Source organism: Mauremys mutica, chromosome 1 (assembly GCF_020497125.1).
Source record: "Mauremys mutica isolate MM-2020 ecotype Southern chromosome 1, ASM2049712v1, whole genome shotgun sequence".
NCBI lineage: Eukaryota > Metazoa > Chordata > Testudines > Geoemydidae > Mauremys > Mauremys mutica.
In genome coordinates this window covers 189,331,296-189,450,733 of record NC_059072.1, presented here as the reverse complement: position 1 = coordinate 189,450,733, position 119,438 = coordinate 189,331,296, and the positions used below count along the sequence as shown (strand labels likewise).

Sequence of the window (119,438 nt, the reverse complement as noted above, 5' to 3'; positions counted from 1 at the left end):
GCCAGACAAGCAGCCCAGGAAGCAGAATGAGAGCTCAGAGCAGAGTCACAGAAGCAGCCTGCAGAGCAGCCCTGCCCTGGGAGCAGAGTGGTAGCAACTGGAGCCAGAGGCCAGAGAAGCAGTCCAGGGAGCTGAAGTCAGAGCAGCAGCAGCCGCCGTGCTGAGGCAGAGTGGAGCTGGAGCTGGAGCAGGGGCAGTCTGGAGCTGAGTGCGGTGAGCAGCTGGGCAGAGTGAGGGGGACCCTGGGCAGTGGGCCCAGCGCAGGGAGATACCTCAGCCAAGAGGCCCCGCAGGCCAGACTGGGAGGGGGATTGTAACCCTGACAGGGCGGGGGTGACGCTGGAGAGAAGGGTCCTGCCACCCAGAGCCTGAGAGTGTGTGGCCACCGCCGGAACAAGTGTCCGACCTGCAGCGTCCCTGCAGCACAGCCAGGACCTGAGAAGGAGGCCTGGGACCTACAAGGAGCAGGCTGTGAACTGCCCTGACCTTTCAGAGACACTGTTTGTGATGTTCCCTGCCACAGAGCAGGGTGGTGTGTTTCCTGTAACCTTTCCCATTTTTCCTTATTCTTTTTTTAAATTAAGTGTTAATTAAATAACTTGTATTTGCTTTAAATTGTATGATGTGATCAGTGGGTCAGGGATGTGCGCAGTGCAGAGAGAGTACCCCGGAGTGGGGACACCCTAGCCCCTGTCCTAGGTGACCACAGCAGGGTTGGGGGTCGAGCCCCCTAGGAATCCTGGGCCCAGCCTTGTTGGGGTTACGAGGACTCTGCCAGACAGGAGAGTGGAAGGGGAGTCCTCAAGGGCAGGGAGGCCTCTGGGTAAAGGAAGTGGGAGCGAGGACTCAGATCCTTTCGCTAGCCCACTTCACCGGGGTAGTACAGAAGCCAGGAAAGTTCCCCACAATAGCGGGACCATTCCCCCGCTTACATAATTGGCGTCACGAACAGGATCCTATCCACAGGGTCCACCCCATTGGTTTACTGGTTGAGTTCTAGTAGCACTGTCCAGGCCTGTTTGAGCACTCTACCATGGCTGGAATTGAAGAACTACGAACCCAGTTTGCTGAACTTCAGCGCAAATTATCAGACCAAGCGGAGGCATTACAACAAGCTAGAACTGAACAGAGAGAAGCCTTATCGCTGGCCAAGGCAGTAATAGACCAACAGACAGCAGAAGCTAAGAAACCCCCTACTATTTATGTCCCACGGGAGAGCGGAAGGTCACGGAGTTTGGTGGCTTCCCAACTACACCGGGAGACATTACGGTAGAAGAGTGGGTCAAGTCTGTGAAGGCGGCTCTGCGTTGTGCTAAGAGTACCTGAAGAAGATCATGTGGACTTCATAGAGGAGCACCTCAAGGGCCAGGCCAAGGCCACAGTAAAGTTCATGGCAGTGGCACACAAGAAAGATGTGGAAAAGGTATTTGAACTCCTTCTAGAAGTGTATGGAGACAAGGTACCTGTTGGAACCCGACTAAAGGAGTTTCTTTGAGAGAAAGCAGGAGCCTGGTGAAACTGTCCCGGGCATACGCATACGACCTCCAGGAGAGAATGAGTAAAGTGGAGCGGCGAGACCCTCAACGAGTTCCAGACCCAGATACAGCTCTGAAAGAGCAGTTGGTGTTGGGGCTTCGTGATGACTCCTCCGACGTGAAATGAAAAGGAGGTTTAAAGAAGAGCCCAGTAAGAAGTTCCATCAACTCATGCAGGCTGCCATTATGTGGTCAGAAGAAGAGGAAGTTCCTGTGGCAGAGACAGCCAAACCTAACCCCCGTACACGAAGTGAGGGCCTAGTGAATGCAGCTGCTGGGGGAAAAGGCCCTGTCCCAAACAGAGCTAACATTGGAAAGCTTAAGTGAAGCTGTCCAAAAACTGATAGTCCAACAGGGGGAGATGCTGAAAGTGATGACCGAGTTGATGAAAGAAAAAAAATCCCATTAGTATGCCAAAGTATCCAAGGGCAACCGGGGATCCCGAAGAGCCCCACTGAAGGATGAGCTGGGAAGATACATTTGTTACACTTGTGACAGGCCAGGACATACTAGCCGAGAATGTTCACTGAGAAGGAGAACAGAGTCCCAGGCACTCGAAACCAATGGGTGCACCAGGAGCGAGTGGTCCATCTAGAGTAGAAGGCCAAGCAGTAGCAGAAGGATTCCTAGGGCCTATCCTTGGTGGAAAATCCCTCTGCATACAGTGAGAGGAACGTGGTCAGTGCCAGCATATCTAGCGACTTCTGTAAGCGAGCATTTGGAGACTGTCTAACTGCTGAAGTATGTATAGCAGGAGTGAAGACCAGATGTTTGTTAGATACTGGCTCAGAAGTCACCACCATTACAGAGTCGCATTTTAAAAAATATTTGAAGGACAAGGACCTGACCATGCACAGCACACGGTTTGTACGTCTAACAGCTGTTAATGGGACTGGCAATCCCAGTGGTGGGGTGCCTTGAAGCAGACATAGAGTATATGGGCCAAACGCTGCCAGGAAAATGCATCTTCATCCTGAAAAGACAAAGCCTCGAAAGGGAGCCATATGGGAGAAGTCGTCCCAGGGATTCTAGGAATGATGAACATCATTAGTGAGCTGAAGGAGCTACTCTTACCAGGAGAAGGAACCAGGAGGATGAACTGTCACGAAAACTCTACGAAGAATGCTGTGCTGAGTAGAGTACTGGCTCGGAGCGGAGAGGCAGAGTCATTCCCTGGGCCCCACAAGGCATACTGGAAAATGTTAAAGTGGGCAGAAAAACGGAAGACCATTATTCCTCCGTTGGAAAGAGAAGAGCCGTGATGATGAACACCGCTGTGTACCAGAAAATGAACTGCAGGTGATGAGCGAGAAGGGAGGACGAGTTACCTTTCTTCAAGAAAGATGTGATGGGAGACTGCCAGTTCCTGTTCAAGTGGCACACCAAGGGCTGGTTCCTGCACATGTGGCTAACATAAGGGCGTTGCCCAGAGAAGCATCAAGAAGTCTTTTCTAAGGATGAGGTGACCAATTATGATGACCAAGTCAAAGGTCACCATGACAGGCTGAAGATAGCCTGGAAAGTTGCTCTCAGTACAACTAAAGACACAGCCCAAAGTAGGAAAAGGACTTATGATCGCAAGTCCAGTGGGGCTCTCATCCGATCTGGTGACTGTGCACCAGTTCGTAGCAGTAGACGCCGGAGATGTAATAAAATACAGGACAAATGGAAGCCGAATCCCCACACTGTGGTCACCCACAACAATCCCGCACTGCCAGTGTACGCTAACCAGCCTGAACAAAGAGGTGCAGAGCGAGTAGTACATAGGGACCAGCTAAAGCGTTGGACTATTAATCTGACCAGGGCTCGTAGGGGAGGCATAGTGCAGAATTTCCCGAGGAGACTGAAACCAATGGGGTAAACCCAAACCCTAATGAGAATGGGAAGATCCCTCAAACTGACCTAGTATTACCCAAGGACAGAAAATAGAAAATATGGGTAATGAACCAGCAGTCTTAAGAAGGTTTCAGAGGGCTAATAAGCCTGTACTGCCTGTTAAACTTAAAGATAATTATGTTGTTGGTTCTATGTAGCGTTTTAATGAATAGTGTTATGTATAGTATAAAAGAAGTAGATGCAAAATGTTAAATATGTTAAATGCTCTTTTGATAATTGTTAATGGGTTTTTTTATATAAAATGTGGATATATGTTGTTACTATGGGGCCCCGAATGTACTGGTGTGAATATTGGGGCTGTGGCAGAATTTTAGCAAGGGGGAATGTAAGGGGACTGTTGCCCCCTTACTAACATTCAGTGGGGGTGTTTGTTGGTTGCTAGCTCCCAGCACTAAAAAGGGAGCGGTCGATGGGAAATCAGGAGCCTGAGACTGACAGTCTCCAGGAACAATGTGGAGAGGCCAGTGCTCCAGGTCAGCCTGATTGACAGGGCGGGGCAGCTAATCAAGGAGTCAGGAGGCCGGGGTGGGTCCGTCACGTCCTCCGTGTGAGCAGGAATGTGCCTGGGTTCAGATGGAGTGGGGCCGAGCTAAGGAAGTAGAGCGGGGGGGCCCCAAGCTAAGCTGATGGGAGCGGAGCTGCAGCCCAAAAAGCCAGAGCACGGCCCAGAGAGAGAGCAGCCCTGCCCTGGGAGCAGAGCTGTAGCAACCAGAGCCAGAGGGGCCAGACAAGCAGCCCAGGAAGCAGATGAGAGCTCAGAGCAGAGTCACAGAAGCAGCCTGCAGAGCAGCCCTGCCCTGGGAGCAGAGTGGTAGCAACTGGAGCCAGAGAGGCCAGAGAAGCAGTCCAGGGAGCTGAAGTCAGAGCAGCAGCAGCCGCCGTGCTGAGGCAGAGTGGAGCTGGAGCTGGAGCAGGGGCAGTCTGGAGCTGAGTGCGGTGAGCAGCTGGGGCAGAGTGAGGGGGACCCTGGGCAGTGGGCCCAGCGCAGGGAGATACCTCAGCCCAAGAGGCCCCGCAGGCCAGACTGGGAGGGGGATTGTAACCCTGACAGGGCGGGGGTGACGCTGGAGAGAAGGGTCCTGCCACCAGAGCCTGAGAGTGTGTGGCCACCGCCGGAACAAGTGTCCGACCTGCAGCGTCCCTGCAGCACAGCCAGGACCTGAGAAGGAGGCCTGGGACCTACAAGGAGCAGGCTGTGAACTGCCCTGAACCTTTCAGAGGACACTGTTTGTGATGTTCCCTGCCACAGAGCAGGGTGGTGTGTTTCCTGTAACCTTTCCCATTTTTCCTTATTCTTTTTTTTAAATTAAGTGTTAATTAAATAACTTGTATTTGCTTTAAATTGTATGATGTGATCAGTGGGTCAGGGATGTGCGCAGTGCAGAGAGAGTACCCCGGAGTGGGGACACCCTAGCCCCTGTCCTAGGTGACCACAGCAGGGTTGGGGGTCGAGCCCCCTAGGAATCCTGGGCCCAGCCTTGTTGGGGTTACGAGGACTCTGCCAGACAGGAGAGTGGAAGGGGAGTCCTCAAGGGCAGGGAGGCCTCTGGGTAAAGGAAGTGGGAGCGAGGACTCAGATCCTTTCGCTAGCCCACTTCACCGGGGTAGTACAGAAGCCAGGAAAGTTCCCCACAATAGCGGGACCATTCCCCCGCTTACATAATGGGTACGCTCTTTATTGAGTAACAGCTATATAAATTATTAATCCCAGGCCAAACATGTAAACAGTTTTTCAGGGTTTTTATGCTTTCCTGCCCAACATTCATTCCCATTTCAATGCATAGGGAATTTTGTTTAATAATCCCCCTACATCAAAATGGGGCTGTACCCTAACTGTTTATGATATCGTGAGAGCTCCTTTGTTTCTATTACAAATAGTTCTGGAATAAATTTTATACCTGGAGATGGCGTGCAAATAAATCTGGCTGCTTTATAATGGATAAACTGACCTGGGGCCAATTTTTTTCCCTGGTGTCACTGTTTTGGAATTAATGAAGTTACACCAGGGATGAACACAGTACCTTTTTATTATTATTATTTCTGGCAAACATCCTGGAAATTACTGCTAAGCTATCTAATTATAAATAGACGCTTGTGCACACAAAAGCCAAACTCTTCTGTTATAAACTGTAATGCTCTTAAAAGCATCTAACAATAAGCATCCTCAGCCAATTTTGCAAAGAAAATAAACATGCCACTCTAGTTGTTGCTTGGTATATTACGTGTTTACTTTCAGTCATCAATACAAAGGACTTTAAAAGAATGTTTTGGATTGTTTTGTTTTGGATTGTTTTGTTTTAACAATTAGGGTGAATCACCCACTAGAGGACTTCGATTGTGTAAAATATGAAATAGTCTGACTGCTTTAATTTCTTGGGTTCGTCTCCAAATAAAACTTTCTCTAAATGTAAACATAAATAACTGTGTACTCACGATTTATGTATGTTTGTATCTAATGATGTAATCATTCTAGTACAATATGGCATGTTCTATTTGCTTAGTGCCTGCTATAGAACAATTAAAATCTAATTAATTCCATGGTGTTACATAAAAGTCCAAAAAGAATTGTAATTATTTATATAGACACATGTAATGATGCCCATTGCCTAAGTGCCTTCCATCACTGAATACAGCTATGAACAAGGGCAATCAAATCTTCAGAATAAGAGTCTTGTAGACCTCATCCCTCTCTCCCCCCACTCCTTGCTATTAACATGAAGTAATGCCAGGCCTTACTCAGTCTGACCTTATACTGTGCCTGGAATCTTGCCAGACAATCAACCTGATTCTCTGTTGTCCCAACCTTGTGCCATCATTTATGCCAGTCTGAAGTGCTGCCATTCTGGTTTGACAATAGCAGACCACAAAAGGAAGGTGCGAGAGATGTGGGCTCTCCAGTGAAAAGGGCCTGTGGCCCACTCTGGGGTGTCTTGCTGTACAAGGTGATCCAACAAGAGTGACCGAGTAGATCCTACCCCTATCCCCCGACCAGGACAAAATGACTGTGAAAGATCACATCCAATACTATGAATTGCACCAAGAGGCAAACAGATAATCAGTGCATAGCAGTAGGATTATAACAGCTCACCTCACCCAATAGTGGACCCACAGATTTCCACGCTGTTACCACTAAGTCCACAGTCTAAGGGACCCTTTTTCTGAGATACAGGGGCCTGAAGGCCTTCATATAGCATAATGTCACCTGTTAATTCCCTCTCCTCCTTGCCTCTTCAACACAGTTTTCCAGACTGATTACTGCTGCTAACTGCCCAACATTCCCCGTTACTCATTAGCCTGTGGGACAAAGAACTTGAAGAGAAAAGGTACTTGCATTCTCCAAACTTCCATGTGGAAACTCCTCCTCTGTCACCGACATTGTGTTGATCACAATATATATTGGTGTGTCCTTAAGTGGTCATTTCAAGCAGAGAGAAATGCAAAGTAGTGAGAGCATATGGGACTTATTAAATCTTTATTCCCCAACATCACCACCCCATTTTCTTCAATAAGTTGTTCTTTCTTTAAAATCTTGGATGTCTTTCTAAATATTGTTTACAACATGCATCCTCAAGAAAGACATCTCTCTCTTCTTCTGTGTTAGCTGGGTTCAACGGTCTTCAGGTAAGTAGGAAGTATGTACTCTGAGTCATGCAGGATTATGCTTTCTTTGTTATAATAATTAAAGAGAAAAGTCAAGTAATGGATGGGGAGAAAGTGAAACCAGGAGAGAAGTTCCAACAGATGGGGAAGACCATCAACAGGTGGGAGGATGTGTAAATAACACTAGGAAGGGAAATAGTGATCTGAGGCCTGGTCTACACTAGGACTTTAATTCGAATTTAGCAGCGTTAATTCGAACTAACCGCTCAACCGTCCACACCAGGAAGCCATTTAATTCGAACTAGAGGGCTCTTTAGTTCGAATTTGGTACTCCACCCCGGCAGGTGGAGTAACGCTAAATTCGACATGGCTAGTTCGAATTAGGCTAGGTGTGGATGGAAATCGAACTTAGTAGCTCCGGGAGCTATCCCACACTGCACCACTCTGTTGACGCTCTGGACAGCAGCCCGAGCTTGGATTCTCTGCCCAGCCACACAGGAAATGACCCGCGAAAATTTGAATTCATTTTCCTGTCTGGGCGGTTTGAATCTGACGTTCTGGTTGCACATCGGGGCGAGCTCCGCAGCACCGGCAGCAATGCAGAGCTCTCCAGCAGAGGAGTTCATGTAATCTCTGAATAGAAAGAGGGACCCGGCATAGAGTGACCGGGAACTCTTCGATCTGATCGGTGTGTGGGGCGAGTAGTCTGTGCTTTCGGAGCTGCGCTCCAATGAACGGAATGCAAAGACCTACGAGAAGGTCTCCAAAGCCATGATACAGACAGAGGATACAGCCGTCATGCAACGCAGTGCCGCGTGAAAATCAAGGACCCCAGACAAGGCTACCGAAAAATCAAAGCAGCCAACGGACGCTACGGAGCCTGCCACCACTGCCCCACCAGTGACCATGGACTCTGATGATGGGACAGTGTTGACGGACAGTTCCTCGACGATGTTCACGGACGGGGAAGATGAGGAAGGGTTTGTGGAGGACGAGGCAGGCGATAGCGCTTACAACGCTGGTTTCCCCGACAGCCAGGATCTCTTCATCACCGTCACGGAGATCCCCTACCAACCCTCCCCGGCCAGGAACCCGGATCCTGAATCAGGGGTAGGAGCAGTCGGTAAGTGCCTTTAACCATGTTAACTTTTATTCTTAATATAACAGGAATCTGAAGTGTGTGAAAAGGAGGTCTCTGTATATATGGTGATAGAACAGAAATCCTCCTGGGGAGAACGCCACGAAGCTCTCCTGCCGTTAATCGATAAGCATCAGCAGGAGGTTTCCTGGGGAGAGCTGCCTTATTGGGTGCTCCGTGATAGCACACTTTCCGCGCGAGGCTTTCATGCGGTATTCAGGGAGCACTGCCTCCCAGAGCACGGCTGCATAGGTCCGTGTTCGTGCTAGATTTCACGCAGCATGCACTCTCTATCTCCTTCAGTGCCTGTCCTCACGGTGATCTCGCTCGAGACTCCTGCATCTAAGTAGGGGAAGAAATGTTACGTTACGCCTGGTCCAAAGTATTTTTAATAAATAAACGGACAGACGGCATAGCACAGACTCAGCACGCAGCTGCGTGACGAGCGTAACGGAAAGCCAAAGAATCAAATGGACGCTCATGGAGGGAGGGGGGAACGAGGACGCAAGGTATCCCACAGTTCCTGCTGTCTCCGAAAAGCATTTGCATTCTTGGCTGATCTCCAAATGCTTCTAGGGTCAAACACAGTGTCCGCGGTGGGTCGGGGCATAGCTCGGCAATTTACGCACCCCCCTGACCTCCAGAAGTTAAAGGGAAAACAATCCTCTGTTGACTCTTTTACATGTCACCGTATCTGTACTGAATGCTGCAGATAGACGCGATGGTGCAGCACTCAACACCAACATCCTTGCTCCCCCCACGCTATGGATGCTGATGGTACAAAAAGGATGGAAATCCATCCTCATCATCAGCCTATTGGCACATGGGGCAGTGCAAAGGGCTGGTAACCATGACAACCGTACCAACTTGCTTGGGACCGGTCGGTCAATGGCCGCCTGTTGCTAATTTTTCATGGTAGATGGTGCAGTATGGCTGGTAACCGTCCTCATCATTGCAACAGGGGGCTGAGATCCATCAGCCCCCACCCTTCATTGTAAAAAAAAGATTCAATTGCCCCTGGACTAGCAGAGGGATGAGTGGCTCCCTCCTCCACACCCTTAATGTCATCTCTGGACTATCATTGCAGCTGGAGGCTTCCTTCCACTCATTTCTCACAAACGACTACCTGTGTCTTATTCATGCATTCTATATTACTTCATCACACAAGTGGGGGGACAATGGTATTGGAACCCAGGAAGGCTGGGGGAAGTACGGAATGAACAGCTGGGGTTGTTTCAGGAGCACACCCTGTGAATAGCGTTCAGCTCAAAATTTATGCAGGATTGGACAGAGAGCAGCTGTGGTCTCTGGTTGTATGATACAGTGGTTCTCTAAGTACACTTGCACATAATCTAGGCAGGACTGATTCTATTTTTAGATACCCAAAAAGGAGGGATTGACTCGGGGAGTCATTCCCAAATTTTGCTTTTGCGCCCCTGGCTGATCGACCAGGGGCACTTATGACAGCACCAAATGGCGCAGTGCAAAAGGACAGGTAACCATGACCATCTTATTACCGTCTTCTTACCAGTTCATGGTATGGTAGACGGTGCAGTATGCCTGGTAAACCATCGCTGCTGTCATGCAAAAGCATAAGCATGCTGCTGTGTAGCGCTGCTGGTCCGCCTCTGTCAGCGGCATCTAGTACACATACGGTGACATACACAAAAGGCAAAATAGGGTCCATTGTTGCCACGCTATGGCGTGTGCCAGGGCATTTCATGGAAAAATGTGATCGAAATGATTGTCTGCCCTTGCTTTCCCGGAGGAAGGAATGACTGGCGACATTTACCCAGAATCCACCGCGCAAATGATTTGTGCAACAGCAGGCACAGGTGGTCTCAACAAAAAATTCACAGAGACAGCCTAGACTCAGTTAATTGTTCGCAAAAAAGTATCATTGCAAGGAATTAACTAACTGTTTCCCATCTCACAGCTTCCACTGTCTCCAGACCTTCCACAGCATCCCCCTCGCAGAAGGCTGGCGAAGATTAGGCGGCGAAAGAAAAAGACAAGGGACACGATTTTCGATGAATGTGTGGGCTGCTACCTAGCCGAGGCGGACCAGCAGAGGCAGTGGAGGGAGAAAGTCTCTCTGTACCAGCGCTCAACACAGCGAATGGGGAGGAGAGGTGGCGTGAGGAACACAAGCAGGCGAGTCAAGCAATGCTTGTACTACTGAGGGAGCAAACGGACACGCTCCGGCGACTTGTGTATGTCTGCAGGACCGCTGCAGGACAGAGCCCCGGCAGTATCTCTGCAACTGCCCTCCCCCGCCACAAAGTCACATACCCCCCTCACCCTAAATAACCAGGAGGATGCCCGCCCTGGGCCGTGAATACTGTCACTGCACCCCAGCAGAGGGCTCAAGTAACCAAAAGATTCTCATACCCTACGTTTGCATAAGTCCTTCCCTTCCGGACTCAAACAAGTCCCAATCCCAGTCCCATCCCATAACTGTGTACTTAAGTAATAAAAATACTTTGCTGTTAAGTACTGTTTCCGTCATGTTTCCTCACTGAAGACTGTGTTTGAATGGGGTGCGTGGGGAAGTGCGTTTGCTAATTGCATAGGACAGGCACCTTTCGCAGGGTACAGACACGGGGGCCGGATCAGCAGCGGGTAACACACACAGTGCAGTCAGCAGGCACCGTGGTCGGTATGGGAGGTGGTTTCCAGGTTCTGTGTGGGCGGTGGGGATGTGACTTTTTAGCAGGGAGAGAGCGGGTACAGATCTTATACAGCGGTCCTTGTCGTGGACCGCTGAGTCACGCAGCAGAGGAATCTGTATCCGTCCTCCTCCGCCACAAGGCACATAGCCCCCCGCACACAGAATCCCAAAAAAGGAGGGATGGCAGGCTCCGTTGAAACAAGCAGTCCGGCAATGCGGACCGCTGTAGGAGCATGAGCCTGTCATTCCTTGAGTTTAGAGGCGGTCTTTACATCAGCGCACACCCTACCCACCGCAGTCTGCGTTCCAGTTTCGACCCTTTAACGAAAAGTCATGAATAAAGAAACCTCTCCTCAGTAACAGTGTGACATGTATTTTATTTTTACACGTGTCTTGGAAGTGGAGGAAACGGGGAGAACGGGGTATTTAACCGAAGAGGAGAGTCAACAGTAACTGGGTAAAGAAACAGGGGCAGGTTCAGCTTCTCTGTAAAGAGACTGAACAGTCACAGGTCACGCTGCTCGCTGCACGCTGGTATTTAAAGAGTTCCTTGTCGCTGTCCCAGGCGCCTGTATAGGGCTTCATAAGCAAGTGCATTAGCGGGCAGGCTGGGTCACCGAGGATCACTATAGGCAAATGCACATCCACAACAGTTATTTCGTGGTACGGGAAGAAACTACCTTCCAGCAGGCGTCTGAGCAGCCCACAGTTTCCTGAGAACACACGCATCAGGAACCTTGCCCGGCCATACGACGTTCATGTTGGTAAAAAAGGCCCCTATGGTCCCCCAGTGCTTGCAGAACCATTGAAAAGTAGCCCAATTTCTCAGCAGCTGAATGTGGAAGAGGTGGACGATAAAGTGCGAGGAGGAGAAAACGGCGAGGATCGCAGCGGGCTCCATGCTTGCAGTGCTGTGGTGTCCACGCTGTCACTGACCAGAAAAGTGCACGAACAGATTGCCCGCAGGCGCTTTCAGGGAGGGAGGGAGTGAGGGCGTGATTGATGGTTCAATGACGACAGTTACCCAAAACCACCCTCGACACATTTTTTCCCCCAGCATGCATTGGGGGGAAATCCCAGAATTCAAATGGGCAGCGGGGACTGCGGGAACTGTGGGATAGCTTCCCACAGTGCACCGCTTCGAAAGTCGACGCCGGCCCCGTGAATGTGGACTCAGAAGTTCGAATTAGTGTATTTAGTATGGATACACAAATTCGACTTCATAAGGTCGAATCCACAAATTCGAATTAAGTAGATTCGAAATAGTCCTGTAGTGTAGACAAGGCCTCAGGTATCAAGAAAAGGAAGTAAGCACAACCCATAGAATAATGCTAATTCTGATGTCAAGTGTCTGAATGTCTTTACACGTGGAATAGCAATGGTATTGTGAGGTTATTGTGGGGTTTTTGTTTCTCTTTATCATAAGAGCAGTCAATGGAAAACTTACCTCTGAACTTTAAGAAACAAAATTTAACAGTTGACCCAACTTTTTTTTCTAAATTCTGGTTCTAATTAACAGACAACACCATATTTACGAGGGACAAAGATAATTGATGTGAAACCAAGAACAAAATAAAAAAGAATGGGCATTAATGTTATTAAAAGTACAGAATTTAAAGATACTAACACCATCAGAGTATCACCATGGCATATTAGGGGAAAGCAATTTTCTTGTAATATCGATTTTAATATATCAATGTTACTTAAAAATATGTGTTTTCTTGTGTGATTCTAAAATGCATTATTACTAGCAAAATCTATTCACTCCTGTTTTTATTAATATTTTGACTTTCATTTTAAGCATAATTTTAATATAAAAGTATCAGAGGGGTAGCCGTGTTAGTCTGGATCTGTAAAAGCAGCAAAGAATCCTGTGGCACCTTATAGACTAACTGACGTTTTGCAGCATGAGCTTTCGTGGGTGAATACCCACTTCTTCGGATGCAAGCAGTGGGTATTCACCCACGAAAGCTCATACTGCAAAATGTCAGTTAGTCTATAAGGTGCCACAGGATTCTTTGCTGCTTTTAATATAAAAGATTCACTGACATCTCAGACTTTATACTACAGTGATACTTATAATTTTTGTCTTTTCAAAGGAAATAAAAATTAATATAGTTCCAGTATAGCTATTAAAGGCTGCATTTAAATCATATCTCATGATTGGTAGACTGATTTATGTCCACTCTGGAGAAATGTATCAAAAAGATATGGCCATCCGCTTGCAAAGTGCACTCAGTATGCAGCGTCAAGTGATTTTCCTGAATACTTGACTTTTGCCACTGCAGATCAATATCACAGCATTGGAAACTGTCTCTGCTAATGAGCGTGAGCTACAGGATAAAAATAAAATCTGTGCCTAAAGATTCAAGAGCGGTCTTGAAAATGTGCAAATAAATAACTGAGCAATCCATTTTTATCAAATATTTATGCAAAGATAAATTATTTTGTTACACTGTAAATTTATGTCCATTCAATTTACAGTACATCAACTAAAGTAGAATGTATGAGGGAGTACAGGAAATAAATGTTATGATTACTACAAACAATTTTAAAACTGACACACATTGTAGATATTTCCCCCTATAAACTTCAAATGCATTGTCCATTCCACTGCTCAGTTGTAACCGAGTTACTTCCCTTAGCAAAATAGACACATCCTCTTTCTTTCTTTAGCATGACATGGTTCATTTAATTAATAATCAAATGTTACATACAAAAATGATCTGAATAGTTGCCTCAAGGGGGAGCTTACAGTTCATCTTGCTGATCCATTGCAGTCTCAAGCCATTCCAAGCTAATGTGCTGAGATGACATTATAATAGAGCCTGACTGTAAAATATTATTTTTGCTTTGTGTTCAGTCATTAAATTGTTATACCTCCATGGTACTGTCCTTCCTGGGATTCTTTGAAATCCATAATGTGGACTGGTTTGGGCTGGTTTTTGTTCTTCCTTTACTGAAAAATAAAAATATAAAATAATTTCAATTCATTTGATCCCTCTGTGGCTCAGATTTAGGATGCAGCTAGGTCAGGATATGTCAGACTTGCATCCATCCATTAATTCAGAGTTGCCTCTGTTATTGATTTAATGTAGTTTCCCCTCCTACAATAAAGTTATACACAAGCTTTGCCGAAATGCATCACCACAGTGATCAGCAAAGGCAAAGCCACTAAATTATGTTTGAAAGGAGGGTAAATTATTTTGTCTCCCTGTAGACTTAGATTGTCCATGTTGTACTACATTGGTTAGGTTCAGATTTTGCCACCCTTCCTTATGTTAAGCAGTATCTTATGCTGAGAGAAGTCCCAGTGGCAAGGTTTTCTTCAACATGAACAAGTAGGACAAAATCTTTCTTTTAGGACTTGATCCATTTTCTACTGAAATCAATGGGCATTGGAGAAGACCCTTAGTGAACTGGTAGAAAAGTCCTAATTATGGCTGGTCAAAAAATTTTCCATCAACATTGTTTTTTCATGGAAAATTGGGGTATTGTGTAGTAAAAAGTGTTTACTTTCCACTGAAAAACATTATTTTTCATCAAAACATGGAAGTCTGTAAAAGTCAATTCTGAAATGCCGCCACAGCACCTCACATTCCCATTCTCTTCTGTGGGCTGGGATCCCCAGCCAGACTTCATCTCGTATGATATATTGTGGCCAACGACTTCCAGGATGCACCTCAACCATGCGACTGACATGATGCATCACTTCCCCTCACCTAGAGGGGAAAATGGTGAATCTTGGGAGATGATATCAGATCAGGAAGCCCAGATTTTACAGGAGAATGGGAGCAAACTACAATACCTATGTGACACCATGGCAGCAGTTTAAAATCAAAATGCTTTGGTTCCCAGACATAATATTCATTTTTTTTATTTTTTCCCAAAGGGGGCGGGGGATAATTGGAGTAATTGAAAAGATTCCCATTTACTTCAGTGGGCTTTGGAGCTGGGCTGTATGCTTCCAAACTTTACTCCAGTTTTACACTAGTGAATCCAGACCATTTTGTTCATTTATGTCTGAGGTACCCTGAATGGAAAGTCTTCTCAGCAAAAAATAATTAAAATATGCACTCTCCAATACAACGTGTTTAAATATCATGGATAAGAACCTCAGTTGCTGTATATCTCCAATGAGTTCATTGAAGCTGTGGCTATTGACACCAGTGGAGGATCTGACTCTGCATGCAATTTCCAGGAATAATGTTAAGTAAGGAGCAATAAATAGTTTGAGGATATTGTCTAAAATTGTTGCTTTGACTGTGAAATACAATCATAGAAACTGAGACATATACCAGGTTGGAATTTAAACTTTCTGCAAGGCATTCAGATGATAATGGAGATGGGTCTGTGAAGCAGTTTCTCCTTGCTTCCCTGGAAGAAAGGAAAGGGAGAGCATCTAAGCATGAATGAGCTGATTGTTGCTACTAATTACAGGCGAGATGCTCTGTTTCCCTTTACTGCTACCCTATAAGAACCCAAACCAGTCAAAACTGTCCATGTTCTTCCAAGCTAAGCAAGCCCCAGAAGGCATGGATTATGGCTCCACAGCAAGCTAACCTTTCAGAGGAAAGGTCATCTTCCTATGAAAGCCTACAAAAGAAAAAGGGAGAAGAAGAGACTCATTTGTAAATTGGGAACTTCCTTTTAGGGTAGAACTCTTCACAGAAAGCACTGGAGTTCCCAACTTCTTGTGCTCTGCTCTTTCTAGCTCTTGGAAAGTGCAAAATCCTTTTCTTGGATGAATTATTACAGTTTCAGGGGCCTGATCCAAAACCCACTGAAGTCAACAAGTCTTTCCATTGACATCAGTGGGCTATGCATCACACACTCACATTCTTGCATGGTCTATCTGGAAAGAAAGGCAAGACCTGAACTCAGCCTTAAAAACCCTTTGCATGGTAGCGGAGAGCGTGGAATGATCTGCTAAAAAAAAAAAAAAAAAAAAAAAAGATCATGAATGTACCTGCCATGATATTTACCTAGAAGGCCAATCCCACTGTTATGCAAGGTGAGATATATTTCCTAATCCTTACAATGTTATGAATGGGCACCCTTCATCACAACCTTCATGGAATCTACCAAGATCCTGTTGGTCAGCGCTGGAATCATAGTGGTTGTATGTAGGTATGGATTTGCCTGACGTGTTACTATTGCTGAGGTTGGGAAATACAAATCTTCCACTTTTTTATATGGAAGTGCACATCCTTAGGATACCGTACATGTTCTAACGTAGGTCTCATGCATCTGGAGGGATAGGATTACTAAATAACTGTGTGATGCCAGGGAATACCAGTGATAGTTTATATAAATATCAGGTGATTGTTTCCCATTTGAGGCAATATTTTTTTTAAAGTTTCAGAAATTGCTTACCTTTTATTTTGTTTTCTGTTTCACAAGGAAGAATTAAAACTGAAACCCACCAAAAAAAGAGAAAATTAAGCCTTCCAAATTTTAAAAAAGCTAAAAGAAAGCCCACATGGAACATCGCCCCATTTTATTATAGAAACTTTTCCATCGGCTATTCTCTGGGTCCTCAGAGTTGTTAGTAATCCTGCCTTCCCACCAAAGCTGATATTTAGGGGCAGAGGAGTGCCATGAATGAAGTATTAGCATCATGGTCATATGTACGTGCTTGGGAGGAGGGAGGCGCCACCACCAATCAATATGCTACAAAAGTGCTGACTACTACTGTCAAAACAGATGCATACTTAAATGTTAGCTGCTGTGATTTCAGTGCTGAGTGCTGGAATCCAGGTAATTACACTGCCCATAAACATGTTTGTTTTTGTGAAGTTCTTCTGCTCTGGTGGCATATTTCTTGCTCTTCCTGGATGGCTAGCGAATCAAGACTTATCAGGCTGCTACCCCTTTAAGTTTTTTTCCTAACAACTTATGCCCATTCAGCCAGGGAAGAATTCACCCTTTGTGCAGAAAGTTGGGGGAGCGGGTTGCTCCTTCTGCATGCTCCGTGTCAGTGAAGCCCTCCCAATGTCATTCCCAAGAGATCAGTTCCAATATAGATTGTGATCAGGCTGCAGGAAGTAAGGGAAAATTGCAACAGTAGAGACAGAAAAAACTGTCCTCCTTGGAACTGGAAAAATTCCTTATGGAGGCATAGTGTGTTTTAAGGGATCTGTGGATCTAGATTAGGCCAGAGCCTTTTCATTGGCAAAAACCCATGAACATGAATTTTCAGTTGTCAGATATAAGTAAATTGCTTGGATTTTCAGGGACAACAAGATGCATACAGCACAACTGAGAAGGAAGCAAGGGAGAGATGTAAGCATTCTTTATGTATGAAGAGCTTGCTAATGGAAACCTGAATTCATCATTATAAGACAATTTCATTCCAATGTATTAAAAGTATTTACCTTTTGTGTAGCATCTGGAAACAGCAAGTACCAAAAGCCACTAATATCAACAACAGCAGTGGTATGGTTGGTATAACAACATAAATTAAATTTGGAATTATACCTACAAGGAAAAAAAAGTCTCTCATTAGTGTGTACTGTATTGAAAGTCACTGTTCCATCTCACTATATCTATCTATATGCCCACATAGTTCAATTCTGAATTCCTTGTGTAGAAAGACTGCTAATCAATTTTAAAGGAAGATGTGAATATATTAGGAATATAAGACTAAGCCCCCAATATTTTATGAAAATGATGTCCAGAAGGTGCACACTGTAGTTTTCCTTATAAGATTCATATCTCATTATACTTACACTGCAGCTAAAATATACACTCGATTACATGCTGTGGGCTGAATAGTCACAGCTCTTATTCAACCATGCAAGGGGTAAGAGGTCATAAGCCCCAGATCCACTCCCCACCCCAATTCCCCTTTACAGCCCTCATGACTGAGACTCTTTCTGGCTGAGAGGGGGAGAGCAGGAGCTACTCATCTGACCCACTCTGCAGTGAAATCATGGAAAGGAATGGATAGAGGGTATCAGGAGCCCTGAATCCACCTCTCCTACTCACTGGTCACAATATCTACCTTGGTACTCAGTGGGGAGTAAGCTGCTCCATGAAAAGGGGTGAAGTAATTTACTCCTCCCACAGAGCAATAGGGAAGCAGAGGCAGAACTGTGACTCTGAGTCCCCACTGGTTCTCTGATCTTCTACTGGACCAGCACAGCTACGCATTGCTCCTTACTCGGGCTAGACTGAAAAGTTACGGTCTGCCCTTATGCCATTTGAACTTTTTTTCTTTTCTCAGTATAGCAGTTCAAGAACAAAAACAATTCCTGAAGCATTGTCTCCTTTGATCTATTATAGAAAGAGGGGAGGCCCTTTCTACCCAAATGCTTACAGTGGGCTCACGAAGAGGGATCTTTAGACTCCAGAGACAGCTGTTGTGTGTGAAGGAACCATCCTTTGCCCCTTCAGTAATATGCCACCATACACTTAACATACTGCTGCTTACTGACCGCCATGTAGTACCAAGCAATCATCATTGTACAGCTATGTTTAATAGGATCAGCTTCCAGGTTCAAGAGAGAAACTGTGATTACATGTTAAATAATTGTATACCAACATTGTATTACCATACACAAGACAAGGTACTTGTAGTTGTCTAAACCTGACCCACAAGCTGGGACTCTGTATACAACTATTTTTTAATATACTTTCACTTGCAAGAGAAAATGTTTAAGGCCAGTTTATAACCCATAAATTAAATGAATTTGTGGGTCTCTGAGCAGTTCTTAGCGGGTAGATGGCCCCATCCCAAAAAACAACACCACAGTTGGCACTTTTCTTGGCAGTTTTTCAAATGCTCTCAACCTAGAGATGATCCCTCCAGATATGGGTTGGGGCACATGAGGAACCTTGCTGTACCTTGAGGCTATTGGGTAGGTAACACAACACTTCAGTCCCTAGAACTATCAATCTGGCACCTTTTGTGAGCACTAAAATTCAGTTTCTAAAGAGAAAACAAGTGTCTTATGTTTGTGTTAGATTGTTTTACACATTTCTGGCTTTGACTGTATCAGAGATATTTGAGGCCTGATCCTGTAATCAGATCCACAGTGGTAGAACCCTGTGCCCTGGTAGAGACCCACTGAGTTCAGAGGGGCATTGGTGAGGGGCAAAGGTCTGATCCAGGTTCATGCAGATCCAATTGCAGTGCTGAAGACACAGTAGCAATATTTGAAATAGTTGAGTATTCCATCCCAGAAAGCTAATCACAGCCATTGATTCCTGCAAGAACAACTAAGAGAAACTGATCAGAAGTCTTGGATTATTAGTCAAGGGTATTGTGATGGGGTGAACTAGGCTCAGAGGCCCACCGCTGGAGGCCTCAGGGTGCTACCACCACTCCATCTCAGAGAGGAATTGAGTCCACCCAGTGACCTAGAGAGGCTGTGGGGTGGGGGAGAGAAGCAGCCAATGAGAGAGGCTACAGGGAGCAGCCAATCATGGCCCAAGAGGGTGATATAAAAGGAGCTGCAGAGCCAGAGTCAGGTAGTTGCTGTCTGGAGCTGAAGGAATGAGGACTGTGTTCCTGGCTGGCTGATGGAGCAGCAGTACCATGGACAGATCAGTTGCTGGCAAGAACCAGGGAGCAACAGGGAGCTCCTGGCTGGCTGCTGGGACTGAAGATAGAAGAACAGCTGGGGCCAGAAAGGTATGGTGCCATACCAGGATTGAGGGACTATTTGAGGTTAGCTCAGAAGGGGCTGCCAGACTGATTAAGGACTGAGCCCAGGGAGGGCTGCAGGAAGACAGTGTCTCCAGTGAGGAAGCCCTGGGGGGTCTGGCCCCATACCAGGGCCGGGACTATTTAAAGACTGAGCCCAGGGAGGGCTACAGAGATACCAATGGAGGGGTACTGGGATAGGCCCCTAGTGGACTGCATACAGCAGGAGGAGTCTGTTTTGTTTCACATACATATTGCATGTGAGACTTGGCCAGAGGACTGAGTTGTTGAAAACCTGCCTAAGAAACCACCTACTGAACTCACCACAGACTAAGAGAGTGAAGGCACGCGCACCTGGCCAGGGGGCACTCATGAGAAGTGGATGCCACCCCTTACAGGTATATTTTCAGCAGACCTCTAAGGAATAAACTGTCTAATTCAACAGGGGAAGTTGCATATCTCATTCTAACTTCCTCCATCCTCTGTTACTATATTACTCCGAACATTAAAACCCTATGAATACATTACCTGTTTCAGTAACAACTACATGAGAATTATCTTCTGGTTTGTTTTCATCATAAGGCTTTCCTGCTGTCACTGATGGAAAAAACTCTGAAAAAGAAGTTAAACAGATTAGAAAAATAGCAACCATAGAAAGAGGGTTATTACATATTGTAGCATCTGTTAAGTTTTTTACATTAAAACAGATTCATATTTGTTATCTGAACTGTTTCAGTATTGAATAAGTTATTGAAAGTAAATGTGTCTACAGAACTTTAGTGTGTTGTTAGGATTAAATATGGAATAGGAATTAAAAGCAGCAGTGTTTTGAACTACATCCATATATTTGCAACTACATCTGCAAATATTCCTCTCTGCAGGATTCTCTTTCAATATGTTCCATTACTAACACGTCTGTTTAAAAAAATAAAAAACTATATAACTTTCCTGGAGCCTGTAAATGATTCATGAGATTATGTCTTTGCCATTGCAACTCAAGCTAAAAGTTTTTTTAAAAAGTTTCTTACCATAATCTGTGTCTGTTCTGTCGCCTAGTTCTTTTTCTAGGACATTATCTGTTAAATCAATCGTTTGACAATGAAAGAGTAAGAGTAATAAAACAGATCTTTTACATTGTTTTACAGATAGTACCATAGCTCAAAACTATGCTCCCATGTTCATTAAAAAAACACAATTATTGCAGAGTTCTTTAACTTCATATTTCAACATTTGGCAAGCACCTTTCTGAAGAATGTTTGACACAAAACATTAAAGTTAAGGGTTGGTATCAGCCTACTTCTAGTCCATACTTCTGTACAAATCTAGATAAATAGGAATGCTGCAGTTTTGCCTTAAGCCCATTTTTTTTCCTGTGGAATCTACTAATTTATTGGATGAATAATTGAAACCCACCCTTTTCTTGTGTCAGATAATTTGAATATAGCTTTTTCTTAACATCTCACTTCTTCTCTTATAGTCAGAGGATCCTAGAACATACTAAAATGGGCAGTGATCTTGATAGTGTGGGCTAAAGAAGCCATTTCTTATTTCCAAGATGACTATCAAAAAATTAGCTGTAGAGCAATGAGAAGTATGAACCAGATGTTTTGACAGAAGATATATATAATATATATTTTTTTGCTACAGACATCCCTAAAATCAAAAAAAGATACAACAATGAACTATTAGAAATTGGGTGGTAAGGAAATGCAATCATTGCAGAAGAGGAGGTTAATATTCCATTTCTAATGAAAGATACCCAATTGGAAACTATAACTATAAAACATGCAGCAAAGGCCAGTTAGGATGTAGAAATGGGACAGTAGCATTATCTATGTCTAAAGGATTCCATAGATTATTGAAAGTATTCTGAATTGAGAGGATGATCACAGAAGTAGAATCTGTATGGTGATTTGGATACCATTCCCATGTTATAAGATTATGAACACCAGTAGTATTACTGGTCTTTAGCTCAAAACAGTAATGCTCAGAGTTCAAAGAGGTAATAAAATCTACTACAACAGTAACAATTACTTCAGCTTCTCAGATAAAAACTGGTTAATTGGAACATGGTTTGGAGAAAAATGTTAAAGTACTAGCAACTATTGCTTCTAAAAGTAGCTAATTGTGGAGCTTAAAAGGGTGGATTAATTTTTAATTTGATCTGAAAATCAAGATGCAGGAGGAGTTGGCTCAGAAAATAAATGTGATTACAGCTACTAATATATAATTAAGATCAACATCCTTTCAAGGTGAATGAGATTCAAACCCACAGCTAGTACTGTGACATTAAACACCATCAAGGGAGGTTCCACCATCCCACACTTGAAGATATTATTTAGAGAGAAAACAAAAAAATGCAATATGTCAATTAGGCTTGGAGGCTGGCTGAGTAAGATTTCCTAATGAATCACAGAGCCAAACTCACAGCATGAATTTTGATAGTTCCATTGTAAAGATGAAAAAACAAGACATATTTATGTACTTCAGAAACAGGAAGTTTGAGGAATGGAGATCAATTGGTTCTCCTACTCTGATTTTTCTAAATTTGTAAATCTCACTGAAATTGAAACAGTGACCCTAATCTGCAGGCAGACTGAGATTTACTGTCTGTAAGGTGTAAATGACATTTCAGTTTGTAATGTACACTTTTGTGGTTAGAGCCTGATTTTGTAAGAAGCAATTGGATGGGAATCTCTGCAGGTACAGATTAAACACTGAAACTCTGGTTCAGAGTGGGGTTTTACATGCAGCCTGGTTCTGATGAGGATGGTTTACAACCTGTTTGTTTTTTGTATGCAGTCTGGCTAAATTTATACTGGGATTTGTATGTTCTCTTTGTGGTCACAGTGGACAATTTAACACTCAGTAATGCTTTGAGTACCATAATCCTGGTAAGAAATATGGTGTTTGTCTACTGCCAAGCATGACCACTATAACTAAAAAAACGATTATAGCCTCAAATTCAAGCTTGCTTCCAATTTCCTTGTTCTGGCTGTCCAGTTCTAAGTCTCTTCAACTGAAATATGCAGGATCCAGAAAAGATTCCCATGTCATTTCTGTAGGTTAAGCCAAACTGAAAAATCCCTGGCCTCTTGTGCCCTCATCTGAACTGGTGTACCTGTGTGTCTAATTTTCTTCCTGTTGCGCTGGACCTCCCTGAATTCCATTTACCTGTATTCATTTTACAAATAGATTAAGTGACATTTCCAAGACATCACAGAGAGTCAGTAACAGAGCCAGAGGGCGAGAACTAGCATTACTCGAAAATGGTGAAAATATTTTGGCAACATTTCACATGAAAACATTGGCCAATTCATTTCACCCAGTTTTCAAGTTCTTTCAGTACAGTTTTCCACAAAATATTGAGGATCCCCAAATCCCTAACATTTTCTGCCAAAGCAGTGACTTTTCTGTTAATATATACCACGTGAAATCTGACTTTAGCTTTTTCTTACCTGGACTATACTTGCAGATAAAATTGTGCTTCATGTTGCATCTGTCGTCATTCCACTGGTAAAGGTAAGGCCCCCCAAGGCCAGGGTTTGCGGTTGGTTGATGATACATCACAACACAAGCTTCACTTCCACAGGAAGGCTCATCTGTATACCAATTTCTAGCAGTGCATATAAATCATAATGTTCAAACTCTTGCAGATAAAAGGCCCACCATATCATCTAATAGAACCATTCGCAAGCATCCAGAAATGCCATAATCTAGTGAAAGTTATAGTACATAAGCTCCATTGTCCCTTAAAGCAGAATAAGCTGCATTTCCCCCATCTCCTGCATGGAACAGAGTAGGGGTCTACTACCAGTCTTGCAGATCTTGGAGCATCTTCCTGCTGTCAATGAGCATCCATGCAGATGTTCCTTCCTTCCCTTCTGATGCCTGCTTTCCCTGCCACTTACCCACAGATGCCCTGCAGATTATGGCTCTTGAATGTTGCCATTTGTTCTACTGGTCTTTAGCTGAATCAGGAAATCTAATGGGGTTTTCAAAATCTGGGATGTGGGCAGAGTGAGTTACTCTAAACAGTCTGCACTAAGTTACGCAGCTGTTGGCCTTCTGGTTTGAGGGCCAGAATCCAGCAGAGTTTGGTTGCCATTTCCTCCCCACCCGCCTCCTTCCAACACCACAGAGCTGGAAGCTTGTGGAGCCCTTACTTCTATGAGGGTGGGAGCAGGGGCTGAGACAAGCATGCCGCAGAGACATCCTTCCACATCTCCAAGTGCATATCCATTGGCTCAGCCTCCTCATTGTGTGAAGAAGCAGCAGGGGCATGTTGTTAACCTCACTGACCAACTTTTCTATATGCTTCAATTCACAAAACATTTGACTTTTTTGGGTGCTGCACACACTGTTTCCCTCCATAAACCCTTTAAACTATAGGCAATCTCCCAGACTTTTACCTAAATGATGAAATGGTTCCATCAGTCCATTGGTAGAGCTCAGGGCAAGCACTCGATGTTGCTTGTCCCTCTCCGCTTCTCCACAATCCAATCCAGAAGTCACCATCAGAAATCCCAGAGCCCGACTTAGTGAGGTTTTGTAACATGTTTTCTATGAGCTTCTGTTCAGCTTCACTTTCCAGACTTAAAAGCACACCACCATCGATTTCACAGGCATGACGGGCCTCCTGAAAGCCAACACGTCTTGACAAGTCCTGGAAGTAGGCTATCTTGTAACAGGGATGCTTGATATCTCCATAACACACTTTTTGACCTTAAATACCATGACAAAGAAGATTAATTATATTTCTACTTGCCACTTGCTGAAGGAAGTCATGCTTTATTTTGATAGGGGCTCAGAAGCATTAACCCAATCTCCAATTTTAACACTGCTGGTGTCATGCACATCTTGGTTCCTGTCCTAAAATCGCTAAGCAGATGAAAGTCCCATCGAAACCATTGAGAATCCCTTTGACAACTATGAGAATTTTCTTTGTTTAAGGACTGCAGGGTTGGGCCCCTTCCTTAAAAGTAGTAGGTTTTTTTTTAAATGCTGTAGGTGGGACCAATCCCACTTCTATTGGCATGAATGGCAAAACTCCATTTGACTTTAATAGACACAAAATTAGGCACCAAATTTCCATTGTCAAAAGGAGGTCATGAGTTTCTTCAGTCAGTTATCTAATCCTGCTTGTTTGGATTCCCCAATATTTATAGTTTTACCCCTATCTCCAGGCATGTTCAATGCAGTCAATGGAAACTACGGATGGTACCTGAGACCATAACAATACATAGCCAAGTGTAGCAGGTGGTCCCCTGCTCCTGCCCTGAAGGGCTTAAAGCCAGCCCTGGGAGAGGGCTGAGGCCGGGAAGGCAGTAACAGTTGGGGCCATACCCCAATCAGGGCCAGCTGGTCCCTATAAGAGGCTGTGAGCCAGAAGCCCAAACAGTCTCCCTCTGCCTGTAGAGGGAGATGGGCCTAGCTGCAGGGAGCTAGAGACTGGATACCTGAGTGGAGCAGGGCTGGGAAAAGGCTGAGGAGCTGGGGAGCTCCAGCCTGGAAAGCCCCAGGCTGTGGCCTAGCAGTAGGCCAACAGGTACTGGGGGTTGCAGAGGGCAGCCCCGGGGTAGGCAAAGGCAGCAGGTCCAAACCCAACCTTGCCAGTGATGAGTGGGGCTAGACGATGATTGGCAGTAGCCTGGTACTGAGGCAAGGTGGGGATAGTGTTTGGAGGTTCCCCAGGGAGGGGAGACTCTGAGAGAAAGGGGTTACTGCCAGAGGGCAGCATCCCAGATAAAGGGGCACCTGGTCCGGGAGGGACACGGGGGCCAGAGGACAGGCGGATCACCACCCTGCAGAGGGCACTGTGAAGCTGGAATGAGCTAATTCCATGAGAGACCAGCAGAAGGCGCCGCAGGGGTGAGTCCACTCATCTACACCAAGCAGAACAATATAATCAAAATATTTTCAGAAAGCATCAAATCTAATGTGTTCACACAAACAAATATTTACTTAAACTTCAGTTGATAAATCTGTTTAAAGGATCAAACCAAATGCTCCAATGACTTTTTTTTTTATTTTTTTTTTAATGAAACTGCAAGGTAAAGAAAGTGAAACTGCACTTATTATATATTTACTTTCGTCCAAAAGCAGTTGAAATGTGTGCTTACCATACTGTATTTGCTATTGACCTCTTTTAGAACTTATGCTTTGAATCTAAAATGTCAAATGATTTGAATCAGAGCAAATCAGTGGTGTCATCTGTATATATAATGTGGTGAGTGCTGCTGAAGCCCACTGATGTTTAAAAATGTACCAGCTGTATGTATAGTGATCTTGATTTTTATCTTAAGTCTTTACGCAATTTCTTTTAGACTTCTTGTAGTTGGACTAACTAAAAGCCTCTTAAAAGAATAATTTTTTCTTTTCTATTCCAATTCCAACATAGAAAATATGCAAATTATAGTATTTTGTAAAGTTAACAAAGGCCTTACAGAAGTAATAAATTACTATAATTATCTAGACTGTTTGAACACAAGCAGAAAACAATTTTACCATTAAACCTGTAAAAATAAGTTGTTCATAAGCCATATTTGTTGAAGAGGAGCATAAATGATTATTTTTACTTGAAAAAATCCACCTCTTTTGTATACGTCAGTTTTTAACCATAATAAATGTTAACAGATCTAGGTAAACACCCCAGTGACTTTATATCTAAAAGTTTTATCCTATTTAGCTTGATAAATGTATACGTTTTTGTAATTAGGACACAGAAACATCATTATGCAACTTAAATTTAATTTTTCCCTAAATGTTTTTCCATACACAAAGTGTAATCATATTATTTCAATCAAAATGGCTTTTATGATATATTAAGAGAATGACAAAACAAGAAATAACAAAAGTAGGTCTTCATGAAAGAGTGAAAAGAACAGGAGTACTTGGGGCACCTTAGAGATTAACAAATTTATTTGAACATAAACTTTCGTGGGCTATAGCCCACAGAGTGAGTACACAGTGGGTCTGATTTTCCTCCATTAAGTTATTCTTAATTCACATAAATGTAGAATCAGGCATACTGTGTATGATTCCTCAGAAGCAGGTTATATTTGCAAACTGCATAGTAGCTGCTTCTCTCCATTTATAGACATATACAGCATAATTCCTGGAACTTCCAGCTAATAGCCAGAATTCATTAAGCAATAGTTAGTATGATCAAATCCATCTAGCTAAGTCCAAAGGTAACTCCCACTGCTACAGATTTTTCAATGAAAAACAAATGTGGCTCTTCTGTGTTGTAGGGATGACCCTTATATTTAGTTTGGCTACCTCTTTACATTATAAATTATTCTTATGACCTTTCTTGAAAAGCGCTAATACTTCCATTGTTTGAAGTAGGCCTTTGAAATTCAAAAGGGAGAAATCCCTCAGGTCACAGAAGTGCCTTTTCTTTGTCCAATGAAATTCTGTTCAGGTTTGGTGGTGGTATAAACTTTAGAAAAATCATCATTTCCCTTCTGTCACTTTTGTAGGCAGCAAAAGTGTGACAGCCTGCCAAAATAATAACCCAACATGAATACTCTAACCTAAGGCCAGGCTTACATCAGCTCCACATACTACACAGACAACCCTTCAAGAAGACAGCTTCCTCAAGAGTTGGGGGGCAGAAATTCTGATGAGACTTGCCCTGACAAAGGCTGCCAGATTCTGCACATGGATCCAGAGGTTCAGTCCCATCTCCTCTCCCAAGATAATAGCTTTTTCCTCCTACCTGCTAAAGAAATAAGTCCTGTAGTTCTAGCTGTGCTGCAGTGCTGAAGGTTCAGGGTTCAAACCCTGATAATGATGCACATTGAGGAGTTATAGATGTGCATAACAGAATTTGATTTTTACCCAGTTCTTTTTAAAAATTATTTTCCTTAAAAAAATGTAGTCAAAGAACATTATTAAGGTTGCAAAGTCAAGCATTCAAAAGTTAGGAAATGTGAACATTAAGATTGCCCTGTGCTATTTAACTTAACTTGTGTCATTTGTACACATGCATTATGATACAGCCTTTAATTATATAATCACATACTATTTTTTCCACTGGACCTCTGCCTCATTCAGTGCAAAAGATGGACCATGCACAGGAAATGAGACAGCTGTTGAATATTTTTATCCTCATCATTCAATGAGTAGCCCCTGCCTTATTTAATGCAAAACATCCCAAGACTGAAATAAATACTAAATTATTTAGGTTGCAAGAATCTTTATAATGGAAAATGTTAGGTGATCTAAATAGAGGGGTAAACCTATAAACTTGAATTGAAAAGTAAATATAGATTCTGAAGGTCATTTGCCCAGTGACTTCTTATTCTAACTTTCCAGTTAAATATTAGGGATTTATTCTCCTCTTGTTCTGTGCACCTGGCTCCCAAGAGGTAGGTCTGCATGGTGGGGACAGTCAGGTAGGTGAAACTGGCAGTGAAATGACTGTACCTAATAGGGCGAGGAATGTGGGTGAAGCCAAACAGAAACAACTAAGATGTCTGCACACCAATGCAAGGAGCCTGGGTAACAAAATGGAGGAACTAGAACTACTGGTACAGGAAGTAAAACCAGCTATTATAGAAATAATAGACACATGGTGGAATAGTAGGCCTGAATAGAATACAGGTATTGAAGGGTGTATGCTGTTCAGAAAAGACAGAAATAAAGATAAAGATGGTAGAGTAGCATTGAATATTAATGATAAGGTAGACTGTAAAGAAATCAGAAGTGATGGAATGGATGAAACAGACTCTGTTTGGGTCCCAATCACTTGGGGAAATAAGGTAAAAGAGGCTCTACTGGGATACTACTTAGACAAAGGAATTGCAATAGATCTAATCTGTTCAGCAAAGCAGTTGATAAAGATCCACATGGGAATTTATTAGTCAAACTGGAGAAAATGGGGATTAACATCAGAATCTAAAGGTGGGTAAGGAACTAGTAAAGGGAAGGCCACAATGGGTCATACTGAAAGATGAACTGTCAGGCTGGAGGGAGGTTACTTGTGGAGTTCCTCAGGCATTGATCTTCAGACCAATCTTATTTAACATTTTCATCAATAACTGTGGCACAAAATGTGGGGATTTGCTAATAAAATTTGTGGATGATATCAAGTTGGGAGGTATTGTCAATATGGAGAAGGACCTGAATATCATACGGAAGAAGGAAGAATATCATACCAGAAGATTTGGATGATCTTGAAAACTGGAGTAGCAGAAATGCAAATAGTGGAAAGGTCATGCACTTAGGTACTAACCAGAAGAATTTTTGCTATATGTTGGGGACATGTCAGTTGGAAACTGCGGAGGAGGAGAAAGATCTGGGTGTATTGGTCTACCACAGAATGACTATCAGCTGCTCATGTGTTGCAGCCATGAAAAAGGCAAATGCAATCCAAGGATGCATCAGGCGAGGTATTTCCAGTAGAGCTAGGAATGTGTTATTACCATTATATAAGGCACTAGTGAGACCTCTTCTGGAACACTGTGTGCATTTGTGGTCTCCCATGTTTAAGACAGTGAATTCAGATGCAGAGAAGAGCTGCTAGGATGGTCAGAGGAATGGAAACCCTATCTTATGAGAGGGGATTTAAGGAGATTGTCTTATTTAGCCTAACAGAATGGAGGCTCGGGGGAGATATGATTGCTATCTATAAATACATCAAAAGAATCAACACCAGAGACTAAGAGGAATGATTTAAGTTAAGGACCAATGTTGTTACAAGAACTAATGGATATAAACTGGCCATCAAAGCTTAGGCTTGAAGTTAGACAACAGCTTCTAACCATCAGTGGAGGGAAGTTCTGGAAAAGCCTTCCAAGGAGAGTAGTGAGGGCAAAAAATCTCTCTTGTTTTAAGAGTGAGATTGATAAATTTATGGAGGGGGTGGTATGATAAGGTTGCCTACAATGGCATATGGCCCCTCCACTACTACTATTAGCAAATATCTCCAGTGGCCACAGATGATACAGTAGAGAGCGAGGACTCTGAGTTGCTACAGAGAAACCTTTCCAGGGTCTGGCAGGGTCTGGGTTTTGCCATATTTGGGGTCAGGAAGGAACTTTCCCCCCAGGTCACATTGAAAGAGAGGGTTTTTTCACCTTCCTCTGCAGATGGGGCATGGGCCACTTGCTGGTTTGAGCTAGAGTAAATGGTGAATTCTTTTTAACTTGAAATCTTTAAATCAAGATTTCAGGACCTCAGTATTTCAGCCAGAGGTTATGGGCCTACTGCAGCAGGGGTGGGTGAGACTCTGTGCAATGTGCAGGAAGTCAGATTAGAATGATGATCCCTTTTGGCCTTAAAGTCTGAGACCTTAAGAGATGTATTGGTGATGATAGATTACTGATGATCATGATTTCACGAGAGTTACTTCATCACCTAAGGTCAAATGCATTCCCCTTATCAAGCTGGAGCAGCCAGGCTTAGCACAATAGGGGATACTTCCTGAGGGCTGTGATGACTGTTCCCAGGCCATGGAAAAACAGTGGAGCCTCTCTGGAGATGCTACTTCAGCCTTTATTGCTGGTCCCCAGTTTGTGAAACCTAAGCGGATCCATATCGTGATGGATACACCGAACCTCTCCTCCCTCAAAGGCCACTGTACTGAGTTGCAGATTGAGCCCCCTTTGGAGCTGGTGTGCAAAATATAAAGAAATGTGCAGGCTCCTCAGACCTTTTCTGCGTGCAAAGTTTCACAGGTTTAACTAACCAAGAGTTTTCTAAACCCATTTAGTTAAACCCATGCAACCTCGTGTGTGGACACTCTTATACCAATTTTAAACCCTGTTTGTATTACTTTAGTCAATATGTGTCCACACTGGAGTATGCACTAGTTTAACTCATTCAGTTTTTAAAGTGACCTCTCCTTCATCTGATACCTTCCACAGCTGTGGCAAAAGGTATAGGTTTTGTTCCTTAGAATATCAGGCTAATAGCTATTCCCAAGGCACAATGTCTATAGAACACCACAGAGGAAACAGTCTGTGAATAGCTGTAAGTGGCATGTTTTGGGATCCAGCCCCTCATGTGCAAATGAAACACCTGAAATCAGATGGTATGTTCTGCAGAGAAGGTTGTGAAGTCCTCTGTGCTCTAGCTAAATTAGTTCCTGACGTTCAAGCAGTGACCTACTCTGAATCCTCTTCTTTTATGCTTCTGAAGAGGAGTTTCATCATCTTTGCTGCTGCAGCAGAAGTCATTCAATGTGCTAATGGAAATCTGGAATTGTGTATTAATGGCTGGTAAATCAGCTGACATTTTAGTGCCCTTCTCTGAGCATGCTGCGATGTCAGCTGCTTGAGTTTCATTTTTAGCAATTTTGTCTCTGTTATTCATCATCTACAAAGCAGAAATGATCTGACAGTGAAAAATGGTAGAGTGTACTGCACACAGTGTTGCAGACAAAATGGGTAGTAAAACGTTGACTATGAGCTGTTTAACCCTTTCGTAACAAGAACTTTAAAATGGGTAACAACCCACAATTAATTTAAAGTAATGTATTGGATAATTCTATGTCATATATTTAGGATCAGATTCTCCCACCATTATAATTCTTTAGTAGACCCTAATTTTGCAAGTAATTTCATTGGAATGATGGGGGCTACTGCAAAATAACATACTACTCTATCGGAATATAGGTGGCAGGATCAGGCCCTTATTACCTGAGGGCAAAATTCTGGACTGTGTTGCATGAATGATGGAAGAGGACACAAGACATCTCTTCCGTCCCCAACTGGGCACCTGGGTAGGGATAGGGCAGTATGCAGATCTTGTATTCCCTTGAACACTAGGCTGAATAATGCACCAGATAAGACCCCAATATGTGCTTTTTATTATTATTATATGACATGTTCAGCCATTTTGAGGTTATAGACAGGCCCCTGGCTTCTTACCATTAGGCAGCAGGTACTGTGTGCAGAAGAACAGAAACGTATACAATTCCTTTTATTGGAGTGTGTTACATCACCCCCCTCACCCCTGCTCCCTGAGCTATCCTGCCTTGTGCAGACAGAATAGCTCAAAACATTCCATTCTTACTAACCCTACACCACTGAGAGGAGGATTTTGGCCTTATTTTTTCCCCCAATAATCTTTTTTTTTTTTTCATCCTACATGCTTGTGAAACAGACATTGTTCTACTGAAACTTGCTTTACAAATCAAATATCCTTAGCCCTATTATTAACACCTTCCATTCTTAAAACTGGAACCCTTTGAAAAACATCCAGTTTATATATCCAACACTTACATTATTCACTTTTTGTACTTTATTCAAACTGAACTATTGCAAAAAAGCTAGTCATTTTCCTATCCTGGCAGTCACGTACCAGCACAATGATGTGATATTTTGATGACAAACACCAATCAGAAAAAAACCACAGTTGTCATCTGAATATTTTAAATGTAATTAAAAAAATTCTACCAATATTAATATCAGCAAAGCAATTCTCTGAAAGAAAAAAAACAGGAAACAAAGACAATAATTCAGTAGAGCTTTTATATATTTAGGTTCCAAGAGGTCAATTAATTTCGTATTGGCATAGTAATGCATTATTAAATGGGAATACTAAATGCTTTTAAGTCTGCACTTATAAGTAACTTTTGCCAAAATTTTGCTGAGAACCAGGATCGTCAATCAGAACTGCACCGCTTGAAGAATTGTAGCCAAGGCTTTCAGAAGTGTTCAGTGATTTGGGGTGCATTTAATTTGTAGATGCTTAACTTACAACACATTAAAGGGCCTGATTTCTAGAGGGTAGGGGATCAGCAGTTTCTGAAACAAGGCACCTTTTAGATGTCTCAAGGTGGGTACCCAAAATTACTTGTCACTTTTGGAAATCTTGGACAGTCTTTGCTTGGAGTGTCACTATTTACTAATCCACTGCCTGTGGCTATGGATGTTCAGAGGGATTCTCCCAGGAAATGCACACTATAACAAAAGCTCTGATATCATTTCAGTGAATGGTGTGCTCCCTTTCCTTTGAGCCCAACCCTCACCTCATCCTCCCTTCCTCCATTAGCACTCACAAGGGTATTAGCAGGAAGCAGTGTCTTAATTCCCTCTCCCTCCCATATTGTGCAGTCACATAGGACCTACCATGACATAGTCCCTGGGTCATTTTAAAAAAAACCTATTTAGTAAAAATTGAATTGTTGCAAAGGAAAACTGGATACTTAATACCTGTTGGACTGTCCCCACCAAATTTAGCCTTAAGAATTCAGTGTTATACCAGACAGTAGCAATGCTCTATCAGAAATAAAGTCTCTTAGTATCATATGATCAGATGATGTCATTACTAGCTTGGACCTCACTTGAATTAGCTCATATTGCTTGTATGAAGTTTTGTCTTGTGGGAAATTATACTTTGTTCCCACTCACCTCCTTAGCTATTTTAAAGGAGGTGTGGGTTTTCATTAACTGAATTCTTTCTGTTCTAATTTCCTCCCACTTGATATGAAGCTTATACTGTTCAGCTGCCCCCTTCTTTCAGCTTGTTCACTGCTATTGCTTGTCAACATTCTAGCATATCATTTTAATTCCTTGAGGAAATTTCCTTCTGGGTGACTTTAATAGGTAACATCTTTTTATCAGAAACTTCTTTTGCTTTCACTCTTCTTGTTTCCTCCCCAACTCAGAGATGGCACTGCTTTGGCCATCATTCCCCTTCCCCCGCCGCCCAAATCCTGTGCTCTTTCTTGCCTTATCAATTTCTTCTTTCCTCTCCTCTCCCCTTCTCGCTCCCTTCTTGTTCTTCCCACTAACTCACTTGACGGAACCTCTTGTCTTCAACTCAGTTCCTATACTCTGATTCTTTTTCTCATTTAAAGTCCCTAGCATCTTACTTTAATTTAACATCTCGACTTTTTCTTTCATTGAGCTCTGATATTTTCCATTGGCTCTAGTGCTCCTCTTACATCTGAGTTCTTACTTTCTCTTGTCTGTTGGCTCGGTAGTACCTCTGTTGTTAAATTCAGTGAGCTGATCATCCTGAGTGAGCACCTGGGTGAAAAACCCTGGGTGAAAAACTAACATGCTTTTAAATCTGCCTTATCATCCTTTCCAGCTGGGCTATTTGCAGTCTTTTATCCAAGGCCTAATTACTCTAGTTATTCACATAAGCGTTTTGCTTCATCCTTTGCCCCCTCAACCACCCAACTTCTTCCACATCCTCAATACATTTCACCTCTTATCACTTTACCTGATGTTTGGTGAGCAAAGTTGCTCTTGTTTGCAAAGACTTTGGTCCTTCTCTTGCTCCTTTCCTAACCTCCATCTGCATCTCTCGTTACTTTCCCTCCATCCTTGGGACTGAAATTGTAATATCGAAACCTTACATCATAAAAAACAAAACAAACAAAAGCCCTACATACACATAGTCCATAATAAACAGTATATGCTCTGGGCAGTTTGAAGAGATTTGGTTATACAATACAATAGTTATGTGCATTTGTAAATATTCCACAGTGCATCTGCCATGGGAAATTATGTGCTAGCATTAAACAAAAGCACATGCCCTTTTCACTCTCCCCAGAAGGTAACTATGGAGGATGTAACCGCAGACTCTAGGGATCATGTGACTATAGTTTGGGAGCGGGACTATATAAAGCCACAGGATGCAGATACTTCAAGGAGCTGTCAGAATTACTCTGGGTCTCTCTATTCAGGAGTGGAAGATTAGGGTCAAGGCAAGACCTGTGAGGGGATGTTCCTCTTCATCAAGAGGGCTGGAGAAAGAGCAAGGAGAGGCTAGCTGCCAGAAAGGCCCTGGGAGGGAGCCTAATGAGAGTCAGGGGACAGAAAAATCTAGAGAGGGATGAAGCTGGCACCAGTCCTTGTTTAAGAGCCCTAGGCTGGGACATCTGAATAGGATGGAAGGAAACTCCCCCACCATCTCTGCATCAGAGTGAAGACCTGGGGAAAGGTGGAGGTTACTGAGCCAGAGGCGATCCAGGGAAGAGGGGCTTTTGCTTTGGTTGGAGGAACAGAAGCACCAAAAGTCACAGGAAAATTGAGGTATGAATTATTTTACGGTCAGGGAGCCTATATTATCAGAAGAGAATCAGAGGCACAACAGGGAAACTGAGGTAAGAATATACAGACTGATGCCAGAAAGATAAGAATCTGTTACAGATCCCAGCTGAGACCAGGGCCCATTGCACCAGGCAGTGTACATCCACTTAGTGAAGGATAATCCCTGCCTCAAAGTGTTTACAATCTAAATAGACACGTCAAAATTATTACCCCTATTTGACAAATGGGAAACTGAAGCACAGAGAGATTAAGTGATTTAGCCAAGATGACACAGGAAGTCTGGCAGACCTGGGAATTAAATCCAGATTTCTTAGTGGATAAAGCTCTGAATTGCAACTCAAGTCTGTGTCCTTTTGCACTTTTCCCTGTGACCACTTCATTTTAATTCTTTTGACAACTGTTGAATGTGGAGAGGTGCAAAGAAGCTAAAATAGTCTATTTTAACTCCATTGAACCCCTCCATATTATATACAAATGCTGGCAAAAGACTTCTATAAAATTCATAATCGCTCCCTTAAAATTAAACACCAACAATGTGTTACCCCTTATAAATGCAGAGGCTAATTTGGGTGCAGATAAAACATCACAGTCAGGAAGACTATTTTCACACTGTATAATGAATAATGATTTCTCTGCCCTAAAACATGGACAGAATGGGTATATGAATCTATTTTTTTTTTTTTTAGTTTGAATGCATTAGAATAATAGAATATCTGGGTTGGAAGGGACCTCAGGAGGTCATCTAGTCCAACTCCCTGCTCAAAGCAGGACCAATTCCCAACTAAATCATCCCAGCCAGGGCTTTGTCAAGCCTGACCTTAAAAACCTCTAAGGAAAGAGATTCAACCACCTCCCTAGGTAACCCATTCCAGTGCTTCACCACCCTCCTAGTGAAAATATTTTTCCTAATAGCCATCCTAAACCTCCCCCACTGCAACTTGAGACTGAGGGATGTGCTGGCCGCCGCTTCCCGCAGCCCCCATTGGCCTGGAGCAGCAAACTGCAGCCAGCGGGAGCCATGATCGGCCAAACTTGTGGATGTGGCAGGTAAACAAACCGGCCCAGCCCGCCAGTGTGCTTACTCTGCCGAGCCACGTGCCAAAGGTTGCCGATCCCTGATCTAAATCATTTGAGAAGTTATTCTGGCTTTACAGGTTTTTAATTTTCAAATTGAAACCTAGCACATATGTTTGAGTGGAAGACTTTGGTTAAGTTCATATGAAAGGCATACATTTTCTGTACTGACGGTGAATTTCATTTACTTCAGCTATATTATCTATTCGGGGGGGGGGAAAACAATGAGTGGTTTTTAATTTTAAAAATTGTGGACAATGCAATGATTATTAAAGTGAATGAGTAATTGTATTGGCTAGAGCTGACTAGGCATAACCGAGTCAGATTTTGTGAAAGCTATCCCAACAATGGTCTGAATTATTACCAAAATAGGATTCCCCTAGAGGTCTTCAGAAGTGAGAGGCTAGTATATTAACTTACTACACCAGAAGAAATAGCATTTTAATAGAAACTACCCCTAGTATTCCCCAGTGTCCTTAAGATCGTATCTCATTACAGTGTAAACTCCTAGGGGCAGGGACTACCTCTGTTTGTACAGCACCTAGCATAATAGGGCTACTGTACTATAAAATAAGTGCCTTTGCTTACTGACAAGGAAAAATGCTTTCTTTGCAACTTCTAAATACTATCATATCTTTAAAATCAGTCCCTTTATGAGTAGTGAAACGTTAGTTTGCATTAGTCATTTTTGAAAGTTTTAACCCTTTTTTATGGTTTATTGATGGGATCCCATAGAATTAGCCATGTGGCAGAATTCATTGTCTGATCACATAAAACAGCAAGTGACCGTTTTGGTCAGAATTTAAGCACTTTTTTGACTTTGAAGGATGTGCATTGTGTGTATTAAGGCAACTGTCCATTTGACTAGCCATAGGCTAATACTTTTTTATAGCCTTAAAAAAAAGGCCTGCTTTTGTGCTACTATCATATGTGATAAGATATAGGAAATATAGACGTTGTATGAAAAGGATAAAAAAAAGACCATTATTAATAGGCTCTAACGCGAAAGATTAAGATACATATACCATCCAAATACTGTATCAGTCTATGGAAAGGACCAGAAATGCCGCTATATCATTTTCAAGAATCTCAGATATTTTGCAGGTGATGTAGTACTGAGTAGGTTAGTGAATTTAGCATGAATTGAACATTAACAAATACAATCCTGTACAGAAGGATTGAGGAGACAATTAGAAAATTTGCACTATAATACTGTGAAATCATATTATTTTTATTATATTAGCACCTAGACCAGTGGTTCTCAACTTATTACACATTGTGTGTTGCATATGCAGTGGCAGCCCAGACCCCAAGCCCGAACCTCCACTGCACAGGGCCAGCTGGCTGCCAGCCTTGGGCATCTGCCCCAGACCCTGTGGGGCTGGCTGGCTGCCCAGACCCCCACCATGCAGGGCAGACTCAGCCCTCAGAGCTTGCTAATTGGGCCTGCCCCGGACCCCCACCACATGGCTGCCCCAGCCCTCAGAGCTTGCAGGGCTGCCCAGCTGCCCCAGCCCTGGACTCTGCGGGGCTGGCTGGCAGCCCTGAGGTGGGGGAGTAGGCGGAGCTGGGCAGCTGATCCAGACTCCCACTGCGCGGCTGCCCCAGACCACGGAGTACATGGGACCAGCCAGGAGCCCTGGACCGCCATTATACAGGGCTGGCCAGATGTCCTAACCCCAGTCCCCTGCCGTGCGGCTGCCCCAGACCTCACAGCTTACTGGACTGGGTGGCTGTCCCAGACCCTTGGCCCCTGACCCCCCGTGGCTGGCTGGGAGTTCTAGACCCCTGACCCCATGGGGCCAGCCAGGAGCCCCCGACCCCGCAGGCCCAGCTGGCAGCCAAAACCCCATGAGGCAGCCCGGACCCCTCTACGCCAGGAACCTGGAGACCCCGGCCTTTAGCACACAGCTGAGCTGAGCCGCAGATGTGTGCTAATTGGGCCGCATGTGGCCTGCGGGCCGCGGGTTGAGACCTGCTGACCTAGAGACTCCAACCAAGATCAAAGCTCCGTTGTTATAGGTACTGGACATACTAAGACAGTCCCTGCCCCCAAAGACTTTACAATCCAAATAGACAAGACAGTGAAAGGTGGGGGAAAGAAGTATTGTTTTCCAGATTGGAAATTAGGGCACAGAAAATGTAAGTGACTTGTCCAGGGTCTCAGGGGAAAACTATGGCAGAGCCTGGAATTGAATGCACTTAACCACTGCCTTAACCACAGACCATACTTCCTCTCTAGCATGATTTTTCCCCATGAAATATTCACTAGCTCAAAGAAATTTGTTCCACTAATTTAGGTATGAAATGTCAGAAAATATTGTAACATAGGCATACAGCGTGGAATGAAGTAAAGAGACATGCATATAAATCTAAACCTTTCTTTATTTAATAATGTTAATCAAAGTACCTTCTTGTTGAATTTCAAATTAGAAAACATTTGTAGCTGTACTACTGTGGAAAGATGACTTGATGTGGTAACTTCTCATAGGGCTTTCATATGTTTTCCTTTGCCTACTAATTAGTGACATTGGCCTGGTCTACACTAGGACTTTAAATCGAATTTAGCAGCGTTAATTCGAATTAACCGCTCAACCGTCCACACCAGGAAGCCGTTTAATTTGACCTAGAGGGCTCTTTAGTTCGAATTCAGTACTCCACCCCGACAAGGGGAGTAGCGCTAAATTCGACATGGCTATCTCGAATTAGGCTAGGTGTGGATGCAAATTGAACTTAGTAGCTCCAGGAGCTATCCCACAGTGCACCACTCTGTTGACGCTCTGGACAGCAGTCCGAGCTTGGATTCTCTAACCAGCCACACAGGAAACGACCCGGGAAAATTTGAATTCCTTTTCCTGTCTGGGCACTTTGAATCTGATGTCCTGGTTGGACATCGGGGCGAGCTCAGCAGCACCTGCAACGATGCAGAGCTCTCCAGCAGAGGAGTCCATGCAATCCCAGAATAGAAAGAGGTCCCCAGCATGGACTGACCGGGAAGTCTCGGATCTGATTGCTGTGTGGGGCGATGAGTCTGTGCTTTCGGAGCTGCGCTCCAACAAACGGAATGCAAAGACCTACGAGAAGGTCTCCAAAGCCATGGCACTCAGAGGATACAACCGGGATACAACGCAGTGCCGCGTGAAAATCAAGGACCTGAAACAAGGCTACAAAAAAGTCAGAGCGGCAAACGGCCGCTCCAGAGCCCAGCCCCAGACATGCCGCTTCTACGAGGCACTGCATGCCATTCTAGGTGGGTCTGCCACCACTGCCCCACCAGTGACCGTGGACTCTGAGTATGGGATAGTGTCGACGGGCAGTTCCTCGGCGATGTTCGCCGATGGGGAAGATGAGGAAGGGTTTGTGGAGGACGACACAGGCGACAGCGCTTACAATACCGCTTTCCCCGACAGCCAGGATCTCTTCATCACCCTCACAGAGATCCCCTACCAACCCTCCCCGGCCGTTAACCCGGACTCAGAATCAGGGGAAGGATCAGTCGGTAAGTGCTATAAACATGGAAACATTTATTTTTTTAAAAACAGGAATAAAAATATATAAAAACTATATAAAAACTTTTCCATATAAAACTATATAAAAAAAAGGTCCACACATATAGGGATGGAACAGAAATCCTCCTGGGACACTTCCACGAAGCTCTCGGACAGGAGCTCGAAAAGCCTCCGCAGGAGGTTCCTGGGGAGAGGTGCCTTATTTGGTGCTCCGTGGAAGCACAGTCTTCCGTGCCAGGCCATCCTAATGTACAGCGGAATCATTGCCTCCACCAGCATGGCAGCATACGGTCCTGGTCTGTGCAGGGATTCTAGCAGCATCCCCTCTCTCTCTCTCTCTCTCCCTCCGAGTGACCCGCCTCAGGGTGATCTCGTTCGGCGACTGCTGCATCTAATTAGGGCAATTAGTGTACTGTTACTATTGTGAATGCTTGACTTTTACTTTGCATAGCAATGACCTTCGTTTAACAGCCACGTGTTGGAGGCCGCAGAGGAAAAGCATACAGTGATCTTTCCCGGGCACAGCCGCGAGTGGCTGGAACAAGGTCAGACTTTATGCTTTCCAGATTGCCTTCAGCAGGAGGGCACAGCTATCCATTAACTGTTAAGCAGCCTATAGTGTATGGCTTACCAGGCCTGGCTGCTACACGGATTCAGCTGTACCGCCCCGCTTGTCCAATCTCCTGTGCAAGACCGCAGCCAATGAAAGCGTATTCTGAAATCTCGAACTTGTCCTTAGAGCTTGTGAGACTAGGTGCCCTGTATGGTCTTGTTCACAGAAACTGACTAGACTGCGTTCAGTGTTCGCAAATATGTATCTTTTCAAGGAAATCACTTCCTTTTTCCCATCACACAGCTGCGGGTCTTTCACAAACTGCCCCAGCATCCCCCTCACAGAGGCTGGCGCAGATTAGGCAGCGAAAGAAAAAGACTAGGGACGACATGTTCTCGGAACTGATGGCTTGCTCCAGAGCCGAGGCGGCCGAGCAGAGACAGTGGAGGGAGACCCTATGTCAGCACCAGCGCTCACACAGCGAATGGGAGGACAGGTGGCGGCAGGAAGACCAGCAGGCGACTCAAACGCTGCTTGGGCTAATGAGGGAGCAAACGGACACGCTCCGGCGCCTTGTAGATGTTCTGCAGGACCGCAGGCAGGAGCAGAGAGCCCCCCTGAACTGTATCTGCAACCGCCTTCCCCCGCCACAAAGTCCTGTCCCCCCTCACCCAAAATCACAAGAAGGAGGGGCGCTAGGGGCCGTGAAAACTGTCACTCCACCCCAGCAGAGCGCTCATGTACCAAACAGCTCTCATGGCATACATTTTGAGAAGTGCTTCCCTTCCTGGATCACCCAGTCCCAATCCAAGTTTCATCCCCCCACTGTGTAGTTGAGTATTAAGAGTAGTTTGTTGTTATTCACTGTTTCCGTCACGTTTTCCTTGTCAGAAGACTTTGTGTGAAGGGGGAGGAGGGGTTTTTTAATTGCATAGGACAGCCTCCATTACCAGGGTACAGACTTGGGGGCAGGATCAACAGCAGGACACACACAGACTGCAGTCACTAGGCACTAGGCTCATTCTGGGAGGTGAATGCTGCCCCGGGTCAGTCTGTGAGGTGTATGCTGCCCCAGGGTCCTAGCGCCTGCCATCCACAAATGGCAAGGCAGGCTGCCCTTACCATGCCCTTCCACCCTAGCCACGAGCCTCTCCGATGCCCTGAGCCCCAGCAAGAGCCCTCATCCACGGACACATACTCACCCTTCCCACACACCCCTCACCCCTTCCTACGCCCCAGCCCAGAGCCTGCATCCAAACTCCGTCCCAAAGACGGCACCCCTCACCCCTTCCTGCAAACCCACCCCTTCCTGCACACCCACCTGCAACTGTCCTCCCCCCAGAGACCGCTGTAGGAGCAGGAGCCTGTCATTCTTCTAGTGTAGAAGCGGTCTGTACATCAGTGCACACCGTACCCACCACAGTCCGCGTCCATGTTTCAACCCTTGAACAGGAATTCATAATTAAAGAAAACTTTATTAATAATCAGTGTTCCATTAAAGTTATTTTAAAACGTGTGTTGGAAGGGGGGAAACCTGGAGAACGGGGTATGTAACCGCAGATCGAAGTCAACAGTCACTGAAACAGGCTCAGGTTCAGCTTCTCTGTAAATCAACTGGAGAGTCATAGGTTCCTCGGAGAGCAGGGTAACCTATCTTTCAAAGCCTCCCGGATGCTCAGCGCTTCCCGCTGGGATCTTCTATCGGCACGGCTGTCTGGCTGAGCGTAATCAGCAGCCAGGCGATTGGCCTCAACCTCCCATCCCGCCATAAAGGTCTCCCCCTTGCTCTCACAGAGATTGTGGAGCACACAGCAAGCAGCAATAACAACGGGGATATTTTTTTCGCTGAGGTCCGAGCGAGTCAGTAAGCTCTGCCATCTCCCCTTGAGACGTCCGAAAGCACACTCCACCACCATTCTGCACTTGCTCAGCCGGTAGTTGAAGAGTTCCTTCTCACTGTCCAAGGCGCCTGTATAGGGCTTCATGAGCCAGGGCATTAGCGGGTAGGCTGGGTCCCTGAGGATCACTGTAGGCATCTGCACATCCCCAACCGTTATTTTGTGGTCCGGGAAGAAACTACCTGCCTGGAGGCGTTTAAACAGACCAGAGTTCCTGAACACACGCGCGTCATGAACCTTGCCCGGCCATCCGACGTAGATGTTGGTAAAACGTCCCCTATGGTCCACCAGTGCTTGCAGCACCATAGAAAAGTAGCCCTTTCGGTTAATGTACTCGCTGGCCTGGTGGGCCGGTCCCAGGATAGGGATGTGAGTGCCATCTATAGCCCCACCGCAGTTTGGGAATCCCATCGCGCCAAAGCCATCTATGACGACCTGGACGTTTCCCAGGGTCACCACCTTTGAGAACAGTTGCTCAACGATTGCGTGGGCTACTTGAATCACAGCAAGCCCTACGGTAGATTTGCCCATGCCAAAGTGGTTCGCTACTGACCGGTAGCTGTCTGGCGTTGCAAGTTTCCAGAGGGCTATGGCCACTCGCTTCTGCACAGTCAGGGCTGCTCGCATCCGGGTGTCCTGGCGCTTCAGGGCAGGGGACAGCAAGTCACAGAGTTCAAGGAAAGTGCCCTTACGCATCCTGAAGTTTCACAGCCACTGTGATTCATCCCAGACCTGCAGCAAAATGCGGTCCCACCAGTCTGTGCTTGTTTCCCGGGCCCAGAATCGCCGTTCCACACCATGAACTTGACCCATTGCCACCATGATCTCCACTGCGCGGCGTACCCTGCTTTGTGAGAGGTCTGCGCCATTCTGTGACTTCCTGTCCTCACCGCGCTGCCGGAGCCTCCTCGCCCGATTTCTCAGCAGCTGACTGTGGAAGAGGTGGACGATAAGGTGCGAGGAGTTGACAACGGCCATAAGTGCAGCGATGATCGCAGCGGGCTCCATGCTCGCAGTGCTGTGGCGTCTGAGCTGTAACCGACCAGAGAAGGGCGCGAACAGATTTCCCGATGGCGCTTTCAAGGAGAGAGGGCGGGAGTGACGGTTGAATGATGACAGTTACCCAAAACCACCCTCGACACATTTTTTCCCCCAGCAGGCATTGGGGGCTCTACCCAGCATTCCGATGGGCAGCGGGGACTGCGGGAACTGTGGGATAGCTTCCCACAGTGCACCGCTTCCAAAGTCGACGCTGGCCCTGTTATTGTGGACTCAGACAGTCGAATTAGTGTATTTAGTGTGGATACACAAATTCGACTTCATAAGGTCGATTCCACAAATTCGAATTAAGTAGATTCGAAATAGTCTTGTAGTGTAGACGTACCCATTGTCATTTAAAATCTTGTGCTATTGAGATCTTATATTATTATGCAAAAAGAACAGGAGTACTTGTGGCACCTTAAAGACTAACAAATTTATTTTAGCATGAGCTTTCGTGAGCTGCAGCTCACGAAAGCTCATGCTAAAATAAATTTGTTAGTCTTTAAGGTGCCACAAGTACTCCTGTTCTTTTTGCGGATACAGACTAACACGGCTGCTACTCTGAAACCTTATATTATTATGACATTGTTTGTTTATTACAGCAGAAAACATGTTGACCAGCAGAGATTCTGATACACTAAATCATGTGAAGGGGAAATATTAATTAAAATGATCACAAAAGGTGAAATTTACCCCTGTACAGGAATCAATAGAGGTTTAAGTGGGACTTAGTCATGCATAGGCCTGGTGCTGGCCTTCTGCACAGAGATGAATTTCATCCACTGTTCCCATTTTACAGACACTTACTATTAAGTGTTGTGCTTACTATCAGAAGTCCCAGTTGCTCACAAGAAAGTGATTGAAGGATAAGACCCTAGGTCAGAGCATTCATGATAGAAGGGTCCCACTACCTGTGCCCTAGTGTGAGATCCCATACTGCCAGTATTTTTCAGCAGTTGCCATATATGCCCTAACATGAAACTTGCATTAACTGTTGCTGATGCAGTTGGCATGGTGCAAGAGTTTCCATAATAGGCCAGTTTCCCCAGCTATTTATAACATGAATATAAAGGCTTCTTTTTGGACTGAAACTTGACATAGGGATCTCAAATTAGTTTGGCTAAGTTTAAAGATGAATGAAAAATATTTGTGGCTTCAGATTCTTTTTCTTTTCTTTTCAACTCGTAGCAGTCAACAAGGGCTCCAGTTTAAAGCACACAATTTATCTAATCCATCAACCCATGTGATTTAGCACATTTGGGATTGGGCAGGGGAGGGAGGTGTCATTAAAAAAAATGCATCATGCAAACAGCTAAAGAACTGAGTTTTCAAAGACATGTGCACAATGACCAGTCTTTCTGAAGGATTTTTAGAACACATTAATTATTGTAAGTATTATACATCAAACATATTAATACATCAGGACCACAGTCCCTCCTCAGTGAGATTGTATCACCAGACCAGTGGAAAACAAAGTATCTCCTCTGAATCAGCAGTGAGCTTTCCCCTGCCTTAGATGAACTCCTTGGTGTCATAGCATAGCCAGCTTTATGTCACTCTTCTACAATACCTTATGCAGAAGATTGGGGGAAACATGGCTTGGGCATATTGTGACCTTGCAATCCTCAGCTGCCATAACCCCTTGGGAGCTACCACAGGTACCATGAGTTATAGCAGCCCTTAGGCTACTCAGTATTGCCCACCCCCCAACATTCAAAAATCATGAGTCTGACCCCAAAAATCTTGAGATTGGCTCAAAATTCTTTGCCTTCTGTTTGTTGAGACTTAAGGGGTTACATTTTCATGTTTTGCTTTTCTCTGTTACCATGAGAGCTAAAAACTTACTTACAAATACTGAAATCTGTGATTCCCATGTAATAACATGACTCCAGGAATGTGGGCTTTAAGAAATAAAACCCAGATATCATGAGATGCATGACAGAATTGTTGGCAATGCTCTGGCTTCCACTGGGGGCTGAACCAGGCCCAGGGATGGGGGAGGCACAAAGGTGGCCTAAAGCCAGCCTTTTCCCCACTCGAGCCTTAACTCAAGATCACCATATTCCTTCAGATCTAGATGAGCCTACTGTATCCAGGGGAGCAAGAGGGCAGGAGGAGGGATAAAGGGAAAGGGATAGAGGGATGCGGTGGGGCCTCTGCCCCGCACTGCCAGAACGAGAGTCAAAGCAGCCCCAGGGAGGCTGCACAAGAGACAGCCAATTAAGAAGATTTAGAGAGAAGGCCAATCAGGGCCAGGCTGGGCCATATAAGAAGAGAGCAGCGGCAATTACTCCCTGGAGTTCGAGGAGGGAGGACTGGCTGCCTTGAAGGAGGGAGAAGAGACAGCACCATGGTCCGAAGTGTGCTGGGTGGGATCAGGGGAGCATGAGTGAGCTCCCGGCTGACCGCTGCCAGACTGAGGCCCTGATACAAGGGCGGAGAAGGTGCTAGGGCTATGGGGAAGTGGCCCAGAGAAACAGATGGTGGGTGTTGGTGTTCATACAGCGCATGGCTGATGGCTAGAGGGTCCCTGGACCGGGACCCAGAGTAGTGGGCGGGCCCAGTTCCCCCCCCCCGCCCTCTTTGGCCCTACTTGCCATGAGGGGAGTGGGTAGACCCTGGACTGCAGCCTGCCACTGAGGCAAGTGGCTGGACAGAGGACTGCCAGCCCCCCAGAAGTGGAGGGAGAGAATGGAGTGGGGCACAACAAGAGGGCTGTGTCCAGCAGAGGATACCATGGTCCTGAGAGCAACATAGGTCCTCATGACAGAAGCGATAGTGGTGAGATGCCACTAAATGAAGGTGCACTGGTGATCCAGAGCTAATTCCCAGGATGGCCAGCAATAGGCACCACAGTGGTGAGTCGTGCCCCATCACATGTGGTGGAGAATGCAGGAAAACAAGGGGAAGATACAAGGGGAAGATAGAGGACTGTGGGGACTATTGCCTGGTATAGACGTTTGAGAGACTAAGGGACGCATAAGGTGGAGAAAATGGAGTCAGAGGCTTTCTTTGTGGTGAGCTCTGGGCCTTCCCAAACTGGACTCCAAAGTTGGTGCCCCCATGGAAAGGGGCAGACAAGCATCAAGGGCAGCGTCCAATCCTGGTACAGCAGGTGCTCACATCCCAGCAGAGACAATGGGAGGCACAGGAATACCTGCAGACCTGTATACCCAGACTAGTAAAGCAGCAGCTGTACCTGTTTAAGTCGCTGTGAGGAGGAGTCCGAAAGAATCGCAGGGAGTGAGAAGGGAATTCAGGCACCAGGACCAGGAGGCCGGGAGAATGTTTCACTTGTGGGCGGCAGGGACATTTTAAGAGCGAGTGCCCCTGCCGGAGAGAGGAACAGAGACCCCATCCAGGGAATGGAAGGGAGAAAGAGCCCAGGAGAGTCCCCCCTGTGAGGAGAACAGTGAGGCAATGGGCATGATGGGCCTGTGAGCAACAGGGGCACCTGAAAAGGGAGTGCCCCACCCATAATTGCAGGGCCCAGGCTAGCCCAGAGTATGGGGCTGAGCCAGAGAAGGACTATAGGAGGGCCATGACTATAGGGAGGCAAAGAAGGTGCTTCCAGTGCCATAAGGAGGGACATATAAAAAGGCATTGCCCCCTGAAGAGAAGGAGGGGAACACCTGAGAGCCAGGCTTGGTTGGAGACAGTCCAAAGCGAGGGGGCAGTGAGGACTGACGACCTGGCAGAAAGCCATCTCTCACACTCAGCAGAGGAGGTAGGGAGGTGATGGATAGGATGAGTGGGACAGAGCAGACCCAGACAAACAGAGGAACCCATACAGGAGCAAGACAGGCTACAGTGGGGATCCAGACCCTGGAAGAGGAAAGCAGGTTGCTCCTCTTGGTAGAGAGCCTGAGGCAGGAAAGGGACAGCCTGCAGGCCAAGCTACAAGGGAACCTGGGAAGGTAGAGAGACACACACACACACCCCAGCTGTGTGTGGTCTTAAGTGGGAGTGTGCGTGGTGGAGTGTCTGTCCCACACTGGCAGAAGCAGCACTGTGGAGGCTGCACAGGAGACAGCAAATCAGGAAGGTTTAGAGAGACTGCCAATCAGGGCCAGGCTGGGCCATATGAGAAGGGCTGATGAACAGAGCAGCGGCAGTCACTCCCTGGAGTTCAAGGAGAGAGGACTGGCTGCCCTGAAGGAGGGAGAAGAGACAGCACCATGGTCCGAGCAGTGCTGGGTGGGGTCAGAGGAGCATGAGTGAGCTCCCAGCTGACCACTGCCAGACTGAGACCCCGAGACAAGGGCAGAGAAGGTGCTAGGGCTGCAGGGAAGTGGCCCAGGGAAACAGACAGCAAGGGTTGGAGGTGACGCAGCACGTGACTGCTGACTTGAGAGTCCCTGGGCCAGGACCCAGAGTAGTGGGCAGGCCGGGGTCCCCCCGCCCCCCCCAGGGGAGTGGCCAGAGTATGGGCTACAGTTTGCCACTGACACAGGTGGCTAGATCCTGGACTGTAGCCTGTCACTGAAGCAAGTGGCTGGACAGAGGACTGGCGGGCCCCTGAAATTGCGGGGAGAGAACGGAGTGGAGCATGGCCAGAGGGCTGTGTCCAGAAGAGGACACTGCGGTTCTGAGAGCGACATGGATCCTGATGACAGAAGCGACATCAGTGAGACGCACCTGAATGAAGGCGCACCAGTGAACCAGAGCTAATTCTCAGGTTGGCCAGGAGGAGGTGCCGCAGTGGTGAATCGCACCCCATCACAAGGGAAGAAGGACCATCTGGAAGAACCAGTGTTGGGACAGGTGGAGTCATGGGCTAAACGGAATGGGGAAAACAGACCAAGGAAACAAAAGTCTGGGCAACTGAAGATAATCAAGGTGAGGAATCCAGATGGGGAGAGAGGACCAGGTAAAAATGGAAGAACTAAGTCCTTGATCCTGCAAAATGACCTACACAGGTGGATCCCAATGTCCACAGCTTGCAGGATCAGGGCCTACATGGAGAAGGGAGGAGCAAAGGGCATTGGGAAATGACACAGGGGAGGCAAGAAACGGGGAGATGGCTGCAGACTTTCAGGAGAGAAAACAGGACCAAGAGCTGCAGGAGGCCAAGAAGTAGCAGAGAAGAAGGGAGAAATAGAGGTTAGTGAGCGCCAAGAGGAGACTGGAAATGAGCATGGACTTGTGGGAAGCTCGGTGTGGGGAAAATGTTTGGAGATAGTTTGTGACCAGAAAAAGGTGAAATCTATTGGGAATATTAGTCATTACAGATGGTTCACTTAGTTCTAGTGGCCTGAATGTTTTAATCAAAACCATCTAAAAAAATGTGTAGATTGGAATGGGAATGGCGCACCTCCTCCTCAGGCCCACTACTCTGTCACTGGTATAGATCCCTACCGCTCAGCTGGTAGGACTTGGAAAGGGGTCACCAGCAGGTGGCTGACAATGGCTAAAAAACCCTCTGGCCAAGTCCTGCAGCATTAGGACCAGCTAGAACCCAGAGAAGGGGGGCGAGAAAACAGCTCCCATCATCTCCACTTCTGCCACCCAGTGCTCATCTTTTCCATCCCTGGCCTAAGCCAATCACACGGGAACTCTCCCCTCCCCTTGCTCATAGAGAGCTCAGCTCTAGGCAGGGGAAGGGTTGCTTCTCGAGTCGGTGGAGCCACCGTCACAGCCTGAAGAAGCACCAGTCCCAACCCCTACAAGGCTTTTCAGCCCCAAAGCCTCCCCAGCCAGGAGAACCAGCTCACGCACACATGGAAAAAATGACCTACCCAATTCTAATCCCACAATCCTTGATATGATGGGTTGTGGGGTAATTTCCTGCCCATTCTGGACATAGTAGATCACTCTTTTTCTCTCTTTGAAAAACTGCAGGTTCAAGGACCAGACAGAGGCACATGGTAGACTTTTTAAAATAATGTAAATAAAAACACACGTAGGGACAGGGGGATAACTAATCATATCTGGCTGAAGTACCAATATGAAAACCTAACCTAGAGACAGAACTGCATACAAACTTAAGACTACATAGTGTATAAATCTTGCTGCCCTCACAGTATGCAGATCTATTGTTGGCTAGATCCTCAGCTGGTGTCAATTGGCCTAACGTCATTGACTTCATTGGCACTATGCTGATTTTCACCAGCTAAAAATTTGGCCCATGTTTTTTCCCCTCCTTTTCATGTGTCATACTCAGTCCCAAGCTAAGTCCTAATAATGCACTTTAGAATGTGGCCACTAAGCTGATAAAAAGTAATAAATCTTTCTAATCACATTCTGCTCCAACTCTGATGCATCAGTTGTTAACTGATCTTTGTATCATCCTGTCACACTTTAATTTGGGTCTTGTTTTGATATACTGTGTTACTACTGTTGATGTTTTACTGTATCATGTTCTCAGCTGGCTAGTGTACTGAATTTAATTTGGATTTTATGATGAATCATATTGCATTACTTTCTTTTTAAAATAATATTACTACTGCAATAAGATTTCATAATTGAATTCTGTCGTCATTTGCAATGGAAACAAATGGAGACTAATACCATCTCGACTGCCAAGGTTTGTATGTCTCCAAAGACATATCTCTCCTTTGTTATTGAGTCACAGTGTCCAATTCACAAATGCTGCCTAGTTTATGCTCCTGACAAATGAAAGAAAATCAGAGTATCACTCATTTTGACACACAGATGCAAACTGGTAAATGGATTTTAATACCACATTAGTCAATGTCGTTGTTAGTATTTTAACAGCAAACTTCCTGTCCCCAGGGAGGTGGGGAGAGAAGCATCTTTTACTGTTCAGGTTTGCTAAGGTAGATGAATCACTAGGGGCTCATATGGGTCCAGGGAATAACACAAATTGTCACCGTGTTGAGCTCAGTAAAGTTGCTCTAAAATAATAATAATACAGTATTTCTGTAAAAACTTTTTGTCAGAGGATCTCAAAGTGTTTTGCACATATATTGGGGATCAGAATCTGGCTGAAAAGTACAGGCCTATTTGGGCGCAATTGTGCAGAAGCTCTGAGAGGCTCTGTGTCTCGGAGAGGCACAATGCCTCCTGCAGCTCCTGGGAAGGGGAGCTACCACCCATCCCCTTAAGAGGTTACAGTGTGAGCTACCCTCCATGGCTAGCCACTGCAGCTGGCTTGTGCTGAGAAGGGGCAGGGCCATGGTGTCACTTCCCCTCAATGGTAGATTGTACCTCTGGGCTACTAGTAAATAGCAGTCATTAAACTAAGGAAAGCACAAGGTCTATAACAGTACTTGTGCATTGTATGGCCTTCAGGCTAGGAAGTGGTTACTGTTCTGTGTTTGTAAAGTACCTAGCACAATTAGGTCCTGTTCTTGATTAGTCCTAGATATCATCATAAGTAAAATAATTAATAAAGAAGGGTTAATCTTCTGGTTCTCATCCCCAATGCAAGGGCCAGTCACAATCTGACTATAGTCAATTAGTCCTCATGATACCCCTGGGCATTAGGAAAGGGTCATGTGTAGTAAAGATCACCAGGCACCAGTGAAATACTGCCAACTCTAGGGATCACTCCAACTGTTTAGTTGTGCAGAGCAATACTCTATACAATGGCTAAAGACAGCAGGCAGAAAAACAATACTGTGTCCCATTGACACTGTAGAGGGGATTTAGTTTAGATAGGCAGAAAGTATACTTACACAAGAGACAATGAGGTCAAGTCAGCACCTCCTCCTTTTATGAAACATGCCATGGGATTTTTAATAGTCTCAAATAGGTCAAGACTTGAATTTCGTATTATTACCCCAATCAGTTTTTGTCACCCACATCCTTCCTCTCACCCCTTTCTATCTGTGATCCTCATTTGTTATGTCAAGGGACAGACAAGTGTCCTTACTCATTTTTGTGAGGCTCCTAGCATATGTTGGGGTGATCAATATAAAATAATCTGAAAGATGAATGTTCCATCGGTACAGTGTCCTCTAATACTAGCACTCACTGCCTGGGGCACTGGGGCAGTACTGACTCAGGTGTCAGAGTGTGTTCTGTAGTCACCAGCACCACTTTCTTCAGCACCTAGTTGTTCCATGGATTCTGCCATCCCCATACTGGTCTCATCCAGCCCCGCGTAGTTTGAAACCCAGTGGGATTACTGAATAAGGTTGCATGCAAATACAGGCTAGACTTAGTAAGGACATACTTCTGAATGCTATTAAGGAACATTCATCCTAAAAATGCATTTGCCATGTTATATGAAAACAAAATAGATCTTTGTCTGCAATGTGCATTGGTATAGATCTTGGGAAATCATTTACTGTGTATATTAGAGAAAAGCTAGCCACGAACATGTTTTTCTCATTTTACAAAAGTTCAGTGGTTTGTGGTTAGGTTTTTGTTTTGCTGAACAAAAAAGATTTGGATCCAATCCAGATTCCACTTTATCTGAACTCTCAAAACTTGGGAGGGTGTGCTTCCAGCACTAGCTGGTCTTTGTGCATAAGATATGCAGAATCAAATTTCCTAAGATACAGGGCATTGCACACACACTCACCATATGCTGAAAGGAGTAATATCAAACCTTATAATCATGTCCCTACCAAATTCATGATCCATTTTCGTAAATTTCACAGTCATAGCATTTTTAAAATCTTGAATTTCACAGCTTCAGATATTTAAATCTTAACAAAGCATGAATACGTATTTTTAAATGACAAAATATAAACATGTAAAGCCCATGATAGCACCCCCGCAAAAAAGTGACGACACCCCTCCATGCCATGCCACCCTTACTTCTGTGATGCTTTCAGGCCATGCAGCTCAGAAGGCAGCATAGAAGTAAGGGTGACAATACTGCAGCTCCTTTAAAATAGCATTTGGGTTGGGACCCCCAGTTTGAGAAATGCTGCATATGGTAAAAGTACACAAAAGACCAGATTTCATGCGAGAGACCAGATTTCACAGTCCATGATGCATTTTTCACAGCTGTGAATTTCATAGGGCCCTACTTATAATGATCTCCCCTCAGCACTAATGGGAGCTATGCACGCTGATCAAAGGGAAGAGCAGACCACTTCATTTGCACCTTAAACTCTCAATACAGAGGTATGTTGCATACGTCTAAACCTAGATCTAGAGGAGATGGAAGGAAGTGACGATGTCTAATTCTTATTAGAACAAGCTAATCAATATTTCAGCGTTCGTAGATTACCCCTGCAGAAAAAGCATACCATCACAATTACCTGAATCAATACACGGTAAATGCTGCCTCAACTAAGAAATGGATATCTATTTTGAAAGAACAAATTAAACATGGTTTTATTCATTGGTGTAAGAGGTATGCTTTATGAAGAAAAAGAATCCATGAGGTATTTCCTGATAGATATGGCAAAAAAAAAATGCTATTAAAATGTGACAGTTTTGCTTTTTCATCTAAGTGGAAAATGTATATTTTTGGCATTAGTTCTGCGCTATATATTTAACATTGCATAAATTGGAAATGTGAGACCCATTTAGCTCTAGTTGTAATAAATGCATTTTACTGCTTTCTGACCAAATAGGCCTTGTGATTATAAATCATAGGACTGGTCATGGCAGACACCCACCACATAAAGGGCCAGTGTACAGCAGCACCATCCCTGTTATGGGGGTGTGATGGGTTGGATCACAGAAACCCCCTTGGGAACTGCCAACTTCTGCTCCAAGACTACTTCTGCCCTTGCTTTCCTGCCAGTCTGGGAGTCCAGCACCCTGTCTTGCTGAGACAGACATACCAGTCTACTCCAACACAGACCCAAGGTCTGGGCACAATCCTTTCCCCTGGTACAGCCCTTGTTCCAGCTCAGGGGGTAGTTATGGGATTTCTCATGATGCCTGCCACTTTGTTCTGTTCCGCCCACTTATATATCTTTTGAAGAAGGTGGGAATCCTTTGTCCCTCTGGGTTCCCACCCTTCCTGCTCAATGGAAAAGCACCAGGTTAAAGATGGATTCCAGTTCATGTGACATGATCACATGTCACTGTAAGACTCCAAGCCTTCATTCCTCCCAGCCTGACTCGCAGGAAGGCCTGCCTGCAAACAGAACCATCACAGTCAATGGCCCCTGTTAATGGGAGCCATCAAGGTTCCAAATCACCATTAATGGCCCACACTTTGCATAATTACAATAGGCCCTCAGAGTTATATTTTATAGTTCTAGTTTCAGATACAAGAGTGGTACATTTCTACAAATAGGATGACCACACTCAGTAGATTATAAGCTTTGTAATTATATCTTACAAGAGTTATTTTGCATGAAGCATATTCCAGTTACATTATATTCATACTCATGAGCATATTTTCATAAAATCATATGGAGTGCAACGTCACAGGGGGCACCCTGAGATTCTTGTGCCTCACGCAGTCAAAACACCTCCCAGAGTTCTGGGAGCACAGTGACTGTACCAGCTTGGTGCAAATTGTAGCATGTGCTCTCCACTATCTTGTGTAGGTCCAGCTCTCCTGCATCCTGTAGAGAAAATGAGTCTCATACCCTTATAATTTCATAAACCCTTATAAACTCATACCCCATAGTCTCATACCCTTATAAATTCCCTCCTCCCTTTGAAGAGAAAGTGCCACTATAGATGCTAGCCTTGCATAGTCCTTGTGCTCAATGCAGCCTGCTCCTGTGCATTGAAACTGAGCAGCATCCGTGAGCTTGAATATTAGGGCAGAACTTCTTAAAACAAGATCATCTAGCCTAGCATTTCACAAAGTATAGGGCATGCTCATCCCTCCCCAACAGACTGAGAGGGATGGGAAGGACTAGTTAAGGGTGTGGGCATGTAGTGTAGACTGGTCTGTAATTTGTTTTCCAGTATCTCAGCTTTCCCTTTTTTAAAAATTACATTTGTGTAGAAAACATTGAAAAATGTTTCCCAAGTGTAACTGATGCAGCAATATCTGCCAACGTTTACAGAGAGCCTGAAACTATACATCTCAGGTGTGAACTGCCCCATTCATTTCAATGGTTGCTAGCCTAGGTGCTAAAGATAATCCTTTAATTATCAAAGCATATAAGAAATAAGAGGCAGAATCATAAGATAAGAACATCGACGTGATCTATCCTTAATGACCGCTCACTTTGGGTAGGCCTTTAGCAAAACATGGCAGGGTTTCACAGAGATGTGATTCATTTCATTTTCCTGAAGGAGTCTCAGCTTTCAAAAGTTTGGGAAATGATGAATTAGGCCATGGTATACATTTCAAAGACAAGCTATGGAAGCCCACATAACGTGAGCCATTTAACACTAAAGCCTGGGGAAAACACTTAAAAACTCTCATAGAAATTTCTTGTTTTGACAGAGAGACTGACAAAGACAGGTCTTTTTTCCATCTCTTAAATCTCAGTGTAGCAATTCATTCCAGAATCGACTTCCGAGACATTTTTTTAGCCAGACATAGTATGCCTACATAATAGCTTGTGGTAAGCATTATGAGAGAAGCCACTGGCAGAAACTGCAGGGTCTAAATAGCTTAGACAACATACGTGTGACAGCCAGGGGAGCAGTGAATATATCTATTCCCCTGACCCCAATCCTGAAAACACTTACATACATACTTAATTTTAATGGCTGCATAATCTCACTCAATAGGACATGTCACATGCATAAACGTAGGTACTTGTGTACATTTTTGCAGTATCAAAACATGTTTCTTATTCCCTCTTTCTGCTTTTATAAGCAAATGATACTTAAAATCCCAGCCATTAAGTTTAATGTAGGTGATCAATCATTTTTCAATATAAGTCATATTTCATATGAGAACCATCCATTTTGTTGAGTTGCCTTGTGCATGGTTTCATTTCACTGAAATAGAAATGATTTTTCCACTTCTTAGCAATTTGAGTTCAATTAATCTGGATTATTTATTAAATAAAGGTTATCTACATTATGTCTGTCAGATAAAATTGTGTGTGTATGTGTGTGTGTGTGTGTGTGTGTGTGTGCATACGCACGTGCATGTAAAATATATGGGGATTAGTACTATCTCTTCCTGGGTTTATGAACCTAACATTCTCCAGGCGTAACATAAACCAGCATGATGTCCCAAATACTAGCATTTTCATTTGCATCTTTGTGTTATCTGAAAGATGCATGAAATGTCATATGCAGTCAACTCCGCACTGACTGTGCATGTAAGCAGGGGCATGGGTTTGGCTTTATCCAGCAAGAATATGGGATATACTATGATCCTGGAGTGTGACAGGGTGGCTGGATTCTACTGTGACTCCACCCTGGTAGCTGGACCCAGAGCTTCAAAGTTATTTAGGCTTCTAACTTCCAGCGAAATCAATTGGAGTTGGATGCCTGCATACCTTTTAGATTCTGGGTCCTGTAAATTAATCCCTGCTCACTCAGTGATGCAGGTGTGGCTTGTTAAACTCCACACTGTATATAAGAGAGGTGGGAATAGCTCTTTAGAGGGGAAGTTAGGGCCTCGGGCAGGTGGGGCCCAAGGTAGGAATGTTGGTGAAGTCATATCTGAGGAGAAGGCATAGGTTGGAGTTTATATTGTTATGTTTAGTTTGAGTTACCCTTAGTAATAAAGCCAAAACTCAGGTGGGGGGTAACTTTTAACCTTAAACAATGTGTATATGGCCTTTTGTGATAGTAAGGCAGAGACTCCTTCAGTTTACAGTAACTGTTGTGTACCGCTAAAAGTTCCTACTTTTCTGTCAATGACAATAGGATATGACTTTTCTACAAGCAAGAGAATATTAAGCATTCATTTAAATCTAATGAGCTTTGGGGAAGATTGTTGGATCCTGCAGAAACTCTTGTGGTTAAGTTGCTGCTAGCCCCTTAGGGCAGGGGTGCCCAACCTATGGCCTGTGGACCCTACACGGCCCACCAGAGTATTTCATAAGGCCCGCTGCCTGCTTCAACACAAAAAACTACTGGCCAATTCATTAGCCTTTTGTTGTCATGTTTACATCATTTTAGTTTACATGAGTGTGTAAACAGACAATACTATACATAGAAACAACCTATCTACATACATATGAAACAAGCTGACTTAAAATATAAATCAATACAGGTGACTTTAAATCTTATTAAAATATGTAGAATCTGTTTGGCCGACACAAGGTTGTGTTTAGGTTTATGTGGCCCTCCTGTGTAATAAGATTGGGCACCCCTTCCTTACAGCAGTGTTTCTCAAACTGGGGCCGCCGCTCGTGTTCACCGCTGCAGGCCAGTGGGGGCTGCTGGAAGTGGCACGAGCCAAGGGACGTACTGGCCGCCGCTTCCAGCAGCCCCCATTGGCCTGGAGCAGTGAACCACGGCCAGTGGGACCTGCGATTGGCCAGACCTGCGGACGGGGCAGGTAAACAAACTGGCCCAACTTGCCAGAGGCTTTCCCTACACAAGCAGCAGCCCCAGTTTGAGAAACACTGCCTTAGGGTATGTCTACACTGCACACTAAGCCCAGGCTTTGACTCAGGTTTCAGCCCACGCCCCTATTTTGCCCACAAATAAATCAGTTTAACTTGGATCAGCAAGCACTCAGGATGTGGTCCTAGGACTCTGCTAGGGGGATGGGTCAGAACACAGTTCCTGCTGTGATTCAGGTCTAAGCCCTGTTACTTTGTAGTGTGAATGCAGCTCAAGCCACAGACCCAAGCCAGAAGACCTGCATAATGCAGTACGGCCAGCTCAGCGCAGCTGCGACACCCAGGTCCAGCAATTGTAAACACAGGTTTACAATGCTGCTCAGGTATGGGCCTAGAAACACCAAGTCCACTAGCCTGGGTCCCACAAACCCAGCCTTAGTGTGCAGTGTAGTTCATCCAAGGGAGAGTGAGGAGAGATTATTCAAAAGGAAAAGTTGTTCTGGAAGGTGTGACTTGCTCATTTGAGTCCAATTATATTCATTTTACCTCGCCCCGAGAGCATAGCTGTAAAATGACCAACACGCACACAAGTATTCCACATAGCCAGGTTCATCTTTACTTGCTTTAACTATTACTGTGCCATGAGGCATGGGAAAAGGCTTTTGGGAGCTCCTGTTCAAGTCTCTGCCACTAAACTGAAGTAGATTCCCACCCTCTGATGGGGTTCACCTTCAGTTCTGATACTGCAAAATCATCCCCGACAAAGATGACTATGATCCCTGAAACTCATGTAAATATCTCTTTAAAATACTTTATCCATTCACTTTGAAAATAGAACAGATTACACCAAGAATCAAATAACTCCCTGAGGAGGATACTCCTGACCTACCCAACCAGGTCTTAACCCTTTCATCAAAGCATCTAAGATTATACAAACTATGTACACCGCTACCTCGATATAATGCCTCCCGATATAACATGAATTTGGATATAACGTGGTAAAGCAGTGCTCCGGGGGGGGGGGAAGGGTTGCACACTCCAGTGAATCAAAGCAAGTTCAATATAACACGGTTTCACCTATAACGCGGTAAGATTTTTTGGCTCTCAAGGACAGCGTTATATTGAGGTAGAGGTGTATTTTGGTATAGTGTCCATATACTCCACATATTTTGCCGGACCAAAGTACAGACATTTCCAGTGTACTTAACATAGGCTACCTTGCCACATAATGTTGCCTTATTCCTTGGTTATGCTTATGAGAAGTATTTTTGTTTACTGAATAGATTCTCCAGTCTTTGTCCTGTTTCAGCAAAATACTTAAGCATGTCAATAGTCCCAATGAAGTCAATGTTTCATAGAATCATAGAATATCAGAGTTGGAAGGGACCTCAGGAGGTCATCTAGTCCAACCCCCTGCTCAAAGCAGGACCAATTCCCAGACAGATTTTTGTCCTGGATCCCTAAATGGCCCCCTTAAGGATTGAACTCACAACCCTGGGTTTAGCAGGTCAATGCTCAAATCACTGAGCTATCCCCCTCAAGAAAGTAGTTTTCACCCCAGATGGGACATGAACCCACAATCTCCGACTTAGAAAGCCATTGCCTTATCCATTAAAGTACATGTTTAAGGCTAAGATTTCCAATGACGCCTAAGGGAGTTAGGTGCCCGCCTTTGAGTGGGAGTTGGGCATTCCCACTCATTCCCTCACACCCCTTTGAAAACCCCAGTTTAAGCAATTAGTTGAATAGGGACCTGCAACTAGAAAGCTGCAATTTGTGTTGTTAATTGGTGAAGCATGAGTGGGCACTGTTCAGTAGCAACAGCCATGCCACTGTATAGTATATGGTGGGTTTTTCTGCTACAGGTGAAAGTCACTCAGCTCTCCCTGGAAGGCCATCCAGTACTGCTAGTGATACCTCTCGTGGGCCAGGCCCTGAAGCTACCATACTTTCACCAATATGAAAAATACCAAAAACATGGTAGGATATCTTTCCTAGGCTAGGTTACTAGCCTTCTTTTTAAAAAAACAAACACACTGTTTTACATACTGTTTCAAATTTCCTTTAAACCTAACAGTCTTGCAAAAAATTATCTTAAAAAAATAACACAGATATTGTCATTTCAAAAATATCTTGATTAAAACGCAGTGAGCCAGTTTCAGCGATGGTGCAAGGAAGCCATTGAAGTCAATGAAATTGTGTCTATTTACACAGGGATTGGCTTTATCTCTATTCATTTTGTTATCCTGTACAAAAATATGCATCGTTAACCATCTAACCGCTTTGAGCATCACACATAGAATGTAGTATTTTAGCAAATCAGATCATAAACTGCATAAATGAACAAAAACTATTCTTAAAGACATTTGAAGTAAATAGCCCTAGAATTTAAGAGCAATTATGCTGTTTCTTTATCTGCTGCATGTTAATTTTTCTCACCTTAGGAAATACTTTATACATCCAAATATTTCCCCATTCAAATAAATATATTGCTTTAAAATTCCATGTTAATATTTAATCTACTGTCACATGCCTTGCCATAGTAAAGAAAAATGTCATAATTTAAAAAGGAAACATAAAATGACAGCAAACATCAGTCATTAAGGTATACTGACTATGATTAATACATAGGTTGTTAAATGGTTAGTAATAAGATTAGTTTGCTTCTTTCCTGCCCAATAGATACTTAAAGTAATTGCATCTTTGCAAACTGCATTATCATCACTTCTTGTTCTTTATGATGTCATGGGACAGCAATGCAGACTATGTACCACTCAGCAGTTTTTCCTACCCCTACTTTGTTACTTTCCTTTAAAACCTCTTTTTCTGCCAACAGCAGACATTCTGACATATGAGGATGTAGAATAGCGCACAAAAAAATCTCAATACATTTATATTAAAAAGTAAAGAGCACTTACTTTTTTTTTTCTTTAACAACTTGTGCATCAAAAATAATTACGGCTAATGTGTCATCATAATGTGAAAAATCTGCTGAAAACAGTAATAGGCCAATTGCTTTTCTCTAGCTAGTTAGATCTTATTCACAAAACAATATGTTAACAAGTGGGTAAGAGGCACGAACTTAGAGGGAAAAGGATAAAAAATGGAAAACCATTACAGAACTAAATTAGCCAAAAATCTGAAAGCCATTTTAAAAAGCAGAGCATTCTTTTTTGTGATCCCTACCACTTATGCTAATACAGCAGGGGTCATTATATTTCACAGTCTTTGCCATTTATCATAACCACTTTGTCGATATGTAAGTATTATTACTAGGTCTTATGCAAAACCTATTGAACTCAATGGGAGTCTTTCCATGGACTTCAGTAGGCATTGCATAAGCCCATAATGAAGAATGTTCTCTATTCTAGTTCTTAGAAAAATGTAACTGATGTGGGGAGGGAATGGGAGGGAGAGGAAATTCACAATTCCTAAAAAATGTGATACACCTCTACCCCGATATAACGCAACCCGATATAACACGAATTCAGATATAACGCGGTAAAGCAGTGCTCCGGGGGTGGCGGGACTGAACACTCCGGCAGATCAAAGCAAGTTCGATATAACGCGGTTTCACCTATAATGCAGTAAGATTTTTTGGCTCCCAAGGACAGCGTTATATCAGGGTAGAGGTGTATATTAAAATGAAAGTTAATAACTTTCCAGTTCCTCTTGTCATCGCCATCTGAAGTTCTGCTTCTGTGATATTTTAGACTAATGTGTATATACACACATACATGTCTAAGACCAAATTGTTGCTGCTCATGGGCAGATATGCAAGATGGGAGTGAGGAGGATGGCACAGTGTACCCTACACACCTCTGCTGGTGCTTCTGTTTCCTGAGTGCCCAGGAGTATTAACACTGCCTATAGGACTAGACAGTTCTAGTGTATGTGGCAGGGCAGGGGTTTGGCCCCTGTTCAGAAAGGAGGAGTTTCCCTTCAGCACCCCAGAGCCTCTGTGTTCTGGGCACTGTTGCCTGGTATAGTGCTCCCCTGCACACTTAAGCTAGCTTTGACTACTGCAACCCCAATACAACCCTTAATGTTTTTTTCTTTTTACAACTGGCTTCAAATCTTATGTATTTTTTACACAAATAACTCCATATAGCGTAATCACATACAAGATTAATTTTATGTTTGAAAAATAGTGTGTTGTAAATGTGCCTTTCAATAGGAATCTAACAATGGTTTGAACCACAGTTTGAAAAAATATAAGTACTGTAGCCTGATTTCGAAAACATTATTGACACAGATGGTCCTTTATGAATTATAGTCACAAATTTTCACTAAAGATATAGTTCTGTTTGAAGATTATGTTCTCAAATCTTGTATGGGACATACGGTACAGCCTTAGAAAAAAATAACACAAAAGAAATACTCATGAAAACTAAATGCAGTTATAATTATTCAGTTTCCAGATGGCACCTATGATAGAACATATAGTCATTTATTCATATCTATACACAGACGCTACTAGTTCAACTTTCTGGTTGCAATGCAAATGTAAGTGGTGCATCTTGGAATGCCCTTTAGCTGAGTGTGATTTTTCAAATAACAAGAACTTCCAAAGTAGGGTGGCCAGATGTCCTAATTTTATAGGGACAGTCCCGATTTTGGGGTCTTTTTCTTATATAGGCTCCTGTTACCCCACCCCCCCACCCCTGCCCCGATTTTTCAAATTTGCTGTCTGGTCACCCTATTCCAAAGTATGGCATCTTGGGCCTTGTTTCCTGAAAAAAAATAACTTTAATGGTGTATAAAAATGAAAGCATGCTATGGCTACTTTCATAATCTTGCTTCAATAGGTACCTACTGACTCACAGCAAGTATCAGCACACAGCATCTGTACTTAGCACCATGACAAGATAAAAGTGATTCTGAACTTTTCAGCTCCGAAATAAATGTGCACAAAATAAATAAAAACTAAAAATGAAACCATGTTTTCTATAAACATGCCATCATTATACTATTACTTCATTTGTAACATCTTATATGAAAACCGTTTCCACCATTCTGCTATCTGTGTATAGAGGCATATTCTCATCTGCATTCATGAAGATTTTGATACATAACTCCTATAACTAAGAACTTAAGAGGTTCTCTTCTCAAACCTCTTCTCAAAAGATACACAGTAGGTGGACATGAAGTGAATTTCAGACTTGTGCAGGGGAAAATTGCACAACAGCTTGGCTACAATACATCCAACTTTAATTAGCACTTCCAATCTGACTTTCTCAAGTTTATGGGAAAACAAAACTAAATCACTAAATTCACATCTTCAGTCTCTCCATCTATATCTATGTCTATATATAAAAGCAAAACCTTCAACCTTATTTGCTTGTTTAAAACAAACAAAAGGAGGTATTTCTTTAAACAACCCACAGTCAACCTGTGAAACTCTTTGCCAGAGGATGTTGTGAAGGCTAAGACTATAACAGGGTTCAAAAAAGAACTAGATCAATTCATGAAGAATAGGTCCATCAATGGCTATTAGCCAGGATGGGCAGGGATGGTGTCCGTAGCCTCTGTTTGCCAGAAGCTGGGAATGGGTGACGGGAGATGGATCACTTGATGATTACCTGTTCTGTTCATTCCCTCTGAGGCACCTGGCATTGGCCACTGTTGGAAGACAGGATATTGGGCTAGATGGACCTTTGGTCTGACCCAGTATGGATGTTCTTATGTTCTTAAGTGTAGTCAAGAGTGTAAATCATCATGCATCAGGATCAATCTGTGGACTCAGTTCTGTATTCCTTGTGCATCCAAGATTCCCATTGCCTTCAGCTTTCAGATCCAAAACCCATTGAAGACAATGTTAATCTTTCCATTGAATTCACTGGACTTTGGATCAGACGCTGAGTGTGCCAGGAATGCAGAACTGGATCGTAAACCTCTTGAACTGTGGTTGAACTCACATTTCAGATATGCTTTCATCTTCTTCCTTTTGGGGTAGCACAAAAGATAATGCAAATGAAGATACATACACAATACAAAAAAGCTTATGCTGTTTTCTTTTTAGTCTTTTCTAACTTTACCATAAAAAGAAGGAACAATCCTATATAACTAAAGACGGATGTGCATATAAAGATATCCTACACAAAGAAGTGCTGCAGCATGTACCTTTTATTATCCTTTTAAAAATAATTAATTTAAGGTACAAAAATAGTGACATCTTGCAGCTTAGCAAGATGTTTAAAAATATCTTGTCTTCTAGTTGCAGAAAAAAATGCCTTACAAAACATTATGTTGGGGAGGTTGCAGATCATAATGTATCATAGTGATTTGCTGATCTAGCTTTTCATCTCTGAAGATCTGGAATTAAATTTGCTTTTGAGTGTAATGAGTTTGGCAGTCTCTGTTTAGATTTAGCTGGTCATTATGCAGATTACAAAAATGACAGTTACAACAAACAATCTCTTCTCAAAAGATGCACAGTAGGTGGACATGAGGTGAATTTCAGACTTGTGCAGGGGAAAACTGCACAATGCTTGGATGCTTGGCTACAATGCATCCAACATTAATGAGCACTTCCCATCTAACTTTCTCAAGTTTATGAGAAAACAAAAATCAATCAGTAAATTCACATCTTCACTATGTCTATATATAAAAGCAAAACCTTCAACATTATTTACAAAAAAAAGTCCCAGATTTAATTCTTTTTCTAGAACCAGCCTCTCCTGTGTTTGCAGCCAGTAAAGGAAGTTAACTCACTGATGATCTCAGTACCTTCAAAATCAAACTTCACTATCATTATCATGTTGTCTTAATTTTATGGAGGAAGTTTCAACTATTTCTTTAAAAAAAAATCAGTGGAAAGTTAATTTAAAAAAATGACTGCTATTTGGAATCCAGACCGCAGCAATTGCCACCCCATGAGAACTTTTATGTGCAATTGACCAGAAGACAACTATAAACAAAGGTGAATCTGACTAGCTTGTTTTCATTGATCAGAATGATTGAATGCAAAAGAGAGACAACACAGAATAAATAGCATCTACAATTACTTCATATTAGTCACCTAAGTGTGAATTGTCACAACATTTATTTTTAATCGGTCCCTATCCCATTAACTAATTTAACAGCATATTCTGATTTCTTTAACCCAGGCAAGACTCTCGGGGGCTATTGTGAGCAATGCCAGATCCTGCAGTCTTCCCTTAGTCTTAGCTCTGACTTCAGGGGGGTTTGCCTGTATAAGGGACGGAGGAAGAACGTCAGGATTTGTCCCTAAACAGACGGTGTCTTCCAGCTTTGGCTCCTGTGCTGATGGGGGCCGTTAGAAAGGTGATGACAGAGAGAGGAAGTGGGTTAGAAGCACTAGCTGGACCTCTTCGAAGCTGAACTCTCAGGCTAGCTCCTCCAGTCCTGCTTCCGCCAAAACTTCAGTGGAAGTTCGGCCAGAGTGGGGAACGCATGGTTTAGCCCTACCCCCGTTAAATAAATCCTGCCTTCTGCCCTTTCCCGAATCAAACCAGGTTTCCGGCGGCAGCAGCGGCAGCAGCAGCCCCCGCCAGGCCCAGCTCGCGCTGCAGTCAGTGGGAGTGTTGTCTGAGTAAGGTCTGGCTCAGCGGGGCTGGCTGGCAGATTTGGCCCTCACCGGCTGCAGCTGGGCAGACAGTTCCCTTCCCAGTGTCCGCCGGGCAGCCTCGGAGGGGAGCTCCCCACGCCCGCCCTCCCTCTCTGGCTCACTCACCGCTGAGGACTCGCAGGGAGAGGCAGCTCGGCCCCCACAGCATCGCGGCCCCCAGCAGCAGGGGGATCACTCTGGAGGGAGAGGCGCTCATAGCGACGGCAGGGTCCCAGCACGAAACAAAGGCGGCACCAAGCCCGGGCTGCTGCACCTGCAGCCACTGCTCCCCCCTCCGGAGATGCTCCAGCAGCCACAGGTCCCCCCCGCTCGCAGCAGCACCGCGAGCTCTCAGAGCGCCCAAGCCGCGGCAGCTCCGCGCATTTCCCTTGGCCGGAGGAGCCCGCTGCCCCCTGGCTGCCCAGTCCCCCCTCTCCGGGCTCTCTCCCCCGGCGCCTCGCCCTGCCTGCGCCGCTCTCCTGCTGCTGAGAGGGGTGTGGACGCTCCCTGTTATATAGCCAGCCCGAGGCGTTGTGCCTGGGAAACCCCAGCCCCAGACTATCGATTCCTGCTGCTGCTGCTGCTGCTGCCGCCAGCCCCCTCCGGACCGCTGTGAACCGCCCCACGCGCAGCGCCGCGGTTCTTATGGCCCCGAGCGGGACCCAGCGCGCTCCAGCAGGGGGGACTCCGCAGCAGCCCCTCCACCTCCCTGAGCGGCAGGCGGGAGCCCGGCGCTTCGGGGTCGATTTGCATACACCCGTGTCAGCCTTGCCATCACAGTCTGGCAGGAGGCTGGCTCCCTTTCCTTGTCAAACTGCTGAATGTGCAGGGAAGTGGCAGGCTAGGGGGTCAGTTTACTCCTAGCTGCTCTGTATTGCTTCACTGCTCGGATACCTGGCAAGATGGATGGGGGCATTCAATCCCGGGCAGGATTTTCCTGCATTCTGGAACTGGATCTCAGCCAAACAGGTTTCCTGGTTGAATGGTTATGGAAACAGACCGTAGAGAACCATATGGGATTTTCCCTGTAAGCCACCACCCAAGAGAGATACTCAGCCATCCCCATCCATATTTCAGGGAGGGGGATTCAAATCAGGGCTTTTCATTTGGCCCATATCTAGATCTTAAAGTCATACTGTGCTATACCACCATGGAAATGTCCTATAGAAACAACTAGAGAATGAAATCCCTAGCTCGATAGTTTTTAGCCAAACTATAGAATTCTGCAGCAGGCATGTCACTCTCCATAGATTTGTAATAATTTCTGTAGATCCCCTACACTACAGGGATTTGAGCCTGAACCATTAATATCAATGAGAACTTTATCATAGAGTTCATTATATTCGGGACCAGACCGTAAAGCCCTATAGCGATTATCTCTATTAAGTGTGTAAAGATTTTTTGCCATTAAGGGTTTTTCTCCATAAGAATATGAATAAACATGTATTTTCTACTTATTTTTGTAAAAGAGAATCTCTCATGCTCTCTGTTAGGCTACTGTGGCCACATTCAGATTACTATTTTGATACATTATGTATAATTATGTTTATAACACTTTAAAAGAACACCCCCAATGCCTTTTTGTTTGGGATTATGGTCTCAACTGTTTTGCTTATGTGTGTACAGTACTTGTGAGTGGTTTATTTTATTACAGGACACGATTAATATAGACCATCGTGTTTAGTGGACATCTTCTATACAAATTCTTTGAGGACTTGTCCCTCAGATTCCAGCTACTAACCATGTATATGGCACATTTGTAAATCTTTTCCTCTCAACAGTTATTATAACTGGTCTTGTAGGCATATATCTCAGTTTAGAATGGATTTTCAAAAATTTAAGGGATTTCCTATCTGCTTTAGACTGTGAGACTGTCTTTCATACTGAAAAACCCAGTGTTAGGTTTCTAAACAGTAATTGAAATCTAGTTAAAATATACAGCATTTTGTTCCCAACTTTTTTTTATTACTTAATAATAGGACTTGTGTTTTTATTTGGCTGATACAGACTTTTCCACTATGGCTTTCAAGTTTCTAGTGAGGTCTCTAGTATTTTCCAAGTTTATAGTGCCACGGTGTATCAGTCTCAAAATAGTCACATGGGGTCATATGGCCGCTTCCTGTGCAAAAATAAACAAAAGTAGATAACTTAACCAGAGATCTCCATGGCTTCTGAAATTCCACCCATTCCTCATTTGACACTATTGGCATTGTGGAAGAGATGGAGTGTGGCCACCCAAGCATGGCTATGCTGAAAATATCTAGGTAATGATGGCAGCCAAACCCCCACAGGTTTATCACATGTGTGTAAACTTGAAGAATTGTGGGGAAGATATTTCTATAAATTATCAGGAATCATAGAGCATGTCCCATCAAAGAGCAATGAGGAAAAGCCAGGCCTTATGGTGCAGAAAAGGGAGAGAGAGAGATGTCAAAAGCTGCATTGTGCTATTTAGCAACCTGCCACTGAATTGAGAAGGGATGATAATGATAAACTGATGCAGAGGATGAAACCCCTAAAATTGTGTGAAGCTCCATCCAAGATGGGCTGTACATGCCACCAATACTTGAAGAGTCTGACTTCTTTTTCTTCTGCTTTGACAACACCTGCATAGTAAGTTATGCCAATAAAGTGTCAATGAATTGAAATTGTATCTGCCATGCCTCTGCACAGCTCCAGACACACTCCCAGGACTTGACAGTATGATTAGCTTCTTTACCATCCTTCCACTGGTTCCCATCATGACCCTTCCAATATGGGTTCACATTGGGAAGTTTAAAGTAGATTCTGTCATAAGTGTATTCCATATATAAGAATTACTGATAGAACAATCAACAACATATAGTGATCAAAACCACTGGGACAAAATCATTCCTATACTAACCGTGCTAAATACCCCACTTGTAAGAATCAAGCAATCCACTTATAAGAATCATTTCAGGGCAAACTGACTACATGTAATACGATACTTGATCAAGTGCAATGACGTAACAAGCCAAAAAAGCTGTTTTGAATCTGAATTTGATCACATCTCATGTTATTAGGCATATAGCACGCAAAAAGTATAATTCCTGTGTAGAAAAAACAAGTTGTCCTGTTTATGTGTGAGTCAACATGGCAGGAAAAAGAAATGCTTTCTGCAGATGAAAAATACCACCTCCTGGAGTCCTATGATAGTCTTCCCAAGACTACAGCTCATTGGGCATTGCACCACCTATATTGTCTAAGATTCTCAAAGACAAGGAGAGCATCATACAAAATGAAGGAGACAGAAAAAGAATGTGATCAGGCAAGGCACCTATGGTTGAGGTGACGCTTATAAAGTGGATCAGAAATGCCAGAGAAAGAAATACACCCCCTCCTCCGGCCCAAGCAAATGGTTGGTGATGCAGAAAGCAGAAGAACTAGTGGTGGATCTGGGCGTTACTGACTTTAAGGCCAGCACTGGCTGGTTTGAGCCCTTTAAAAAACTGAGAGGGGATTATTTTTAAGAAAATACACGGAGAAGCCCAAAGACATAGACATTAGGTCACGTGAAGAATGGTTAGAAAACAAGTGGATTGAAATGAGACATGATTTCGCTGGTGAAGACATTTGAATACAAATGAAAGTGAAATTTACTTTCAAGCCCTACCTGGTGGGACTCTCGCCTTTAAATCAGACAATAAACGAAGGAAAGAAGTCTAAAGAAACAATTACTGCTCCATGACTGGTAAGAAAAAGACCATTGGGAAAAAAGTCAAAACCCACAGTCTTTCAAAAATGTGAGACATCGTCCAGTCCACTACGCTGCCAATTCATCTGCATGGATGATGGGGTATCTAGTCGGTGAGCGGCCGAAGGACTGGGATTGAAAGTTGGGACAACTGCACAGACCACATGACGAAAGATGTAGCACTGAGAAATATTCCACTTGAATTCTTCCCAAAGAACACAACTTCTATCTTTCAGCCATGTGATTAGGGAATTATCACAAGCAAATGGCTCACATAGTGGTGCATCACACTGATGATAAGGACAGCCAGGCTACTGCTATGGAAATTGCCATGAAGATCAGTCTTTTAGATGCCATTCTAATGCTTGCAAGTGCCTGGTGTGATGTCAATGCTTCAACAACCCAGAATTGCTGGAAAAAGGGAGGTCTGGTCATAGCACCCATAAGGGATGCAATTGCTATTGAGCCACCAAGAGAACTGAGTGCACACGAATGTGAAGAGTGGATAGACATTGATGACAATGCTTTTGTTATACAACTTGTTTCTGATGAGGACAGATTGTGACTTAGATCTGAGAACAATTTGAAGTGAAACCCGAAATGATGCCGGGGTGGACTCTGAACGACAAAGTAATTGTCCCATCCTTGACCCAAATGAAGGATGTGATGAAAAAATTGACAAATGGCCTGTTGTACAGGGGCTTCAATGATTTTAGCCTCCGACATTGCCTTGAAAAGCTGGTTAACAATGTAGTGGATCATGCAATGATCCAGGGAACATCGGACAAGTTTGTAATCAAACAGCGACTGTGCCATTGCATTATGCATTCACAGTGCCAGACGTGCCACTCCAGGGATAGAAAGTGACACTCTAAAATAAATAATAATGTGAGTCAATACTGCTAAACATCCATTTTGTTGTTTTGCATTTATATTTATGCTATAAAACTCAGTGTAATGCACTTTCATATGTTATATTTGTTGCAGTTTATTTGAACAATTTTTAAAATTTGTATCTTTGGATCTTTACCTTTAGAGGTATATAGCTCCGCTAACCTACACTTTGTGTGAAGCTGTAACATGCTGTACAGTATTCATAATTGCCTTGAATAAATACACCTGCTACCTGATTCAGTAATAATAATATAGTAATAGTGTGTTGCTCAGTTAGAATGTTGGTGTGGTTTTGTTCCATGTTGAATATCTATGTTTGAAGTCTAAAGAATTTAGTTATGGTAAATGAGACATTTCTCAGTTGAATAAACAAAGCCAGTTGTTTAAAACATAATAGTCAGTTTCATCTATTCTTTACAGTTCCGCTTGTAAAAATCATTCCCTTATAAAAATCAAATCATCTGGGACGGACTTGATTTTTACAAAAAGGAACGCACTCTATTAAATTATGCAGCATTAATTGATGATTTGACATGCTTTCTGCTGTTTTGTCAGGAGAATTTGCCACATATAGTGACTGTTTCTTGGCTTCCCCCGCTTCCCCCCCCCAACCTTCTTGCTGGCCACACACCCCTTTTCCTCTTCCACATATTTTCCGAGGAAGACTCTTGGTGGCTGTCTTCTAGTATCAGATGCTACCACATTTCTATATTTCCCCTTTGCACAAACTTTCCAGGCCCCATTTTGTCTTGTTTACACTTACCTGCTACCCTCCCATAGAAGAAGGGAGCAGATGGGATTTGGTACTGTATCAAATGCGTTTTACTCATCTATTCAATTTATGCCAATTCACATCAGCAGATCTGGCCCATTATTACTGCATCTTTCCAACCCATAATTCCACTCCATAATTTTGGCATATTCCGTTTTATAAGGATCAGTGATTCCACCTTCAGTGACAGAAAATTGATTTACATTAGGATCCTTCTAGATCTGGTAACTGTATAGCTTTGTATGTGTTCAGCTGGGGCTACTGAAAGGACAATGAGCAGTTTGCTTCTTTCCTGAGAGACTAAGCTTATTGCTTTCAGAATGTGTTCACTCTGTGCTGGTGTCTCAGTTTGGTCGACAACCTGATCTCCTTCTGACTGATGCATACTGTAGCACACAGCACTGTTGCCAAATCATTGAGCAGCACAGAAGTTCAATATATGGCGTTATTTATATTCAGAGTGGCAAACTAACCACATGTGTTTCAAGAAGTCAATACCCAGGATATCTACAATTCTAGTTCATTTTTAAGGTATCTAACCTATCTCAAATGCAGACTTAGTGCTTTCCAAAATTGTTATAGCTAATTCCTCTAGGAGACATTTCTTTAAAATGTATTAAATACTGGAGTACTCTTTATATTACATCATTTACTTTGCCACGTTACCATGTTTAATTTTCTCATTTTGAGACTTGGGCAGAGACTTCAGGTTAGCTGAAAAATAGCAGGCTACTATTTGGACAACTCACATGACCTCGATCTTCACAAGTATTTAGGTTCCTAACTTGCAAATGAAGACTGGATGCCTTTCTGGTAGTCAAACCCATGTTATTGGTCTCAATACAGGAAAAATTGGGTGACATTCTATGGCCTGTGTTGTACAGCTGGTCATACTAAATAATCTAATGGCCCTTTCTGGCATACATACATTTCATACTGGATGCCTAAAGCTGGGCCCAAAAATAAAAGCTTATTTAAGTGCCTAAATATAGATGGAGGTGACTAACTTTAGGTACCAGCACTGACAAGGTGGCATGAAGGCTTTCACTGTTTCTCTACAAGAACCTCACTCTTTTGTTTCTGTAACTTTCAGAAAAAAATCTGTGTTTGAATTAATTAGCATTTTACTACATATTACAGTATTTTACTGTATAATATTTATGGTTAAATATAATATTTCCCTCTTTCTTGCTTTTTATTTGGTACATATTAAAGACAAAATTCTGCCAACCTCAGTTGTAAGACACTACTTGATGTCAGTCAGGAAGGGTGGCAGTATCTATCACTAAACAAGTCCAAAAAGAAAGAAAATTAAATTGTGAGTGTACAGGAAGTCCTCATTTAAAAGGGATGACTTTTCTTCAGTCCTGGCACCATTTTGCCAGGTCCATTAGATGCAGCAAAAAGGTGTGGCTTACATGTCACTTTCATACAAGTTCATTAGAAACACCAGTGATTGCTATATATTTACCTTATTTATCATCAAAGATTATTTTCCATCTTCTTATTAGTTTTCCCTACTCATTTCTGAGCTCTTCTTTAATCTGCCCTAAAATCATGCACTATCCACAATTGCCTTTGTTTTTTCCATGTGTTTACCAAATTCACCCAACTCTCATCTGAAGAATCTATTAAATTCTTTTAAATGGACACTGTTAATCTGACTTCTAGCCAGTTTTAAAAAACTGTTTCAACTACTTCACTTGTCCCTGGATCTCTCTGCCAGTTTCTGTGGCATTATAACATTATTATATTTTTTAAATATTGTTTTTCTCCTTGTTACTATTGGAAAAAATCACCCAAATATCATAACTAACTAATAACTAAGGACCTGATCCTACAATAATTTGAGTATGGGTTTATATTTGTCCATGTACATGGCTTCACTGAGTCAAGGGGAGTACTCACATGCATAAAGCTAAACACATGCATAACTCTTTGCACGATAGGTGTCTAACTGGCTGTACATGGAACACAATGAGCACAAAGTGCTGCCAAGGGCATAAAGTAATTCAATTTCTTTCAGTTATAATCCTCTTAGATGCTACATGTAGCAATGCTAGGTTAATAAAAAAAAGTCAGACAGAAGTGTCAGTCAGAGAGTGTCCATTGAAAACCACAGGAAGCCTGTAAAAACTAAGGCTGCAGGTACGATTTAGTCAGGGGTATTTATAGTAAAAGTTATGGACAGGTCAGGGGCTGTGAATTTTTGTTTATTGTCTGTGAACCATCCATGACTTTTACTAGAAATACTTGTGACTAAATCTTAGGCTTAGTTATAACCTACAGACCTTCAGTTAAAATAGTAAATTCCACAGTTATATACTTTTAAGTTTGGTTTTACTTTCCATTTTATTGGAATCCTAAAACTTGTCTTGAATTAGTTCTCTCATCTACTAATATGCTTTTTTTTCTTTAAAGTATAGTTAGTAATTAGATTTTGAGCAAACTCGTAGCGGCCACAAAATTAATGTATGTATCTGTATTATGTAATGACAACGTGTTTGAAAAATGCATTCCTTGTTTAGAGCCCAGTTACTAATTATGGGCTAGAGGGTGTCTTTAGACATAGCCCTGAGCAAGAGGTTGTGTGTAAGATGCAATCCCCAGGAGGCATTGAGCCTCAGAGAGTATGTCCTACACTGCGGCTGAGAGTGAGCCTCCCAGCCTGAGTAGACAGACTCACGCTAATGGGGCTCGAGCTAGCGCATTAAAAGTAGCAGTGTGGAAGTTGTGGCTCAGGCAGCAGCTTGGGCTCCTGAGCCCATCTTACTCCCTGCTTCTGAGCTCAGGTGGGTAGCCTGAGTGTCTGCTGGAGCCATAACATCCACTCAGCTATTTTTAGGCCACTACCTTGAGATTTTCTAGAGTCTCTCTGCCCGGGCTAGGAGGCTCGCTCCCAGTGAGTGCAGCTCCCAGCTGTAGTGTGATACAGGCCAGCAGCAAAACACTACCCTCCCAATGCTGACTAGGCTGTGCTGGCTAGCATGGTTCAGGATGAAGCCAAGGCTCCTCCCATTTCCCTTCCCACACACTCCCTGCCTACCTTCTCTAGGGAGCAGTAGCAGGTGACCCCAATGTCACACTGACCCCTATATGTACACACACAAGGTCCAGGCAGCTCATGCAGGGGTGTAAGGAGGGGTATTCGCTCACTCTGATGGCCTTGTGCAGGCACATACTCCAAGTCACTATGAAGTCATACTTGACTTGCTATAGCACATTCATCATTTGGATGAGGACTTAGGTTCTGATCACTTGCGCTCATCAAATATCACATGGCAAATTTGCAAGAGTTCTGGTGTTAAATCTAGGGATGTACTTTTACTCTGTTGTACAGCATCTAATGAGATTCAGCTCCGGTTGTGACTGTGGGGGGGTCTCTAGGAACTATCACAATAAAAATAATAATATGCAGGCCCTGACAGTGGGTCCAGCATTAAGGTTTCAGCAGGATTTTCCTGTTAATGTGAACATTGTGATCCTCTAGTTTACTTCTGTCCAGATTTTTTTTAAGACCTTGAAAATATTAATCTCAGCACATTTTGATTTTCTGGGGACCTTTGAGTTGGAAAGTTTTATAGTTAGGAAATTACTGTGTTAAAAAAAAAATACAAAACAAAAAACACCTTTTAAAAAAAAACAGGATGACAGTGGTTGAGTAGGGTAGGTTTGCTACAACAATTGAGAGCATGTTTTGTGAGTGGGTATGCATGTGTGGTGTGATGTGATGTGATGTGCTGTGCATGGCTTGACACTGCGTTTCTTAGATTTTGTGGGTCTGAGTTTGGCGTTTTTGCCCCCTAGCAGCTTTACCTGGTTTTAAACAAGTGTATTTTATGGCTGAATATAAGGGGAAACCCACAGACCTTTTCTCCCTGCAGTAGTCTTTGGGAATATAGGGAGGGGTCTTAGCCTGACAAAGGAGCTATAAGCCAATAGGATGTGGCAACAATTAGGCAGGATGAATAATAAATGTGTGTTAGCCAGACCCAGAAAACTGGGAGTCTCTGGTTAGGATACTACTACTGAAGCAGTTGCCTGGCTGATGTGGAGCTTTCCTGATCTAGCCCTCTATCTAACCTACTCACTCGCAGCTGAAGTGCTAGAAATGGAACAGGTGGGTGTGTTTAATTATCTTTGTGGCCACATAGGCTCTCACATACTGCAAATGCCTTTCTATCTCATCTACTCCTCTTGCTGCTGGAGTCCTGGGCACCCCTCAACACCCATGCAGCTCTGCTGATGCTACTACTTAGTTTGGACTTGCACTACCCATGCTATTCCAGTCCTGAGCTGCTCCTCCTCCCAAGCAATTATGCCAATACCCCTCAATCCTATTTCCCCCTCCCCCTTTCTTCTTCCAATAGAGTACTGGACTTCTTGATTTCCCTCCTCCCCAGCTCTTGTGATCTTCCTCAAGGGTGACCTCTGACCCCACCCTCAGGCTATTCTAGTCCTGGGCTCCCCCTCCTCCACCTTAAAATTGATTACTCTTAATCTTGGCCTGTAATCCCCTTACTGCTATGCCAGTCTGGGGCTTCACCCATGCCTGGCATCAGTATTGTCTGTTTCTTTGTGGGTTTAAATGCCCCACCTCTATTCCTAGTCAGCTTGTCTTTTCTCTTTCCCCTCCCTGACCCCGTTCACCAATAACTCTTGACCCTTGTCCCCAAGGACATGCCTCCAGCCAGTGCTGAGATGTGGGATTCTGACTACAGTTCAGATGAAGAGGTGAGAGTACTGTTTCAGCTGTAGATTGCAGTGTCTCCTGGCCTGGCTCTGGGAGGGGATTGAGGTCTAGTGGTTAGAGCAAGGGTGGGGCCTGTCATGGTTAGCAGGTCATTCATTTGTTGCTTTTATACACACACACACACAGGGCTAATGCTGGGGCTAGGGCTAGAGTGACTTTTTTTTGTGTTTTTTTTTTTTAATGATCTTGGGCTTAACTTCTCAATATCAATATGGTATATTAATTAACCTAAGTGTGAAAGAAACCCCACAAATTACAAAACCAGCTTTTTTTTTTTTTAGCCCTTTTTTGAATGAAGGAATTTAATGATGTAACAATCAAAATGTCCTTGGTTTGCAACAAAGCTGCAAATTTTATCAAGTCAGTTTCCCCAAACACAAAGAAAGATGGGAGAAAGGAAAAGATAGGGGAAACTTTTGTTAGTGTCAGGCTGGAATCATGGCTCTCACTTCAGGCAAGCAGGGTCCTGGGATCTATCTGATATTAGATTAGAAAGTCTTGGTCAGAGGTGTGGTTCTATCACTGCTGAATGAAATTTCTCTCCCAGTGTCTGTAGGCAGTGTATGAGCATGCAAAAACAAATCTAGGACCATCTAGTGTGTATATCCAGGACATATATGGGTGGGTGCTTATGGATTTAGTTTAAAACTTGGAATAAATAGTTGATAAAACTGGAGGAAACAGAATGGCCTGTGGATTAATGGGCTTTACTCTCAGAAATTGGACCAGAAAAAATAAGAGCAAAGAGAAAGGACTAAAAAAAATTGAAGACAAAGACCAGTCCAGCCCATTTTAAGTTATGCTGAAGTTTGTACTACTTAGCTTATAGAAAGCTACCAGTCTGCAGCTGTCCTTCCCCATATCCTTCTGACCCAAACACTCTTATTCAAACAATGCAACCGTGGACAATCTCCGAGTCCAAACTCCCCACCTTGAAGAAAGTTTGTTAAGCTCTCCATACCCTTAGTATGACTCTGATTTAAATGGTAGACCTTTTCTCAAAGTTTAGGATAATAATGTATTGTCCCTAGGCTTTAAATCCGCCTCGTAAAGGTAAGCAAGGTCAGTTGTTCCAGAGGCAGACAACTTTTTTTTATACTGGGTGGCTAGAGTTGTTGAATATGGCATCAATGCATAGTTGGTATCATAACTGAACTTCTCCACTTTTGATAAAGGGAGAAAATTGTTCCCTTTTTAATGCAATCCCTAAATTTGGGGGGCACCTACAGCCCCCACCCAAGTCACCAGTTGCTGTGTCACTGTGTTCCCATTGTCATGATCTTTCCAGGAGTTGAGACTCCCTAACCCTGGTGTGGCCTGGTGGGTTAGATGGGGAACCAGGGAATCAGAGCTGCCACTGAATTTTGTGTGACTTAGACCAAGTTCTTCCTGTTTCATCAAATAGAGATAACAGCGCAGGCCTCATAGGGCTTCACATCTGTCCATCATTTATGCTGTTTGCCCTTCACTAGCTCCTTCCAAAGGGGGTAGCTAATGTTCTGTGGTGTCCCCTTGCTGTCACAGGGTTAGTGCAGACACCAGAGCTGGTGCAGGTTTAATTGCTCACTCATTTGATTGTCTGTCTCCAGATATCCACTAAGAAGGAGCAGCACTCACGTCTGGGAGAGGATAACTTGGATGATACACTGGAATATGACTTCTCTGGCCCAGCCTTGAGAAGGCAGAGACTGGGATCTCAAAAACCACTGACAGGGGACAGTAACCCAGTAGAAAGTGAGGATGCCAGACAGCCAGGGGATAGGAAATGAGAGAATCAAGTGCTTTCAGCTGTGCCTGACCCATCCAATGGATAAGTTATTTAATTTCTTTGTATCAAAGCTATTTTTGTCACTTTCTCAGCCAGCATGGGAATTGGAGACTGTAGTGGCATTTCTTACATATAGTTACAAAGATCCATGTTTGTTTGTTTTTTAAAGGAGTATTAATAAAAATATCTGTTTACATGCACATTGTAATAGTGCAAGGCGTATTATTGTGTGTTGGGTGAATTCCAGAAAACTCTAGGGTAGAGGGTGAGCTAGTAAATATCTATAGAGATAAGGCTACAAATTTAAAACTAACAAAAGTGGCTTTTTTCTCTTCCCCCCCTCCCCCCCCAAAACACACTTCACCTGTGATTCTCTCATGAGGGAAATGCAGGAAATCACCGCAGCAATCAGATACCTCTATCCCCACCATGTAGTACATCTGATATATAACTAACTTCTGCATCCTCCCTTTCTTGTTTTCCTCATAAAATAATCAATCAACTCTTTTTTAACAAATATAAGTAGGTAGTGTATTTTGTTAGCAACAGCTAGCTCTTGTCATTAACGATGGATGAATGAACTGGATTACGTGTATACCTGTAGAGTAGCAAGGTAATATTTTAGCTTAGAAATATTAAATTTTGAAAGATTGATCTCATGAAAATGACAAGTAAAATAGCGATTTCTCTGATAGCATGTTGGGAGAGGTTTTTTTGTTTTGTTTTTTTTAAGCTGTAGGGGAACCATCTTTTCTTTCAGGGAAGCTTGGTGCACCTTGGAGCTCGATAGTGCTTATCTGTACTTTATAGATTATAAACTAAAGAAGTGTGAAAATCATTACTGCCTTACAATTTGCACTAACCTCTGGTAATAGCATATATCACCCACTTCTTGTCTTATGATGACATTAATTCATTGAGAGCTGTCAGGCCTGTTACAACTTACAGGGGTTTTGCTAACCAGTCTCAAGCACAGGTGAGGCTTTCAATGCAGCAAGGTACTTAAACAAGCATCTAACTCTAAGCACATGAGTATCCCCATCAACTTCATTGGAACTATTGATATGCTTAGAGTGGGTACTTAAATAATAACTCAACCCCAATTCTGCAAGCTTTTTCTCTAAAGGGCCCCATCTCACAAGGCATTGAGCAGCCTTCAGTGCTATTGAAGCCAATGAGGGTGAGAGTTAAGGGGGCCTAGCATATCATGGGGTTGTCCCCTAGTGAGCAATCGTCCATAATTTGTAAAGGCCACTCTAATATCAACCCTAAGTCCAGATTCTCATTTTGTGTAAATGGTCATAGTTCAGTGGCATGATGACAACTTACACCAGCTGAGGATCTGACCCTGGAGATCTTGGTAGGGGGAAAGGAAAGCAAAGCGGTTACTTTTTAAAGTAGATATTTGGTCTAGCAACAATTAGTGCAAAGAAAAAGGGGTGTGTTCATCAGATGATTTACATAGAGGGGAAAAAAGTGGGGTCAGTTTTCAAACTTTAAATCAAACTGAAGTTAAACTGTAGAATAATTATATTTGTGGCTTCTGTAAATGGAAGGCTGTACCCACTTAATCAAGCAGAGCAGTGTTTAACTAAACTGGTTTGGATTTGTTGTGCTATTAGTGTTTACCAATATAGCAATAGTTTCATAAAGCAAACAGTTCAGAGAGAATATCTTACGAAAACACCCACTAAAGGAGCTAAATAGTGTCAGATGCTGGTAATGAATCAATACACCTTCTGACATATGTATTGCCAATGAACACTGTGGTGTGGCCATTTTGATTATAGAAAGATTTTGTTTAGGGGCCAGTTTCCTGGGCAATACGTAGAGCCTTGGTTTGTCCTAGAGTAAGCAGAACCAAAAACTGTCCTATCAAGAGACCAAATGAATGTAGCAAGAAGCTAACTATGATGACCCTCAAGAAAAGTGGGATATAGTAAGGTTATGCAGTACTTAAACTACTTCATATACTAAAACTTCTCATATCTTCTCATTAAAATGATTTTTATTGAACAAATGAACATTACACAAATTCATCCACATTTCCCTGGTTTCTTGATCTCCACATTTTAATGCCTGAAACTAACCAAAGTTGAACCCTAAATTAGAATATGTGTCCAAAAAAGGATAAGGCTTTTTTTTTCTATTCCATTCAACAGAAAAGGCTTTAAATTCATTTTTTTTCATTATTGTGTTTAAATGCATTTGCTGCTTTGTACTAGCCTGTGCTTATGTATGTGTGTTGTTTGAAACTAGAAAATGAGCGCAGGTGCTTGCTGCAACCCAGCAAAATCCACATTTTTGTCAGATTTATTCTACAGTATACTTTGTTTATCTATCAGTGATACTTAAGTCTATAAGCAGTACAATTTTCTCAAGACCAGACCTAGCAAAGCTTTACTCATGTAAGTCCTTCATTGTGTGAGTAGTTTCATTGAAATCAGTGGATGATTTTTAGCTTGATTAAGGATTATTCATAAAAGTAACACATGCAGGATTGTGCTTCTTGTATATTAAAGCCACCACTTTCTCCCAGTATCTCCCTACGAAGCACATTGATGATGGAATAAACCTGATAGGTAAGAAACTGTTGCTTAGGTAATGATACACCAGTAATCAGAACCTGCTTCATTTAAAAAAAAATCTGCTTATTAAGAGCTTAAGTAAAGATTGACTCCAAGGTCCGATACTGGAATGACCCTTGCTCATGTCAGTAATCTTTAGACTTCAAAGTCATAGACTTCAATGGAGTTACTCATATGAGGAAGGCTCATACTCAAGTGAGTATGGGGAGCAATGTAAAACCACAGCATTAATCTTAAAAGGATGACATTAAGGATCAAATCCCTCTTGTATTGAAATCAATGATATAATGGTAATAGGAAACCATTATGCTCTTCTTGATACAGGAGAGAAGGAATCATCCCCTACAGCAGAGAAGGAGAAGCCTCGTACCCCTAAGGCTGGGAGGTCTGCTGCCACCACTGTCAATAGGAAACATAGGGTAGTGTGGTCGGAGACTCTCTGCTGACGGGGACGGAGGCGCCCATCTGTTGCCCTGACATTTCATCTTGGGAGGTATGCTGCAGGCCGGGGTCCCATATCCAAGACGTTACGGAGGCATGGTAGAGGATTATCCAGCCCTCTGACTACTACCCCGTGCTACTCATCCATGTGGGCACAAATGATACTGCGAGGTGTGACACTGAGCGGATCAAGAGTGACTACAGGGCTCTGGGAGTATGGGTGAAGGAGTTTGGAGCACAGGTGGTATTCTCTTCAATCCTTCCTGTCAAAGGTAGGTGCCCGGGCAGAGATAGGTGCATTGTGGAGGTGAATGCCTGGCTGCGAAGATGGTATCACCAGGAGGGCTTTGGCTTCCTCGACCATGGGATTCTATTCCAGGAAGGACTGCTAGGCAGAGATGGCGTTCACCTTTCGAGGAGGGGAAAGACCCTATTTGGACACAGACTGGCTAACCTAGTGAGGAGGATTTTAAACTAGGTTCGACGGGGACAGGTGAGCAAAGCCCACAGGTACATGGAGACCTGGGAGATGGGGTGTAAATAGGAGGGAGCGTGGGCTATAATGGCAGAGAGAAAGGAGGGTCAGGGCAAAACTGGGAGGAAAGATCAAATAGTATCTTAGATGCCTATATGCAAATGAAAGACATATGGGTAATAAGCAGGAAGTACTGGAAATGCTAATAAATAAATACAACTATGACATTGTTGGCATCACCAAAACTTGGTGGGATAATACACATGATTGGAATGTTGGTATGGATGGGTACAGCTTGCTCAGGAAGGATAGATGGGGAAAAGGGAGGAGGTGTTGCCTTGTATATTAATAATGTACACACTTGGATTGAGGTGGAGATGGACATAGGAGACAGAAGTGTTGAGAGTCTCTGGGTTAGGCTAAAAGAGGTAAAAAAACAAGGGTGATGTCATGCTAGGAGTCTACTACAACTAACAAAATCATCCAAAGCCCAAGATTTGGTGGTGAGGGGGACTTCAACTATCCAGATGTATGTTGGGAAAATAACACAGCGGGGCACAGACTATCCAATAAGTTCTTGGACTGCATTGCAGACAACTTTTTTTATTTCAGAAGGTTGAAAAAGCTACTGGGGGGAAGCTGTTCCTTCCTATTTGTTAAAATCAAATCTAGAACTCATTGAGAATTTGAAAGTAGAAGGCAGCTTGGATGAAAGTGATCATGAAATCATAGAGTTCGCAATTCTAAGGAAGGGGTAGAAGGGAGTACAGCAAAATAGAGACAATGGATTTCAGGAAGGCAGATTTTGGTAAGCTCAGAGAGCTGATAGGTAAGGTCCCATGGGAATCAAGACTGAGGGGGAAAAACAACTAAGGAGAGTTGGCAGTATTTCAAAGGGACACTATTAAGGGCCCCAAAGCAAGCTATTCTGCTGGTAAGGAAAGATAGAAAATGTGGCAAAAGACCAGCTTGGTTTAACCATGAGATCTTGCATGAGCTTAAAAAAAAAAGTCATAAAAAATGGAAACTAGGACAAATGACCAAGGATGAATATAGGCAAACACAGGAATGCAGGGGCAAGATTAGAAAGGCAAAGGCACAAAATGAGGTCAAACTAGCTACAGAAATAAAGGGAAACAAGAAGACTTATCAATACATTAGAAGCAAGAGGAAGACCAAGGACAGGGTAAGCCCACTGCTCAGTGAGGAGGAAGAAACAGTAACAGGAAACTTGGAACTGTCAGAGATGCTCAATGACTTCTTTGTTTCCTGTCTGTTACAGCTATCCCCCTATTCCATTTTGTTTCTTACAGCTGTCCCCCCTACTCCATTTTGGTTTTGTTCTCCTCCTGTGGCAGCCCCTCCCTGGCTGTTAAGTTGTTTACAAGAGCCATTGCCCTTCTCAAAGGGATGGCCACTTGTGCTGCGTGCTAAGTGGGACCACTGCCCTGTTCAAAGGATTAGTCCTGTTATCACCTTGTTAAACCTGGGCTTGGTGTAGGGTAGGCAATGTCCAGAGCTGCAAGACCTAAAGGCAAAATAGCTGAGCATCTGAGTCATACCTGGGGGCTCAGAACTTGCCCAGACATGTTCTGTGCCTACCTGCAGTCTTTTCCCTGCCTTCTCTCCTCCCTGCAAGAAGGGGAACCAATCAGAGTTACTGGCAGGAAGCTGCCTAAGTTTGCCTTTATAACCAGACATTTTCTGATCAGACCTTAGAAAGGTTCCTGCATGGATGCCTGGTCTGATCAGTCAGGGGTTCTGGGGGGTACTTTCTCCGCTCTTGTTTGTTTTTGAGCGTACCCCCGTTTTTAAACTCCCCTCCCACGAACAATGAATTTTGCCTGGAGATCTCCTGATTATTGTGAGCGAATTAAGTCCTCTGATGCTGAAACTGCTGTGCCTGCTTCTGCCTTTGCTGCTGTCCTGGGGATTGGTAAGAACTCCCTCTTGCAAACTTCCCCTGTCTTGGCTGCTGGCTTTCTTTCCCCAGCAGACAGACCCAAGCTAATTCCTTGGTCTGTATCTGTAATCTGCTTCTAGTTTGCAGCCGCCCCCTGCTGCAGCCACCACTGGGTACACACCACTCTGCCCTCTGAAACTACCCTTAGCATAAGGTGCACCCATTAGGTTGGGTTTAGCCTTTAGTTTAGATAAATTGTAATTTCATTTTGCATAGCTGTGGTTAAGTTAGGTTTAGCATTGTACTCTGTAAATTAGGCTTAAAGAATTGTTGCATTGTGTTTTTGTTACTTGCTAATTTGTGTAGTCTTGGTTAAGTTAGATCATAGATAAGATTTTGCTGTGTTCTGTATAATTGTGATTAAGTCTGTCTTCTCACTGTCACCCCCCCTACCCCGGGCTTTCTCTGTGTCTCTCTGACTTGTTACAGTTTCTTTGCTGCTCCACCACGTGCTCCTCTTCCCCCATCTCAATCTAGCATAAAACCCCATTGGTTACCCTCTTTCTCTCTGATACACCTCACATTCTACATTTACACCGCTGTGACACATTTTTACCTAAAATTGTTTGCTATTTAACATACTTTATCCGTAACTGTTAGTTGGTTATATGCTGCTGTGACACACCCTGCACATAGAAAATTGTTAGCTACCTGTTACATCATATATTTCTGTGTTAATTGGTTATCCTACTGTATTGTACCCCACTATTGAAACCCCCTATACTGTTCACCAAAAGAAACCTCTCCCCAATTGTCTACCTTAACAAACCCCTCACTATTAAATTTTCCCTGTTTTTGCATTTTCTTAATAAAGTTTATTTTGCACCCCACCAGGGCAGTAATTGTCCCCCAAGATCCCCTACCTGCTGGCAGGGACATTTCCGTCTTCACTGAGAAGTCTGAAGGAATGCCTAACATAGTGAAAGCGAATGGGAAGGTTTGGAAGATAAAATAAAAAAAAGTTAAAAATCACTTAGAAAAGTTAGATGTCTGCAAGTCACCAATGCCTGATGAAATGCAGCCTAGAATACTCGAGGAGGTGTCTGAGCCTCTAGCTATTATCTTTGGAAAATCATGGGAGACAGGAGAGATTCCAGAAGACTGGAAAAGGGCAAATATAGTGCCCATCTATAAAAAGGGAAATAAAAACAACCCAGGAAACTACAGACCAGTTAGTTTAACTTCTGTGCCAGGGAAGATAATGGAGCAAGTAATTAAAGAAATCATCTGCAAACACTTGGAAGCTGGTAAGGTGATAGGGAATAGCCAGTATGGATTTGTAAGGAACAAATCATGTCAAATCAATCTGATAGCTTTCTTTGATAGGATAACGAGTCTTGTGGATAAGGAGAAGCGGTGGATGTGGTATACCTAGACTTTAGTAAGGCATTTGATACAGTCTCGCATGATATTCTTATCGATTTAAACTAGGCAAATACAACTTAGATGGGGCTACTATAAGGTGGGTGCATAACTGGCTGGATAACCATACTCAGAGTAGTTATTAATGGTTCCCAATCCTGTTGGAAAGGTATAACAAGTGGGGTTCCGCAGGGGTCTGTTTTGGGACCAGCTCTGTTCAATATCTTCATCAACGACTTAGATATTGGCATAGAAAGTATGCAGATTATACCAAATGGGGGGTTGCCACTGCTTTGGAGGATAGGATCATAACTCAAAATGATCTGGACAAATTGGAGAAATGGTCTGAGGTAAACAGGATGAAGTTTAATAAAGACAAATGCAAAGTGCTCCACTTAGGAAGGAACAATCAGTTTCACACATACAGAATGGGAAGAGACTGTCTAGGAAAGAGTATGGCATAAAGGGATCTAGGAGTTATAGTGGACCACAAGCTAACTGAGTCAACAGTGTGATGCTGTTGCAAAAAAAAAAAAAAGCAAACATGATTCTGGGATTCATTAACAGGTGTGTTGTGAGCAAGATACAAGAAGTCATTCTTCTGATCTACTCTGTGCTGATTAGGCCTCAACTGGAATATTATGTCCAGTTCTGGGCACTGCATTTCAAGAAAGATGTGGAGAAATTGGAGAGGGTCCAGAGAAGAGCAACAAGAATGATTAAAGGTCTAGAGAACATGACCTATGAAGGAAGGCTGAAAGAACTGGGTTTGTTTAGTTTGGAAAAAGAAGACTGAGAGGGGACAGGATAGAATTTTTCAGGTATCTAAAAGAGTGTCATAAGGAGGAGGGAAAAACTTATTCATCTTAGCCCTAAGGATAGAACAAGAAGCAATGGGTTTAAACTGCAGCAAGGGAGGTTTAGGTTGGACATTAGGAAAAAGTTCCTAACTATCATGGTGGTTAAACACTGGAATAAACTGCCTAGGGAGGTTGTGGAATCTCCATCTCTGGAGTAGGTTAGAATCTCCTAACCTACTTTAAGAGTAGGTTAGATAAATGTCTATTAGGGATGATCTAGACAGTATTTGGTCTTGCCATCAGGGCAGGGGACTGGACTCAATGACCTCTCGAGATCCCTTCCAGCCCTAGAATCTATAAATTCTCTCTACTTTAATGAGAGTGAATGGAGTCCTCAGAAAGACCATTTAAATTTTGAAATTATTGGCTCTGCTGTGAGCATAACATCTATGGCTCAAAACAAAGTAGAAAGGTAAGTACTTTTATGTTGTACCGTGCTTCCACTGAGGTAAGTGAGAGATTTGCCGCTGCCTTGAAAGGGAGAAAGACTAAGTCCAAAGCTTGGGAAGTAGAAATTAAAATAAAGAGCCTAAAACATAGCCAAAAATGTTCTCTCTCTAAATAAGTCTAATTAAAGATTCACTCTTTTTAGCTCAGAAGTTGTATTTCTAGATGTAGGTGATGTCACTGAATTTTTCCTAATATGCACAAGACATATTCACAGGCCTACTTAACCTCATGGCACTCTCTCTCAGGTTGCCGAAATATTCAGGATGGAAATGACAAAAAACTTGCAGGAAACTTGTGAGCCATCATTGTAGCCCCCTGTTTTAATAAAGCGTAAATATTTAACAGACATGAAACTCTACAAATCAGATCCCACAAGTCGTTCTTTGCTGACTCTGTCAGGCAAGTACATTCTGCTAATATGGATAACTGAAATATCCCTGATGCTGATGAACTGGATGCCCCTAAAGAAGGAAAGTCTTTCATTTGAGTGAATGTGAATGAATGCATGATTTTAAGAGAGTCCTTTATTTTTTTATGAGAAATAAGACACCACTTGTGAAAATGGAAAGAAAAGCAGGAAGAGTTAACTTGCTAACAAAGTGTTTGTATGGATGCTTACATAGAGTAAATTTCCCCTTCTTTCCCCTTGTAACCTGAGTGAACAGGTCTATAGAAGGAACTAGCTTGGGCATAGGAAGAGGGATTATATCCCAAAAATATGAACATGAGTTGGAGCTGCTCCTCATGACTGCTATTCTAGTCCCAGAATTAGAGTAGAGGTCATGAAATCCAATGTACTACCTGTCCTGGAGTTCATGGACACTAAATCCATGTTATTGTGGCCCCTATGACTGCACCCTTACATTATCCTATAGGGCTACATAAAGCTGGTATAGAGACCAGCTATGCTTCATATCAGGCCCGCTGACAGGGGTGGGCAAAGGGAGCAATTGCCCAGGGTCTCAGGCAATTTAAAAGGGGCTGCATAGGTGAATTTCACCTACAGAAAAACTAAGAAGCTGTGAAAAAAAACAGGAGTACTTGTGGCACCTTAAAGACTAACATTTATTTTAGCATGAGCTTTCGTGAGCTAAAGCTCACTTCTTCGGATGCATAGAATGGAACACACAGACAGGAGATATTTATACATACAGAGAACATGAAAAGGTGGAAGTATGCATACCAACAGGCAGAGTCTAATCAATTGAGATGAGCTATCGTTAGCAGGAGGAAAAAAAACTTTTTGAAGTGATAATTAAGATGGCCCATAGAAGGTGTGAGGAGAACTTAACATAGGGAAATAGATTCAATTGGTGTAATGACCCAACCATTCCCAGTCTTTGTTTAGACCACAGTTAATAGTATCTAGTTTGCATATTAATTCAAGTTCAGCAGTTTCTCTTTGGAGTCTGTTTTTGAAGGTTTTTTGTTGCAAAATTGCCACCTTCAAGTCTGTCACTGAGTGGTTAGAGAGGTTGAAGTGTTCTCCCACTGGTTTTTGAATGTTATGATTCCTGATGTCAGATTTGTGTCCATTTATTCTTTTGTGTAGAGACTGTCCGGTTTGGCCAATGTACATGGCAGAGGGGCATTGCTGGCACATGATGGCATATATCACGTTGGTAGATGTGCAGGTGTACGAGCCCCAGAAGTTGTGTGTGTGTGTGTGTGTGTGTGTAAAAATTGAACATTTCAACCAAAATAATATTTTTCTCTTTTGGTCAAACACCACTTAGTTCACTAAAAAAGCTTACATAATAAAAAATCAGCCAACTCTAATGGCAATTCATACCAATCCTGTTATGAATACAATATATTTTTAAAATATTAAACTCAGCTTTTCTGAGTAATATTTACACTTTACAACCACTGGAGTCTAGACCAGTGGTTCTCAACCTTTCCAGATTACTGTAGCCGTTTCAGGAGTCAGCTTTGTCTTTGTACCCAAAGTTACACCTCACTTAAACTATTTCCATACAAAATCAGGCATAAAAATACCCAAGTGTCACAGCACACTATTACTGAAAAATTGCAGACTTTCTCATTTTTACCATATAATTATAAAATAAATCAATTGGAATATAAATATTGTATTTACATTTCAATGTATAGTTTATAGAGCAGTATAAACAAGTCATTATCTCTATGAAATTTTAGTTCGTACTGACTTTGCTAGTGCTTTTTATGTAGCCCATTATAAAGCTAGGCAAATATCTAGATGAATTGATATACACTCTGGAAGACCTCAGCATATGCGCAAAGGTACATATACCCCTGGTTGAGAACCACTGGTCTAGACCATCTGTCTGGACGTGCAAACCACAAGAAAAGTTTAAACAAGTAACTTACCGTACCCTTTTTAGTGCATTAGCATAGAGATATACAAATTAGCAGAAATCAGGCTTTTTAAAATGTATACTACATTTTGAAAGTGATTCATTGTTAAGTAACGGATCTTTTATCCCCGTTTGATACAGTCACACATGCACTGTAGTTTCCATTTCAATTATTCACCTTTGAATGCTCAAAACACTGATGCAAAGGGCATGAGACATCACCGAGTAGTCTTTGTTTGATGTGACATAACATCAGCTTAATAGTCAGTCTTTGCCCATTGCACCATATGAAATAATATGCCATTAATGTTATATTACTATTGTTAACTGTGATCGATATAACATGCGTTTTCCAATGTCATTGATTTGCGCAGCCTTCAATAGCAACCAATTACACTGTTCTTCAGAAGTGATAAAGAAGTAAAATTGTAGGAGATGAGAAACAAAAGTGGCTGAGAAAAGGATACATATTTGTCAAGTCTTTTCAGCAGGAAAGTATGCAGCTGTCGTCCTGAAATCATTATAGTCCATGTGATGTCTTACACTGGCACTAGAATCAAGTAATCTTTTAGTAAAAAGATAACAAACTTATCAGCAACAACCTGAACAGTAAGATAACGCTAAACAAAAAGAACTCCCTCTCAGGCTCATGGAGGCCATTCTTTACCTTGACCTGCCACATTCGGCTGGTATACTATTTCCAAACTTCCTGTTGAATTTTAATCTCTTTTCCTCAGATTCACCAAATAGCAAAGAGAACATGTTTTTGAGTGACACTAGTGTTATTACCAACAGACTGTACATAAATAGAACATTATTATTTATTTGTATAGCGGTGGCTCCAGAGGCCACAATCAGGGACTGGCTCCTCATTGTGCTTGGCTCTGGGTACATAAATATTGAAAGGCTGGTCTCCCCCTCAAAGAGCTTGCCATCTAGATGGATTTCCATCCTCAAGCAGCATGTTATGCTGAAGCTGTGTATTTCTGCAGCCTGGGGCTACTGCTATGTATTTCAGTTAATTTTAAATTGACCAGAGTGGAAGGTTCTTGTCATTTAACATTTTCTACTTTTTTATAACATTTGTAAAAAGGATGAGTCTGACCCTATATTTGGGCTGTTTCTAGGACATGTGAATACAAATCATGTATAAATAGTGGTGTAGTGAGGCTGAGTGGCCTCCCTCCGAGTGGGAGAGCGAGGGAGCATTACATGCCCCTTGGGGGACAGAGCCTAGATTGCCCCAACCCCCTCGCCAGAAGGACTGGGGCATGGCCGGAAGTATAAAAGGCCGGCCATGCAGCTCAATTGGGGGAGAGCCTGCAACGGAGGATGACGCTTGGCCTGTTCTCCAGAGGCCCCGAGAGGAACCTGTGCCTGGCTGTTCTCGACCCCCAGGCGTGGACCACGACTGGCCTGGAGTACCCACTGCAGTTTACCCCGAAGAGCTGGAAAAGGACTGAAGGCCGCAGGTACCAAACCCTGGGGAGGCAGGAAGTAGCCCAGGGGCAGCCACGGAGCAGCCGGCTGCAGAGCCCAGCGTGGCTCAGTCGCCATGTTGCAGCTGGATCCCCACCGACACAGGGGCAGCCAATCCTGCCCTGCCAGGGCCCTGGGCTGGGATGCAGTGGAGTAGGGTGGGCCCACATCCCCCTGGCACCCTACCCCGGGTGGCTGACCCCCTACCCAGTGCAAGGAGGCTCTAACCCAAGACAGGAGCTCCCCTATCACTCACCTTAGAGACAGTTTGCTGGCTGCCTGAGCTCCACCCAAGCCCCAGACGGCCCTGATAGACTGTAGTTAAGGGCTGACAACGTGAGCTACCCCAGGCCAGGCTACAACCTGGTACTAACTATTTATCACACAGCCCTTTTGGGGCTTTTGCCTATCTTATCGACTCTGGTCCTGACCCACAGGACTAGCCTGAGTGGCCTCCCTCCAACCGGGAGAGCAAGGGAACATTACAAGTGGGTTTGTCCACATAGTATTAGAAGCAAAAAAAATATATTTTGGCCCTCATCCTGCGAGTTACTGTGTGATGCACAGCAGCGTAAAGTCATTGTGCTGTAGCACAAACACAGGTGGAGGCTTTGTGAAAGCAGAAGTAAAGTTAGCTAGCTGAGCCAAAGCTGAAATATTGAAATGAAATATAAAATATTGAAACTTTTTATGGGATGGAACATTTTAAAAAAATCAAATTGTACTTACAACTCCCATAGGGCAAAGTAGTGGATCAGGAATACACATGGGAGAAAATCAACCCAAACTGAAATGTAATGTTTAGTTTCAGGTTGACAAACTGGCAAAATGTTTTATGTGAAATGAAATCTTTCACTGAGATTTTCCTCGTGGAAGATTCTGCCCAAATGAATCTTTTTCCATGGAAATTTTTTGATTTGGACAAAACCCCATTTTCTGACAGGGAAATGTACATTTTTTTTTAAATAGACCTAGTTTGGATCCCAAAGATCCAAATGTGGAACACAATGTATGATAAAGACCCATTATGAAGGATGACAATAAAAATTATTCATATAAGAAACTGAAATTGCTGTGGGATTTAATGTTAGTAACTCTTTCTATAACTTTAGTTCTTTTTATTACAGATAGTTTTCAATAATAAAAGTGAGTGAACACTAAATTTGTGTTGAACTTTAACTTTAAACTGTGGGATATTTGACAGGTACAGTCTGGCTCTGCCAGTTCCCAATCTGTGCTTAAATATATTTTTTTAAACAAATCCTGATTTGGGGTCCAGAATGTATTTGATAGACAAATTTGATAATGGGGCAAGTTATGAGTCTAACTCTTCTTCTTAATGTTCCCTGGAACTGCTGCTAGGTGCTGAAATAGTTCTGAAGGTATAGTTCATGTTTCAGTAGTATTCAGTCGAGATGTTTTGTCACTCATCTCTGTTTTCCTTCTTCTTGTCCAGAAGTTATGTGAAAAGTGCCTGCTATTTCACTTGAGGACACCATCACTTCTGGAAACCTGACCCTAATCAGTACCCTTTTCACATATCCCCTCCTGTGATAATTCCTCTTTATCCTCCTCCTCCACCAACTACTTTCTGTTGCATAGCTCTGTACATAACAGTTCCCCAAGTGCATTTACTCTAAATAAATAAATAAATAATAAGTGGAGATATACCAATCTCCTAAAACTGGAAGGGACCTTGAAAGGTCATTGAGTCCAGCCCCCTGCCTTCACTAGCAGGACCCATTTTTGCCCCAGATCCCTAAGTGGCCTCCTCAAGGATTGAACTCACAACCCTGGGTTTAGCAGGCCAATGCCCAAACCACTGAGCTATCCCTCCCCCCAGAGTGCATGAAAATAAGTAAAATGTTGCATTTAAAATGCAGCTCTATGATAGATGCCATGCCATGTTCAAGTCTGTCAAATGTTTTGGCAAACTATGTATCTAATTCAGTGCTCAACAGCCCCACTGGGGAAACATCATCAGCTAAGAAAAGCTCTGTCTCCCTCAATGACTATTGAGTGATCACTTTATGGAAGTTTTGAGACCATGTGCATAATTATGGTAATTTGGCTCAGCCGAGCTAAGCTAGCACTAGGATCACAACAAGTTTGCTCTAAAGCAGCAGCAAGTACTGGCTTTATATCCTCTCCCAAGTTCCAGACTAGGAGATGAAGCCAACATGTCATCACATGCTTAAAAATAAAAATTATTTAAAAAAAAGAAAAATCATAGTCTGTTTCTACTAAATCAAATGGCTGCAAATGGAAGCAAGCCTGTAGGATGCTTCCATGACAGGTATATAAAGGCTATCCTGATCACAGACAAGCTCGGGGTGCAGCAGGGATCATGGTGATGACATACAATGAAAATGGGCAGTTGTCATCAAGGTATTTGAAATGGATGGCAGTTTCATGGCTGTAGTAACAACACAGACTGAAAAAGGGAGAGAGGAAGTTACAGGTTACACAGTCTTGGTTGAAGGCAGAAAGCGGATGTTCTTGTAATTAAGACACTGAACTGGGACTCAGGACAGGAGATCTATGGTCATTCCCAGACTCTACTACAGACTTCCTGTGTGTCCTTGAGCAAATCACTTATTCTCGCTCTACTTCAGTTTTACATAAGTAAAATGGAGATAATAATACTTTGTCCACTCTTTAAGACAGTAAATTCTTGGTTTCAGCTGAAACTTTTCTTTCAGCAAAACATGAAGCCGCACTGAAAGCTTTTGAGAATTCGTGCTGATTTTGTCAAATTGTTTCAGCTGAAAAAAAAATTCTCAAAAAGTCAAAATGTTTTGTTGTAGAAATTTCTTTTAATTCAATTTTTTAAAATAAAAAAATATAAACACTCAACATCAATATGAAACACTTATTTTTAGGGCAAACAAAATGATTTTTTTTTACCCATAATTATTTTTTTTTCTTTTGAATTGGTGGAAATTCCCCACCAAGTTGTTTTCAGGCTAACCCCAAACAATCTGCCCCCCCTTCACACACACACAAATTGCCAGCAAACCCAAAAAATAATTATTTGCACAGCTCTAGTCCTGATCTAGATGATACCACAACACACACTATATAATAATAATACTAATTAATATGGATACATTAATACTATAGACACACCATTAAATTGAACACTCTATGAGTGTCTAGACTGGGCTTACGTAGTGATATCTTTTTGCCTCTTTTGTCATTAGCAGTTTGTGTCTTTACAGCATTGCACGCTGAACTATTGCAGCTGAGAAGCAGGCAGAACATCAGAGCAGAGCTGTCTCCCCTTCTAAATTTCATCTGCAGATTAATCTAAGTCTCCACTTTCCTGTCTGAAAGAGGAAACCATCTGCTTCCTTCTCCCACTTCTGTTGGCTAGTAATTAGTCTTCTGACCTGTCTTTCAGTGGGACATCATGAGCCATAGGCAAGTTTTGCCAAATTCCCTAGCTGCCAAATAGGATGGCATGAACAGCCCATACTATTTTGTATTTGTCCTGGAAGTTGAAAAATAGCAATATTTGTGGTATTCATATGACTATTCAATATTTGCACATCTCTAAGTAAATCATAGTCATTTGCCTGTCTAATTTCTTCCCACACTACTTAATCAGATGGGATGAAAAGGTAAGTATTTATATAGTATTGTATAGTACTTTTTTTGTACAGATAAATGCCTTCAGCCTAAGCCATTCAGGTTCAGAAAAGACTGAAACAGTAAGGTCTTGGCACATGCTAAGTATGACATATATAAATTGACAATGTGTTAAGCGCAATGGAAATGAATTAGATAATATGCTTAGATCACTTAGAGCTTATGCAAAGTGTTACTGTCAGGTTAAAGTGTAGTTCTACTCTGAAAAGTGTCTAGAAATAGCACTGAGGTGTTCCACGTTCACTGTGTTTCAATGATTCCATAACATAATGGCTCAGTTTACAGGAAACAGATTTTTTTTCCCAACTACCAGCCCTGTAAACTCAGCCTGGGGTCTGAAAATCAATCCAAGTCCTCTCCTTCTCGTGCATTGTCACTAGGAATCAAGATTCTGTCTGGTCACATTATGTCCTAAATTACACCTGTACAACATGATTGCCTCCAGATAACACCCTCAGGATTATCTCTGGAACCTCATCCACCATCTCTAGGGTTGCACAGGCAGGGGCGGCTCTAGGGATTTTGCCGCCCCAAGCATGGCAGGTGGGCTACCTCTGGCAGCTTGCCTGGGGAGGGTCCGCTTGGCGTGCTGGGGCCTGGAGCCGCCCCTGTGCACAGGTCTGCAATTATGGTTGCACAGGTGTAAATGGGGGGGAAATTTTGGCCTGAAAAAAAACCGTATTGTGATGATGATGAGGCATGAGCCAGTTTGACTTTCAGATCCCAGCAGGGGCGGCTCTAGGGATTTTGCCGCCCCAAGCACAGCAGGCAGGCTGCCTCTGGCAGTTTGCCTGCAGAGGGTCCGCTGGTCCGCCGAAGCCACGGAACCAGCGGACCCTCTGCAGGCAAGCCGCGGGCGGAAGGCAGCCTGTCTGCTGCCTTCGCGGCGCTGGCAGAGCGCCCCCTGTGGCTTGCCGCCCCAAGCACGCGCTTGGCGTGCTGGTGCCTGGAGCCGCCCCTAGATCCCAGGATCAATTGGGAGGACTGGCAGTTCTAAAAACAAAAGAAAGCACCTTTTTACTTGTGAACTGAGTATATTTGGTCTGACAATCACCAATACACAATAAGCACAGAAGCCTGAAATCAGTGGATGTTGGCATGATCACAGGGGTCCACCTACATGAAGACAATTGCAGCATCAGAGCCTTAAATACTACACTGATTGGGTATGCTTGAAAACCCTGAAACAGGCAGTTACTACTGGAAGGAATAAACAGAAGTGAATGGAGATCAGTGAAAATGAATAGATCAGGAAGATTACATTTTTGGTATCACTTCAGTGATTTTAATACTTTTTTTTTAAAGTAAATGTGAATATGGATCCTACTCCAAATGGCGTGTTCTATTGGAAAATGCTAATTCAACAGAATGAAAATGTTTCATAGGAACACATCAATCCTTCTGAAACTTTTGAAGGAAATGAGACAGAGAGGCAGGCTAGCTTGCCCATCAGCCAGCCACCTCCCCAGAAACCCATCAGGTAAGTGCTACAGAGCCAGGGCTTCCAGGCTCCCCATCAGGTGAGCTGCCAAGGAATGGGGCTCCCCAGACAGCCCAGGGAGGAAACAGAGTTAGCTGTACCAGGTGCCAGCTGATAAATTCAGTTTTGCGTCTCCTGAAATAGAATTTTTCACAATTTTTCCTCCCAGAGACCCCTCTCTCCCCCCAATTTGGGATGAAAGCTGTAGAAATCGAATATTTTGGGGGGGGGTCTCCTTTTTTTTTTTTTAAGGAGAAGCCCCACGCCCCGGTGGAAATTCCTTCTTATATAAACAGCCAGGTGAGGAGCTAGCAGCTTGCTGTTGCTAGTACCAGCAGTTTTCAAAAGTTCAGGGGTAGTGTAAGTAGTAAACTGTGTCCCTCAAAGGGATCTGGGTAAATCATCCCACTTCTCCATTAGATGTAAAACTAGCTAGAGCTGGAATAGAGGAGCTGTCCTAGGAGGGTATAAGAACCATCTATGAAATCACAGGGAGTTAAACAGGGGTAGCTCAGGGCAAGCTGCATACATGGATACTGGCTGTTCAGCTCCCCCTGACAGCCTAGTGAAGGCACCTATGTGCCTGCAGAGATGCCAACTTTCACAATATTTGATCTTTCTTTAAAACCCCAGTTCCTGGGGTCCTGTAATTACACAAGAATCTCAGCTTTTAAAAAAAAAAGACATTTCTAGCCTTTTTGGTTCTGAAGAAAAGCTTGAAAATGTGACCAGGTGGCACTCTGAAGGTCCAAAAGGCAAAAAAATACCCCAAGTTGTAGCTCATTATTGTTAAGCCAATCTCGGCTGATTCGGGGGGGGGCGGGGGATGGTGACTCATGATTTCTGAGTGCTGGGGTTAGCAATTCTGTGCCTGCCTGAGTTTCCTCCCAACAGTCCACTGATAGCCTAGAGCCCTACACTATGGCTGTTCCCCTTAGTCCATATCCAATGTGGGTGATTCCAAGCAGATTAGAGAGAGTGGGTGGGAGAGGGAGCAGATCAAAAGGTCATTGGGAAGAAAATTCAGGCACTCAAGGAGTTCTCACTAGGCTGTGCTGGGGGAGTACGAAGAGCTTGGAGGCTGGACTCAGCATATGAAGCTGTCTCTAAACTCTACAATAGCTTTCTTCCTATTTTCCCCATATCTCTGTACAAATTTATCCTGCTCCATCCTACCCCTCTTAGATTCATATCTATTGGTATAGCAATAAATATAGACATTTATATTCATGATGCTTGTGATGGGGTGTATGCTTCCCACAGGTGATGAAGGGTTAATTGGAGCTGACATGTTTAATTAAGGTGGCTGGTTGCACATGGTGGGTAGGCCAAGAACAATTAAAGATGAGGCTCAGCTGGGGAGGAGCTGAGTGATGCTATAAAGTGAGGAAGTTTGACATAGGAGGAAGTTTGGTGGGGGTGGGCTGAGCTGGGCTAGAGAGGCAGGTGACAACTGGGTGAAGAGGAGCAGAGAATCTGGAGGCTAAGTGGACAACTCGATAAGATGGAAAATTGTCGGACCAAAAAAGAAAGCACTTGTGAAAATGAAGAGGAGATTAATCGAGTGGGGGAATGGATATAAAGGATTGGTAGGGGAGACTAGAAGCAGATTCAGATAGTAATGATATAGGTAAAAAAGTAAAGCTAAGAAAAGAAATAAGCCAAAATCTTATATTGTAAGGTCACTAGCCAAGGACATAAGAATAGGTGATGTTAACCCTGTGAAACTAGTTGGCTAGATTTTAAAAAAACAAAGGGGATATATTAAGAGTCAGAAGGCTTCAAGATGGGGATCTTTTAGTTGAATTGAAAAACAAAAAGCAGGCTGATAAACTGCTAACAACTGTAACTTTAGGGAAAGTTTGAATAAGTTGCCAGCTATCAAAGTATTTGACTGAAACAAAGGGGATGATATATGGAGTACCATTGTAACTGACCAATGAGGAGACAACCAAATTCACAGTAGAGGACAGTGTGTTAATAAGTAAGCAGCTACTTAGTAAACAAGGAGTAGAAAACAAGCTATCGACAGCTGTGTGGATTACATTTAACGGAAAGACTCTACCTGATAAAGTAATACGAGGGAATTAGATATTTAGAAACAAGCCTTATATCTTCTCCCATCACCCAAGGTGTTATAAATGCCAACATTGAGTATGTAGCATATGTTTCTAAAGCAGAGATGGGCAAACTATGGCCAGCAGGCCCCTCCTGCCCAGCTCCTGGCCTGGAAGGCTAGCCCCTGGCCCCTCCCCTGCTGTTCTCACTCCCCGCAGCCTCAGCTCGCCCCGCCAGCAGTGCAATGCTCTGGGCGGCGAGGCTGCAGAGCCGCAGCCTGACCCAGTGCTCTGTGCTGCACAGTGGCCTGGCTGGCTGCAGCCGGGCAATATAGCTGCCTATCCCAGTGCTCTGGGAGGAGTGGCTGTAGCGCCACCAGTGCTCCAGGCAGCACGGTAAGGGGGCAGGGAGAGCGGGGGTTGGCTAGAGGGCAGAGGAGTTTGGGGTGGTGGTCAGGGTGTGGATAGGGGTCAGGGTGGTCAGAGGGCAGGGAACATGGGGGCAGGGATCCTGGGGGGGCAGTCAGGAAGGAGAGGGGGGGTTGGATGGGGTGGCAGGGGGCAGTCAGGGGCAGGGGTTCTGGGGGTCAGTCAGGAATAAGAGGAGCGGTTGGAGGGGGCAGTCAGAGGCGGGGGAGTCCAGGAGTGGTCAGGGGACAGGGAGGGTTGGATGGGGCAGGAGTCCCAGGGGGCCATCAGTGGGCGAGAAGCAGGGAGGGGGTTGGATAAGGGGCATTGGCCGGGCCACGCCTGGCTGTTTGGGGAGGCCCTCAGGCCAAAAAGTTTGCCCACCCCTGTTCTAAAGGGAAAATTAGAGATGGTGAATGTGGAGGAGAGCATTCCTATGAAAACTGTATAGAAAGGGCCAAAGTCAAGTGTAGTAGCCACAGTGGGGATTGCAGTCTAGCATATAGAAGATGTATTGTGGCAAGACAGGCTAAGGAGATACAAAAGACAAAAATTGTTAACATGTCTTATGTCAAAGCTGTTTTGAGAGTCTCAAAACATCAGGAAGAAAAGAAAGAGAAAATCAGCCCAGGAAAAGGGGAACTGTAGATATACCCTCCTTCTGTATAGAATGATAAACACTGCAGAAGGAACAGGTGATGATATATTAACAGTGAAAAAGAGAGGTTCATTGCATTTATGACAGAAGTGATAAATTGAACATTACAGACAGGGAAAAGCAAAAAAAATGAAAATTATAGCAAGGGGAGCAAAAAAATACTCATGTTAGCAATCTGTCAATGGATCATATTCATGCAATCGTGAATGAGGTGAAATATGACTACTATGGGAATCACAATCTTTTGTTGGAATGTGCACAGTTTGATGGCACATGGTCAAGAATTAAAAGAAAATATACTGAAAATGAGAATTAAACCAGATATCATATGTGGCTAGAAACATGGCTGGTTGAAAAGCTTGCTAGGTAGAGAAGATGTTTGTACTTTCATAGGGGAAAGATTAAACTACAGAGAAGTAGTAAATCTCAGAGATAATACTGTTGAGATCTCAAAGCAGAAGATAAATCTTTCTTTAAGTATTTATAATATCTATAACCCATGTGGAAAATTGAAATACTTGGAATTACAAGAAATAGTGAAGAATGCTTAAAAAAAAACTATTTTATGTGGTGACCTAAACAGTCATCGTAAGTTGTAGGGAAGTAGAACAATTGATAATAATGGTACATGTCTAGAGACATTCCTAGACACATACAATCATGGGATTTTAAATGATGGCACCCCAACTAGATTTAATGCTGCAGATGGTAGGTTTGCTTGCTTAGACCTAGGAATCATAACAGCAGATACTGCATGCAAATGCAGCTGGGAAATATATAAGGAAGAAAGAATAAGGTGAGATAATTTCCCAAAACTTATTACTTTTCAAGGACATGGTAAAGTTGAAGGTAATGGAAAAATTATCCACCTAGAATTTTAAAGAAGTTAACTGGGAACTATTTACAAGTAAATGTACAGAATTTGTGAATGATCATTGTGTGAGTGATGGTATAGAGAATTTCAATGACAGAGTAATAAAGGGGATAATAGCAGCAGCTACTGTAGCAATACATAAGACATACATAAGATACTCCACCACTAAAAGCTCACCTCTTTGGCAGAAATAGGATACAAAATGGCAATTAAAAAAGGAACAAAGCCTATAAGAGAGCAAAAACTACAATGACTAGTAAAGATCTAATGAAGTATTAAAAAAAAAAAAGGTAAGGCAATAGAAAGAGAATTGTAGGAAGTGTTATGGGAGGTTGGCTAAACCAGAACATCAGAAATACACAAATTAGAAATAGATAGAAGTTCTGACATTGAGAAAGCAAAAGTTTTAAAAGAAACTTTCGAAGGGGTAAGTAATGATGAAAATCAAAGTTCAGTTTTCTGCCAGATTAAGACAATTCTTGAGGAGAGACATAAACTATTATGCATCTGGGGAAAATATGAAGATACTATATTGAATGAAAGGTTTTATATGCAGAACTTGAGAAAGCTATTGATATCAGCAAAAATGTGTCCCTAGATAAAGATAATATATGCAATATAATGTTTATATATCTTCCTGAAAGCAGTTTGAGGATTATTTAGGAATTATACCATGCTATATGGGAACAAGGAGTGGCATACGCGGTAGAAATCACAACAAGAAAACCAGGCACACTTCACAAAACTGGATTCTGATAGACCAATTGCCTTTATGTCCCGTCTGGGCAAAATTATGGAGAAAAAGGTGAATGAACGATTTGGTTGTCTATTTGGAAAAACAATGGCATTATAGATAAGGTGAAGAGTGATTTTAGGAGAAGAGGCACCATCAATCAAACTGTTAAGTTGGAAAGTGAAATACAAAAAAGCATGAGAATCAGATGTTTCACGACAGCTGTCTTTCTAGATATTAAAAAAAGCATATGGCATGTAATAGAGCAGTGATTGGCAACCTTTGGCCTGCGGCCCATCAAGGAAATCCACTGGCAGGCCAGGATGATTTGTTTACCTGCAGGTTCGGCCGATCCAGGCCAAAGGTTGCCGATCCCTGCTATGGAGGGAAGGCTTGTTGTACAAAGTAGGTACAATAGGGATAAGGGGAAGACTTTGGAAAGATCATATAGCCTGTTTTAAAGATAAATGCAAAGGATGGATCAATCTGCTTAAAAGTAATCCTTGGACTAATTGGGGGGTTGATAATAAATCATTGCTGACACTATACAGAGCCCTAATCAGACCAGTTATTGACTATGGCTGCCAAGTTTCTGGGTCAGCATCAAAATCAGATTTAATGAGTGGACGGGCACTATGAGTTGTATGCAGTGCATTTATTGCAACACTCATATGTGCTACAGATATCTTCTAGTGAAATGCCAGTTACACTATGAATAAAACTACTGAACCTAACTTTCTGGGCCAAAGTTAATGGGAACTGCAATGATGAAAGTAGCAAACAAATATATGAGGATTTTGGGGAATTCAGTAGGTGAATTATAGGACACAGTGTTAGAACTCCACATGCCATTCGAGTTGAAGAGTGGAGGCAGGAATTAGAGAAGGTACCTTATCTCTATTCTGGATCCGACACAGCTACAATTACACTGCATGCAATGATGCAGGATATGAAAGACAAGGAAATGATTAAAAAAAAAGTCAAAACTTTCTATCATGGAAAAAATATTTATGAATGGAAAGGCACACATCTAAATGTGGATTTAGATTTCTTTTATGAATTTAAGGATAAAAAGAGATGAGGTATAAAAAATGAAGTGTACCAGTATCTAGATGAAAAGTGGAGTTGTTTTTACATACAGATATATACAGACAGGTCCAAATAATATTTAAAAAACACAGGAAATATAGGGACAGCATATTGTACATCAAAATTAGGAATTAGTACACCTAAAAGAATATCCAATTTTGTAGCTGTCATGACAGCTGAATTAGTAGCAATAATGCTAGCATAAAACTGTATCTGGGATGTATTCCCAGCAGCAGTAGTCTGTGTCTGTCTGTCTCTCTCTTTTTTTTTTTAACTCAGTATCAGGCCTTATGGCAATAAAAGAGTGTGTATCTGTATGTAGAAGTGATTTAATCAATGAAATTGTATTTCTAGTAGCAGAGTTAGTACAGATGGGTATACATCTAGCATTAGCCTGGATCCCAGCACATATGGGGATAACAGGAAATGAAATGGTGAACAAAGCAGCTAAAAACGCTGTACAAAAGGGAAAGATTGACATAGAAATATCCTTGGGTAAACAGGAATCAAAAGCATAATACAGAAAAATTTAAAAGAGGGGGTACAAAATTTGGATCAACAAATTTTGCACTGTTCCCTAGAGTTAAGCATAATAACATACTTCAGGGCCCGTATAAGAAAAAATGAAGTGATTTTGTTTAGAGTACTGACTGGCTGCCGCCATTATGGTTTAAACAAATATCTTTTTTGAGACAGGGACATGCTAGTGTGGTAGAGCAAACTCTGGTGGTGAGCCTGACAAATGGGCAGGATCTAGACTTCCAAGCAGAAAGCCCCAGGAGGCGTTCAACTGAGAAACAGAGAGGGATGAAAGGTCAAGCCTAAGGAAGGCAGAAATTAGTCTAAGTTTGTATTTCTGGGTTTGGAATTTTGTTTGGGGCAGAGAGGGATCCAGGGGAGAGCCCTGGGAGCCTTGATCTTGAGAGAAGTGTGAACCAGGGAGATGGTGTGGAGAAGGCCTGAAAATAGGCTATTGTAGGAAGAAATCCAAGGAGGTACAAGGAAGAAGTCTAATAGAGCACACCTTGGTGGCTGGCTATAGGGTCCCTGGACTGGTATCCAATGTAGTGGGAGGGCCTAGGTACTGGACACTAGGGAAGGTGTCATGAGGCCTCTGAGAAGTGGGGAAGGATGACAGAAAGCTCTGAGCAAAGTATAGATACCACAGGGTCCAGAGTTGAGGGCTGACGACCGGATGTAAGGATTGGACGACTTGTTACCCCAGAAGAGACGGAACTAAAACATGACCTTCCTGGAGGTCCAAGTCACAAGAAAAGAGGCCACAACAGGACCAGAGCAACCAGTAACAGGAGGTGCTAAAAAGAAAAAAACAACTATACTCTGACCACCCATGAGGGTGGTGTGCCCACGGTAAGTCCTTCCTTCTACAATGCTCAGTTCAAATATCCGCTCAGTGCTCAGATACGACCATTTTTTACATCAGTTCAGTCTCACCATTTTATGGCATTTCACACACTTTCTTTTAAGCGTTGATGTTTTACTGTTATAGCTACAGCTCCTGGAGTCATGATTATGTGAGAATCACAGCTATCATTTTTAAAAGAGTAAGCTTTTAGCCTCATGATTGTGGGGAAAAAAGCTAGGAACTGTAACCCTTAAACGTCAGAAACCCAAAGGCAAATCAAAAGAACCTCAACATTGTTTTAAAATTTTCATGATTTGTTTTTAAGTCAATCTCATGGGTTTTTGGGTGCCTCACTCATGATTTTTAAATGCTTGGAGCTGGCAATGTTGCAGCGTTGTGCTTAGTTTTGTATAATACACATAAAAAGATAGACCTGCTCTAAGCAGTTTACAGCCTAAGCCCTGATCCTATAATCTACTTTGTGCAAGCAGTCAATGAGGCTCTGCATAAATGCGGAGGTCTGCCCATGCAGAGCAGTTTGCTGGGTTGGGACCTAAAAGATAGAGATATGAGTTGGGAGGTACTGGGAAACTCAGATGAAGAGGCTGCTATGGGTAATTTATTTGTTTATATTACCTTTTCCATTAGCACCACCTTCCAAGCAGTCTTTTCATCTAACCAAGCATTCTTTATAACTCTGTAAATCCCGTTAATAAAATATGAAGATAAATTTCTTGGTACTAAAGCAAGAGTTTTCTCTCTGGTAATACACAAGGGAATAATTCTGCAGAGATAAGTTAAAAGAGATGCTTCTGCCCAGTCATTTGGAAAATTTTCAAAGGATCCTTAGTATCTTTAAAATCTGACCCTCAGTGCTTCATAAAAGCAAATTTTGTTGGCTCACTGTACAAATCACGTTCAGAATATTATCCTACAGTATATTTCAATTAATTCTATTATCAGGCCTAATCGCTTAGCTGGTAAAAAGTTTGTGTTTGATATATATCAGAGTATTTTATTGACTTGCACTTTAAACCTTGATACATTTATCCTTTTAAGTGACACTGTAAGTAATCAGTAATAAGATTTCAAATGAAAAATCTCTTCATTGGCACTTTTGGAAAAGCAGGAAAAAGCAATGCCTAAAATCTTGGCACTAGCAGCCTAACAGCTGTGAAAATTAAGTTAAATTAATCAGGCAAAGTAACTGTAGAGCAGAATCTCTTCATTGTTTTTACCGTAAGGGAGTTAATTGGTTGCTGAAGTCCCTAGCTCAAATTCTGCCTTTTGTCAAAAGTGATAGTCAGTTTCATCACCTTACAGTAACTGGACACTTTCTCATTCATATTCCCCCAGAAAACTACACAACTGGTCACAATTCAATGTAACTGGAGGTGTTGCCAGTGGTGCTGGAACAATTTGTATAGTGGGGGTGCTGAGAGCCACTGAATCAAACTCTAAACCATGTATATGATAAAAAACACTTCAAGCTGGAGGATGCTGCAGCTCCCCTGCACTCCTAGTTCCATGACCTATGGGTGTTGCTCAAAAGAGGATCATCTCTGTATCAGCAGGAATGGCATAGGCCAGGAGTGAACATTGCCAGAGTTCATTGTATGGGCAGCTTATGTTAACAGCAATCTGAAAAACTGGAACTTCAGGGCTTTTGAACAGTGGTTGTTAGCCTTTCATTTATTCCTCCATGTTTCTAACTTGTAAATTGAAATGTATATGGATGGTGTTTTATATATAATATACAAACAGCTATATTTTTGTCTGGCATCTTTCATGCAAACTATATCGCAAAATGCTTTCTAGAATTATTTTTGTTACAAATTTAAAATAAAAATAAGCACAGAGAGTGAGATTAAGAGCAGAGCTACGCAAGAATTTTTTGATGAAAGACATTTTGTTGGAAAATGGCAATTTATCAAAACAGATTTTTTTCCTGTGGAAGATGGTTTCAACAAAACTTTCATCAGGATGGCTGTGTAAGCCTGGGATGGAACTACAAGGAGGGAGGGAAGGGAAGGGAAGGGATTATCTGTCTAGAATAGCCAATAGCTTGGTGGTTAGGGCATGCTCCTAGGAGATAGGACACCTGAGTTCAAGTTGCAGCTCAGAATGAGGCACAACTACAACTTAAACCTAGATTTCCATAGCCCCTGCATCCCATGTGAGTGCCATAACCATCAGACTATTGGTGGTGTGAGTTGGGTGCTCCTGCCCTTACATTTTTCATGAAAATTTTCAAAAAGTCTCAGTTTCATGCTACTGTAGAATGGGAACTTTTTTGAAATTGCAAAAATTCTCATGGAACGGGAAAACCACTTCCACCTTGCTCTAATTAAGAGTTGCAGTGTATGCAAGGGGGGGAATCTATTTTCAGCTGAGATATAACGGTTTATAATTCAGAGACAGGAAGGTTGTTCCAGGTGGCTCCCTCTGTCCTGAAGAGGAATTGTCCATGTCTTCACTAGAATTTTAGAAGGTCTGACATCATCTACCATCACATCTGTAGATCCTAGTCCAGACAAGGCCTAAAATAATGGAGCTAAAGTTAGTGTAGCTTTTACCTGTGTCAATTACATAGATTTTCACATTGTTTTATGAGTCATGTCTCTTGGCATCAGTTTCTTTTTTCCTCTAATTTCTTCCTGATTTTTTTCCTCCTCTTCTTCTCCCCTCTTTGTCCTTTTTTCATTCACTGCTGTCTTTGAGCTTCATCCTATATGCCATTTGAAGTCTATGGAAAGATGAAGGAACAGCTCAGTGGTGAATGATGGCAGTGTGACATCAGAGGCACTATAACACCTTTGAATTCCTTCCCATTTCCTTTTCTTCCTCTGCTGCTGCTCAATGGACAGTTCATTACTGAGTGGTGGGATTATGACATCAATCTTCACATTCTTACTCTTTTATCTCCCTCTCCCTCCTTGTCCTCAGTTCATTTGCATATTGCATCCTATGGTTTGACACAATGTGAACTAGCTGGGGATGGAATTTAACATAGATAAATGGGTATAGATAGGTAAATGTTGTTGGCCACGGCTATTAGATACTGGAGAAATATTACTATTGAATATCCCTAAACTACAACTGCTTGAACTGCTCCACATTTCAGTTTCTCTGTGACCATAGCTCTTGAGGACTCTGAAGCTCATAGTTCAAAAACAAGAAAGGATATAGCTTATCTACATCAGCACAGTATGGGGAGGAGGTGACCAGCTCTCTGTGGAGAAAGAAGTAGTTCGGGACTATTTAGAAAAGCTGGACGAGCACAAGTCCATGGGGCCGGATGCGCTGCATCCGAGGGTGCTAAAGGAGTTGGCCGATGAGATTGCAGTGCCATTGGCCATTATCTTTGAATAATCATGGCGATCGGGGGAGGTCCCGGATGACTGGAAAAAAGCTAATGTAGTGCCCATCTTTAAAAAAGGGAAGAAGGAAGATCCAGGGAACTACAGGCCAGTCAGTCTCACCTCAGTCCCTGGAAAAATCATGGAACAGGTCCTCAAGGAATCAATTCAGAGCCACTTAAAGGAGGGGAAAGTGATCAGGAACAGTCAGCATGGATTCACCAAGGGCAAGTCATGCCTGACTAACCTAGTTGCCTTCTATGATGAGATAACCGGCTCTGTGGATGAGGGGAAAGCAGTGGATGTGCTATTTCTGGACTTTAGCAAAGCTTTTGATACAGTCTCCCACAGTATTCTTGCCAGCAAGTTAAAGAAGTACGGGCTGGATGAATGGACGGTAAGGTGGATAGAAAACTGGCTAGATGGTCGGGCTTAACGGGTAGTGATCAATGGTTCCATGTCTAGTTGGCAGCCGGTATCAAGTGGAGTGCCCCAAGGGTCGGTGCTGGGGCCAGTTTTGTTCAATATCTTCATTAACGATCTGGAGGATGGTGTGGACTGCACCCTTAGCAAGTTTGCAGATGACACTAAACTGGAGGAGTGGTTGATACGCTGGAGGGTAGGGATAAGATACAGAGGGACCTAGACAAATTAGAGGATTGGGCCAAAAGAAATATGATGAGGTTCAACAAGGACAAGTGCAGAGTCCTGCACTTAGGACAGAAGAATCCCATGCCCTGCTACAGACTAGGGACCGAATGGCTGGGCAGCAGTTCTGCAGAAAAGGACCTAGGGGTTACAGTGGACAAAAAGCTGAATATGAGTCAACAGTGTGCCCTTGTTGCCAAGAAGGCTAATGGCATTTTGGGTTGTATAAGTAGGGGCATTTCCAGCAGATCGAGGGATGTGATCATTCCCCTCTATTCAGCACTGGTGGGGCCTCATTTGGAGTACTGTGTCCAGTTTTGGGCCCCACACTACAAGAAGGATGTGGATAAATTGGAGAGAGTCCAGCGGAGGGCAACAAAAATGATTAGGGGGCTGGAACACATGACTTATGAGGAGAGGCTGAGGGAACTGGGATTGTTTAGTCTGCAGAAGAGAAGAATGAGGGGGGATTTGATAGCTGCTTTCAACTACCTGAAAGGGGGTTCCAAAGAGGATGGATCTAGACTGTTCTCAGTGGTAGAAGATGACAGAACAAGGAGTAATGGTCTCAAGTTGCAGAGGGGGAGGTTTAGGTTGGACATTAGGAAAAACTTTTTCACTAGTAGGGTGGTGAAGAACTGGAATGGGTTACCTAGGGAGGTGGTGGAATCTCCTTCCTTAGAGGTTTTTAAGGTCAGGCTTGACAAAGCCCTGGCTGGGATGATTTAGTTGGGTTTGGTCCTGATTTGAGCAGGGGGTTGGACTAGATGACCTCCTGAGGTCCCTTCCAACTCTGAGATTCTATGATACATTGTCCAAACTCTGTGGTACTATGGAAGCATCTTTGGATATCAGGTAGGAATAGTACTATGTAAAAGAGATTCTTGTCCTGTGAGAAGAGCTATGTTATTATTATTTGTGAAAAATTAAGTTCCTGAACCTGAGTTTGTATTTGTGTATACATGTAAAGTGAACAAATATCTCTTTATTCAAATTTTATGTGGCTGGTACTATAATAAGGAAAAGCTAATACATCATGTGTCAATAGAGGAATACAAGAATGTTTGTTTCCATTCACACAGCAATAAAGAAATGTTTTGTCACTATTATTAAACACTTCCCCTAAATATAACCCTACTAATATTAACTGATGCCCATCTCCTAACAGTGATACAATATAAAAACTGATAAGTAACATTCAGCAGTTATATTTTGTTTTCCATATGAAGAGATCCAATCTTTTTGCTAACATTAAATAAACTTCTCTACACCTTTGTGTGATGAGAATTACTATGTGTGTTTTACGATGAGGGAAACTGAGTCACAAAAATGAGGTCAAGATGTGTGCTTGATGTGAGATATCTAGGGTCTAATTGAAAGAAGTGCTGAATACCTGCATCTCCCAGTGACTAGGAGTGAAATATGATGGCCTTTCTGAAGTCAGTGGGAGACTTGCTATTGACTTCACTTGGACCAGGTTATCATCTTAGGTGTCTTAAGGTGGGCCCTTGCCATGGTTATAAGGCTAGCTTCACCTCAGCTCCCTTTGTAGTTGTCAAGAACCTAGCCTACAGCACAACCAGTCTCCTGGCAACCTAAGGAGTACAGCTGGCCCAGATAGAGGCTGTTGGCCTATGCCACCTGACAGGCTGCAGGAGTCAGCAGCTTGATACCTAAGCTCGGGTAGCAGCAGTCCAGTGGCTGCTCAGTGCATTCCCAGCCTGTAGCTAAGCTTGGTGCTGTCCTTCCCTCCTCTGTCTGTAGCCTTGCTCCTAGCTTCTTTCAGAACCTACACTACACCTTCTGACAGCAAGTCAGAAACCAAAGCCCAGGACAAAGGGTTAACCAAATATCCAACTATAACCCAGACCCTTGGTTTTGCTCCTGAACCCACCACATTTGGACTCTGCTCTAAGTGGTAGACTGGACTCTTGCTCCCACCACCAGGCCAGACTGGTCATGACTCAGTTGCTGACAGGAGTCACGCTGACTTTACTCCCCTTTAGGTGTTTGGCCTCTTGCCCTTGTCTGTCACAGGGGAGAATCTCATGATTGTTCCACTCTTAGACTAGGACTGAACCACTGTGTCCCATCTGTACTAACTGGTTATCACCCTGCAAGTTTAACTGGATTTCAGGCACCTGGTTTTTTATACCAAGTCTCCCTGCTTAGCTCAGCGCAGTTCAGTTTCACGCCTCACCACCAGGGTTTAACCACTCAGATTTCAAACAGCGGGGCTGATAAAAGCTTCAAGGTCAGAGCCTCATATCCTTTACCACAGCACCAACAAACAGACCAGGGCTTATGACCCAGCTATGCAGCCTGTACACAGAGTCCAAACAAATAGCCCACAGGTGGACCAAATGCACCACTCACCGAGACTCAGCCCAGAGTCCTCCAAAACTCTGTTAGCTGCCTCTGTTTGCAGCCAGCTTCACTTACATATATAGTTATCTGGAGAGAGAGATCTTCAGTGGACAGGCATAGCCACAGTCAGCAGTTAAGCGATCAGCAAATGAGGAAGACATAAATTTATGTGAATGAAATTGGGATTAAGCTTCACAGGTGCCAAGCCATAGAAGCTGTGCCACAAACTGCATGGCCAGCAGCCATGGAAATTGACTTTCTGCTGAATAAGATGGTAAGTGAGCATTGCTGCTGAAGTAGGCTTACTGAGCACTACACTAGATCATATTTTACACTGTCAATGCTGGTTTTTGCATACTTTAGACAAAACCATAAATTTCTCCTGTCAGGTCCCTATATGCTGTCTGATTATGTAGTTAATACAGGTTGGCTGTCTCTAATTTAAAAAAGGATGCAAGGATTATTTCTTCAAATGCAAGTTGACACTCTGTGGCAAAGGTTGAGACACCTGTGCATCAGAGAATGAAGGGCATCTACATATGAATGGATAATTATCCGAGAGTGTGAAAACACTACTTTTCTTTCATAGCTGAAATGGCTTCAGCATTTTCAGAATAATCTGTTGGGAAAATAATTAGCATAAAAGAGAAGGAGTTTTGATAAGTAACTTTGTTTATAATTATAGTAATTTTTTTGTATAATTTTGTCTTTCACTTCTACCCATATTTTATGTCACAGTTTTCTCTTTCAATCATAAAAGCTGGTATTAAATTTTAGATTAAAGCTATTTAGCCGTAGGCAGTCTCCCTAAACAAAATTCTTCTTTATATGTTAACAGCAGACTTAACACAGCCTGGCTGTTAAGATTATTTCTTTCCAGCTCTCTGAATTTGTCTTTTCTTATAATAAATTGCATAGATTTGTTAGTCTGTACATCAGAAAGTGTCTAGAAGTATCAAAAGTAACAAAATAACACAAAGGGAACTGGTTTTAGTTGTCTATTTCTGTATTACTTAGTATTTTTTAACTTTAATCTAAATTAAAATGCCATAATTTAAAGGGTCCAACAACTGAGTATAGAAATCATCAGATTGTTACCCTGAGATGTTATCCTATCAGTTCTCAACAGTAAAGAAGAGCCGTTCTGACTGAGCTCTCAAATATATGGGGACTGATTCTCGGTTAGTGTAAATGGGCATGGCCCTGTGCTTTCAAATACCTGGAGGGCATGTTGTACTGTGTCTGTTCTGCCTTCAGAACTCATAATGTCCTCATTTGCTATACTACTTACCCATTTTCCTTTCTGTAGGCAGACATTCAATTGAGACACTTAATAAGAAACCCATTTTTTTTTAAAGTCTTGTGTAAAGGTCACTTGAAAGGGAAAAATTCTGTGTGTATACATAAATAATACTGTCCACAACATTTCAAAGATAGTTTTGTGTTTGACAACTTCCCTTTCCTTACTACCAAGGAATCAGTGACCATGCCAAGCTAAGTGAATCTATATACCACAACGCTGTTAAATTGTTCTTATTGTTCAACAAGAGAGTTTAAGAAAAGGTGTTTGATTTTCATCCTCTGCTTTTCTATCTCACGTTGTGTGTGCATTATCTAGAGTTGTTTAAAATTCAGAATTCTTGTTTTATAGAGTTTTGCATGAAAATTGCTACCATGTCATTGCAGGGCCCCTCTTCAAGAATTCAAAAGACTCTCTGCTAATAGGATTAGTTCCCCTGTGTGTGGGGAGGTTGGCAGGATTTCAAGATTTCACAGAGGGACAGCATTCCTAGTTTGCATAGAACTCAGTTTGCATGGTCACACATGGAATAGTGCAGGGTTTCTCAAACAGGGGTCGCCACTTGTGTAGCGAAAGCCACTGGTGGGCCAGGCCGGTGTGTTTACCTGCCCTGTCCACAGGTCCGGCCGATCACTGGAAGCGGCAGCCACTACATCCCTGGGCCCGTGCCACTTCCAGCAGCTCCCATTGGCCCGGAGCAGTGATCCGTGGCCAGTGGTAGCCGCGATAGGCCAGACCTGCGGACAGGGCAGGTAAACACACTGGCCTGGCCCTCCAGGGGCTTTTCCTACACAAGCAGCGACCCCTGTTTGAGAAATCCTGGAATAGTGGAACTGGAAGATCCACCTTTATACAAATCCTCTTGAATGAAATCTTGGTCCCATTGAGGTGAATGACAAACTCCCATACCGTGAAGCCAGGATTTACCCCTGCTGTTTCCATCTTGTGTGTGTCAGGGTGGAGGAGTGTTGGCTAATAGCTAAGACTTGCAGACCAAGTGCAGACTCCATGAAATGGTTTTATTCCCACTTTGCTGCTGATGGAAGAGATCCCCAGTTGCCAGCCCAATTATTCTGGATGGACATGGTGAGCTGGAAATGGACTTGTGCCTTTGTGTACTTCCCATCACCCAAATTCTGTTTTGTAAAAACTGTCATGAAATTATTGTTTTCATTGAAATCATGCAAATTTTCAAACTTTCAGTAAAAAGCCCTCCATTAATTGAAAAAACTCTCATATCTGAGCAAAATGGTTTTTTTTAAAATGGGCCCATTATTGAGGCCATAACAAACTGACAGAACTTTTCTGATTACTTAGCATTTTTGCATATAGAATCACAGAATTTGGAAAGGAAAAGACCAATTCATCCCCATCAAGTCCAGATCTCTGCTCTTGCATAATTGTTCTTGACAGTATATATGTTCTAGTGTCTTGTCTAGTTTAAATATTCCAAGAAACGGGACTTCCACCATTTGCCTTAGGAGACTGTTCCGCCTCTTGACACCTCTTGTTCTCAGGAAGTTTTCCTGCTATTCAATCTTATTCCATTGTGTCTAGTTATAAGGGGCGGCTCTAACTTTTTTGACGTCCCAAGCACAGCAGGCAGGCTCCCTTCGGTGGCTTGCCTGCAGGACATCCGCTGGTGACGCAGATTCGGCGGCATGCCTGCGGGAGGTCTGCCGGTCCCGTGGCTTTGGCGTACCTGCCACTGAATCTATGGGACCGGTGGACCTCCCGCAGCCATGCCACCAAGGGCTGCCTGACTGCTGCCCTTGCAGGGACCGGCAGGGTGCCCCCTGCGGCTTGCCACCCCAGGCATGCACTTGGCGCGCTGGTGCCTGGAGCTGCCGCTCCTAGTTATTGTGCTTTAGTCATTATAAATACTACTCAGTAGCAGCATCTTCCTCAGTGACTTGCTGGTACCTATTAACTCTCCCATTTGAGATTGCCTTTTTATAGGAGGAGAACTTTCTTCCCCACTCCTTACTCCTAAATGTGTCTTGTTGGGCCTGGACATTTAAATTTCATGTATGAAAGTTTTCTGTGCCAAGTGATTTTAAATGTCTATTCAGGTGTCAGTAATCAGAATACTCTTCCAGACATATTAACCTAACTGGCGATTTATAACATGCACACTGCCATTACATATGAGTGCTTTCAGAGCACAGCTGTTTCATGGTAGTTCCAGAGTTTGAACTCTGGGGATAAGCTATAAGGCCTGGACATGCTTATGTGTGAACTAAGCTCACTTCTATGGTGTGTTTTGTAATCAAAAACAGTGAGAGGTGTCCCTATTTTGGGGGACGGGGAGAAAACATTTCCAAGTTCATGGGCTTAATTATTTACCCTGCAACTGGCATAGCTATTCATCCCCATGCAAAACGAATATGAGGTGGGTGTGAAATGCTAAGATTTTGTTTTGTTAGTATTTTACTGTTATCTCTTACAGAGATGCTGACTCCATGGGTGCTCTGGGGCTCAAGCACTCACTTGAAAAAAATAGCACCCACAGGATTAGATTAATCTTTTGTGGGCCCTGGCATCTGAACCGTGGGCCTGCCCCCACTCCACCCGTGCTCCACCCCAAGACCCTACCCCCACTAGACCTCTTCCACCCAAGGTCCTGCCCGTCGCTTGCTCGGGGATGAGACGGTGGAGAGGAGAACCCACTGGCAAAAACAAGAGTCAGCTCCTGTGATCTCTTATTGAAATCATAGGATTTACTGCAACGGTACAAGTAACAACTCCAGCACATACAGGCAACACTTATCTTCCTCCTAGACCTGACCCAAACCAACAATATAACAGGGTATTACAGCACAGAAAAATCTGTGGCTAGCCCATGCCAGCTGACTCAGGCTAACAGGACCTGATCTACAGGGCTGTTTCGTTGCTGTGTAGACTCCCTGGCTTGATTGGGAGCTCAGGTTCTAGGACCCTGAGTCGTGGGAGGGTCCCCGAGGTTGGGCTTCAGCCCCAGCCTGGAAGTCTACACAGGAAAACAGGCCCACAGCCCAAGCCCCATGCGCCTGACACAGCTGGCATAGGCCAGTCCTGGGTTTTCCTTTGCTGTGTAGACATATCCTAGATAAAAATACAGCACCACCTTTTGGTAGAGGTGCTGTCTGTAATCATTACATTACCCTCACTTTGCCCAGTTGCATAGGACACCAGCTGCTAAAGGGCAGTGAAGCATCAGACCCCACCTGATCTCAAAGATGGTCATGGGAAAAAACTGGTAATGGTTAATATCTTGAAAAATAGGTTGAAGTTGTGAAGTACCTAACATTATTTTGAGCCTTTGACTTTTCATAATCTCTTCTGCTTTTAGAACCAAGGATTCAGTTTAAAAGAAAGGCAAATTAAAGTAAGCATTCTAAGCGTCTCATTAGTGAATCTATCAATAAGTATTAAAGAAATAAAGATCAGAAGAAATGTTAGGAGTTTGAACTCAATGTTAGTAATCAGGCAATTAACAAATGATATGGGAGGATATTTCAAGTCTTCATTAAGAGCTGCTTTGATATCGTGATGAAAGCCTTTCATCTGTTTTGGATCCTATCACTTCAACTTAAATTTACTTATATAGAAAATAGAATTGTTTAATCCACATCCTGCTAACACAGTGGGCTAATAATATTTTAGAAATTCTTATGAAATGATCCTTTTGTAATGTACCTTAGTACTTTAGACCTCAAACGGAAAGATTATATTTAATCCTACACAAACTTCATGAGGGTGAAGTTAATTTTGCAGGTACTCCTGTTTATCTGAAACCCTATAATCTGAACTACCACATTATCCAGCTCGCAGCCCTGTCCCCCTAGCATGAGGTACATGTTGCAGAGAGCACGTATCTTGTGCTGGGGGACAAGGAAGGTATTCAGATAATGCAGAGGTTTGGAAAATAGAGCAGAGACCCCTGGCCTGGACTGCAAGGAGTCGTCGTCTCTGGGGGCCACCTTGCTGCCGAATGGGTCCTGCTCTCTCGATTATCCAGACTCTTGATTATCCAAATAAAATCTATGTCCTCCCTGCTATTTGGGCATACACTATATTTAGTTAACATGGTTATTTGGGACCCAGCTGTGCCTGCCTGAGTTTTCTCTCTGTGTGTGTGTGTGGGTGTAGGTGTAGAAAAAGATACAACACTCTGTATTGCAAAGAAAGGTTTGATGTGGAACTTGCCTGCTCAACAAACCAAAATAAGTAACAGATGCTTCACTTCATATGAACATCTACTTTTCCAGGATATTTTGCTGCTCATAAATGACAACAAATATGATTAGATAAAGGATGTGCAATATATAGTGGCAATGTTTCAGAGCTGACACTGAGACAAGACTTCCTTCCAGAAAAGAGATCAGTTGGTCTGAGTGTGAAGCATCCATGTGGACAGATATAAACTTAGGCAATTAAGAGACCAAATCTGTGCGTGACTTGGAGGTATGTATTGAGAAGATAGCCAGCTAAGAATGTTCAAGCAGTTATCCATGCTGATGTTATGATACATTAAACCATGACATAATGCAACAAAAGATTTTGGTTTTACAATAGGCCAGTGTTTCTCAAACTTGGGACGACGCTTGTGTAGGGAAAGCCCCTGGCAGGCCGGGCCGGTTTGTTTACCTGCCCCATCCACAGGTTCGGCTGATCGCGGCTCCCACTGGCCCTGGTTCGCTGCTCCAGGCCAATGGGAGCTGCTGGAAGCACTGCGGGCTGAGGGACATACTGGCCACCGCTTCCTGCAGCCCCCATTGGCCTGGAGTGGCGATCCACGGCCTGTGGGAGACACGATTGGCCGAACCGGCAGATGTGGCAGGTAAGCAAACTGGCCCAGCCCGCCAGTGGACTTACCCTGGCGAGCCACGTGCCAAGGTTGCCGATCCCTGGACCAGTGTGATCAGCTAGCATAACTGTGTAACACAGGCCACGGAACTTCCCCAAAATTGCTCCTGTTAGAGCTAGAGCATATCTTTTAGAAAAAATCCAATCCTGATTTTAAAATTGTCAGGGATGGAAAGAATCCAACACAGCCCTTAGTAAATTGTCCCAATGATTAATTTACCCATACTTAAAAATGTACACCTTTTCAAATTTGCATTTATCTATCTTTAACTTCCAGCCATTTATACCTTTGTCTGTTAGACGGAGGTGCCCATTAACAAATATTTGTTTCTCATGTAGGTACTAATAGACTGATCAAGTCACTTCTTAACCTTCTTTTTGTTAAGCTAAGCTCCTTGGAGAGGCGAAGAGGTATAGCATACGAGTCCCTGGCCTTGGTGCATCATGGGAGATGTAGTCTGGCCAGTGAGCCTAGTCAAAATAAGAGAATGGAGCTACGAGGAAATCATACTACCACTATCATGAAGCTCTGTGACAGCATTTCCAAATCAAAACATTGAAGGGCTTGGGCCCTCAGTTTTTTCATGAAAAATCAAAATTTTCTATGGAAAGCAGATGGTGCTTGCAAAAATCCTTTGCTGAAAACCAGTTTTTATACAGCATTTTCAACCTGACCTGAAATTAACTCCCCTATGGGCACAACTGGATGTAATGCAGTGCCAGTCAGAAGGGGAATGTTTTAATATTTATCTTAGTATCCCTGATCCTGGAATTACAGTATGCAGGTCTGGTTCCCTAATACAAGTTACAGCAGCCTAAGACCTACTTTAGTTTACACTAACTGCAAATGGCACAACGCAGCTGAAACCACAGCCAGGGACTGGTATGATGTAAGGTGATCACAGCCATACCCCTTTTCCTCCAGCCATGTTAATTTCACTGGCAACAGGAAAGGGGAAGAAGTGAGATCTAATTCTTACATCAATGAATGATTTCCTGTCCCTTCCCTTATATCAGTGTTCTTCCTAGAAGAGTTTAAGATAGCTCTAATGCCAGAGTCCACACCAGAGTGACACAAAGGCAACTACACTGCTCCCAGGAGTCTGATCCAATGTTTTCAAGACACTAGATATGACTGCTTCTAAACAACAGCAACACACACGAGCAGCTCCCTCCATCTTGTTAGACAATGCATCTACAGTAAATCTCTTATTTTTCAAAGTGATTCTAAATCCATGTTGACAGAATAAACAACCACTTTTAAATGCATGATGTATTGTTCAACTGTTTTACCTGCTACAGAGAAGAGCCTATTGATTTTTTTTCCACCACCGCCTTGAAGCAATTATTGTGGTATCAGATGTTATGATTGCTGTTAACTATTACATTGTATGGGCAGTGACATACTTGATGCTAGTAGTTAATGTGCAGGCTAATATCAAACAACTATTTTCAACAATAAAATGTAACAATACCAGATTCTGTTGTTTGTTCAGCATTTTATTGTGACAATCTAAAAACTGGAGAAAAATCTCAGAGTTGAAAACTAAAGAACCCTTTAAATTTATTCTGTAATTTTTATCCATCTATATATGGCAAAAAAGCAACATTTTGATTGGGGAAGGGAATCAATTTTATACAAATACTTATTGAATTCTAATATTACTCAAGAGTTAAAGCAGTTTCTTGGCTTGAGCTGAGCTATACTGCCCATAGGCTTTAGTAATATTGCAGAACAAAAATAACTGTTCTAATTTTAAAGGGCAGTGACTTACTGTTAATTCCCTTTTGCCCAAGCAGTATTGTTACTATTCTTTGGATTTTTATAGGAGTGTACTGTGCACTTAAACAAACAGCGTCAGACTTAAAAGTTACTCTTCCATCTCAAAACCGGTTACTGTCGTTCCACATAACCCCTAAAATTACTACTACTAAAGAGATTAGACAAAAGCATACTTTCCTCAGCTTTTTTGCAGTTTGTTTACTTTGTGCATTTTACAGCATTTTGCTTACTGAGTGTCTGTGACGCCTCTATAGTCTGTCAAGCCTCTGTGCCACAACTGGCTGTGGGATTGATACTCAGCTAATGTAAATTCTCATAGCTCCTTGACTTCACTTTGCACTAGTTGAGGCTATATCTCATGGCTGGATCCCCACTGGAATCAATGGGGCCCTGCCCTGGCAGTTCTCAGTACAGGACTGAGGACTTATCCAGTTTCCCTTGTATGGGTATTTTAACACCACTAGGAGGGGAAGTCTTTTAAAAAAAAAAAGTGACTATAAACCTACAACACAAAGACTCAGGCACAGGTATAGTATCTGAAACAACATTTAACTGTTCAGTATGGGCTTGTTTCCAAGCTGGTGCTGATCATGAAATGTATCTGTAGAGCTTGTTGGTAGAAGTGGGCAAAATATTTTTTTTTAAACTAGACACTAGCCTGTTTACAAAAGCAATCTTATGACAACGTTAAAAAAATATTTTGTTCAAACTTTCATTGAAAAATTCACTATCCAGAGGCTGGTGGCAGCTGGAATAGCCATTTCTCCTTGAAAAGACTTACAAATCTTGAAAAGGAAAATCTTGAGAAGAAAGTGATTTTCCCTAACATCCATGCCATTCAGAAGCACTGAAATTTCTTGGTAGTCTGCAAAACTATAACCCTGATCTTGCAAGGTGATCTGAGTAGTAAAACCGCTTGCACCCAGGTGGAGCCACATTGAAGTTGAGAGGACTCTACCTGGACACAGAGGTCCATCCACACAGATACAGCTTCATTTGTTCAGCAGCTAACATAATGGGGTCTGGTCCATGACTGTGGCTCCAAACTACTACTGCAATACAAATCCTAAATAATAATAATATTGTTACAGGCATTATTTTCTTGAAATAATTTGAAAGATCACATTTTAAATAACAGGAGTACTTGTGGCACCTTAGAGACTAACAAATTTATTTGAGCATAAGCTTTCATGGACTACAGCCCACTTCTCCGAAGAAGTGGGCTGTAGTCCATGAAAGCTTATGCTCAAATAAATTTGTTAGTCTCTAAGGTGCCACAAGTACTCCTGTTCTTTTTGCGGCTACAGACTAACACAGCTGCTACTCTGAAACCTGTCATTTTAAATAATCAAAGTTTAAGTCAGACAAGTAGTCTGATAAATAGATCATTACTCTTTTTTAAAGATACTAGGAAGTTGTAGCAATTTGTCTAAGCAAAATTATTAATTCTGATGCTCTGTTCTTGCAGTGTTGTTCTAGTAGCAGGTTCCGCAGCATTTATACCCTATCACATGCACTTTTCATTAATAGTGCGTTTATTCTGTTTGAGAGTAATACTTCTTATGAGTCCTGACTTGTTCATTCTTGCATGATGGTAATTACCTAATCACTTCAAGTTTACCTTTAAATGCAGTGCAAAAATATCAGACTTTGCTAATCTAGGGCTTTGTCATGTTATGGCAGTACAGTGTGTTGATCTCTCTTCCACCAGATGATGATTCTTCCAAAACTTCCACATCCTCTAATCCATTTTGCATGTACGTTGCTAGCCCATGTTTTGGATGGTTGACAGCAGCAATTTTGGTATAGCCATAGATTTTTATATCTGGCAGCTTTATCTTCTTCTTTCACGTGTGTTTCTTGGAAAGCCACAATGTCAATGTGATGGTCTTTGTGGGTCCACGAGAGGTAATCTGCTTTTTCCCTGACATTGCCCTAGCTGTTCAACATACAAGCCTCCATACCATCAGCTACACCCAGATCTTAGCACAATGGCTGGTTATTTCCAATGCTGGAAACTTAGGCCTAACACACACACACACACACAAAAAAAACCCATGGTAACTGCTTTCCATCTGAACAATAAAATGGTGAATACCAAACTTGATGTGCAGTTCTGTGAGCACATCAGCGATGAGGCTAATCCAAAGTATCTTGGCGTTACACTGGACCGGAGTTTGACCTTTCAACAACACCTCGAGAACACCCACAATAAGGTAAGGCCTCATGTCACACTTATCAGAAAACTGGCCGGAACATCATGGGACTCCAGTCCACAGACCTTACGAACCTCAACAATTGCTTTGGTGTATTCTGCAGCTGAATATTGTGCACCAGTGTGGTCTCACAGCAGTCACACTAAACTCACTCAATAATGCTATGCGCATCGTGTCGGGGACTCTCAGATTAACTCCAGTTGACTGGCTCCGGGTCCTGTCACACATCCTGCCTCCACAGATTAGAAGAGCTGCTCAGACATCTTGCTTTCCTAACCATGTCAATGCAAACGCGAGGATCCCACTGCACCATGACCTGCAGAACCCTCCAAAGGCGAGATTAAAATCCCGCAACCTTCTATGGAACCATATCAAGACCCTTACACCCAACCTCAATGCTGAGGCTCAATGTAGAGTCACATGGAGCATTTCAACTGCTCAAAACAAACAGCTCATTGTTGATCCTGTTGAGGATCCACCGAGTTTTGATTTGTCAGAAAGACTGGTGCAGTTTGAATCACATCAGGACATCTCATGGGAGATGTGAATAAATCCTCTTTAAATGGAAAATGAGGCAAACACCTGTATGTGACTGTGGTCACCAGGCACAAATGATAGAGCACACCACATCTAATTGTTTAGCTAAATACATCTTTAAAACTTACGAGATTTTTTTATTATTATTTGTATTCCTATTCCTGAGAAGGTACTGAATATTTCATATTTGCTGTACTTTTCCAGTCTTTCAGGACCAAGTAGTGGCACTGAAATTTGGTGTAGTTGGAAGCCTATAGATGAATGAAGACTATTCACTATCTATTTTGTGTTGGACAGGATATTATCACTAAAGCAGGAGAAGTAGAGCTGACATCTCTTTATTGAAAACTAAATGATTTTTCTATTACTATTAGCCTGTACCACTAAAAGCTGGGAGATTTATTATCAAATTACTAGGAAACACAAAGCATTCAATTAGGGTTTGACTCTGCAGGCAGATGTTTTTAATTCTTCTGCCTACACATCTTGCATGAATCTCTTTTACTTGTAATTTATGGAATATATTATGAGAATATGTTTAATGTTCACTTTCCTCAAAAGGCAATAGATGGAAGTCAGTTATTTTAATACTTTTTTTTAAATCCCATAAGTCTTGACAAATTTGTTTGTTGTTAAATTACAGTACAGTTATATTCAGCTGATTGAAAAGCACAATGTTATATCTACCACATTACCACTGACTCATCAGTAATATATGAGTAAAATTACAACAGAATATTTCAGGATGGATTTAGGTGACGTTTTTCTAGTACCACTAGGATCCTGGTTTCTCTAGAGTATTCAGATACTAGGGAATACGTGTTCAGATTGCACAACCTGTATTCATGTGTTGCATATCTATGTATTTTAGGTATTTACACAGTCCCCATAGCTGCAGTATCTGAGTCTCTCATAATCTTTAATGTATTTATCCTCACAATGCCCGTGTGAGGTAGGGCAGTTCTATTATCCCCATTTTACACATGGGGACTTGAGGCACAGACAGACTAAATGATTTCCAGGAAGTTTGTGGCAGTGAAGGGGACTGAATGCTGGTCTCCAAAGTTCCATATGCTGCCAGCAGTCCACTGCAGTTGGCACACAGTGATTAGACTTTCATGTGAATGTTATGGACATACTGGTCCTGGGATCCAGATCTAGATTTGAATACCCCAGTGCTCAGAGGGTGCTCAGAGGCAGGGTTTGGGCATAGCCCACTATAGAGACAGAGGCCATTTTTAAAACTTGGATGAGGGGTGGTTGTTTGAAAAAACTCCTTTCCCAAAGTTGGTAGTTGTTTTGGTATGATCCTAATGCCTAATATAATATGGTTGTTTTGCTCAGTGAACCAAAGCAGTAATCCTCAGTCTTGCAAAGTTCAAGAGCCACTTCAGTGGAGATATAGGGAGCAATTAAATCACTGTAGACTTGTGGTCTGATATGGAGGGGGAAAAAATAACCCTTTGTGCCATGATTTCTTGTGGCTCATTATGACACTCACTTCTCTCTTCCTTCATCATTTCTTCCCTGGCTGCCAGAGGCAAATATGGGGTGTTTCTCCTTTTCCCTCCAGAGTCAAAGGACCTCTGATCGACGCAAAAGATTCCATAAGGACCATATGCAGTGTCCAAAAGAGCTGTATGTGGTATTAGAGCCACAGATTGAAGATCATTATGAGAGCATAAAATGTCTAGGCCCATAGAACACAAGCCCAGAAATGCACTTCGCAGTGTGCACTAGTGGAACCTGTTTGCCAATAGACTATTCCTCCTTTCACAATTTGGTGGCTCTAAGTTTTAACAGAGGCCAATGCTATAAACCTGATATGAAATAAGGAACAGTGGTCCATCCGGAAGGAACATTGACCTGATTGATAATACTTAAGGTCTAACAAGAGACTTCCTTTAAAAAAAAACAAAATACTTGATTCCCTTAATCATGCAGGAGTTACTTTCAAAGAGGGTTCATTGTAGACTGGAAATCAACTGGAAACTATTCAAAATTCACCAGGGTCAAATTAAATTACTGTTCTCATTCCCAGTGAGGTATATTTCAAACCATATACTCGCTGCACATTTGTAGTAGCTTTGAGTCTTTGCCAGAGAGGAATTGGTGATAAATTAAAAATTAACAAAACTGTTTTCCTGGAGCTCAGGTGAAGGTACACTGAAAGATACAGAAATGCCACTTTCCTGCCTCTAGCTGTATCACAGCCTGTGGTTTAAAGAAGAGGGACTTCAAGTACCAAATTGATACATGAATTGATTCATTCAATGGTCTTTTCTGTTCTTTTTACAGCCTTTGTCAGGCCTGGTCTACACTACACGTTTAAACCGATTTTAGGACTGTTAAACCAATTTAATGCCGCACCCTTCCACACTAAGAGGCCCTTTATATCGATATAAAGGGCTCTTTAAACTGGTTTCTGTACTCCTCCCTAACGAGAGGAGTAGCGCTAATATCGGTATTACCATATTGGATTAGGGTTAGTGTGGCCGCAAATCGACGGTATTGGCCTCCGGGCGGTATCCCACAGTGCACCACTGTGACCGCTCTGGACAGCAATCTGAACTCGGATGCAGTGGCCAGGTAGACAGGAAAAGCCCCGCGAACTTTTGAATATCATTTCCTGTTTGCCCAGCGTGGAGCTCTGATCAGCACGGGTGGCGATGCAGTCCCAAATCCAAAAAGAGCTCCAGCATGGACCGTACGGATGTGATCGCTGTATGGGCAGACAAATCTG

The 119,438-nt window shown here is 43.0% G+C and overlaps 1 protein-coding gene and 1 long non-coding RNA gene across 4 annotated transcripts; both read right to left on the bottom strand.

The window, feature by feature from the left end:
* Positions 1-13,313: 13,313 nt before the first annotated feature.
* Positions 13,314-63,901, bottom strand: CHODL (chondrolectin). 3 transcript variants are annotated; one of them, XM_044981449.1, is made up of 8 exons: positions 63,592-63,900; positions 23,903-24,215; positions 22,949-23,106; positions 20,519-20,566; positions 20,019-20,102; positions 17,218-17,320; positions 15,139-15,217; positions 13,314-13,799 (listed from the first exon to the last, which is right to left on the bottom strand). In XM_044981449.1, exons 1-8 carry the CDS (start codon positions 63,680-63,682, stop codon positions 13,797-13,799), a joined length of 879 nt encoding a protein of 292 aa, XP_044837384.1. In that variant the 5' UTR covers positions 63,683-63,900; the 3' UTR covers positions 13,314-13,796. The 3 variants fall into 3 exon arrangements, with proteins under 3 accessions (XP_044837384.1, XP_044837390.1, XP_044837381.1); XM_044981455.1 differs by lacking the exon at positions 17,218-17,320 and having other exon boundaries at positions 63,592-63,901; XM_044981446.1 differs by lacking the exon at positions 15,139-15,217 and having other exon boundaries at positions 63,592-63,895.
* A 5,003-nt stretch (positions 63,902-68,904) lies between these two features.
* On the bottom strand, positions 68,905-105,145 carry LOC123361733. Its single transcript, XR_006576210.1, has 3 exons — positions 105,038-105,145; positions 102,214-102,383; positions 68,905-69,024 (listed from the first exon to the last, which is right to left on the bottom strand). It is a non-coding gene; the product is annotated as an uncharacterized LOC123361733 (long non-coding RNA).
* Positions 105,146-119,438: the final 14,293 nt, after the last annotated feature.

Bases quoted from the DNA above. Each gene is read 5' to 3' on its own strand.
- CHODL (XM_044981446.1), bottom strand. From the start codon at position 63,682: ATGAGCGCCTCTCCCTCCAGAGTGATCCCCCTGCTGCTGGGGGCCGCG. The intron at 20,567-22,948 runs GTAAGAAAAAGC...TTGATTTAACAG, and splicing joins TATCTGCAAGTATAGTCCAG to ATAATGTCCTAGAAAAAGAA. The intron at 13,800-17,217 runs GTAAATACTTTT...TTTATTTTTCAG, and splicing joins TTCCAGATGCTACACAAAAG to TAAAGGAAGAACAAAAACCA.